At 41.4% G+C, this 144,179-nt stretch overlaps 3 protein-coding genes across 4 annotated transcripts; all 3 read left to right on the top strand.

Moving 5' to 3' along the window:
• The first annotated feature begins 17,745 nt into the window (after positions 1-17,745).
• Positions 17,746-43,907, top strand: smad3a (SMAD family member 3a). Its single transcript, XM_079293302.1, has 8 exons — positions 17,746-18,121; positions 36,013-36,206; positions 36,559-36,693; positions 36,990-37,118; positions 37,941-38,153; positions 38,281-38,418; positions 39,647-39,791; positions 41,573-43,907. The coding sequence occupies exons 1-8, from the start codon at positions 17,919-17,921 to the stop codon at positions 41,694-41,696; spliced, it is 1,281 nt and encodes a 426-aa protein (XP_079149428.1). The 5' UTR covers positions 17,746-17,918; the 3' UTR covers positions 41,697-43,907.
• A 22,996-nt stretch (positions 43,908-66,903) lies between these two features.
• map2k5 (mitogen-activated protein kinase kinase 5) lies at positions 66,904-116,876 on the top strand. Of its 2 annotated transcripts, XM_079293201.1 has the most exons (22): positions 66,904-67,197; positions 67,419-67,467; positions 68,534-68,601; positions 73,463-73,532; positions 73,975-74,015; positions 75,982-76,049; positions 76,171-76,219; positions 77,844-77,908; positions 84,230-84,269; positions 84,414-84,482; positions 84,981-85,062; positions 86,009-86,070; positions 87,935-87,983; positions 88,077-88,150; positions 89,316-89,366; positions 89,502-89,573; positions 90,733-90,762; positions 95,639-95,665; positions 96,008-96,040; positions 102,295-102,356; positions 103,436-103,481; positions 115,535-116,876. In XM_079293201.1, the coding sequence occupies exons 1-22, from the start codon at positions 67,066-67,068 to the stop codon at positions 115,643-115,645; spliced, it is 1,350 nt and encodes a 449-aa protein (XP_079149327.1). In that variant the 5' UTR covers positions 66,904-67,065; the 3' UTR covers positions 115,646-116,876. The 2 variants fall into 2 exon arrangements, with proteins under 2 accessions (XP_079149327.1, XP_079149328.1); XM_079293202.1 differs by lacking the exons at positions 89,316-89,366; positions 89,502-89,573.
• Positions 116,877-131,499: 14,623 nt separating this feature from the next.
• LOC306789176 (SKI family transcriptional corepressor 1 homolog-B-like) lies at positions 131,500-141,805 on the top strand (the record flags this gene model as incomplete). The annotated part of the gene is made up of 9 exons (XM_079284996.1): positions 131,500-131,629; positions 132,672-134,439; positions 134,986-135,076; positions 135,175-135,243; positions 135,409-135,471; positions 136,532-136,606; positions 136,780-136,854; positions 137,471-137,536; positions 141,708-141,805. The coding sequence occupies exons 2-9, from the start codon at positions 132,682-132,684 to the stop codon at positions 141,803-141,805; spliced, it is 2,295 nt and encodes a 764-aa protein (XP_079141122.1). The 5' UTR covers positions 131,500-131,629; positions 132,672-132,681.
• Between the last annotated feature and the right edge of the window lie 2,374 nt (positions 141,806-144,179).

The following is a 144,179-nucleotide window of genomic DNA, read 5'->3' as shown; positions in this document are numbered from 1 at the left end:
GAGTGTTTCTGGCCCTCGTCTTCAGGCCTGCGGTGTGTGCTGACCTCACTGTGAACTGAAGGAAAATGGACTAATTCTGCCGCTGGCTCTCGAGCTCCACCCCTTCAACGTGTAATTACCCTGTCCATATTATGATGTTATAATTATGTTAATGCACACATCAGGGATGGGTAATTAATGGAAGACATTTTTCAGTTTTTTCCACAAACAAGATGAGAAGGAACACGCCAGAGTACTTACGAGTTTTAGCTCCTGCAAATCACGTATGCTTTGTATTTCTGTCGGTCATTTTCAACTGCATGGTCTAGACTAGAGCAATGGTGCCCCAACCTGTGGGTGTGCACCTCACTCACCTAATCTCACATTCTGCTGCAGCAAAGTGCATGAAATTGTGGATGCCCAGTTATGGCTGCATGCTCATGCGTCCTCACATGTTTGAGGTGACTCACACACTCACTCACACACTGCTGTGCCTTGTTATTAAGCGGCCAGATAGCTTGGTGAGTTTACCTTTGTGTTTTGGCCTCACACGTTACAAGCTAAGTCAATCCATGAAGACATGTTCTTTAAGATGATCAGCTCTAAATGATCCCATGAGGGCAGAAATCTGAAGCAGCACAAGTGATCACCAGAGGAACGACAGTCCGACCTTAAAGTCCATAGTCTTCTTCCCTCATTGACCATCATCATCATCTTGACGGTGTTTTGTCACTTTGCTGCTCAGAGTGCATGTGGATCGATACCTCCGCTGTTAGCGAGCCCTCTTGTGTGAAACCGCAGACAGCTCAGACATCTCCTCACTGTCTTGTTGCTGATTGCACATCAGTGTTTATTAATGTCCTCACAACCAAAGAAAGACGATGACAGACAGGTCCTAAGTGGTCAATAAACATGTGAATAAACGCATAAAAAGCACACATTTCTGATGTTTGTTAGCCACATTATCCAGTATTATTGAAATGTCTCCTTGAAAATGCAAAGATAAATTCAGATCTTAGCAACAAACACATTCACCAACTCAGAGTTTGAAGTTATTGTCCTGTAAACATGGAGGATGTTTGCAGAGTCATCAGTTAGTAGAGTAAATGTCCATGACTGATGTGGGTACAAACTAAGCTTAAGCTCTGTTCACTTGCTTGTATTGTCTTCAACCATTGAATACAGTGGAAGCCTTTAGTTTGTTCCAGTTTAAACATCTAAATGATGTTTTCCATGAAACCAGTGTGCCTGTACGGACTTTTCTCCGTGTGACGGACAGTGTAAATGGTTTCGTTGTTGGGCCCTTCAGCACTGGATTTGTTATTTTACATGATTTGATCCACGCTGAAGAAGAGACACACTACCTCGTGAATGAAGATACGATTTTATGGCTGAAAAAGCAGACTATGGCTTAATGCATTTCAGCTATTTTTATACAACAAAGGCCAGACAAATGCACATAATGACAAGGCTGCAGTGAGTCGTTAGACTGGAAACATTATCAAGTGTGGTTCGGATAGTAACAATAAGAAACATACATGTAGGCAATCTGCCCACTAGATTATGAAGTACCTTTTGTATAAAGTTGACGTTTTGGAAACAGAATGAAGATATTTTCTTTTATTCATTTTTTATGAGAAAACGGTTCATCTTCTGGATGATTGGTGCTTCGTGAATTTAATGTCAAGATCATCTTTGGATTCAGGATTTTGGTCCAAAGAGGACTTTTTCACAGCAGACATTTTGACTTGTCACAGTAGAAAAGCAGGCGTCAAGATGTCGTCTTTAAAAAAAGGCCGTGATCCACTTTTCCAGAGTTTTTGAACAAAGACATCTCGACCAACGTCACCATCTGTATACAGCACAAAGAATTAGCTTAACTTTGATTTGTTTGGTGATTTGTTTTTTGATTGACAGACTCAGTCAGTCTGTAAATCAGGACTTCCCCCAGATTCAGCCACTCCCTCCTGCTTGCAGCAGCACCTTTCCCACAATTCTCATCACCTGACCACCTCTGTCCATCACTCACCTGCAGCCCATTTCCCTGATTAGTCTTGCTGTATATATACCGGACCGGTCCATCTGCACTCTGGGTTGGCCAGATTTGTCTGTCCAGTGTGTATTCTGCCTGAACTACTGCGATGTTGTGATGATTCTCTATCTGCAATCCCCTGATCTGTTGAATAGTCTAAGAAATTACCTTACCACGTTTTTTTACAAACCTTTCCAGCACCTTTCCTTTGCATTGAGAGAATTCAACCAGCGCTTATCATGACTTCCTGTCTGTCTGTGAGATTCATGCTTTGGTGTTGATATAAGAAATTAAATGGTAAGATAATCGTAAATGACGAAATTGTTTTTACAGTTATATGTTTCTTGAGATCAACTAATGGATAAATAAACCAAACATAGTGTCCCGTTATTTTGTTCCTAACATACGTTTATAATTCCTTGGCTGATGTCTACACTTGAATTAGATTTATTTAAATTTGTCAAGTATAAAAAGATGAAAGTGAGTGCAAAGGCGAGCGCCAGAGATGTTTTATTTTTCAATTTGAATGTTTCATATGTACGTGTGCACAAATAGTCCAGTTGCAGCCTATACGAGTTGCGCTCCTTCCATCTCTCCACCTCTCTGTTTTATTCTGCCTCTTTTTAACCCCCATCCATCCACACACACACACACACACACACACATTTTTATTTCTGAAATTTCAAGCATGAACTAACTCTAAACTAATTACAAACATGACTCGCTTGTGTCACTGGGAATGAAACAATCATACTAGCTGCGGCTGAGCTTTTTGTGACCTCATTAATTCATGGAAATGAGTAACAGGATGACTGACTGTCACCTTTCTGGTGTCCAAGGACGTAGCTTTGCTTTCACTGCAGACTATTTCCCCTCTCTGCTAAACTATTAGTATAAAACTCAGCAACGTACACATCGCAGACTCGCCCTTTCACTGAATGACTGAGGAGCTGTTTATTTTCCAGTCCGTCTTTGTTTTGTTACTTTAAGCACCATGTCTGTCAGCCATAGTGTAATTATATGGAGACAGAGACACAGGGAGGGGGGAGGCGTTGGAGACAAACTTCTCTTTCAGCTGCTGTGAGCTGCGACCAGTACCGCCTGAAGCTGCTCGCCTCTTGAACTGCAGCCAAGAGACTCTTCGACTCCCGTTTAACCCCTTAGATCACCCAAAGAGCTCTTTCTCCCAATGCACCTGACGCTTTCTTCAGAAAACCTCTGATGCGAGAGGCAAACCGGAGAAGGTCATGGAAAGTGACTGACGTGCAGTTTATGGGATGGTTTTCATAAACTAAACAATCACATGTAACTATCTGTCTGAAAATGTCCAGCTCTGAACTTTTTAACAAGTCATGAAACATCTACACAAACACCATTTTACCATTATTTCAGAATCAGAACCGTTTATTGCCATTTAATCTGTTTGCTACATTGACTTTTAAAGGCTTCTGTCAACAGATTTTATTTCATATTTGGCAGTCACTCCCACAATCATTCACACAAGCACACTAAATAAACAAAGCACATTATTGAGCTTCTTGAATGCCATTTTTTTACATACAGCAAATCATCTTCACCTTCATCTTAATACTCCTCAAATTTCCTTCCAACTTAAAAGTTTAAATAGAACGTTCTGGAAACATATTGCACAACGTGATCCCTGCACTGGTGAACATTCATTGGTAGAACAAGAGAGGAGATGTTCTCTTCCAAACTGTGACGTAACACCAGCGCAGTGAAGTCCACGGAGAATGTTGTTTCCAGAAAATGTGATCTGTCTCCCTCAAAATATTTTCATATGCCGCAAATTTGCTTGGCCAAATACCCAGACTACGATCCTTTCCTAACTTTATGCTTTGAGTTACCTAAACATGACCGTGACAACTTGAATTGAATCCTTCTTTGGTTGAGTGAATGAAATACTGCATGTTGACTGTGAATGTTTTATGTTTTGCGATAAGAACATGGTTTTAGAAAATGGGCTTCAGAACTGATTACAGTGGTACAGGTAATTGCAACAGTGGTATACAACTGTATGCATTTGCTATACAGATAAATGGAAATAGAAACAAAGACAACTGATAACTGTACCAAAACTAACGAAAACTACGTTTTCCAATTTGACTGCTTAAAATCTTTGACTGTTGGAAACAGCTTCTTGATTGTTGTGGTATAACCCTTTGACATAAATGGCAAAAACAAGCTAATTGCTGTTGAGTCCTCATGTTTCAGTTGAGTGATTCACACAACATTGACACTTTTTTTTCTTCTCTTGTTCGACAAATGATTTAATTGAGGGTCTCATTGTTTACAGGATCCATCGAATAAATGAAAACAGGAGGATGAAGTGGAGAGCGAAGCTCATTTTAAATAGTTTTACATTTTAGTTTGGTACTTTTAGGAAATGCTCCTTTGGACAGAAACACTTAAACAGGAGTTCCATCTGTAACCGTGTGGACCTGACCTCTGATGTTTGATGTTCATTAATGCTGAATGGGTTGTCTAATACCCAACACAATCTGATGTTAAAGAGCCAACAGAAAGCGTTTCTCTCAGGGTTCTGGACTGACATGACATCGTGTGTGTTCCCAACATACTTTTGAAATGAATGTAGTAAATATGAATACAGCGTATGGTGGTTGAATAGTGGTTTTGTAGTGGCTGGTGTATATATCATGCCTGGTTATTCTGGCAGACCGCCACACTCAGACAATAGTTTCCAGAGGCACAGATGATATTTCACTGTTTTCATCGACATTTTGTAATCGTTCATTTTACAAATCCATAAGAAAGAACAATCCTGCCCCGAGGCCACACAATCAAGTATCAAACCACCTCCCCTTCTGTTTCCAATTTGTTATTGTTTGCAAATGAAATGGTTTCCTTTACAAAACTTGCATTTACCCAAAAAAACACCAGAGGTGAAAAAGAATCACAGCGTCAACCATCGTATGACTTGACTTTTCTTCTTCAAGAGGTCTGAATGTTTTCCATATTGTGGGACTCTAAATGGATGCAGGAAATGCTGTCACTCCGCTCTGCTTTCCAAACTTCCAGAATGAGGTTTTGGCTCTGGCAGATGCCAGTGCGGTAGATTCCAGCACGGTACCGACCCCGCTCAGGTTTCCTCTCGCCGGGAGAAGGACTTCAGGAGTCTCCACCCTCTCGTGACTCAGAAGAACACAGTAAACACAAATAGCAAAGACATAAACATGAAGAAGAAAAAGAAACCGTGCAGATACAGCATGTTTCAGCCAGACTGGACATTGTTCTGCAGCCTGTGCAGCACTGGGTTGGGCCTGTCAGAGGTGTTGGAAATCATATTAACAGTGTTTAAAGCTGACAGGAATCAGTGTGAAGAATGAGCCTCTGGCTACAACCGAATGAACCTGACAACATTACAAGTCGATGAACTGGTCTCTTCATTTGGAGACTGCTGATGTGTTCCTGAAAACTCTGTGAGGGGGAAACATAATGGTAACGTTAACTCAGAGCGAACTTTGTTAAAAATGTGAACAAAACTGAAAGAAGCAATGAGAGAAAAACCTGTTCTTAAATATATTCTCAGACAGATGTTGTTTTTCGCTTCTACTGGCAGAAAACACCGAAATAAACATCGATAGTTGTTTAAGCACTTTTGTCCGACAAGCCCGTTTTGCACCCGACTGCATTATACAGCTGTAGGATTTCTGATTTTTACATTTTCTATATAATAAAATCTAAGTTAACTCTGATATTTTTTAACTGTCAACTTTCCCTGTAATCGGCCTACCTTTTCATAAAATCATTAAAAATCATTAATTACACATTGGAAAAGTCATGGACCAGTTCTGAGGCCTTTCATCCTTTCATCAAGCTGTACACATGTCCTCCTGTCATCTACAAACTGTGGCATCACCATCATTTGTGACCAGGACTAAACTGTACTTCAACATAAAAAAAAGGTGCAGGTCTACATCAGACAACCCCAAAACGGTTGGAGACATTTAACGTGACTCTTTCATCTATTTTTCTTTCTTCTTTTCCCTCCCTCTTTGAAACACACCGACATTATTCCTCATATCAAAGCGTTTTATTGAACCGTGGCGGCTAGCCGAAGCCACAAAGCCTTATTGTCTGACCTCCTCTTCAACCAGTCAGACGTATACAGCCATTTTTCATCTCTCACCCTTTGTCTCAAGCAAGGTTTTAAAAACAGAAATAAAAGGGTGGAACTGAGAGGTCTCACTTTCAGCTCATCGTATTGACAAGAGAAGATAAAACGGCCTTGTTTTCCTGCAGCAGTAACCAGATAGTCTTTCAAAAGGAGAGTCTGGGTGTCTAACAAGAGACAGTTCAAATCAAAGTCTATGCGCTTGTGTTCAGGTCTGAAGTGTATTAATGGGGATTCTCTCTGGTTTCTCTATGGGGATGTCAATCAAAGTGAGGTGGAGGTCAGAAAAAAATGTCGGCCTGTCAGTGTGCTGGCGTTGCAGGTACGAGCATGAGCCCCGAAGGCAACATTACAACGACTACTGATGTTGTTAAGATTGTCGGAGGAGCTGTCAACACATGGCCTGCAGGGCGACAGTTGGCTTTCGCTGCTGCATTAGAATCCCATTTGTTTGTCTTTTTGTTGTCTTTGCACAATGTTTTGCTTTATTCCTTTCATTGTTTTTGTTTTTTGGTGTGAGGTCCTGAACATCAAGTCGCCCATAAAAAGTACAATATGTTCTGTTCTCACAGAGGAGGAAACCACAGACATGTTGTAACGTTTGGGTTTGCTCTGCAACTTAACATGAAATCATCAAATGAAATACTCTACACAGTGCTGGAAAGTATAAGTACATTTACTCAAGTGCTGTGCTGAAGTACAAATTTGAGTTACTTGTACTTGAGTACAACATGTATCTGACAACTTTGGTTACTTTTCAAATTCGGATTATTTACAAACAAAACATATGAAGAACTTCAAAATATGATTTGTTATAAATTAAACTACCCAACAGTTTATACAAGTAGTGCTAACATGATGAGCCTAGTCAATTTATTAATTGACAAGAAAAATAATTGGCAAATATTTTGATGATCATTTTTCAAGTAAAAACATTTCATGGTTCCAGCTTCTCCAAACATTGTGATGGAGTCACTTTGGGTAATTGTGACATCATGTCTCACTATTTTCATTAAAAAAGATTGTTTTTTATCAAACCATCAATCAATTAATGGGAGAAATATCAGCAAATTTAATTTAAAAAATCATGAGATAAGTTCAAGTAATAATCTAATGATATCATTTATAATAGTATCACAGTCACAGAACCTTTTACCTAATACTTTGAGTACACGTTTCTGATTATACTCAGGTACTTTTACTGAAGTTCCATTTTTAATGCAGGACTTTACTTGTAACTTGTACTTTTACAGTGTGGCATTCGTACTTTAAAGATAAAGGATCTGAATACACTCCACTGCTGACTCTACATATGACATATTATACATGCTCGTTTTCCTTTACACGAACATTGTAAGACGAACATAAAAGATGCATCCACACCGCTAAAAGAATCCAAAGACATTGAGTCATTGCTCTCAACGTGACCAGACTCTGAATTCAATTATTGAAAGAAGAAAAACATTTCCTCATTTTCTGTTAAACAAAGAGTCTTTGCGTGCTTTGGTCAATTTGGTGTTAGAACTTGAATGTGTTGATGCTGACTGTCTTTTTCCTATCCTCCAGCCATGTGTCCCATTTGTTTTATTACAGTAAGAAAATCCATTTGTTGAAATGTGAATATAGAGGAATCTAAAACACTCCAGCATGCTTTGGAGAACTAATGGCAGCCATCTTAAGAATACATGATTTGCAGTAAAAGTAATAATCTAACCTCAAAAAAAGAATGCAATGCAGTACACACTTACAACAAATTACAATACAGTTTCCACATACAAAATGTGAAATATTCTGGATAAATTCACAGCTCCGACTTTCAGGAGAGATACCTGCAGATGAGTCATGCAGGAGACAATAACATGGGAAACTCTGCTGGTTGTTGTTCTTTGTTACTTTTGTGCTGCTGAATTACAAACAGATTCTCTGTTTGTATTTAAGAGTTACATCTTAAGTCTCTTATCTTCACACAGCACTGCAGCGCATTCGGTATGTATGTCATTTTCCTCAACTTAAATAATTTCTGGTTGTATGTTGATGTTGACAACATTCTTTTATCAAACTGTTGTTTGTATCTGGCAGAGAAACATCTCCTAAAACTGATCTGAACGACAGTTTATACGAATCAATTACGAGTCAACACCACACTTGTGTCTGAGAGACAAACTGGAGGACCAAAAGACAAATACTCATCTTGGTTTACTCACTATTTAGGCTGATGTGAATGTGTACGATCATAGCTCACAGTGTAAAACTAAGGTTCAGTGATGTATTGAAACAATGTGTCTGTTGTTTAAATGACAACATAGACATTCCACAAATTCTTCTTTATCTTTCCCTCACTTAACAGTAAGATTTCTTTATTTAAAAAAATCAACATTATTATTGAGAGACATCATTAGTCGGTGCAAAATAGAAAAGATTTATCTTAACAGAGTCATCCCTTTATCTAAAACATGATATATATTTATATATTGTACATTCAAATAAAGAATATCCTTTTTTTTACAAACAAACACGACAATTCTCTTCTCTTCTGATGTCCTTCCTCGTGAAACCGTTAAACAAAACAACAACTCGCCTGACATGGTGCACGGTTCTGATTCTTCCTGTTGTGATGAAGATATGAGGCATTGTTGACCACACACACACACACACACACACACACACAGATAGACAGATGGATAGATGGACATGCTGGCAGGCAGACATGCAGTTAGACTGTCTGGCACCAAAGGATGACTGGAAACACACACAGTCAGACTTTGAACCGCGTCTGTACTTTCTCTTCAGAAACACAATCCTCTGCTGAGAGTGCTTTGGAGTAAATAATTGCCTTCATCTCCTGGGTGTTTTGTGTGGTGGTTACATTTATCAATGGACTTTGTTCACTGGGGTATCGGTGGATTTTTACTGCCATCTTTTGGCACAAGTGTCACAAGTCACATCATGTTTTTTGAGCTGCATTCAAGAAGCAATAACAGCAGGAAATGTTGAGAAATGTGCTGCGCTGACTGCCTTTTTCACGTGTGTTATTAAAAAAAGAGAGAAATTGGATGATGGAGTCTTTGTCGAGTATAAACATTGAGAGAAGAGGCTTTCCAAACACACTTCTGAGAGCAAAAGTATCACCGCCTTGACCAACTGATCAATATAACTCAACCTTAATTAAAACCTGATAGTTAGTTTGATTTATTTCAAACATGTCTTTGTTCGTATAACTTCAGTACAAGTACGTAAGTATCATCTGGAAAATGTACTTTAAGTATTAAAGTAAAAAATGCCCCGTATACTATACAGTATACAGTATATTATATCATTATACAATTATTACTCATGCTTTAATGCTTATATGTAAAAGCAGGACTTTATTAATGCAGGTGGTTGAGGTAGAGCTCATTTTAAACTATTTTGTGAAGGACTTATTTTCATTAAGGGGTTAATCTGATGATTATTTTTCAGTTGATTTTTTGGTCGAAAGAATTTCAAAGATTGAGAGAAATCACAATTAGCCAAAGTGACATCATCGTAAATGCTTGTTTTGTCCTGAAAACATTAAAATGATTGAAATTATTAAAAGGAAAGGCAGCAAATCCTCCCACTTCAGAAGCTGACACTTTGAAATGTCTTTGCATGATAAATGACAAACCATTTTTAAAGTAATTGCCAGTTAGTCAATCGATTAATCAACTTAGTGTTTTGTGTGCAAAAACCTTTATTGTAAAAAGAAAGTGCTGAAGTACAAGTAAGTAAATGTACTCAGTTACTTCCCAGCTCTTCAAGCCGAACCGTGTTCGTGCATCACAAACCAATCGGGTCAGGTTTTGTGATAAAAGAAGATAACACTAATACGTTTGAAGTTATATATCATATGATCCTAGACAGTATTCTTAAGATGGTCTAACTGTATTCACGTCATGGCAAGATGATTTGTTTTCTTCATCACGAGTAATCATGTTTAATGTCTTTGTATCTCAAAATGACCAAATATCATTCCAGATTAGAAAAAAAAGGTGGAATAAATTGAGATGAGCCGTATAAATGTGAGTATCTCATTTCCATGTTGTTCATGAGACTCTTTGTTTCCCAAACAACATTAGGCAGATCACATAGATCTCTTTGTTTATGCTGCTACATTATGATCAGCTGCAGACATGTTTTAAAGGCTGGTGGAATTTGATAACAACTCCAGCAACAATAGTGTTCATCTCACTCATATTGCTCAAGTGCAGCAATACAATGGTAGCCCAGGGACATTATTTGCATATTGTCAAGGGGTGTGTGAATAGGGCTTAGGAGAATGAGAAATTGTATCAGCCACAAAGAAAAGCAATGGTCTGTGACCAAATGCTCGATCTTCTATGCATATGTTATCTGAGATTGAGGGGTTTTGTTGTCATATAAATGCAAATGGAAAAGCTGGTATGCAGGGATAAAATGTGCAATTATGGTTCAAATAGGAATTTCACTCGATCTAATCCACTTTAGTGTTTTGTTAAGTATGATGTGCAGTGGACAGTATCGCACAAATCCAACATAGTAGTATGCTTTCAGACATAATTCATTTAATGTAGCATGTAATCAGTGATAGTGAGGAGGTTCATGTTCTCCAGAGAAAACACCATAAAGAGTTAGATGACCAGAATTGTCGAATTGTTTGGCTGGTAAATTATATTTTTTGATGATAGATTTCATTTTGCTCAGCAGAAGACAGTCTGTGAAGTCAAACTGTCTCTCAGGTACAATACCTGAGAAGTGCGCAAGCTTGTAATGACTAAATATTGCCACTGGGGGGCACAATTTAACAGGTTTATTTCTCAGAAAGACATTAAAGCTCACACATGCTCACAGTAAGCAGAATAAAGGAAACCAGACATTTTATTCTGCGAGTAATCAGGTGTGTGGAACACCGTCATCTGAAGAGGAACTGCTGTATTTTATTTATAATCATTTATATCTGAATTAACATGTTTATTATCCTCAGGTTTTTTATGTCCTTATGTTTTTCTGTTTTTTTTACACTTAATCCCACAATAAAAAATGGTCTACGTTTCGATATTTTGTTGAAGTCTTTTTACCCTGATTGTGAAATTAGTGAGAAATAGGAATGACGTAAAGTGGCTGAAGGCTGCATGACGTCATCAGCGGATCAGCTGGGAAATCCCGGCTGAGCAGAGTGAATGTGACAATGATGCTAAAAAGACGTGTATTATCAGGTAAACATGTTCTGGGTTACAGTTATAAAGGAAAGCAACAATATGGAGTTACTGGAAGTATTCCAGAGGTCTAGAGTCCACCAGATGTGTTTGACAACAACCCAAATTACAGCAAATCAAAAAGGATTCAGAACGCTTTATTATCTTTGAGATGTTTCTGCACCTTGATTGAAGTCAAGTAGTGAATTCAGTTGACTGGACGTGATTTGGAAAGGCACACACCTTTCTGTAAAAGGTCTTATATCTGACAAGGCATATCATATTTATTACCACTCATCATTTCCTTCTTTGTTCTGCTGTATTTACCCATTACTGGGCTACAACTGCTGTTGTTCACTTGCTTTATTTCAGATTTTTTGAAGGGTGTAAAAAAAATAAAAACGACCTCACTTCAAAATAAAGGCCTGACTTCATCTCATCTACGTCAGTGACACCTGCTCATGTGCTGATGATTATGCTGGCTGTGCTGAGGGCTTAAATTTAGAATCATTAGCGAAAGTAAGTGACGATGCACAGATTCAAATATTATATTTCAGTGACTGTTACTAATATTAAAGAGGCTCGGGTGTGCTCACCCGGGAAAAATGTTTGACTGTTGCGCATCAGGTTTTTAACTTCAGCTGAATCAACATCACAAAGCAGTTTAGTTTAGGTCAAGTTTGAGTCGCACACCATCTCAAAACTGCGTGACCTCAACTCAATATCCTGTCTGCTATCAATGAGATTATGCAGACATGCTAACAACAGGAAATTTGCTCTCACAGGGATTGACCGGCAGCCATTTATATAGTGACTCATGGCTCAGAGGTCAGTCATGACAGCAGAGCCTCAGTCTGCACTGCAAGACAAACTTGTGTTTTATAAATCAGTCACAGTCGGAACACCCGGGTTATCTCTGGGATTGTCGTTTCACACGATGAGTCACAGCCGGAAACTGGAGGCAGAACATTTCTCTGCAGCAATGACTTTTTCCGGGACGAGAGTAGAGCTACCTGTGCTGTGAGTCATGTGTTTGTGTTTGAGCCACCCGTGTGAGTTCACGTAGCATCAGGGAGAAGATGACATTCTGTCCTCTGGAAACTGAACACACACACACGAAACAAAAACTTGAAAAACTTGAAAAATCATTAATAATATGTGAATATAAATGAGAACGCTAGTTTGGCTTTTCTTTGTTCGTGGGCTTGAATGTGAAATGTTCAGTTTTTACAATTTGCAGAATTTATTTTGAACTGTTGTCACAAAATCAATGTTGTTATTTTGAAAATAACATGCACACAATATTCTCATACAGTCCATTGTAAGTCGAAGCTGACTGCATGTACTGCACATATACCGGTAGGTTATCCATCATTTGTTATCATACTTACATAATATAGCTCGAGGGACATCTGACTAGCATCTAGCCCCCGGTTGGAGGTTGCTGATTATGCATTTGTTCAAACCCAGTTACTAAAATATAGCGTCTGCAGGCGATTGTATCATGAAGAAAACAAGTTGCACCACCAAAATTCAAAACACAAGCTTGGTGCTGGCCACTTGATTGATATGAGGCCTTTTACTATCATAGAAGCACTGACACTATACAACAACAACGTATTACAGTAAATGACAAACAGACAAAGTGCCCCCAGTCCATCTGGTAAAACTTCCTCAAAACCAAAGAAAGTTAAACTGATCTCAGAAGCTCTTACATCCAAACTATGGTATGTCATTTAAAGCCAACCTTTACATGTGGTTTGCATTCATGCAAGCTGCCACTGAGGATTTTGCGAGGTGACAGGCAAATTACCCTGAGAGGAAAAAGAGCTGTCTTCCTGTTATTCATCGAAGTGTGAGTTGTGCTACAGCCAGAAGTTTCGAAACATTTTTCACCGGGGACTTACAGTATTAACCAAAGTGGTTCCTCTCTACTTATCTGATGTAAACAATGGTCACATATGAATACACACTTAGAGCAATAAATGCGGATATAAATGTGAAAAGGAGTGTGTATTGTCAGGTTAATCCATTGTGATTAGACTGTCTTTAATAAGGCCTATCCCCTCTGGTCTCTGCCTCCCGTGGGATCGAGCCTTCAGCTTCCTGTGAATTCCCTTTGAATTCCTTTCCTTCCTTAATGTGAACCTCATCTATTGCAATAAAACTCAAGACACGTTTGCTCTTTGTGAACTCATCTCTGAAGCGCCACCACAGGGTGTTTGTGAAGGGAGTGCAAACACAAGTGAAAGAGAGGAAGGCAAAGTGTCATCTATAGAGATCTGGAGCGAGAAACGAGGGGCCGGCTGCGTGCGGAAGAGTGTGTGCGTGTGTGTGTGTGTGCGCGTGTGTGTGTGCGTGTGTGTGTGTGTGTGTGTGTGTAGGAGGGTTCTGATGTAGAGCCTTCGGTACACCATGTGCTCGCTGAAGGAGCTGTTGAGCGATTGATGGCGCTCTCAGAGAGAAACACAGTGTCATGTTATCATGTTATTGCCAAGGAGATCTGTGAAAACGCTTTTATTTCTCAACACACACACGCACACGCACGCACACGCACACACACTACTTGAAAAGCTCAGCTTTATTGAACTGTAAAGAGATTTTTAAATCTGTTGCTCAGGAACAAGAGAGAAACGTGTGACTCCACAGACACATTTGTGGCTCTATATTTACAAACTACATATTTTTCTGCAAAAACCTTATATATAATTTGTTAGCCGATTACAGTATACATGCTATAAAACTGCAACGTCCTGGGACGAATCAGGCCTTGGGACCGTCGTCTCTCTCTCCCCCCATTTCTGCACTGTCCTAAAAAAACAAAATAAATAACTTTTTTTAAGAGCGTCATATTTAACATTTTTCTAATCGTGTTGAAATGTAGCTGTGTTCATTCACTTAAGAAATGTACTTAAGTACAGTTTTGAACTACCTACTCGACTTGAGAGTGTATGTACTTCTACGATACATTTCCAAGTGAATGATGTACCTTTCACTTCACAAAATGTATTTATTGTTCATAGTACATTTGCAGATTACCTTCTATTTGTACACACAAGACATTTAATATAATCATACAACAAAATATGATGCTTTGTTGTCGACTTTATCATGAATGGAACTGCTGCATGAGTACTTATACTTTTGATTCATTTGGTTCATTTATCTAATAATACTTCTGAAGTTTTACAAAATATTTTCAGTGACATTTTAAATGCAAAGCTTTAACTTGTAAGTTTGATTGTGGTGATGCTACTTTTAGCTGCATAAAGGATCTAAATACTTCTTCAATCGCTGTCAAATACAAAACTTTCTTTCTTTTATTTGCAAAACCCTGAACTGTTTAAAAACACAGACTAGTCTACATTGTGGTTCAATGCATTTAAATGCAAATGTAAACACATTTTTCTTTTTTATTGTCGAGTTTAATACAAAATTTGTTTTCAAGCAATACAAGTACACAAAAGATACATACAGATACACAAGTTGTTGGTAAATTGGATATTTTTTTAATCTAATTTTGAAGCTACTTCAGGGGAACTTTAAGATGAATATTGGATGAAGATTAAGTAGTTAACCAACTTTATTTATACATTAAATCTCGTATCTATGTTGAAGATAAGCTTTATAATGTTGAGATCATCAGTAAGTGTAATTTCCTCTTTGAGTTGGCCAAACATTGGTCATCTGTGTCCTTATCACATCCATCCAGACACCCACATTCTCTATTCTCTCTGACCCTTTTACTCCATTGGGACACCAGCTGACATCACACACATCCACACACTCACTCACACACATACACACACACACACACACACACACACACACGCTCTGTGGACCAAATCCCCAGAGGTCGAAGCCAGCACAATGTCATTATCAACCATCGGATTGTACGTGGTCACTGCCCATTCAGTCTTGCTGACGTTCCTTTTGTGCTCAGTAATTCTTCTCACAGAAGACCCCCCCCCCCCCTCCCGTCTACTGCGGCCCATCTGTAATCCCATCCCCCATCCTGCACCCCTATATCCACCCTGTCCTTCTCCCAAACAAACCAGCTGTCTTGGCCGGTCGTGTCCCCCGGGGGCGTAAACAGGTGCCGAGAGGGCCGCAGGGCCTCAGCATGTGACACATGGCAGCACGCTCCTCCAGCCTTCTCCTCCAACCTGCCAACACACCAGAGAAGAGAGATCAGGGCGGCGTCTTTTACAGCTGCAGACTTGATTGTTATCGCAGGTGAGGAGCCGTTGATGACCGACAGCATTAAAAACACTGAAACTTTCTCACTGGATCAGGAAAGTAAAAGGTTGTGATAGTACTGCTTAAAATAAGTGTGTGTTTCGTAAGAACGTAATGGAGTTTATGAAGATTTTTGTAAGTTGTACATGATGTTTTTACTTGAATACATTATTGTGCAGCGTGAATATATTTGTAGGTTGTGTAGGCATGAAGGAGGAACCTTCACATGCCTTTAGCAGCTGTAAAAATATACATTTCTGTGGAACCAAAATAGACAAAAGGAAAGAGTTCTGTCCTGCTAAGCCTGAAGCCAGCTGTATTTTTAGCACAAACAACGCACTGTGCACAGAGAGAGGAACTGCTGGACGCAGGTTGATGCGCCTGTACACACAAACCAAAAATGTAACCACAGGTCGATGCTACTCTTTGTATGAGTGTGAAATGTCAACGGAGGCCCTGATTCAAGGTTTGTGCTTCTTGAAGGTAAGGCATGGGGACATTGACAATACCTTGAATTTGACTTCATGAATGAAAGAATACACTTTTACATGGATATTTTCCAGGACTGTTTGCTGCCACTTTGAGGCCGTAAGTATGCAAGCTATTCTGCTTTTGCCTTCTCTGACACTGTTTGCGTATGATACAAACAAGTTGGGATTTGTAGGGAGAAACCCAGCAAGTGCATTAGCTTCTTCATGCAGCACTTTCACAACTTTTACAACTCTTTCAAGCGCTTGCAAATAAGGAACCCAAGTTTGGAAACCGCTTTTGAACGCAGTAAAGTCTTTCTTTTGAAGCTTGAAGAACAAAGGCAGCCTCACACCCTAAACTGTTCGACTATCACTCTCTGTGTGGTGAGCTCAGCTGCCTTGCACACTCTTTTGTACATCTGGCACTTTCGACTCCTTGACACTGTGTGTGTGAGAGTGTGTGTGTGTGTGTGTGTGTGTGTGAGAGGGGGGGGGGGGTGTATGCAAATGTGTGAGTGTGTGCATATATCAGAGTTGTGGTTTTAGGTGCTGAGCCACACTGCAACCCAAACTGCCACCTTGTTGAGTAGACACGCTTGAATCTGTAACACGTTGAGGCAAGTTGGTGTCTCACCCTGTGCATGTGTGCATGACTTTTATCACCTTCCGTTTTACAGCAGCTCCCAAGTTATGGAGACAAACAACCCAGAAGCAATTACTGGAAAGTCTTGCGTTGGAGATGCTGAATTTTAAGTCCTTGCACAATAAACACACACAGGAATGTACCCTTGCCTGTTGGATAATTAAGAGTGTGTGGATTTCCAAAAATAAAAAGGAGAAAAGAAAGAGTGTATTTTCCCCTCAAAGTCAAAAAACCTAAACGTTATTACCCCGTAGAGGGGATAAGGAAGTAAGAACATCATGGATCTCTTCGGACTATAATTATGTTGTGTAGATAAACTGAAACAGATGGATGATTTCCTGTTGGGAATTTTCAAGAAAATTGACAAAGAATAAGCAAAGCATTTTTTCTGTCAGTGGATGTGTACACAACTTGTAGCGCCTCTGCATCCTATCCAACACCAGGAGAGCAATTACTTAATTTCATCCAAATTGCAGTCACATGCAATTCACTTTTTTGCTCACTGTTGGACAACTATATCAAATGATCTGTGCATGTGTGTGATCGTGACAGCGTATTTAGACTCAGCAAACATGCTAATTCATCACAAGCAACAGCAGTGGAGGCAGGGATTGTGCAATATCAGCGCAACACATTTGGCCAGCTGCTCGAACTGGCCTCTCGCAGGTCCGCTGTGCAGCCTGAAGCCTGAACGATGACTCTCAGCAGCAGCTCCCGCATTTGCATTTGATGCAGACTTCTTGCAGACTTCAGTAAGGGGACCCAGCACCGCGGATGACTCTGAACTCAACAAAACTTTTGCTGGATCGGAGGTTAGAGCAGAAATAAAACACCAATAAAGTACTTCTGCGTCATCGTTTTGGACCTTGTTCGAGTTTAAAGACGTAGTTCGCGTGTAACTCGTGTTGGGTGTATTTAAAAACAGTTCCGGGTTGAAGCGGAGCAGACGGAACTAGCTTTCCTGGCGGAGTAGCACTAAATCTACAGTGCAACAGACTACCGGCGCACAGTTCACCGCTGAGCTCGGAGCCAGACAGAGTGCGCTAAAACGAGCGTTTAACTCCGGGATGCATCGGTGTGGCGACTAATGAACAACAACACTTTATCTTCAGCCAAGCAACGCTTTCACCTCCGCTGAGTTGCACCGTTTTGAAGAGCGGTTGTTCGCCTGGACTTTCTCGACACTGGAAGGACTTAAACTGAACTCAAGATGTCAATTTTACCTTTCACTCCCCCCATTGTAAAAAGACTTTTGGGCTGGAAGAAGGGAGAGCAGAACGGCCAGGAGGAGAAATGGTGCGAAAAGGCGGTGAAAAGTCTCGTAAAGAAGCTGAAGAAGACGGGACAACTGGACGAGCTGGAGAAAGCCATCACCACCCAGAATATCAACACCAAATGCATCACCATACCGAGGTAAGGAGAGTCGGAGCGCTGCAGTGTTGACGTGTAATCAACCTTACATCGTTAACGCAGTCTTTAGCTACCCGTAGCACGCTCACCTTAACGTACACATGTATGACAACCTTAACCGTACGTCACAGACACCTTTGACATGTCCACTTCCTGTCTCGCGTCAAACATGTAGCTATTTCTGTATATGTAGATACTTATGTAGCAAAACGGTGGCTCGTGTGAGTTCATACTTAACGAGGTCACAGAAAGCGACACAATAATCTTGTCAGTTCACCCAGCTGACGTGCCATCACATGAACACTTTACTTTAAGTCAACTGAAACGTTTTCTCTTGTCTTTGCAGTTTATTGCGATGGAATTGACGTTTTTACTGGCGTCACGTTGTTGAATAAAGAGGATGCAATGTGTGCATTGAGTAGCCAGCAGCGCACATGCAATTCAAAAAGCACTAATGGAGTTCAAGTTATATAACTTGGCCTTAATCTGGGACACTTTCTGGCGGTGTGGGCTTGTGTTGGTGCGTAGGCGGCTCTGTGGAGCTGGGCTCTTGTGTCTCCTTTTCAATGCGTCTATACAGCCACTTGTCTATCGAAACAGCGTCGTATTCGTGTAATAAACGCTGGCATTCAATGTCAAATTGCTGCTCGTCATTAGTGGCATTCAGTTCAGTTAGAAGCAGTCTCTTTTCTACAAAGGCTGCTGCAGGCTGCCTGTGAGGTGCTGTTTGTACACACAAATCATGTCTGCCAATAGTCTGAGTTTGACTTATCTGAGTTCCTAAACGTCATATTAGCAGGAGTAATGTGGAATTAAAGGTTGTGTCTGACTTAACACATTCCAACACATGCAACTGCCTTTGAAGATATAACAGGACCGCATCTGTTACATACACTCGTGTACCAGCACTCCCAGCTAAATAGTATCCACCTCATGTACAAGTACATCAGAGAGGGTACAGCTGCAGTGATTAATCAGTAAATCAACAGAAAATTAATGAAATATTTTGATAATCAGTGGATAGTTTAAGTCATTTTCTTCAATGCCAAACACTCGCTGGTGCTAGCTTATTAAATGTGAGCTTTTGATGTTTTACTTTGTTATACAAATACATATCTTGTGGTTTTGGACATTAGAATACATTGGAAGGTGTGGACTGTGCGTAAAAGGCATTTTTAACAATTATCTGACGTCCCGACCAAACAATTAGTCAATTAATCAGGGAAGTATGATTGTCAGGTGAATCGGCAATGAAAACAATCGTTGGCTGCATCCCTAAATGATTGTCATCTAATTTATAGAAAAGGCCTCAAAACAGCGCAACAATCTACGGTCTCCACATGATAACAAAGTGGAATCAATACCCATCCTTAAAAGTTTCAACAATAACGATAGCATTATAACCTTTTTATAAAAGTAGGGTTGCATTACTTTCAGTTAGATGTGACTCATAAACTGGCAACCGAGTGTAGAGTGTGATTTAAGTATATACACCATTTCTTTGCACGTTGTAAGTGACAAAATAAAGATCTCAAACTTTTGAATGTGTCCACAAAACCTCACTTGCATATGTGGGCAATTTAGATTAAATAGCACACTGTGTGTCAGATGGAACTTGAGCCCTACTCTGGGCACTCCCACATTCTTTATTGCCACAAGTGTGCATATCACGGCTTGCACAGGCCCGGGCCAGCTTTCGGAGTTAAGCCTACCCGGAAAGTTAAATAATGTTTGTCATGATCCAGGTTTTATATTTCCCACCACTAATACAGAGGGGAAGAGGGAGGGAGTGCATTAAGATGACCCCAGATCAGGGCTGGTTGTCGGTGTGGGCTAACACTGTCCCTGGAGAGCTGCTGTTTCTATTAATTCCCCTACGTGCTGGCTGGCTGACAGCAGCTGCCTGCGTGTCCAGGCCTGTCCATGCGGAGGTCAGCTCCTATCTCTCTGACACATGTACTCCCTAATGAGGCTCATTGCTACCCCTCTTGATGACGGTCAGCCGTGATGCTGATGGAAGCAGGCGCTGTGCATTGGTTGAGCCAGGCGTCAGCTGGTGGATTAGCAGATCAAGTATCTGTTGGGGGACTTTAAGGCAGGGTTATTAAATAAGGGGTAAAACGGGTGTTTTGCTCATCACAGCTGATCGAGATATCTTAGAGGGCCAGATGCCAGAAGCTGATTTCTTTTTTTTTTTTTTTTTTTTAAATCTCAAGGCTTAATGTCTTCTTCCAGTTGTGTCAAACAAAGTTAAGGATGTTTACAAGTTTTGTCCAAAGCAGCTCTTTCCTGTAAGTTTTGTCTGTCAGACTTGCCTTGCCAAGTGGTAGAAATGAGATGTTTAGAAGATTTGGGAAAGCCATCTATCAGATTTTAAATGCTAGACGGCATTTACAATACCGTGACTGTCTCTGGTTAGAAACCATGGTGTCACAACTTGGTGATTTTGGTCCATAAACCGTTATTTTTGGGTGCGGGTGGTTAACGTGGGCGGTGTGTGTGTGTGTATATGTCCCAGCATGTTTACCCTGGAGATACAGCCTGCATCCCATAAAAAAACTCAGTCACTTTGATTTAAATTCCCAGTTGAATCCGGAAACGAAGACTGGACTTCGCCTATCATTTGGGCACGGCTACTGCTTTACTCGCTGTGGTTTTCACAATGAGTTGTTTTCCCATTTTCTTTTAGGAGCAGTAAGCAAAGTGAATGCTCGGGCTCCTGTCCAAGTTCAAGCCTTAGTCACTCAACAACAAGCAATTGTGGCATTGTGGTGCTGACCTACCCTCCCTCCCTCCCGCTCTCTTTTTAAATCCTTTCTTCCTATGAGCTGTAAACGTGGGTTAGTCACAAACATCGGTGTGTAAAATGCGTCAAGCGATGAAAGTCTCCCAGTTTGCGATGGTGGATGTGTCGTGTGGGAGCCTGCACTGTTTGAACGTGAAAAGATGACTAACGAATGACTTAACTTCTGTTGCTTAAGGAGGCTCTCGTGCATTTATTAGCAGAAGCCCCGTCTGTTCCAGTTATGGATTGGTAAATATCTCAGGTGGTTATAAGTTTGGTGGTTATGGTTATAAGTTTGGGGTTGAGGGAGGAAGTCCGATTGGTCGACAAAACACAAGACTTTGACACAAGAGGCTGTTTGGTTCCTGTTTTCTACCCATTGTCATTGTTGGTTAATTTAGCGATGGCCCTGACCTTAACTAAGATGTTGAAGATCCCGTAACGTTAAAGAAGTACTTATTGTAACCCAAACCACAGTGTTTCCTTCAGATAAACCAATGCGTTATGAAACCATGACCTTCCCTCAGCCCGAACCAACACTTTGCAAAGGTGATTTGTAACTTTTTTTGGAATAACATTTGATGTCCCGCATAGCCTAAAGTGACGCCTTTATTTAGTCTGTTTTGTTTAATGAATTACTTCAACAATGGATTCTCAAAGTTGTTGTCGATAAAGCGGCAGATGTGACTGAGGAGAGACCTTTACAAGCTTAACTACTTTTGTAACGATGGATAGAAATTTGTCCGACGTTGAATTTAGGAGGAACCAGTTGGTCAGCAGTCTCTCAATAGCTTCTTGCGTCGACGAGTCTTTGAGCCGAATGCAAATTATTACATAAAAACCTGTCCGTAGCAGTCCGGTCGTGTTTGAACAGAGAACTATGTATGGAAGCCAAACAATCATTCTTAACAGAAAGATAAACACATGCATGTTGAAGGCTCTGTGTCGAACAGGGATTTAGGGAGAATAAGTTTACATTGGAGCTTTCACAGCAGAAGCCGATGTAGGATTCCAATCGCAGTTTAGTGGGAGATCACTGGTGGTATATTACAGATGATTCAAGGCGTGTGTTGTGTGTTTTGTCTTTTCGCAGAGCCCGGAGGAGTGTCTTGTGTAAATCATTGAATTATAGAAACCTGTGGTCACCATTGCGAATCAAGATTTGTTATCTGTGTTCTTGGATCAAATAGGGATTTCTAAATCAAAATTGTGCCAGTTTTAGACTATTTTGTGGAAAATCTGTTTTAATTTCAAGGAAGTTATTGAAAGAATCTCTTTGTCGTCATTAGTGACTCTGGTATCATGCCGTCTCTTCCCAGTCCTAGTTGATAAGTTGACGCCATCGTACAGTACAAGTGTTTATTAGCCAGATTCATGCTGTCGGGGCGCTAAGTGAGGGACAGCATGTAAAGGGAAATACGGAAGGACGAAGAGGAGTTGGAATTCCCAGTGTTGTGTCTGTCTGGTGCTGCAGGGGAGAGCCTGTCATCATAGTGGGGGAGTGTGATTTAATGAGGGAGGAGGATGACATGCATTATAGGCAGCAGAAGACGGGACATGAAGAGTGAAAGGGACAGAGATGAGAAGTTGGAGAGGATCCGAATTTTGAAAGAGAAATGTAAAACTAGAAAGCTGAAGGAAGAGAAGGAGACAGAATATTTGGCAAGAGGCAGCGTATTGGATTCTCAAGCTTATCGGAGGAAGACTGCGGTTGCGGTGGTTGGCATGCAGAGAAAGAAACGCGCTAATAGCTGAGAGAGAACTGGTTTGTTTTCCTTCTAGACAGCCGTCCAGCATCAGAAGAAGTGTGTCTCTGTGTGTCTGGATGACAGACGACAATGCACACACTGCAGCTACTATGTCCAGAAGATATTGTGTATACTTGCTTTGCTTCATCGTCACCTGCTTGAATGCCGCACATACATACTGCACCACTGTCCTACACATCCTGACGTTAACACGGCACACGTCAGTGCGTGTTGTTTCAATTGTGTGAGCTCATGCTATTTTTTCTTTATTTTGCCATCATGTCTTTTGAACAAGTTGTTGTGTCATATTTGACACATGCTTTTGTTTCCGACTGTGGTCAAAGTTGGTAGAATGATGTCGCCAGTGAAATGCTAAAACAACAACTTTGCTTCTTTTTTTTTTTGTTGATGAGAAGTCAAAGACAGAGTGATGATGATTCACTCTCAGATATTTAACTTCAAGCAACACAGATTTGGAACGCAGTGGATTTAAGTTTTTTGTAAATGTTATACAGCTGATGGTAAACACTGTTATGATAACATGTCGGTCCACCTCTCTTCACAGCAGTTAACAGCCAGCATACAGCGTACACAGTCCTATACATTTTATTCTGATTATATTAGATTCAATAATTGTGTAGTCTATAAATCATCAGAAAACAGTGACAAGGGCACAGCACAATTTCCTACAGTTCAAGATGATCTCACAAATGTCATATTTTATCCAAAGAAAAGTCCTGAAAGATTTTCAATTCCCAATAACAATAGCCAACACATTTCTGAAAAATGACTTGAGAGGATTGATTGATCATTAAAAGTGTTTTTCTTCTACTTCTGTCGATTGCTCAAAAGATCAGTGCTGCAGCTCTACATTATTTAGCAACACGAAACACTGCCAATCTTTGAAAAATATCTTACTGAATATATTTGATGAATATAATATATTTAATATAAAATAACAATCACAATTAGATTATCTGAAAAATGACATCAAAGCACTTGAACTGACGCCTTAAGAATTAATACAGCTTCGTATCTGGGAGATCCTTGTGGACCGCATGCTGTTTTCTCTCACCTTAATCTGCATCATATTTCAGTGTGCTCAAAAGTCTACCGCCTCCTTTTTCTCTCTCTCTCTCTGTCGCTCCCTCGCTCTCTCGCTCTCTCTCTGACTCCATTGGGTATCTTACATGTCAAGTATCACACCTGAGTCATCCGAGACAGCATTGTTGGACAGGGACGCGATACAGGACGGGTCACAGAGAGTTTATGTGTGATGTCTGTCTGCGTGTGGTTGGCTGCTCTAATGATGGTGAGAAGTTGGGTTCAGGATTCCTGTCATTGTTTGATCTGCTTGACAGAAAGTGGATTGTGTGTGGGGGGGTGGGGGGGTGGGGGGGGGGGGGGGGACTACAGTACCTGTATTTTGGTGTTCACCTCGTTGTCATCAAAGAGTTTTAACCACAAAAGCTCAGTGACTTCACCTGCTGTGTGGTTTACTGTTTTATGAAGTGTATAGTATCATAATATTGCGATGACATTTTTATAGCTGGTATTTCTGATCTTTAAGTGAATATTTTCATTTCATATTTTTTATTCCAAAATGAACACATAAAAGATAAGATATGAAACAGTTATTTGGTTTTAATTGAACTGTAGTGTAGTTTAAACTTAAAAGTCAGTATTTATTTCGAGAAGACAGCGTTCAGGCCGCTTACTGATTGTATGTCATCATGCGTGTCGTCTGTGTGTACGTGTGTGTGTGTGTACATGTGTGTGTGTGTGTGTGTGTGGTTAGTCAGCTCAGAGGAATGCTCTCCCTGCCTCCCGGGGTTTGGAGGAGGGCGTCGGCGGCTGTTTGGTTTTGGGCTTGCTCCGGGGGTGGAGAGGGTTAGAGAGACAGCTCTGCCTCGACTTGGCCTTCTTACGATCTGCGGGGGAGTGCACGTGCACAGCGAAGAAACACAGAGACACACGCACACACACACACACAGACACAGACGCGTTCCCCAGACAACAAGCCTGTCTTTGTGCTCCTCTGGCCACCACCGCTGCTGCAGGGTGCTGGACTACAGCTGGATCTGTGTGGGAAACGTGAAGGAGCAGGGGGTTTAAAAGGAGGGACGATTACTTTTGTACAAGTACAAGTGGAAGTTTTTTTTAAATACAGAAAGATAATTCATGCTATTAAGTTGTCTGCAACATTCGTCCCTGAATCTGCTCTTCAGATGGGAGCGCCCCTTCATCGCAAGCAAAAGAACCAGAAACTTTACTGTCAAGAGCACCCAATATAGCAACACAAGGGGCCGTGGACCCAAACCAAGAATGTGACCTGAGGGACCTCCTCTGTCAGGATTTGTGTATTATTTTGAGCTTGTAATGTACTTCATGATTCAAATATTGCTCCCTATGTATTCTCCCAACATGCCAGGTCTAGGTTGAAGCGTTGGTGATGACTTAACTTACTTTATTTTGCCGGACTGCTTTTGTTGGCCAGTCCAGAAACATGCAAGTAATTGCAGACTCAAAATTGTGAGACGTGAATGTGTTCTGTGTGTGTTAGGCCAGTAGTGGAATTGTTCAGGTCAAGTCATCTTGTTTACTTATTCATTGATCAGATAGTTCCTGATTTAAATTCCATTTAAAGTAGGGCTGCACGACATGTTGCTTCAGCATCAAAACAAAATTGTTTATCGAGCCTCTTCATTTTTCCTGATTGATGCATTTAACTTTTAAAATGTAGCATACAAAAATATAGATTTTTCAAGTAATTCCTATCGGCTACCCAGTCCTTGTCTTGGGTGTACTCTACCTCACTCCCAGTGCATGTTGGGATAGACTCCAGACTACAGAAAATGGATAGATGGATGACAAATATCCTCTAATGTCTTGCGTTGAAATAATATTTTATGCTCGTCCCCAAAAATAATTTGGTAAGAATGGAGAAAACTTATTTTTTGCTCATCGGTCAACAGTAGTGTACTTTTCTCTTCATATTTTCAGTACTGAATGTTTTCTTTGCATATGCCACACTTGCCTTTTTATTAATTTTCTTTAACCGTTAGCCACACAGTTCAATTATTTCTGCCTATTTTCAGATCATCAATCAACAATCAATCAACACTCAATCTCAAGGCTCCAAAAGTAATCAATGGTTTATTATCAATGATGGAAAAGTCATTTAAAATAACAAAATGTGCCAAAATGTGTAGGCTACTTTAATAAACTATAATATCAAAAACTTAAATTGAAGCTCTTCATCAAACCACACATTCTCAAACATACTGCAAAATGTCACTTTGTGGGATATTGTATCCAGATGGAGTTATCTGCTTAACAGAATGAACAAGCCTACACTCTGGGGAAACAACTTAAACCGGACTGTGGAGAAGACATTATTGATGACTTGCATGTGGAATATTTTCAGTCATTCATCATTTTGCTGCTGCTCAGCTCATTGAGTATTCGCAGTACAACTAATGGTTCCCAGTCCTCTGTCGTGTCCCGGTCCTTTGAGTCCAGACTGTGTTTTTTGTGGTCTGTCTGCTGGTTTCTTATTTCACACGCTCCAGCCCTGTGATATCACCTGTGGGCTACAGTCACACTGGCTTTCCTCTCACACTCTATTCTAGGTTCTCTTCCTTCACCCCCCCCCCCCCCTTTCTTCTTCTGTAAGGAAAAGAGAAGTCTGATGGCTATTCCAGAGAGAGTTGTGTGCGTGTGCGTGTGCGTGTGCGAGAGAGACGTTCCTCTGTGTGAGTTGCACCACTGCTGGAATGTGCTCACAAGCCAAGACTTTTGCACTTTGAGCATTTTTCTTTTGTGATCAAGTTGATGGCTGCTGCCCTGCAATTATAAAATATTTGTGTAAAACAAAAAATCTAAACAAGAAAGATGTCCATGTGAAAGATCCAGCTGAAGTCTAAGGTTTTACCCTCTATCCATCATTGTCAAACAACAAGGACTTATTTCTGGGACGGAAACAAATGGTTATTTTCATTGTTGATTAGTCTGTTTATTGTCTTCTCAATTAATCTCTTGATTTATAAAATGTCTTGTTTTTGTCCAGAACCTCAAAGATATTCAGTTTAATGTCACATGAGACATAAAAGCTGCAAATGCTCATATTTGGAGAGTAATATGGTTGGATAATACGACGATAAATAAAGTAAGATTGTTGTGGAATATTTCTATGAAAAGTCGGGAGAAGAGTGTCAAAGTGTTATCAAATCAATGTCAAATGAAACAGAGTCTGGATGAATGATCAAGGTTGTAATAGTCAATTTATTTGCTTGCAAGCAAAGAGAACACTGTCCCACAGACACATCACGTCATCTGCAGGAGGTGCTCTGAATAACACAGTCAGATGCATGTCTTGCAAGCAAAGAGAGCACAGTCTCACAGACACATCGCCGTCATCTGTTAGAGGTGCTCTGACAACATAGTCAGATACATGGACCTTTATACTGCTTCCTTTGATTGGGTCACTGTGACCTAATCAAAGAGTTCAGATACAAGAAATACAGATTCTGAATAAGCCTGTTTTACCATCACACATCACATATACATACAGAGGGTCATGCTCTTCAGCTGATGCTCATCAGGAAGTACCGTAATCTAGACCTCTGTGTGTCGCTGTCTTTGAAGACAGAAACAATGCACAGGAGAACAGATAACAAGATAACAGATAACAAAACACCTGGATGCAAAACTGATAGAATCATCTACTCAAATAGGTTTTGTGCCTGCACTTTTAAAGACTTACATTCGTCAATCCTAAAGCATAAGACGATGACATATTTTCCCATAACATTCCACTCTTTGATTACATAGTAATCACACAATATAGTAAAAATATGTTATAAGGACATTTCAATAACAACAGAAGTATTACCCAAAAAGTATGATTTGAAAATACATCACTTGAAATATCTGAAGAAAAACAGTTCTTGTGAGATAAAAGATCCCATAAATGTAGCAGGCAATATAATTCAATTAACACAAAAGAATAAAAAGACAGAAATCTGTCTTTTAGACATGCACATCAAAATCATCAAAGGAATCAGTGTCGCTGTCAAAGTCGTCCGCATAGTCAGTAATAGGAAACAGGTCAAGTTGTTGGTCGTTAGTTGCCACATGACAATACATAGTCAGCTGTTTGGTGAATAGCTGAGAGATCATGTTTCAAGTTTTTTTTTTTTTACTGCGGTGCGTCTGGTACAGTTATGCGTCGTTGAGTTGTCATTGTCTGAGTCAAAAGTCGTGTTGTTGCGCTGGTCGTGGTTGCTCTTCATCTTTGTTGTGCGTTCTCCTCTTCTTGTGTTTGTTGGCATAAACACGTGTCGAGAGGGGCTCTTCATCTTTGTTACTGTACATTACCAGGATCCTCTATATTGCTGAAGTCAGTGAATTGAGTCTGACTTGCTGCCAGTCAGACATGTCCTTCACACCAGTCCTGGGCTTGTACCATGTGGAAACATGTGGAAACATGTGGAATCCTCCCCCTTTACAAACCTCTGTGTTGTATTTGTGTGCACGTCGTTGGTCCAGCTCTGGTCTCACTCCGGTCCCTGCTGCACCCCCCTGATGGCTGATTGTCGAGCCCTCCCACCACTCCTTGTTCATGGAGCGTGAGCATCTGTTCCTCAATGTTCAAGCTGCCACATTTATGGCACACAAAGTCTTCAGTTGGTGTGTGTCAAAGTCTCAAAGCCTCTTTCAGCTTCCTCTCATGCCCTGATACATTATCAGCTGGGCATGCTTGCATCTGTGCTGACGAAACTTCTCTGTTGTCCGTTGTTGAACTGATCCTCATGTTCAGCATGCTGCATGTCACACAACTCTCTTGTGTGATGTTCTCCAGGTTTATGGATGGCGGAAAGCCTTCTGTAGATTTTGACGAGTCTCGTTCGTCTTCTTCATCCTCGACGTGTTGAGTGGTGGGTGTCGTTCAAGTTGTTTGTGGCTGGGGAGCATACAGCAGGAAGCGGAATCCCCAGATCAGGACCAAGGACTAAAAATGAACAAAACAAACAAAACAAAACAGCTGCCGAAAGTTCAGCAGTAAATGTTAGACGTTGTCTCATGCAGAGATACAATTCTTAGATCTCTGTGTTTCTGTGTGTGCGTGCCTCTGTGTGTGTCTGTGTGTGTGTGTGTGTGTGTCCCCCTGCATTCCTCTTGGACATCAACTTATTTGTATCTGCTTCACCTTTTTATTTCCAAGTCTTTGACTCGGTCTTTCTTCGTACATTTAATCTGTTTCAATTTCCTTCTAAATCCCCTCTTAACATTTTGAGCTTAGCGGCGCTCAATCAGCCGTTTTCAGGAAAACCAAACTCCCTTGACCAGTACGTGAGGCATTCTAAACACCAGTTTCCATATTTCTGTCGCATCATATCAATTATTGGGCCCGAGGGCTCTGTGCTTTTACTACTTTTTCCACCCATCTTTCAGGCGTGGATACGTTAACGTTACCTTTACAGTACAGTCGTCACCATACAGCGTATGTTTATTCTCTCGAAGGAAAACTTTTTGCAAAAAACCTCGTTTGAAACTCACGTTATGTTGGAAAACCACGATTCTTATTTCAAACCTATTTGAAACTCACGTTATGTTGTGGAAAACCACGATTCTTATTTCAAATGTTATTTGAAGTTCACGTTAGTTATTTATCACGATCTTATTCTATCAGTATAGAATTCACGTATTGGCGCACGAATCTTATTCTATCAATTGCTTTAGTAGAATTCACGTATTTAGCGCATAACAACGGTCTTACAACAAACCTATATCTGTAGTCAAGCGATCTGTGTCTACGATCACCGTATAACACAATCCTGTCTTCTACGTAAAAGCGTGCAAATAGTGATATGCCAGAAAATGAAAAAGGGAGTTTACATGAACCACATTCGTAAAACGAAACCACGAACGTCAAAAACAATTGTTACCCAAATAATAAAAAATAAAAAATGACTACTTGACCATTCATCTGTGTCTGTTAAATCATATGACCTTAGTATAATTTTACCATTACTTTTACAATTGGAATTTTAACTTTCTTACCCGATATTGTAGAAATTAATTCTTTTTCGTTGGATTCGCGTGCCGTCAACCAGAAACTCCCTCAGGTCCGCCGGTTCTCTCTCTCTCGGCCAATGAGGTATAAGACAGGAAACCACAGTTGTGGATTCCCGGGAGAGGCCTCTCCCCCGGTCAGTCCCTCTGGAGCTCTGACAGACAGACAGCGAATCCTGCCGACAACGCCAAATTGTTGTGGAATATTTCTATGAAAAGTCGGGAGAAGAGTGTCAAAGTGTTATCAAATCAATGTCAAATGAAACAGAGTCTGGATGAATGATCAAGGTTGTAATAGTCAATTTATTTGCTTGCAAGCAAAGAGAACACTGTCCCACAGACACATCACGTCATCTGCAGGAGGTGCTCTGAATAACACAGTCAGATGCATGTCTTGCAAGCAAAGAGAGCACAGTCTCACAGACACATCGCCGTCATCTGTTAGAGGTGCTCTGACAACATAGTCAGATACATGGACCTTTATACTGCTTCCTTTGATTGGGTCACTGTGACCTAATCAAAGAGTTCAGATACAAGAAATACAGATTCTGAATAAGCCTGTTTTACCATCACACATCACATATACATACAGAGGGTCATGCTCTTCAGCTGATGCTCATCAGGAAGTACCGTAATCTAGACCTCTGTGTGTCGCTGTCTTTGAAGACAGAAACAATGCACAGGAGAACAGATAACAAGATAACAGATAACAAAACACCTGGATGCAAAACTGATAGAATCATCTACTCAAATAGGTTTTGTGCCTGCACTTTTAAAGACTTACATTCTTCAATCCTAAAGCATAAGACCATGACATATTTTCCCATAACAAGATGGTAAACATTTCTATTCAGCCCGTCAATATTTCTGCTTTTGTTAATACAAGAAAAAATAAATTCTTGGAATATTAGATTTTTTGCATCTGAATTACCCAGAAAAGCATCATTTATCGTCAACGATTGTCGTCTTAATAACTTTCATAAATCATCATACTTTTGTTAAACCACTGGGCAGGGTTGTTGTCGTTTAGGCTTTAAAACTAATGGAGGTTACTCTTAATTGATTTAATTATCTCAGGGTATCTAAAACAACACCCCCCCCCCCCCCAAAAGCTGCCCCTTGTATTAATGCCTGCTTGTTTTTGGTCTGAAAACATGGTCATTCAGACCAACAGGGTAGGTTCACATCTGTCCTCAGTCTGGACTTTAAAGTTATTGTTGTTTAAATAGCAAATGAACCCCTCCCTCCAACGAACTCAAGCGGGAGAGAAAGAGAGCTTGTAGAGAGAACTGAAACTCTTTTTATTCCTATGATTATGTAATGTGATTAACTCTGTTTGCAGATTCTTTGAATGGTGGCACAACAAGAGATTAACCTGTGACAACAGTCGTACCAGTACAGTGGTCCATAATGCATTCATTGTTGTATGAGACAGGTGTTCAAAACCGAACCTTTATTGCAGCCCCGTCTCCAGAATTGGTGGATGATTTGGTGCTCTTCACGTGTTGTTATTGGAAGACGGCGGCCCTCTGCTGCATGTCATTGGACTGCAGCCCTGTTGGTCATGGCTCGACAGACCGGCCACAGACTTTATGAAAGGCACAAAGGCCATTTCAGCCTCACGCCCCCACCCTCACCCTTCACTCAGTGCTTGGACGGAGGCAGGGCGGTCGGGACAGACGGAGGAGATGGAAGGGGGGGGGGGGCAGGGTTTAGGGGCCCAATCACAGACACTCAGAGCTGCCCTGAGCTGTTGAGACAGTCTGCCAGCCCTATTGTGCAGCAGCACCCTCCTTTCTTTATCCTTCATCCACTTTGTCCTCCCCCCCCTCTGTGCTCTCATAGGACAGATTGGGACTGGAGGTCCTGATGTTTACACGCTCTTGCAGGCATTTAAAACAACCAAAATAATGTCTTTTAATGTTTGGATGAAACATGAGAGTTCAGCAGCCTCAGGACCAACACTGGAGACAATTCTAAAAGGCGTTTCGGTCCTCACAGTGTTTGCTGGCATCTTGATGGTGAGCTTAGACTTTCACTTGAGTTAGAAGCTTGGCAAAGTTGTAAAAAGTCCACGTCAAAAGGTCTGGGTGTGTGTGTTTGTTCATCACTGCTTGGACCTTCGCCAGCCTGAACACACACACACACACACGCACGCAGTGTGTATGTTTGTGTCACTGGGTATGCCTCAGAGTGTTTGTTTTGACCCCCCCCCCCCCCCCCCCCCTCCCGAGCTCAGTGAAGCTCAATCTGCTCTGTCTGAGTCGGTTTTATGAGTCAGCCAAACACACACACTCACTCACTCACTCACTCCTAAAATGTGTGTATCTTCTACTCACTTCACAATCAGTCACATCTACGTCTCCTCCCTCTTTTCCATTCAAACACCACCTTAACAAAGATGATTACTGAATGTGTGAATCCCTCAGAAGTACAGTTATTTTATCTCATTCTCGCTCATACGTGTGCGTATGTGTGTGTGTGTGTGTATACGCACAGATTGCCATCCCTACCATTCACATAAACAGAGCTGGTTGGGCATAAAGGTCGGGTTCAGCCTCTGCTCCGGGTCATGAAACACAATGATGTTGACACAATTTCCCCTGTGGCAAAAAAAAATCCACACCAATTTGTCCCTTTTCTTTTTTTGGACATCCATTTCACTGTGGCTCCCTGTTGACAGAGACACGTCCAGCATGTTTTAACAAGCTGACATAGAAAATAGAAATCAATGCAGGACAGAGAAGTGGAGAGTGATTTTGAGTTTGTTTTTGGTTTATTGAGTTATATTGTTTACTCCTACAGTAAATGTTACATTTTTTGTTTGTATTAACTAGTGAAAAGGTTCATCAATTGATCTATTATTATATCTATGTGTCAACAGAATGATAATTGTCAATCATTTTTGAAAAATAATTGATTCATTTTAAAATGTATTTCTCACAACATTCCCTTGTTCTGGCCTCTGGGTGTTGGCCTAATAAACGAGAAATTATTGATGCATTCATATCATTTTACACAAAGTCAATATTGCAAAATCGATCTCATCTTAACCAAAACAAAATAAAGCTCCGACATCAGCGTCCCAAAAGTCTTCATCTGAGTTGTGACTTAACGAGATTAGTCTGCTGGGATCTGTGTTGACCAGTTTCTGGAGCTGACGGTTGATAACTGGTGACCTGGATTCTCTGAAGCCTTGAGATCCCCCCCCCCCCATGTCCACCCAGCAGGGAATTTAGGGTCATAGTCATGTGTCTTTGGATCTGTCTGTGTGTTTCATGTGGACTGTGTTTTGACTGATGCTATTGTTTACATTTAATAAAACTACTACACATGAGAGTAAACTGCTGTGGTGTGTGAATAGTACGGTATAAGCCAGGTACCTTTTTGAAGTAGAGCTATGGAGCAATGTATTGCATGTCTATAGCATACGTGTGTGTGTGTGTGCGGGTACGGACACCTACACACATGGATGTTAACAATTTACAAAAGAGCTGCAAAGATTAGTTTATTAGTGAATCAACATGAAATGAATGCAACTATTTTGATAATTGATGAATCAATTTGTTTTTCAATCATACATTTGGTGGTTTCAGGGTCTCAAATCTGACTATTTGCTTCCACAATAGTAAATTGGATTATATTTGTGTTTTTGAAGACACTTGATGAGGTGGACTCTCTGAAATTGTGATTGATATTTATTGCCATTTCATGAACTCAACGATTAATTGAGAAAATAAACGGCAGATTCATCGCTAATGATCATCACTGGATAATCATTCGTCGCAGCCCTAATTCACAATTCCAAATATTGAAGATGTTTTATGAGGAAGGAAATGCACTGAACAGGAAACACATTTGTTTACAAGAAGAGAGGGGGGGGGGGGGGGGGGTTCTGCCTAAGCATCTGGTGATATTGGTCCTAGTCCCTGCTACTGCTGTATGAAGTCATATTCATCGTGTCTGCTTGAGTGAGTCTTTTGTGCTGCATTGTGTGCAGTTCAGCCGTTGAACTTATTAGAGCGACATACCTTTACTGTGCGCCCTTTCTTTAATTAAAAACACTGAGTGGAAGGGGGCTTCACAAAGAGAAGGAGTAATGTCGGACACCAAATGGCCAGTAATGCTCTGCCGCTTGTGCTCGCCTGTCTCAGCCCACGCAGAGTCTAGCCCCACCAAACACACACATACCACTGACATCAGATCAGCATGTCAAACACACATCTGAGCACTTATCAGATCTCCTACCGTACAGTAGAACCACAGTAACGCTGCATTAGTATCATTCCCACGTTCTGGTTATTTTTCACAGTCTGTGCTCTTATTAGTTGAATATCTTGTTCCTTTCAGTTTGTCGTGGGTGTCGGCACGTGATCACTGTTCCTCTTCTCAAAATGCATTTCATGTGTTGCCCTCCCGTCATCACGACTTTTGGACAATTTCTCATGATTCACTTTTGTAGCTGCCGTTGTTCGTGTAAGCTACGAACTGTCTTTATGTCTTTTATTTTTTTCCAACCCTAAAACAAGGTTGCAAATTAAGTCCGTCAGTTAAACATCAATTCGCTTTAAATCATGTTTAAGTGACTTTTGAGGCGATTTACAGAGGTACTCTCTCTCACAAACTTAAAATAAATGATGCAATGAATGTGGTAAAGGGAAACGGCAGCAATAAATCATGACAGAACAGGCCTACGCCAAACACAGGGAAACTGAAGTAGAAAAGAGGAACATCTGCCAAATGTACAACCTCACAAAATACCTCACAAAATATTACACTACAACTTTAAACATGTTGACACGATCATCAGTATCAGCTTTACAAAGACGGCTGTTTAACTTAATCGCGCAATAACCCGAGGTGTTCCTTTTTATTTGTCTACTCTGTGTAAGTATCCACGTATACTTGTGGGAGCAGCCAGATCTCTCAGTGTTGTTGAATGTTTTCTCTCAACACTAAGATCTAAAGCAGAGTCGTGGGCCAAGCGCCGTCTGTCCTTGATTTCAAAAGCCTGAAGTCTGGGAGGTCTGTGATCAGACGCTGTGTTATCATGAGACATCCTTAGCCATTTTGCATGACATGATAGATCTATTATTTGTAATATTATTATGTTGCTCACTTCCCTTTTTTTTGATGTGTCAGCAGTGACAACCTCCATGATGTTGCTGTGGATCACTCTGAAAAATGACTTTTTAACAGGCCGCACAATACAATGCAACACACACACACACACGCATACTTTCCAGCCCATTTTTCAAGTACGGAGACAATGAATGAAAGCTTTTGCCATGAAAAATTCAAACACTATTCTCTGCTTGCTGGATGTACAATGGCTGACCCAGATGGGGCAGCGCTGAGCTTTCGGTGGTTTAACGGTACACGTCCTTGTGTTTATTTGGAGACTGACATTTGTCCTTCTAAAGGGCTTTAGCTTATGCCGTTGACCCTTCCTCTGTATTTGTGTGTGAGAGTGAGTGGGCGAGACAGAGACACAGGGGCCATATGTGGTCGTTGCCTCTTGCATAAGATGATCAGTGTGTTTTCGGGTCATTGTGCTCAGAGATTACAGGCTACATCCCCATTATGACAATCTGCAGAGTCAAACTACCGCTCATGACTATCCAGCAGCCTAAATCATCAGCACAATGGAATTCCTGTTTATGCATCCTGAAATGTCACTGCCGGTTGTTTATTATTAGACATGACCTCATAAGCAGCGTGCACACAGCTGGGACCTTCGTCAGTGGAAGAGCCCCGACAACAACAATATCTACAACAGAATCTAATATGAAGATCAGCGTTATATCCTTTATTAATAAATATATTCATTATACTACACTGTGAAAGAAAAGGTTTTATTCTCATACAGGTGAGTTTATTTTTACATTTTGGTCATGGACCTTTGTCGGGTGTCAGTTTTAATCAACACATGTTTATGCTGAAGCCACAGGCTGTAACGACCAATCAACAAAGAGGTGCCAAAGCTCAACCGCCTGAGACCATTACCACATCGCTGACTGTTCAAAACATCTTTAAAATGAGACTACCAATACATGTTGAAGTCCTTAGAATACAAGTTAAGATAGAGAACAATATTTCGTTTTTTATTGGGCAAAAGTTCACAAAGGAGATACGGAAGACGGCTCAATAACTAGTCAAAGTCGCGTATCATAATTTGTAAATTTGTCATAACCTTGATGATGATAAACGTAGACATAAATCAGTATGTCAAGCAAAGTGTTTCAGGTCATTGACCAGCCTCTGCTGCTTCCTCCTCTCTGCAGGTCTCTGGATGGCCGTCTGCAAGTCTCCCACAGAAAAGGTTTGCCTCACGTCATCTACTGCCGTCTGTGGCGCTGGCCCGACCTGCAGTCCCACCACGAGCTGCGGGCGGTGGAGCTGTGCGAGTACGCCTTCCACACGAAGAAGGATGAAGTGTGTGTCAACCCGTACCACTACCAGAGAGTGGAGACGCCAGGTACGGGAGCCTGGAGCGCGCTGATCTCTGATTCTTCAGATTCCATCACACTGATAGTTTCATCATTCTAACATGAGTTTTATCCAAGAATTTAAAGGATGGTGTTTGACACTTTGTTCAGATTTATTTATCTTTTCTTTTCTGTGCAATGATCTGGCTTTATTCTAAGACACACTGTTTATCGACAGCTTATCTTTGTGCTAGTTTATTGTTTTATTGCATCATTTTATAATTTAGTTGTTTAATTGCTTTGCATTAGATATTCATTCGTATTACCCAGACATAAAACCAATCACTTTTGCTATCTTCTAAGGAACTGCTTGGTGTGTGTGTCTTTGTGTGCATTATACAGTACTCCCACCAGTGCTGGTGCCCAGACACACAGAAATCCCCAGCGAGTTCCCACCTCTGGATGACTACAGCCATTCAATCCCAGAAAACACCAACTTCCCTGCTGGCATTGAGCCCCAGAGCAACTACATACCAGGTACCAGCATGCTGCCGAACATGACTCGCACTCAGCTGTTAGAACATTATACAGGAGTGTGGATCGGGCATTGCATCACTTTAATACTCAACGTTCTTTGCTAAAAAATTTGATTTTTTTTTTTTTGGACCAGTAGTTGTTCAGACAGTTTGGATCTTTGATTGTGGCTTACCCACAGAGAGGATCCTATTGGTTCACCTGCTCTTTTGTTCATAATTTGACCACTTACGAGCCTCTTTTGTCAGCAACTTGTGCGTGTGTGTGTCTTTATGTTGCGTGTGTTTTTCTGCGTGCAGAAACGCCGCCACCCGGCTACCTCAGTGAGGATGGAGAGACCAGCGATCACCAGATGACCCACAGCATGGACACAAGCTCCCCAAGCCTGTCGCCTAACCCCGTTTCACCAACACATACCAACAACTTAGGTGTGTGTGTATGTGTGCGTGTACTTTTCTGTCTGTCTGGCTTCCCTTACAGACAAATGTTTCAGAAGCGTAACTCCCCAGAGGGAATTCTCCGTTTGATTTCACTCCAGTTGTGTAAGAGGAAACCAGGTGATGAAAGGAGCCTTTGTCTTCCCCGTTGAACAAGCCAAGACACCATTCAGCCCCGACCAACTTCAATGACAACATCCTATGTTTATTCCACCAGGATGGAAATAGGCCAGGGGGCTTGGCTGCAAAGCCTCTGATGAAATCACAAAATCACACCGGTTTCATTCTTGGCTCTGTTCTTGTCGTCAAAGCCAAGGATAAATGCTGAGGTTGTTAGAGAGTGGCCATGTCGAGGTGGGAAAAAGAACAAATTACCAGAACCAGTTGAAGTTACTAAGGCTAAGCCTGTAATTTGATCCTTGTGGCTCCAGCGTCCCACCAGTGAGGGTTGCGTTTCCACATTTTGTCTGGTAAAGGCTTCTGGGAAACGGCGTATGGGTTTGACATTTTGTGACACAAGCGCAGACTGTTTTCGTTGGTTGTGTTTGTCTGCCCCCTCTACATTCACCTCAGCCCATTTTCTCCCCTTCTATTCTGTTTTTAGACCATTATTCCTCTGGTTGCATCCTCTCTTATCCTCTTAAACTTGACTCCCGTCTCCTGTTACCCGTTTGTTTCCTCCTGTATTAGTTCAAGCTTTGAATTTCCTATTGATCTGCACATTTCCGTCTATTAACACCCACCCTACTATGTACAGTGTTGCACTCCATGCACTGGTCTCTCTGTCTGTTTGACTGTGTCTTTCTCCATCAGACCTTCAGCCAGTGACGTACTGCGAGCCGGCCTTCTGGTGCTCTATTTCCTACTACGAGTTGAACCAGCGAGTAGGAGAGACCTTCCACGCCTCACAGCCCTCGCTGACAGTCGACGGCTTCACGGACCCCTCCAACTCGGAGCGCTTCTGTCTGGGCCTGTTGTCCAACGTCAACCGCAACGCCGCTGTGGAGTTAACACGCAGACATATTGGTAGGACTCCATTTACTGCGCATATGATGCTCCGTTTCTGTTGATTTTACTCTGCCTTTTGTAATTAATGCTAATTTTTTATTGAGGCATTTCACCTGAGGAGTTTGTCCTGTCTGTTTACTTCAAGGCCGTGGCGTGCGGCTGTATTACATCGGAGGAGAAGTGTTTGCCGAGTGTCTCAGCGACAGCGCCATCTTTGTACAGAGCCCCAACTGTAACCAACGCTACGGCTGGCACCCTGCCACCGTCTGCAAGATCCCTCCAGGTGTGTGTGTGTGTGTGTGTGTGTGTGTGTGTGTGTGTGTGTGTGTGTGTGTGTGTGTGTGTGTGTGTGTGTGTGTGTCAAACTGACAGACACCTTTTCCAGTTGTGTTCATAAAAAAACGTCCAGTATGAAGTTGTGTTGTCCCATCTGGAGACCACAATGTGCGTTTGTCAGCGACTTTCTACCACCAGAATTTTGAGCTCTTTCAATATTTGGGGCAAAACTGACAACAGTGGAGGACCTGTTTTGATCGCTAAATTAGGATTAATCTCAGTAAAGTTTATTCTTTAAAATGGATGATTCAGAACGGACTTACTGTGGCTGTATCACATCCAACCCATCACTTTCCTTCACCACCAGTCCAGGAATGTCCTCTTTGGCGGAAGTGAAATCTGTTTCGTGTAAAGGTTCTTCTGCTCCTCAATGGTCTGTTTACTTTTGACCACATCATTTGTAAAAGTGTGAGGAGTGTTACAAGTTTTCCATCATGGTGGTTTTGTTGTCTTGTAACCCTCTTTTCTTAAATGTCGCGGCAGTGCTCCATGTTGGTTCCACATAAAGGTCATGACCGCAGTCTTATTGGGTTAAACCTTGTTCCACTTTCAACACAACACAAGTCAGAAGTGACTGCTGTCAGATTCACTGCACAAGTTCACATTCACAGAGAAATGAAATGTATATATTGTGAACTGATTAACATCACTGCAGTGAAAGTCTCACCTTCCAGTGAGATGAAAGTAAAATCAGTGTTGAAGTATTAAACCGTATGAATCAGCTGGTTCTAGGGAGATTCCAGAAAAGAGCTTTGTAACTTTCAGACTTATCTTATTACCGTAACGTTCATCTACAGTTTCCACCCATGTTTAAAGGAATGCCAAACTGATCTAGCATTGTACTCCTGTAGCATTGTTCAACACATGATTAACGGTTAAAAAAAACATATATATATATATCAGAATCGATTCAGCAGGACCAGAAATGTCCTTTTTATTCCATGCTTTCTTTCAAAACCTGGTGCCTCTATTACCCATGATGCACTGTGACATCACCTGAGGTACTTTATCAGGTTTCAGCTCCCTCCAGAGCCACAAAAAGCTTCAAATAACAACTTCCCCTGAAAGCCAAACCCTCCCGAGTCCACATGTCTAAACAGAGTGAAACCAAAGTGATTGTGACCCGTTGTTGTTGTGGTCTGACTTTTGGTCGTGTGCCGGTTGTTTCCCTCCAGGATGTAACCTGAAGATCTTCAACAACCAGGAGTTTGCCGCCCTGCTGGCCCAGTCAGTCAACCAGGGGTTTGAGGCCGTCTACCAACTCACCAGGATGTGCACCATCCGAATGAGCTTTGTCAAGGGCTGGGGGGCAGAGTACAGGTAAGCTTCTGTCACAGACAACCCCTCACTCACTCCCTAAACCTCAACCGCTGCAGAGCTGAACTGCTTAACAGCTGGTAAAACCCACAACCAACTTGTCAGCAAAATTAGAAGCGCGGTTGTGCAGCGATCAAGTCCTTAACCAGCCCTTATGTAAACACAGACGATACAAACAAACGGGCTGTGAATCACATCCCACAATCCGGCCGCCCCCGCGCTCGCAGGCATCTGCTCACACTCTGGTGAATCTGGTGGATGACGTCGCCGAGTCCTCATCAATAGAAACACGCCCCGGTCTGCACGGCAGACTATTTTTAAACAGACATGCATGTGCCGTGTCAAAAAAAAGAAGAAGAGATGTCAGACTTTCCCTTTTCCATCCCCTCCCTGTTTTCCATACGGTCTGACTCACTGATAGTAGGGAAGGAGGAGCTGGTGATTGGCTGAATGTTGGCTCTGTGCAGGAGGTTTCCTCAAATGGGGAAACCTTAGAGCTGTGAGCGTCCCGTCCAGACCGAATGAAGACATGTGGAGACGGTTAAAAACAGGATTCAGGTTACTGGAGCAGCCAGGCCTCCACCCACACCCCACTCGCTGTCTTTTCCCATGCTGGCTGTTTTTTTTTTAAACTCTTTTGTCTCTTTTAACTGTTCTGACAACAGAGAATGAACAGACGGGTATAAAGATGGATGAAAAATCGTGCAAAAACTATGATTGTTACACCTGATTTAATCAGTCGGGAGCGTTATTGCCAGCACTCATGAACCAAACCATGTAAACCAGAGGCAAACCACACAGCTGGCAAGTGCCTCTGTTCATCTGGCTTGCCAACGCATAAATTAGATGTATAACGACGTACAGGAAACATTTTGCCTGCTGTTGTTCTTGGCGTCTACTGAGAGATTATGGTGTTAGTTGTTTTATTTACTTGCCTCATTCTAGCCGCCTTAAAACATGGGCTTTAGGTTCATCACTTGTAACCGAAAGAAATGCCATTGAAACAAGTCAATGGCAGAGCACAGAGGCAGAAATGACGGGTTGAGGAACACTTTTGGAAATCTAATCCCTCTTCTTCTTCTTCTTCTTCTTTTTTTGTAAAGTAATTATAAAGTACATTTTGTAACACAGCGTCTGAAGTGTTTTCTGGAGCCGATGCCAGTGCCTTTAGGTATGAGAGCTGTCACTTAACTCCACTTGCGCTCATACATTATGTTGTGAGCGCAGTAAGTGGTTTTGCATAAAGCCGGTAGGGAATCGGAGCGTGCCAAAGGATGTGGAGATCAAGAGGTTGAACGTCTGGAAAATGGTTGTTTGTGTTGCCTCTTAACTTTTTATTTCTCATGAAGAAAAGAAAAGACGCGTAGGTGGAGAAACCGTATCATCACTTTGTACATCCAAGGTTTTTCAGAGGTATAATAGAACAAAGGCAACGCGTGTTTATGAAACAAAACTTCATATTTTCAGTTTCAGTATGATACCCATAAATTACTTTTTAAAATTTCAAATTATTGAAACTGTAGTTTTGGCTCAGGTCATCGCATTTATTCTGGCTCAGCTGCATTCATCACGATGTCGATGAAGCATTTAGAACATAAACCAACATAAAACTCATTTAATGTAGACATGAAATATAGATCTGAACAACACCAATAGAAAAGAGAACAGGGGGCTAAAATGACAGTAGAATAGTTTGACTTTGTAAGTTCACTCGTTCTGCTCTAAACGGCTCTCCCAGTGTGCTCAACATCTGCTTCTGCTTCCTCCTCCTGTGTCTCTCCCAGGCGTCAGACGGTGACCAGCACCCCCTGCTGGATCGAGCTGCACCTGAACGGCCCCCTGCAGTGGCTCGACAAGGTGCTCACACAGATGGGCTCCCCCAGCATCCGCTGCTCCAGCGTCTCTTAGGGGAAACCTTCGCCCAGTGACTAAAAACACACAGACTGCATGCAGGCACGGCTACACAAGTACGGAAACACGACGAGCCCCCCCCCCCCCCCCCCCCCCCTCATTCAGCCAATCCTCGATCTGTAACTTAGTCCTTCCTCCCCACCAGCTGTCAGTAGCACTTTTTATATACATGTTGTTTGTGGCGAAAGGGGACAAGTGCATTAAAGCAGTACCATGTAAGTATGATCTCAACATTTTGTCCAGAATTGTTATGATGGCAAAGTAGTGCCAGAAAGGCTGAGGCAATGGGAGGAGTTTGTTTTATTTTTTTCAATTAAGAGATTCTCATTTCTTTCCTCTTGATTCAATTTCATTTATTTTTGATGATTTCTACGTTTTGTTTGTTTGTACAGATGTTCCAGTGAATATAAAAGAAATGAACGTACTTTTTTTTTTAAGCATTAATAATAATTTTGTAAAGCGTGTATAAGATCATTTTAAATGCATTTCACTTGACTTTGTTTCTATATTTGGGAATTTGATTGATTATGAAGACATTAACAAATGTCCTCAATGTAATTACCCAGTAGGGAATGTTTTGACCCAGTGAGATGGATTGAAAATGAATATTATCATGGGAATGTTCAGCCACCCTTTGTAAACACTGTGTGAAGCAACACACTTAACGTCTAGTGCAAGCACGTGCTTCTCATACTGTCACATGTTACCCCGACAAGGCAAAAAGCACAGTGTTTAACTACAGGTTAGAGTTTCAGACAGCAACAAATCAGTCAAGATTCAAATGAAGCCTTCAGGAGTTACAACTCTTAAAACCCTTACGAGTACTTAAAGACTGGCATTCATCAAATGTCATCAGGAGGATGATGCACTTTTTAAAAATGTTAATATTCTAGCAAAGCAATGTCGGCAAAGTACATTCAATGGCGGTTGCAGTTCACAGCTGCAATAGTTCTTGCCAGAAGGTTATATGAAATATATCCTGCATTGATTTCAGGAAGCTTTGCCAATTTGCAAAATACTTTTGCAGCGTTTCTATTGTGTTATGACTTGAAAACATCTCACATACTGTACTGTTCAGCAGACTTTTAAGTTAAATTATTAATTGAGCACACAAAATGTAGTTGGAATACTTGTGTGTGATATAAGGCTGTGTAAAGAGAGCAGGAAGATGCCTTTTGCTTTTTTAATTTTCTCTCTCAGCAGTCCATAACATTGGTCTTGTTTTCAGCCATCACTGATATTGACTTTTTGCACACTCAAGACCGTGAAAAACCGCTGAATTATGTACAGAAACCAGTGAAAAGAACAGACGCATGACCCTCGAGACGCGGCAGTCTATTTTGCTACCGATTATTTTTCTAGGACAGTAGGGTGATGACGTGTTTTTGCATGACGCGGCAGAAAACACCGCTCGCGTGTCTGGGGATACAAACCGTGTATTTTTCTACCTGTGAAGACGAGGCAGTTTCAGTACAAAGCACAGCTTTTTACAAAGTGACGTGTTTCGACGGATAGAGGCGTACAACACGTCTTACAATGTGACCGTCAACCTTTATAATGTTGATGCGTTTTGGAACAAAAGAACAAAAAAACAAAAAAAGGCTGAACAATGAGAGGACAGACAATGTTGAGAAAAGCTTTTCTGCTGAAATGGAAAAGCGTACTCTCGGCTTTGATCCTGTTTCCTTTCAGCCACCCACTGTGGTGGAAGTGGATCGATTTCCTTCTGGCTCTAGAACACGAGACAAAGACACAGTGGGTGAACACCGACAATATTTAGAATCCTTTCACAGTACTTATTTACATTAACCCAGCTTTTGATGTTAATGCCAGCCCAGTGGTGCTAATCTTTAACATTGTAGAGACTCGAGAGAACAGCAAAGCCATAAGATTTTAGCGTTGTTTGATTTTTAATCTCTATTAAATAATTATGACTATAATGTGGGATTGTTTCAGAGACGGTAGCATCTACCAATCTGAGACATGACGGCTTTGTCGAGAGCTTCTTGTGTCCTTGAACGCAGCGGCCCTCAATGTAATTACCCAGTAGGGAATGTTTTTTATACACTCTTCAAGTTCTAGCGCTTGTGCTTTTTCCTCCTTGTTTAAACTGTTCACTGTAATCGTTATTAGTTGTGATTTATGTATTTGTGCTCTGAATTGGTCTTTTTAAATGTCTTGTATAAAAGTATAGCCATTATTTTTCTCTGCCTATAAAAAAAAAAAGTTGATGTGATGCTTTTATCTTTCTGTCTTTCTGTCTGTATCTGGTGGGGATAATGAAGCAGAGTACGAAGCAAACCACATCTGTATTTCAGGAGCAGTCAGCGTTATTCCCGTCCTTTGTTGGTAATAGTTCAGCATTATGAATCAGAACGTACTAACTTTATTTTAGTTGTGTACTGAAATGTAGTTATTGAAGATCTCTCTGGACACGTCCCAGGTTTTACGCGCCTCTTGTTTTCTTCTGTAATTCGGGGATTTCCTCGTCTGTGGTGGATAATTTGGCGCTGTCCTCGGAAGCAGACACAAACCGTAATTACAGGCTCAAAGCAGACACTCTCTTGGCTCTTCTCTTATTTCTACGTTTCCAGCTCACGCGGAACATAACCGTGTCTGCTGTCACAGAGGCACGCCATGGCTCTGAATGTGAATGCAGGGCTTTGTTCTGACGCCCTTAAGGTAAACAGAGGGCTGAACAACCTGCGAGGCATTTCAGAAACCCCGACACTTGTGTGTCAAGTAGACTAGTCATGCAGTCAAGTAGTTTGACTGCATGAGTAAATCAATCGTTGAAGTGGCAGGAAGTAAAAGCCGAATGGTATTTCATTCTACTGGTTCACGCCTTTAAAATATCACCAATCTGGATTCATCTGAAAACAATGCAGTCGTGTACTGAAGCAGCAACTTCTGCACGGTCAGCTTTACATCACGTCTCCACCACAGTCTCCTGCTGTTACAGCCGCGTTCTGCCCGGGCTTCATTCCAGACATCACAAGCAAGTCAAATAGTTTCAGGTTAATGCACTAAACTGAAATACAACAACATCTCCGTGGTTTTGGGCAATAAATCGCAATCACACAATAGATATCAGGAAGCAGACCCTGGTGTTTTCTTAAACTGGGGAGTGGTCCTGTGAGTGGAAATCATTTATACATAATGGCTTCCTATCATTTATTCCACGGGTTCATGTTCAGGTTAAGTGCGTTAGTATGCGCTTTAATCTTTTCAAATCTTAGATATTTTTACTTTTCTAGATTTGTTTTGATATTTTCATTAATTTCTTCAGTTAAAACCTTCCTAACACCATAATTCATCAAACTGGTTCCTGGTCTCATTTAAATTGTTTTATTTTAAGATGTTATCTCCATTGTTGGTTTGTGAAGTGTTGTGTGTGCATCACTGTCACTGTGTTCATAATAGTAGCTCAACACTGCCATCTGCTGGGATTACTGATGGGTGAACTCTATTGTCACATATAAGGAAGTGTAATGTTGCAACTGTTCCAAACTCTCATTTAGTTTTTAGTTTTGGGGTGGATTATCCTTTATTTGACTCTTAATAGGTGACGCCGCACTGTTATCAGTTTTAATATCAGAGTATTATCTTTAACACTTTGATGTGAAAATGATCTGTTTTAACAGGAAAGTGAGTTCACTTGAAAGGCACCTCACAAACACAGAGTAGAATAGATTATTGAACAGAAAATATTTGTATATCTCATATGCATTCATCACTCCTAACTCATGAGTTCAGGGAATATGTATGGCCTGCTAGTGTTGGCCTGTTGTAGCCCTCATGATTACAGCTAATCGTGATTCAATGAGCATGGCTGCGTGCAGTGGAATGAAAGCGACGGAGGAAACATGGCTGGTGTTGTCTGTTGACTTGATACGACTCAGCGTTGACGAGTGGGCACAAAGATGAACAGATGAGTGCCGTCAGCTCTGTCTCTGTGTGAAGGTCACTCTGGAGCAGGTGTTGGAAAACAAATCCATCTTTGCAAAGGTCACCATTTGCTTCACGTCCTTCTCCCTCACTCTGTCTCTCTTCCTCTCTCTCTTCCTCTCTCTCTCTCGTTGTCCCGTCTCCACTCTCTTCCTGCTCTTTCCTGCTCTCTGTTTACTTCTCTGGCACCGGCCTGAGTTATTTTCCTGAGGAATGCCTGTCATTGGTTGGTCGCAGGCGGGGGAAAGCGCAGACTGCAGCATTATCAGCATTCAGTAGCCACCAACCTGATTGCACGGCCACGGGTGACTACATCACAGCTGTCTCTGGACAGCAGCAGGTACCCGGCCACAGCATGCCAACGGAGATGGGCACCCACTTCTCCAACTGGCTGCCGTTGGCCCTCTGCCTGCGCACACACACACACACACACACACACACACACACACACACACACACACACACACCAGCCATTACACCGGCCAGCACTCACACCCCCCCCCCCCCCCCCCGTCAGCTGTACCACCCATGCAGGAGAGGAAACTGTCGCACCGTCTCAACTGAGCAGATGTTTTCTTCCAACAACATTCATAAACACCTGGCCAACACTTATGTTCAGTGCAAAAGAAAAAAAAAACATGCATATAAGATGCTCAAAAGCAAGCTGGTTGTAAGAGAATGTTTGGTGCAGCGGGGCAGAAGCGAAAGAGTGAAATGTTTCCCCTCCAAGCAATTTTCTGCTCCTTGGTGTAGTTGTTTTTTTCTTCCTCTGTTCTCAGTTTCTCTCCCCACCAAAACCCCCTAAAACTATCCAACTTAAATGTGTCGTGGAACGCTTCCATTGTTGATTCCTGATATTAATAATAAAGACCAAAGCAAGAACCGGTCAACGTTAAACCCCGAAGAACAGGGAAAAAGAACAATCATAGGAGCGAGAGAGAGAGGGAGGGAAAGGAAAGTGGTGGGAAAAAGAGGCAGTGAGGGAAACATATTTACTGACATCCATGGGCTGTCACCACTCTGATTAATGGTGGTTGGAATCCCTGCCTGGTGAAAAGGTGTTGTTGGGGTGTCGAGAAAGCCCAGGCGCTGACCTAGAACTAATAGCATTCGACTTGAACAAGCTGTCCAACCTGAGAGAGTGGGCTCTGCTGCTGCCGGTCCAGCAGCAGCAGAGAAGAGGAAATAAGAAAAGTTAGAAATGGGGAAACACAGAAAAAAGGTTCACAATCGCAACCTTTGACCTTTGAAAACCTGGCCTGACTCCATTCATTATTCTCTACACATGCAATAGTTCGCTCAAGTAGTGAGCAGTGAATATCAGATACTCCTGAATCAACTGTAACTGACTTTAAAGGTAAATCATTGTGGGATTCAGGGCCAATGAGGACACGGAGGACACAGAGGACATGTCCTCAGCAGTGTTTGTTGGAATTTGGATCATGAGATCAGTATTTCTGAAATTCTGGCTTTGGATCTGGTGGGATTGTCTGCAAAACAAAATGTTTTTCGAAGTCTCAGATGTCAACAAGACTAGTCTTCATTTTAAGTCCTCTGTGCATCTTTGATAGCTGAGCCCAGAACCTGTCAATCATCTGTTTCATGCACCACAAAACAAGACGAAAGAGTCTGCAGCCACGCTAGCAGCTCTGTGAGTATTTAGACACAAAAGGTGATCTGAGCTAAATGCTAACGTCAACATGCTAACATGGTCGTAATGACAACGCTCATGTTAACCATCTTGGTTTTAGTGTGTTAGCATGCTATCATTTGAAGCAGCAATAGGTTGACGGTGAATGTCATTCATTCTGCAGGTATTTGATCATAAACCAAAACAGCCTGCTGGACCATTTTTGACCTGATTGATGGGTAGTGTTGAGATATTTCATTCTGGAAACTGTTTCAATACCTCGTACTAAGAGATAAGTAAGAATTACAAGTTTAAAAAGTAGTTTGAGCTCTTAGTCAATTTGGAAAACCCAATAATGTTTCAATGGGCCTTATAGGGCCACAACAATGGCTCCTGATCTGAACTCAAAAACAAAGAAAAACTCCTCAAAGAAAAAAAGAAAGTTTGAAAGAAAATAATTCAAAGAGAGTTTCCCCTCGTCTGAGTGTCCATGCTGAGCTACATGTTGGTATTACTTCCCTAAAAGTCAACTCACACAATCCCCAATAGCTCCTGCTCACGTTTCCCCTCAAAAATCCACAAAAAAAAGAGGTCTTGCTTCAAATGATCTGCAGCGTATTTGCCAGGAACATCATCCTGCCGAGGTTGTTTTTGCTGAGGGCAACAGCAAGCCCAACAGCTGGGACATAATGAAGCTTTCAGGCACTTGTTCTCCCATCGTGTAGCGCCAGCCCCTGTCTGCTTCCACCAGATGTTCCATGTTTTCCCTCCAAAGGGCTCTGCTGCCAAAATGGGGCCGATCGCCAGCAAAGCCGGGGAACCAGCTCGCTCCACAGTTGACTCGTGATTATAGGGTGACAGTTGGGTTAATTGCTTGTTTCGTGTTTATTCGGCGAGGCCCTGTCACTTGGTTGTCATACTTTGTGTAGCTGAGAGAATCAGTTTGACAGTAACTGGAGCTGCTGTTGTCTGGATGGTCTGGAGTCAGTTGGGAGTGGATCAACACAATGTTATTGTTTCAGTTCTCAAAGATCAGGAGAGCCGTCGTTGTGAATAACCGTGTTGTTTGATTGTTAATAAAGGATGACATGAAAACGTGTCATGTGTCCTCGAGACAGGAAATACTCCACCAAACCAAACGCAGGACGTCGGATGATGCAGGAGCAGCATCACGCGTGTGACTCAGCGCTGCTCACAAGCTGCTGAGCCAGCGAGCTTCACAGAGTTGGAGGATTCAGCAGACGCTCTGATAGAAGCCAGTGTTGCTGAATCAGAGCTACGGATAAACAGACCACAGCAGCCGTTGGTTTAAGTCTGCTCCATGTCACATCATGGCGGTGAGTAGAAGTTCATCCTGGAGCCAAAAAGAGAGACTGAAGACTGAAAGAAGTAACTACTTATGTTTACTCCCGTCGCTGTTGGAGGCCTTTTAGAGTTCTTGTAGACCATCTGACAGTAAACTCTGCAATGTTTATGTCAACAATGTACTCGATCCACAGATGTGCACTGTATTAACATCAGAAACACAACTTTTGTGCAGCCATTTTCTAAAACGAAAGAATCTGAATTCCCTGATAGTACCGAGTACTTTGTTGCATAATATTCCGTTTTTCTGAAAAATAAAAATAGAAATTGTCTTCCAATATTTGGGGATTCTCAGGATATGTATGCAATAACAAAAAGTTGCATCATTTAGACAAAACATGAATTGAAAAAATATTTAAAATAGTAATTATTATAAAATAATAATAAATAATAATAAAGAGTGCAATAAATAATAATAAAGAGTGCAATAAAATCAGCAAGTTAGCTAAATGACTTATATGCACACACAAGCACAATGATGCAGTATTAACTTTAAGCCCAAGGCAATGTTCTTCAAACTAGCGACCCTATTATTCTATATTGCCAGTTATTTCAATAAATTGAGCAAGTCTATAAAATGCCTTACAGTAGACTCATGCTAGAAAATGGTAAAACATGCCCATTATTAATGTACCAAGTGCAGACGGTGCAGACCAAATGTGTACAATTTACAGTCGTATGGAACTGAATAAAGAATCGAATCCCCACGTCTGATGAGGAGTAAAGACGACTTCAATCATCAGTTATCAAAGATAGTTCGTCGTTGATCGACCAACCGATCCTTTCAACACTGTACTGTAAACTTTACAAATACCGGTACAAGAACAGCAGTTTTTAAGTCAAAACTGTCATCTGCTGATCACTTTTTAATTAGGGTTTGCTGTGCGTTATGTTGTGATGCATTTTCTGTTAATTACACTGTTTAATTTACCCCTTGCCAGTGGAGTCATGTTGCAGGCTAACTGAATTAATTGAGACTAGATGTTTTTACATATGTAATTAATTTAAATCATATCATTTATGCTTCGCTCAGTTCCTGTTAAACTGAGGAGGAACATAGTCAAACCTTGTTTTCGTTTTGGGCAAATGCAGAAATCTCTGTGGGCTATCCTGTCACTGATCAATGCACAGTTAGATGTTTAACATCTGGCGAGCCACTGGAAATTGGCTTCTATGGCATCATCGCATCGCCATCCTCCTCCCGTCATTAGCTTTCACCATTGCCCCGGGGTTCATAATGTCGTTAGCTTACATAGAGTCGCAGTAAAGTGATGTTACATGACGTTTCTCAACTCCTTTTATTGAAGTAGCATGCCATGCCGCCTGCTTGTCCTATTCCATGGGCACCACAGGGAAATAAGACATGATGAGAGCAGAGGCTTGATGACATGAGGTTAAACATTTCTTGCGTCAAACATCATTTAATTTTGGGATTAGGCAAATAAAAAGCATCACACAAGCTAGCAGGATAAGCTTTCTAGTAGCGGCGTAATTTTACGTGCTCATGGAGAATGGGCCATAAAGGATTTGGTATTCAGCCAGTTTAAGCTTTTATACATTCTCAGTGTCACTTTTGCAGCCTGATGTTAATCTGCTCCATTTTTTTTGTTCAACATCTGTATGTAGCACAAAAGGTTTAATGCAGAAAGTTGCACCATTGCTGCACTAGTTTTAATCGAATGTGCAGTCAAAATGATTAGCCACAACGACTGAAATTATGTAGTTGTAATTACAAACAGATGGGAGGCTTTATTTGCACTTAAGGCGACTGTGTGCATGGGAAATGCAGTGTGAACAAGAATAATTAAGAAGTTAAAGTCCTGTTTTTTTGTGTTTTAGTTGTGTTTAAATATACAACACTATGATGTAAATTTGTTTCAAATTAGCTATATAGTTATATGAATGCTCTGCCTGGAGCAGCCAACACCTTCGAGGTGAGGTTGAGAAGATCTCTCTCTTTCTTTTTTTCTTCTTGTTTTTAATCTATTGAGACCTTAGTGTGTTTCTTTTCTGGAGGGAAGCAGCGTGTAAAGGCTGCAGTGCCTCATGCTGAGATGTTTCCATTTCATTTGTGCTTTAAATTAAGAATAAAACAGGTTGATATAGTGCAGTCACTACATATTCACACGAATGGCAGAACCTGTGATGGTGAGTCATAACATGAATTAAACATTTAGAATTTCAATGTTTTTCATCGTGTTTTTTTTCAGTGATCATTTGCAGAAATGGCATATTGGTTATGTGGGAATTAACAGTTAATTTTAATTTGTACATGCTCCTCAAATTGTCTAATATCAAAAAAATGTACATTATATGACAAATGCTGCACATGATCCCAAGAGGATGTATCCTAAAACTTTTCTGACTCATTTGTTCCACGATTGGAACAAAACGTCTGGTACCCAAAAAGGTATTAAAATCTGCGGAGCTGAGCACAAAGGAGTTAAATCATCTTCCCCAGAGGATGAACCTGTTTTTGGAAAACTCTGTGAACTGTCCTCTTCCCAAAGTCATCTTTTTACATGACTTCTTAATGGCTGAATTGGCATGACATTTGTTGTGGCTATTTCTTTAACAGGACTCATTTTGCCTCTCTATTTCACAAATATCACACTGTTACATTCATTCCTGCCTGGTACAACCACAGTCCTCTGTTGGCCACTGAGCAGCTACACTAGAATGTTGCAGTAGGTGACGTTCCCTTCCTTGATGTATCCTCCCAGTCTAAGGATCAAACCTTTCCTGCCAAACACTCCAGGATCATCTGTGTTCCAATACCCACCATGCCATACTGGTTATATGCTCGAAGAGATTTAATATGTCAAATGCAGTATGGCAAAAACAGCAGGATGTTCTACATCCGGTCGCATTTTGCAGTCTGCAAGCCAGCGTGCATTTCTGGCAGTTCTGACCCACAATCGTCTGAGCAGCCGATGTACAGTATGAGCAAGAGGGGAAGTTCAAGGTGCCATGTTGAGGAAGTCGTATGCCCCCATTGGATGTGTTCTGCATACTTTGTAAGGACAGCTGCAGTACAAAAAGTATGCGATTTGGAACGCAGCGCATCTGTGCAGGTTACTACGACATTTACTGGAATTATTTATGGTGTTTATTTTGCTGGTGAAATGGCCGCTCCTTCCTTTGCCGGCCTCGGGGCTTCTTCTTGTTCGAACAATAAATAATCAGAATGTTGTTTATTCTGTCCAACACGCTGATATACTGCAATGCATGTTGCAACCTCTATTGGCTTCAGTCTTCAACCTATTTATGAACAATCATCAAATAATATTCATCAAAGTAAAGCAGACTGCCAGGGTGTGTGTTTTTTTTTACTTTAATTTGTCGGATATGTGTATGTATGTGAAGAAGTGATCGGAAGCTGATATGAATGTGCTCTTCAAAATATGCCAGTCCCTTTAAACCAGCTGGTTCATTGCACACGCCCACAGCAGGGTGAGCTGTTTGCAGTTGACCCAGTGTACAACAGAGGTCACTAGAAGCTGCTGTTGCATGAAGAGTGCACGTCCTCTCCATCAGAGCTGGTCTGTCACACCGAGTGCTTAAGTTTACAAAAGATGCTGTAGTTGTGAAAGTCTTTCTTTAAGCTACCATTAACAAACAGCTTGTATCTTATTTCCACCCTCTCTGATTCAGCAAACCTGCAAGCACAGGCGTGCTTTATTTATGCTGCTGGATTTTATGCGTGACAGTTTTGCTGAGGGGGAAAAAAACCTAAAGTTCCTCCTCCCCGTCTTCCCCATGTTTCCCCCATTGATTTTTGGCGCCGCTTTGATATGAATCTGCGCCAGAAGTGTCACTTAGATGAATCACTGTTTGTCCAAGCTGGCATAGCTCAGCACTGACAGAAGGGAGAATTCCACGCGGATCAAATAAATACAGATGTGAGGTAATTAGTTGTATTCCCAAGGAGCCCATTGTGGGCATGTTAAAGATGCTTGGGATCAGCTGGCTGTCCCACTAGCAGCTTTTATCAATTTAAACAGGAACGGAAAACTAGGTGGGTCATAACCCAAGTGGCTCTGCAGGAGTCACATGTCCAACCTGGCAGGTGAAATGAGCTGCTTGGACATTTTAACAGAAGCTGACTTTTAACAAAAGCCTTTCCTCTTCTTTCACAGAAACTCCCCAATTTGAGAAATTAAACAAATACTCAAATGTTTATTCAAATTTCAAGGTAAATCGTACCCGTAAAGTTCACGCACCTTGTAGGCTCGTGCTAAAACTGAATTTATAATATTCTGAGCCACGACCGGGGACTGTTTTTTGCATTACTCATTCTGTTGTTGTAGTATTTAGTAATTAATTTCCCTTTTCTTGAACCTTGATTCAACCAACCTGAGAGCAAATCACAATGTCATCCTGCATGGTGAGAGGAATCTTGATGAGTGGACCTGAATGAAAGGAGAAAGAACATGACAGAAAGTAGCAAAGCACACAGACACAAACAGACTTGCATCACGACTGACTGCAGTTTTCCTGAACTGAATATTAAACACCTCATCGATGTATTTTCCAACAAGAATTAAGCAAAGTACAGTATGCCGATGGTCCTGTTTCAAGAGTTTTCGACAAACGCTGTCGCTTTGGTGCATTGCAAGATTCTGAGAGGCAGATCAGGTTATAGGCCGCCAATAATTCATGTAAAACACGCTTTGATCTTCACTCCGACCGAAAACACATATGATCAAAAAAAAAGCGTTGCTTTAAGTGCATCATCTTTAACAAAAAGAGTGTACGTCTGCCAAATAATACTACCATTACCATTAATGCCACCTCCTTGCCACTTTTTTTTGTGCTCTTGCAATTATAGGCCCCTTCAGGAGGGGACGTATTTATGCCCAGCAGTTAGCAATGCATTGATTTAATACGTTTCTAATCAGGACATACAGCTTCAGGGCCTGAAATGTAAATTTGTCCTGCAGCTTACAAAGTAGCCTTTGATTTTCTGTCACGGCAGTAATTACAGTGTTTTGCCACTAGATAGGGAGAGAGCTTTGTCTCGTCTAATTATGAGGTAATCATTGTAGTGCCAGCATGTTGTTCTCACCTTTTTGTTAATACTGTTTTAATTTTATTTTTACAGCTTCCGGCTGTTACCTTCCCTTCTAATTTACACTGTGACACCGTTAACACTGTGTGTGTGTGCGTGTGTGTGTGTGTGTGTGTGTGTGTAGGTGTGTGTGTGTGTGTGTATTGGGAGTGTAGCAGCCTAGTGACTGTAATTGTTGTGGTATGGGTGCTGTTAATTACTGGAGTAAACGGTTGAATCACGGCCAGGGCCCTTTGTGGTTGCAGAGTGGCGGGCAGCAGCAGAGAGAGACAGAGGGCTGGAAAATTGGTTTTACCATCTGGGGACCGAGGGAGAGAGACGGGGAAGCAGAGAGGAGAAAAGGGGGCACAGCGGCAGACAAAAAGGCCCAATTGGTGGCCAGAGCCTAAGGGTCCGGGGGTCCATATGGAAGGAAACACTTTGCCTTGCGCTTTATTGCACACCTTGCTGTTTTAATCAATGGCAAGCCTGTTCACAGAGCCTAGAGCAGCAGTGGTTGTTTCTCATTGTCTCACTGCTACTTCCACTTTTCCTGCTCCAATAAACCCCGACACTTCTTACCAAATCTCTGAAGGGCTGTGCGGCACTTTCAGGCCTCTCTGGAAGCCGGAGAAGTGGAATGTGCCGCGGTGGAAACATTTACACTGTGGGACAAAGTAAAAAAGCTCCCATTTTGTAATGATGATTTGATACGCTTTCGGCTCCTGCCTGCGCTTTTCTAATTTCCCGGCAAAGCAGGGATACGAATGTAGACGCCTGCTGTGTTTGGAGTCGTTTCTTAAAATGGAGGACACCATTCCATCTGAATTCCATTTGAGTGTTGAAAGTAATGGGATTAGGCTGCAAAAAGGCGTGTGAACACCGAGACGCTGGGACGTGCGCTAATAGCGCCATAAAAGTGCCAGCCAGCAGTCGTCCGACTCCCTCGTAACCCCACCCTGTTGCAGGCAGCGCTGGTAATCACCCCCCTCAGACCAAGCACCGCGTTGAGGAGCGAGGAGAAAAGCCGTTTGGCTGAGTGTTCCTGCATCAATATTTCATTACATTCGACCCGTTTTGTAAAGAACACACTAAACAGGTGAAGCTACCTGTTTGAAATGGAAGACCTGCTGTTTTAATTTCATGGGCAACATCTTAGATAAGTAGTAACAGAGCCGCAATCAAACAGTGGATTACTCTGCACTGTATGTCTGATGTACGTAATGACTATAAAGGATAAATCCCTTCAAATTACAATTTGTGTTGTTCGCAGTGATCTATAGGGCAACTCCATACATGAGCATACGTTATGTCACACTAGTGCACCTATCATGTAAGTAAACAACACATGATATCTGTTTCGTGTAAACATGTACAACTTTCAAGTTTAACGATCAAGTACTGTACTTATGTACAATTTTGACATTCTCACACTTTACTTGAATATTTATATGTTCTGCTACTTACTGCTCCCCTAAATATATAGTTGCTGGTTAAATATTTACATAACAATGTATCGATGGAACTATATCTTAGTTAATTAAGAAGTAGTATAGAATTGGCTCCACATTGACAGTAAAACAATACGATGATGTTCTATAATTATAGAACACTTTGAAAGGAGCCATTCTGCACATTTCTCCTTTTTCATAAAAGTTCATCTTGCTGATTATTGTTCTGTACTCTTACTTGTAATGGAGTATTTTTCATCTACTTTTATTCAAGCAAAGTATCTGAGAAATTCTTCCATCACTGCTGACTATACATAATGTAACATGTCCACTGTAGCCGCAAAATAAGTCATTTTCTTTTTCAAAAATATGGAGAGTTGAGATTGGGAGAAAAAGTGAATATGCAATTTCAATTTCATCACAGACTTACTATTGTTATACCATGGCTGGAGATAATAATAACAATAATAATACATTTTATTTATATCGCGCTTTTCATGACACTCAAAGACACTTTACATTAAAATCATCATATATAAAAACAATACACTAAAAACAAAGTACACAATAATAGTCACGCATTAAAAGCAGTTTTGAACAGGTGAGTTTTGATTTGTGATTTGAATGTGGAAAGGTCAGTGCAATCTCTGATGTTTTTGGGGAGAGAGTTCCAGAGGGAGGGGGCAGATATGGAGAAGGCTCCATGTCCGGTGCTTGGTCCTGAGCGGAAGGGACGGGAGGTTGGCATCAGAGGAGCCGGCGGGATGGAGTGTGGTGGTGAAGATGGATTATTATTTAATGCTTTTATGATTGAAAGTAGCTTTCAGATGCAAGTAGATGTAAAAGTGATTGCTCAGTGATTAAATCATCTGTTTTACTACAACCAGATCATTTGTGACGACGATCAACTGACGGCCATTTGTGAGATAATGATTCATTTATATGCGGGTATCTTATGTACCCCCATATTTTGTTGTGGCACCAATAAACAGTAAACCAGATGTTATGATGCTCAATAAAGTTCACAGTTGAGTTTCAAACTAGAGCAGTATCTTTGAGGATTTTTTTTGGGGAGGGGGTTATAAAATGTAGCCCAAAAAAACCTCATCATGCCTGAATAGTGTGTACTAAACTGTGATTGGCTGGCACAGCTGCATGATGTCATCCAGATGTCGACATGCTGCAGTAGACAGGGTGCCGAACAGAAGCAGAATTCAGCATAACGTCTACTTTTAAGAAGCCGGACTTCAACAGTCTGCACTGTCTCTCCTCCTCGTAAACTGACGCTGTCACTGTTGTTTGGCTGGTTGTATTACAGCCTTTGCCATTACTTGGATTTGTGATTAAATTTAGCAAAGTGCTGCCGATAGCCGAATTGTCCAGCCACTCTCAATTACCGTCTTGGGAGGGTACCTGAGAAAGCTTAACGCAGCAATTAACAACTTAATTAAGTGCCACAGCCATTGTGGCACTTCTGGAGCCATGCAACAAGGGGCGTATTGATTGCAGGGGATTGCCAGTTGGTCCCCAATTGATCGCCCAATTGATTGGCTTGGATAGGCATTCCTCAATGACTCGGCGAAGGAGTGCGTGTCATGTGTGTGTACGTGTGTGTGTGAGCGTGTGTTTTGTCTCAGAGGAAGTAGCCGTCACGCCGCTGTGTGACACACTGATAATGACCTGCCAGACTGGCTGCGTGGCCTCTCCCAATCCCCCTGGGTGTGACACACATGTCTGGTGTCAATCACTCACTCATTCTCTGTCTCTTACTCTCACTTCACACACACTGACAAACACACACTCACAGAGGCCTCAAGACCGCGCTTGAATCCTAAGTAACATCTGTAGTCTATTTATTCTAAATACACCTGACAGGGATGCAGTAATAAATACACACATACACACACACACACTACAGAATACATGGTTAATACTGAAGTACAAACTGATACCGTAACATTAGAAACACAAATACACTTCCTTTTCATTTAATTGCATGTTTTTACATAATTTCTTTTAAAGTGATGTCTTAATGTATGCTGGTAAGACTTTATTTTTTGATCTTTTATCAGTATATATTAACAATTTTCTTCAGATACAGAATCTCTTCTATAAACATTGGACACAGAGAAGCACATGCGCACGGATGCAATGACAACACACACACACGCACACACACAGAGGGGTCCAGTGCTCCCTGGGGAGCAGTTAGGATGCGGGGCAGGGCTGGATGTAGGAGGGGAGAGAAGTGGTGGTAAGACGTCAAATAAACTGTCATCTCTTATTGTGCCAATGAAGTAATTCCCTTTTAAAGGCTTGACCCTTCACCCCGGAGGAGCTCGGCCAATTGCGCAGAGCACTGGAGGAGACGTGAGGTGATAACAACTGAGGGGGGAGGGTGCAGCACCGGACTCACCCTGGACCGGTTACACCACATCACCAGGTAAAGGATGTGTCCAAAGCCTTTATAAATAACCCCACACTTTCACAAACAATTGTTTATCTCAGTGCCAGCATTCAAGTGTTATCACAATTTCAGATTAATAAAATCAAACATTTATCTGAACGTTGACTCTATTTTTAATTCTCTAGATTAAGGTTTTACGAAACATCTCCCTTTTTCATTTTACTGCATTTCACTCACAGCATTAGTAGTTCCTTATTTCACCACTAGGGGGTAGTGTTATATGGACAGACTTAAGGACAACTCTCAATGAGATACTCTGGCTTCTGGCACAGGACTATTCAGCTATGATCAAACACGTTTTTGGCAAATACATTCAAAACTTCCCGGATGGTTATACCGAGCTACGCTTCAATCACGATGTAATGACACTTGATTGTGAGGAAAATTGTTTGTTTGACATGTACACACACACACACACACACACACACAAACACACACTCAGAGTGCTTGACAGGCTGAGCTCTCCCTGCGCCTGCTGTGGTTCTGAGGTGGTCAACTTATGACCTGTAATTACATTGCTACTTTGCTCACACATCTCACCGGAGCAGGTTGGTCTCGGACACTTCAATTACCTCACTTCAATACCTCTGTTGCTCTCACATGCCCGGCAAAATCATAATGATAGCCCAGGGAATGGACTGATACAAATTTTACTACATGTGCCACAGGAATTGTTGCCAATAGAAAGCCGTTACAGGAAAAAAAATGTTTTTACCAGAAAACAACGAGCTAGATCAAACCTAACGTTTTACACGATTTGCATATGTCAAATTACTTGACGGGGAAATAAAAACTTGAACTCTCATGCATCCCCATAGGCAGGCGTGTAACCTCTTGTACCTTTTCAATATGCAGATATTTCAATTCTTAATCAAGCTAAGCTTGAGAAAACAGCACAGCAAGGCCAACAACAATGGCACATATTCTTTGAAAATGGTCTGCATCAATTTGCATTCAAACTTGTAGTAAAATAGAGCAAAAGATCCATCTATTGGTGCATATTTCAAGGCTGTGTCCAGGTCGCATATGTTTGCCCTTGCATAGCTCTGTCACATTGTGGTGTAACGGAGCCTCAGCTGCAGGGTTGCAGTTTTTAATGAAAAAGTGGGGGCCTTGTTAAATCCCACATTGAAGCCGTGTGGACACACACACAAACACAGACGCACACACAGATTGAACCAGACAATGATAGCTGGAGTCCTAGCTGATAATGCACACGTGTTTCCCTATGAAAAGCACATTTGGGACATTTCGTTGATAATCTCAAAGAATCTCAAACGGGTGTTAGATAATCCACGTCTCAAAACTTCCATCAAGCATGCGAGGAAACATCCACAGTTATTAACTGCTGGGCAAATGCAACTTTGGATCATTAAAAACAGGCAACCAGACATTTTCACATTTTTTGGGGGGGTTATTGTGGAGTTCAAGGCCAGGCTTGTTTCAAAATTTGTAACTGTCTTTTTATCAGTCAGCCTTCAGCATAACTTCAGCATAACTGATTTGGGGATTTAATTAGGTATGTGTAATACAATAAACAGAGCATAATTAATTATTTTATAGATCCTTTAAAAACTAAAAACCACTCAGAACTTAGACATTTATCGAACCATAAGTTTGTGCACAGAGATATAACGGAACCGGCTTGAATATGCCTCTAAGTGGCACTTAAAACTTCTTGTTGTAAAAGTTGCACCTGCTCTTGTTTCTTGTTTTTTTAATAGTTTGTCATTAAAGTGACACATTGATCCCAATAATTTACAACAAGTTATTGATAAACAGGATGAGGGATCTGAATATTTAGGAGCTGGTTGAGAGGGACTTCTGCTGAATGTCTTCAGTCCAATGAACGTCTTTGAAGAGGGCTCATCGGTCAGCTGTTGTGTCCGATAAAAAACACTCACCAACACGCCTCACTCTTCACAGCTTTTTGTTGGCCAACAAAATGTCCCCCAACAACTGACCCCAGTAGCTTGAAATGACCTGCTCAGAAATCTCAAAACTGCAAATTGTTGGCAAGTGTAACTGTTGTGTACTCTCTTGTTTTTGTTTTTTAAATAATTATTTAAGCTCGACTCTATTCCTGTCTCCGACCAGCAGTTTCTTACCCTGCTGGACACACAAACCTGGATCTGATCACAACAGAAAGGTTGCATAATACGTCTCACAGCCAGCTTCAGTGGTATTAATGTTTTTAAATTGGTATATTAGTACTTTTCCTTTGCTTAATGATCTGAAAACTTCCTTCACCGCTGCACAAGAATGACAAACGAAAGGGACGGCTGACACATGCAGCTTCAAAGAGTCCACTCAGCAGTTTAGAAACCACCATCTGTCAGAAAACATGAAAAAATACTATTAGAATAAATATAATAAAATAAGTCCTTTTGCCCAAAATAATCTCATCCTTCTCTGTGGAAAACTCACAAAATGTTGCTGGCTTTTCCAATTTAGGATTAAACACATAAAATGTTTGATTGTGGCATTCTAGAGTATTTCTTTCTTTCTTTTGATGCCGGTCAAATATTCTCTTTGGAATTATTAAACCAATCAGTAATTCCAGTTGTCTTGTTAATTTGGAATATAAAATGTACAGTACTTAGTGCTGTGCAGATTTTCAAGTCACAGTTTTTTATTTTGCATGACATTGTTTATTTAATTGGCTTTTAGTCTTCCAGTTTCCTAACTTAAACAACATACTCAACAAAGAAAATATCCCCATCAAATCATGTCATAACTGGTGTTATTATAATGCAGGATTGTAATCTACCGTTTACTCATGAGAGGGCTTTTGATAACTTGGAAATATTAGTGTAAGAATCTGTGTTTAGTCTGCTCAGAGAAGTGCATCACTTCATGCTGACAGTATTGCTTAAATACACTCCTACGGTGGGAATTGGAACCATAAAAACGCTGTGCAGCCACTATTGGTAATTGTAAGCAGAAGGTCAGACAATAGTCGGAAGGATAAACATTTAAATGTGTCGGCAGTCAGGAGAATCTCATCTGACAGGAAGGACCAACACACACCAACCCCACCACAACTTTCCACTGACTCACCACAGTATCAGGTAAGTTGGCCGCCATAAATAAGACCATAGGGGTGCTAACGGCCTACTTCATGAACCACAACCTAAATAATTAGCTATCCACTCCTTATACTCAACAAAATAGCATCATCGTGTTGAATCTTATTGATCCTAGTGTGAAACATTGTTCCCTCAAGGGAGGTCAGAGGTCAGGTTTGTTACCACGTTTTTGTAACTGGAATTCAAACAAATGTAAAAAAAAGTGTACAGTTTACATGGGGTTCGGACATCAAATATATTAAAAGTGTTAAATTCCAAATTCAAATGATTAATGTAGCATCAAATGATGTTCTATGTAAAGATAATGACGTCCTGAGCAGAGAATGAAGTCGTTCTCCCTCTTTGTGTGTTGCAATCCAAGTTTCTCTGTTCTTTGTTTATGTTGCTGGTCCAGCTGTGTCTACCTTTTAGTGCATGTCCCTGTGTGTGTACCCCACTGGCTAGCTAATCTCCACTGCTCTGCACGGTGCTTACACGGCGCTTGCTTGCTGATTGCGCCGCCCCGACTGACGCCATTGTCCTGGGAGCGTAGTGGCCACTCTCCGGTTCCCCCTCAGGTTAAAACTGTTAGCTCTGTCAGCACTATTGCCGTTGTTTGTACTGTTCGTGCTGTTAGCCCCGTTAGCTTCTAGCCAGCGGCTTAAGTCAACATGTTGAGAACCATGTGGAGACAATCACAATCCCTCAATTATAAATGTGCTCTAATTCCTAATTTAGCACCTTAAGATAGATTTCTATGAAGACACTCAACAATATACTATTTCTTTCATATTTTAATTACATTTTGAAGCTTAAAGATAACAAAATATATCAACTGTGCTTTTGTGGGTGCAATGTCTAATGTCTCTACACAATATATACAAATTTAGCAATTCAGCATCATATTGAACACTTAATACGACATTGAGAGTCACAGCTGCGGCATAAAAAAAATCACCATTTAAAACACAGGTCCTTATCAAATATAGAAACAGAAAGAAAGTATCTTGTATCAAATGATTAAATGATTTCCTTCTTTCGTTATATTGTTTCTTTTCTTTGCTACTTTCACTGTTCCGCTCATCGTGTCGGGCGTTATATGACATGTGAGCACTGACCATGATGAGTTCTTTCACACACCAAAGGTCAGAGGCATCACTTACAGAAAGAGAAGGACACCCCCCCCCCCCCCAAACACTCACAAAGTCATTTACCTCATTCCCTATCAATTATTGAAATGAAGTTGTCAGTTGAAAAGCCAGCCAGACTTTCCGTTGATCTGTTTGATGAATATTTCAGCTGACAAACAGGCTACCTGACACTCTGCACCAAATCAATGTGTGGTTGGCCACAGTCATGCACATGTACATGCACATGTATATACAGTTACAGTGTTGTTGTTGTTACTATTCTCTTCTAAATGTTGACTTCATTTTTATTTAGATTGATTTCCCCACTAAGTACAATATAGTGTAACACTCTACTTTTACTTTCCTAGCTTTTGAATGCAGGGCTTTTACATTTAACAGGATGTTTTCACAGAGTTGTCTTTAAAACACATTTGTAGGTACTTATTTATGAACTGAATTAGAATATCAAAACAGGAGAAAACAAGAAGATTTGTTAACCAGCCCCATTTGAGACTTCAGCACTCAATATGTCCCACTATGATTTGGTCACAGTGTTCTCGACACAAACCACAGGGGAAAAGTCAAAATGTTTTCCATGTCATGCAGCAATGGGTCCGTCAGCGCCGAAGGATAAAATGTCTGCGCAAGCCAAAACAAAAAAGTTAAAATCCAATATTTCCACAGATTTAACATACCGGTACATTCCAGCAAAGAAGGGGAGCAGAGAATGGCACCGCCTGTGGAAGTATTGGATTTGAAAGTTGGCTTCGCCCCGGGCGAACATTTTAACATTCCGTGCAGAAAGCAGACATCTGTGAAGTCAGAAGAAATACCTTTGAAGACGCCTCCCACTGCTGGAAGAAGTCAAATTAGCAAAATTGGCAAAGCAAAGTGAGACATGTTGTGGCTTTAAGCATTTTTTATTTCACTGTATCATGTGAAAAGCAACACCATGTAGTCACATCTTGCATTTAATAAAGTCACTTGACCACAGCATGAAAGAGGAGCCAACAAAGCTCTGGTGAACTGGTGATGTGTTATTTATGTTGTGCTCAGTTCAAAAGCAGCCTCTATGGAGAAGACACACCCCATCAATTTTCCTCTGGCCCCTATGAGCAGGTCAGGAAGGCACCAATATTTCCTCTTTATTAGAAACAACAGAAACAACATGCAGCCATAAAAGGGAGCTCAGAGGTGAATCTGAAACATGCTGCTCCGAGAGCTGAGAGGTATCGTCACACAATCCATTTCTTGCAGCCTGCCTTTGTCCATATATTGGTGCATTTCCTAACTCTCACACCAGTGACTCACAAACTCCCCGTGCTTCATCACAGGTCAACTTGGAGATGAACTTTAAAGGAAGGTGTAACAAATGATCGCGGCCTCTCAGGCAATTCATATCGGCTGAAGTGCAATAACCCTCTACATATCCTGACCTCAATTTGGAGTCTGCGTGTTGAAGGCCCATCTGAGGGAGATGGTATCGATCTGAGCAGGGACTCTGGCAGCATCAATAAACAACAGGCTTCAGGCTTCAAGGCTGAGGAGACACATCTCTATTTCAGCCGGAGGGTTCGCATCTGGATACCCGAGTTGGGACGTGGCCCTGGACAGATGGTGGGACGCCATTTTTCTCGCTTAACTCACAGCAGGCCCAGCTCCTTTGTGAGAGCAAACCCAGTGATAACTTCCTCACTGTTGGTTATATCAAGGTAAATAAGGCCTTAACCCCCCCCCCCCCCCACACGCACACACACACACACACACACACACACACACACACACACACATTATTACTTTGAATAATCACCATTAATGTTGAGGGACATAGTAAATAGAAAGCGACCAAGTAACAGTCGATATCTGTGAGAAGGATCGATGCCTAACCAGCAGCAGACAAATAGTATTTCAAGACCTTCTATATCAGCATTACAGTGAAGGAGGACAGTGCTGACTTTGGCTCATTAATCAATAAACACAACAAGCCAACCAATACATTTGACATAGACTAATGAAATAATAATCATCATTAGATGAGGAGGAGGAGGAGGAGGAGGAGGAGGAGGAGGAGGAGGAGGAGGAGGAAGAAGCAAACACAGGCTGCATTTGCACACTTTGCTGCACACAAAAAAACAGCCAAATCGGAAATTAAAACTATTGTGAATAAGTAATGGGCAATCTCATTGGACAATTTAGTTGCTGTCTTGTTTACTTGCTTTTCCCTCTTTGCTGAGAAAGTTAAATATGTGTGCCTCATACATTCAGAGTCAAACTGAGCTCACTTTGCGCTAAGCAGCTTGTCAATAGCAACAAAAGAGGCACAGGGTAAGAGAGGAGGTCTGATAAAATGACTTTTAATTACCAGACAGTGAATGCTGGCCTTCCTTTTCCATTTTCTCCTCACAGCTAAGTCGGGAGTTTGATTTCTGATAATGTGGATTGCTGACTGGGCTTCGTCCTAGTTGCCCCTAAAGCAGAAGGACCTAATGTCAAGTCCGGTGAGAGTGTGTTTGACAAAGTGCCATATAGATCCTCTGCTTTTCATCAGAGGGCAGTGCTGGTGGAGGCATTAATCACAACGCTTGATAGCCCGGCTTTGTTTTCCCTTTTACTCTCCTGTAACAATTAAGCCACAGTAATAATTTCATGGCATTACATGGAAATCAATGGGTCTTTAACCCAGCTGTTGGTACAGGTGTAAGACATTAGATGAATGCAGGTCGATGCAATGGACTTCTAACCTTTGTGTGTGTGCATGTGTCTTTGTTTGACAGTTGATAACAGACCAACAAGCAGATAGATAGATACAGAGATGGACAGATAGATAGATAGATAGATAGACAGATAGATAGATAGATAGATAGATAGATAGATAGATAGATAGATAGATAGATAGATAGATAGATAGATAGATAGATAGATAGATAGACAGATAGATAGATAGATAGATAGATAGATAGATAGATAGATAGATAGATAGATAGATAGATAGATAGATAGATAGATAGATAGATAGATAGATAGATAGATAGATAGATAGATTTCATTTTTCTTTTGAATGCTTCCCTTAAATGAGATGGTAACAACCGATAAAGAAGTTCAGCCGTAGGCCAACCAGCAGAGGAGACTTTTGTTTTAGCAGCCAGTGAAACCCAACCTACTGCAATGGCTGTCACAGCGCACGTCTCATTGATATTGTTTTCAAGTGCCACATGTCCAGCCAGACCTGAGCCTCAGGGACACTGAACAAGCTTTCACAAGTTCTTATCATTACACACTGCGGCCATCAGACTCTGTGAGCAGAGCTCTGTAAATTAACAGGAAAAGAGACTTCGTTTGGGATCAATGTTCTTAGAACTGCAATCAGTGCTCTGCGGTGATCGGGCAGGGAGACTGATGCGGAGCCCTCAATCATAAGGCCGTAATCAACAACGTTTTTTAGTGCCCCTTTGTTGTACATTCAATTGACTCATGCGTAACGGAAACATTTAAATACTAATGCTGTGTTAATGTAGAGTGAAAGAGGAAGAAACCTCTTTGCATACTTGTAAAGCCATAGTCATGAGGGCATGACTCCTCTGTACACCTGCTTTTTAAAATGAGTTCAGCTCAGCTGTATCGTCAGGATGGTCGAGGAGCCTTGTCAATTTCACTTCTATGAAATTGAGGACCATTCATTCAATTTTCATATATCTGAACTTTTACAATAGTCATCTAAGGTCAATTATAAAAAGAATATTCAACCATTACATACCCACCAATTATGCCTCCTGGAAGATATTGAATACTTGGAATTGCACTCTCTTTATCAAACTTCATCTCACATCAAAGCAGTCCAAGGTGACAATAATCTCTTTTCATGATCAATAAATTCCATTCAGTGTAAAAGGCGGAGTTGTACACACACATAATATGTCACCCAGTGGTTGCCTTCGTCCACTTTTCAATCCAACTCTTCCTAGTCCACATCCCATTAGGGTGAAATCTTGGTTTTGTAAGAAGTGAATCATCACAACAACAGAAGAAAAATCACATTATTTTCAATCCAATACCCACAACATATTAACTTTCTAATAAGTTAAATCAAACATTGGAAAACTTTTTAAATCATGCAATTACCGGTATTTAATATTTTTAGCATATTGGTTGTAGGGCAAAAAAGGTAAAGCTTTCAGAAAAATGTTAATCTTAGAACTGCAGTTGCTCATCAAGTCCTTACCCATATGTTTGGAAATGTCTTCTTTTGTAGGGGGAAGCAGAAGCACACACAAAAAATGTACATAGAAATTTAAAAGGGGCTTTAACATATTATGCAAATATATGACAGAGCTGTTTGATTTTAATGCAGATCAGTTCTGCTGGTCGAGTGGGCACACCATTTGTTGTTGTTGTTGTTGTTGTTTTGAGTGGTCAGTAATTCAATATGTGCAGTACTACAGGATCTTTTATTTAAGTAAAAGTAACAATACCACAATATAAAAATACTCTGTAAGTCCTGCATTCATTAATCTTTAAAAGAAGAAGAAGTAAAAGTGCATATTAACATCAAAATATACTTAAAGTACCAAAGGTAAAACTGCTCATGATGCAGAATGGCTTATTTCCGAATATTTTATATATAATATCACTGGATTATAATTAATGAGCTCATTTCAATGACTTCATATACTGCTTGTAGTTTAATCCATAATAATGCATCATAATTATTTTGTGGTGATCTGAATCTGTAAAAGTAATGAGTTACAACGATGTCAAAAAAGTATAGTGGAGTAAAAAGTGTATAAAGTAAAATCATCATAAAATGTAAATACTCAAGTAAAGTACGAGTTCCTCAAAACTGTATTAAATAATTTACTTGAGTAAATGTACTTCGTTACTTTCCACTCCTGGAAGTACCTATTTTACGTCAGGCCTCTTCCTCGACAGTAATGTGGCAGCAATGTTTTGAGTGGATACGTGGGTGTAAGTACTTTATTTTGAAAATTCCCTGAGCGGATGTTGATTCGGAAACGCTGTTGGAGCTGTTGTGTTTTCCTCAAAACTAGCTTCGTGGCTAAATATCTCTGATGACACGGGTAGTCGGCAGATATGTATTTACAGTTTCATGCGGTTAACGTTTTTAAATCCCCGCATCACGTGAGAAAAGTGTCTGGACTGAGCAGGATGCTGGCATCGTCAGCACACCGCTGCAGGAAATGAGCTCGTTAGCTTAAACAGCCAGTCCAAGTGTTATTATGTGGCTTAATTGTTCCTCTTTATGCTCGTACTCGATTTAAACAACCTCTGCACAATGGACACGGAGGCAATAGTGATCCGTATAAAGACGCCGTCAGGTGACATGGACTCGGCCGTTGACTGTCCGTCTCTACTGAACTTCAATGACTTGCTGGTGAGTCCTCACAATACTACACAGCTGAGTTAGCTAACTAGCTAACTAACAGCTGTACATGGAAAAGACATTCATTCAGTTTAAATCTGGCACTTTCTGTTTCTGTGTCTTCGCCCAACTAAGACACACTAAACAGTTACAACTTACACATCAATATGTGTGAATGTGTTGAACGTTATCCTGTATTTTTGTGATTGTTTCTGTTTTGTAATTCACTTCAGGTTGCAATCAGAGATGTCATGCCTGAAGCCACTGTCACAGCCTTTGAATGTGAGTGTCTGTCTCATACTTGTATGACTTGACATCTGGAACAGGGACTCAACCACACAGACCAGTGACCCATCTAAGCCCTATTGTGTTTCTAGTTGGTAACAATATGTTGACCAACAAAACATTCATCCTGTGATTTACTAACTGACACACTGTTACTGAGGAATGGGACCCCATTGATTATCATTCCCTTAGTTCTGCACCTATTATGGGCTGTTATTGGTTTGGATGTATGTGGATACTGTATGTGGAGATTGCAGGAAAAAGCATGAATCAATTAAGTGAAGTACATTTTGTGTTCCAGTTTGCTATGTATTTGCAAATTAAGTTTAATTTGGCAACTTTCATACAGGTTTGTGCAGTTCAGAGTGCTTAGCAGGTGACCGACAAGTAAAAAATCACTTGTCGAGTAGATTCATGAAAAAAAACATAAAATACAAAAGCAGTTTGACAATTTGAGACCGATGCACGCCAGACAATGAAATGATGAAAATGTAATGAAATAGATTTTAAAGTCATAATAACAGTAAAAGTAGTACAACAACGTTAAATAAAAACGAGTGTAAATAAAATAGAATAATATTAAACAACTTATATACAATAAAAAATAATATTTATTTCAATTTAAATACAATCAATTAAGTGAATAATAATAATTCAAAAATCCACCTGTTGAACAGGAATGGTCTAACAGCCCTTCCTAATTAAAGGTCTGGCTGAATAGGTTTTAAGTTTTATGTGTAAGATTTCAACACTTCCAGCAGCTCACAGATCCTCAGGCTGATCGGAGCATCGTGGCTAAAAGCTGATTCACCAAAGATTTTAGTCCTGCACAGACTCGTGCCAGAGGACCTGAGGGGTCGCACCGGTTCATACGTTGTGAGACATGTATGCCAATGCAAGACCATGACGTGCTTTAAAACAACTCAACTAATTGAAGTCATTACAGCCACTGATTGGCAACCAACATTGGGACTTTGCCTTTAATGTTGAAAGCTGTTTATCTTGTATTAGTTTGGTATGAATGTTTGCAATCCAAATTTGAAGATGCTTCTGTGTTTCTCAGATGAAGACGAGGTTGGAGACAGAATCACTGTAAGAAGTGATGAAGAACTCAAAGCCATGTTGTCATATGTGAGTATATAAAATAATGTGCAGTGTTTTCTTCATGTCACACATCCATCCCACAAATTGCATAACTCACTCGTATTTTTCGCTGATATTTTTATGTTGCAGCTGTTTTCGAGGTTATTTCTTCATTGAAAAAGTAGTTCTGATGAAAACTGTACACATTAAGGTCAGACCTCACTGTTTATGTAACATCCACTGTGTCTGAACATCTGAACTGTGTTCCATCCAGAAGAATATAGTGTTTTCTGTTGTACAGGTTGTAAACCACTCTGAGGCAAATTTGTGATTTTGGGGTAAACAAACATATACATGACTTGACTGGAGAGTGTTACCAGGACATTGTTTTCGATGTCTTGTACTTTTTGAGTGCTTTGTGCAGCACGACGACAGAGCCACTCAACTCCTTTTTCATTGGCCAAAGATCTTGATCTCAAAACATTGGCACTTAAATCTCAAATTGTCGTCTTAAGTTTTTACTGTTTACTCCTCTAGTTGGCATTAAAGTGTCTTACGGTATAAAAAGAAACCAATTCGAAAAACACTTTAATGTCACATATGTTTTTGGTGCTTTAGCAAATTTCAGAAGTCATGTCCATGTCACCAAAAATGTATCTCGTGGTGAATGGTTCAGCGTTTATCAGATACTGTATTTCAAAAGACAGTTAAGAAAGCACTTCCTGTGATGTGTAGGAGGCATAATTGGTCTGGAAAAATAAATCTAAAAAGATAGAAGTGCTGATGACTAGATAGGAATGACACATTTTGACTTCTTGCTTCCACTTCTACACTGACATTGTATTTATCTGCAACCTATTAAGACTCAACCAGTCTCAACCAGTCAAAAAAAACAAACGTTTATAGGTATTTTTCAGAAACACACACATTTCCACTACTCATTCCACTCCTCCACCGAGTGCTGTACACTTTCATATTCCACCATACTTACTGTTCATGCCACGGACAGTAAGAGTAATGGCGTGTAATGGCTTTCTCTACGAGGTACACTGAAAGCTAAATGAACTGTCAATTTTTATTATTTATTATTCAGTACTTAAAGTTTTGCCTCATTAAAGAGCGGGGCCCCCCTGGGCTGCAGAATTGTTCAAAATCTACTTTCATCTGTGGATGTCTTTTACCCCCCATCAGCTCACAATGATGCTGCTGCAGCCACAGGCACAATTTACACTCCTTGTTTTTTTTTTTGTCCATTTCTATCATGCATTCACTTGTGGTTGCTTTTTAATCATTAAGTAGCATAGGGTAGCAGGGTGATTAAGCAAAAAGAGGCAGCTGTTGTGCCGACGAGCGTTATGAAACAGAGATGGAGGAAGTATTGACCTCAGCCATCTTTATTATTCACATATCCGGTTGACATGTTTTAAACTTCTTGCAACTTTGGCTTTATGTGATCAGTGTGTAGCTTTCAATGTTGATATATAGAGTTAGGATTTCAGGAATTCCCTTTGTTTTGGTATGACCACCAATGTTCTGTAACCTGACCCGCCAGATGGTTTGCAACACAGAACCAACTGAGAACCGTCATTGGAAACGTCTCAGAATTGGGCAGACATTTTACAAAATTAGTGTCAGGTTATTGGATGAACTCTTACCAAAGCGAGTCGAGATGGAGAGGAGAGCAAAAACAATGTTTTCCACAGAGAAAAGCCTTCAGTGGCATTCTTTGCTCTTCTTTGAATGAAGAAATGCTCCCCAGTTCTGATGAAACTCATGATATTGGAGCGTCTGCCGTTACATCTTCAGGAGCCGCCATTGTTGTTTTGAACGATCGCTTGCCTCAATGTGATGTCTCGCACTCACCGTAGCCACGTCGTAGCTGCTGGTAGCTTCTCACTGGTCCGTGCTCTGGCTTACCGGACACAAACGCATTATTTGAAGCCTGACCAGGTGGATTTTTGTGTGATATGTGATCCCGCGATTGTTGCGTGACTTTGTGACATCACAAGAATCCAGCTGACGTGCAAAGCAAATGGTTTTCTGTATCATGTGCCAACATTTTATCTTAATTTGTAACAACCGGGATGGCAAACATGCTGCTACAGTAGGTTATGATGGTGAAGTGCTGTTGTTCCATGTATAAATGTAAAAATTCTAAAAGTTATAAAAGAAAAGACTATGGTACTTTAAACCTGAAACTAATATCATACATGATCAACCAAATATCAGTAATAGTTGCCAGTACACCTATCGGTGCATTTTTAAATAGTAGAAAAGCAACTGCAGTACAACTAGGTCGGGGCAATATGGAGAAAATCAAACATCACAATCTTTGACAAAATACCTCAAGATTGTTATTGCAACGATATTGTAGGGTTGACCACTTGCACTTTTACAAAATATTTTTTCTGATAAATACTCATCAGTAATGTGGACATAATGATTACCTGGGTGAAGATAAATAATGGAACAGCTAGAACAGTGTGGTAAGTTCTGCAACTTCATCACTTTACTGTGATGCAGCCTTTTAAACCAGCTAAAGACTTGTGCCATATTACGTTACTACAATATCCAAAATCTAAGATGATGTCCAGCCTCATATCACAGTATCGATATAATATTGATATATTTCCCAATCCTAACTAAAACAGCTACAAGCTACAACTGGAGCCATCACTGGTCATTTTGTCAAATAGTTCATATTAAAAAAACACAGGCTACAATAGACTATTATTTCATTTTGCAATGCATAACAGCACCTTATTGGCCCACCACTAATTTGTTCTTTGTTCGGATGATGTGACATGTCTTAACAGCATATTAATTTATGACCCTGACCTGCAGCACAAATATTTAGTATCCACAACACTGCACTGCCTCGTCCACACATTTCAAAAGCCACAATTAATTTTTGCCAAACAAATCCAGGAGCGTAATGGCTTTCTGCTCCTTGCGGGACAGGCAAGTGCACAAAAAGCTGCTGATCACCTGTAAAAAAACTGGTCTCTCGAAAATATAATTTACACGAGCAGAGTACTTTAAATGTCTTGAGCAAGGGTTATGCATTTCAGCAGTCATTTGCATTTGTACTCGGAGGATTCTTTTCCGTGTTGTGGTTGTTTGCTGTGGTTGCCATTTGGCCTCCGTAGAGACCCCAGTGGTATATTTTTGCCTCAGTGTTGTTAATTCCAGGTGAGCAGGCAGCCATTATGTGAAATTAATAGGAATTAAGGGAAACCAGCATGTTAGGTGAGAGGTGGGATAATTCATTTGAGTCTCTCATGGTGGCCTCTCGTGTGCAACTGTTTCTGTGTCTGGATGTTTGGGATAATTAATTGATAAATGTTTAGCCAGACTTTTAAATATACTGTATCTACATGTGTTTTTTCTTATTCGGGATTTCTGCTTTTTTTTTTTTTGCCTTGTGGAAAAAAATTCATGCTCCTTGTTGCTGAGCAAAATGAATGCTCAAATCCAGCACTTAATTAACATGAGTGTGCAGAGGGCAGTTATTGTGAAAAGTATCCCCCATCACTGAGAACATTGATTGCTACATGCTCCTGTGAGACCCACTAGTCTTCCAGGCATCTCTAATCATTGTTCGACACCTTGAAAGACAGACGCCCCTGTTCAAAGTTAAAGACTGGCCTGTGTCGGGTACTAAAAAAAACCATGTGACCTCATCCGTTCCTCGCTCAGCTCCCCCTGGAGGTAGTGGCTCTAATTCCACCGTTCTTACTCCCATTTCCCCTCAGTCTGCTAATGATGATGAGGCCCACTCTCTGCTCTCGCTCTCCCACTTGTCCCTTAAGGCTGAGCGATGGTATTTGGGATCGGACACTGTTTAGTTATTGGCCAACAATGGAGAATGTCTTTTAATAACACACCTACTACAGATTAGGTGGTAATTGTAGCCTTAATCAATAAGCTAGCTGAGCGGAAAATTAAAGGTAGGTGGAGCCCGACCCCCCCCCCCCCCACCCCCACAACACACACAACATGGTTTTTGGTATTAGGCCCATTGTTCAGATGTGGCCTAGTGAAAACGCTGGAGGGCGAAAGCAGAGGCCTAGGAGCGAGGAGGGACCTGACAGTGATAAATAGGCCTTTTAATAACAGCTGTGCCACTTGGGTAGCCATTCTGATCCATTCCCATCCAAGCCGGTCCCGTCGTCCTCCCTCCCTCCCTCCCTCCCTCCCCCACAATGAGAGAGCACATTTACATATCGCAGTGATGACTTGGTAATTCATACTGGACTGTAAATGGAACACAATGAACACATGTACATGTGGAATACATGGAGACATCTTCTGAAGTGTCTGAACTATGTGTTCGAGGACATCGTGCTGTTCATTTCTGTTGGTTTGAAGCCTCAAAAAGGAGACAAAACAAACGCACACACACACACACACACAAACAGTTTAACAGATGGTTTGGTTAACTGAAACATCAATTATTGCATTGCCTTGGCAAGCATCTGAGAGGCCCCTGTGTGTGTGTGTGTGTGTGTGTGTGTGTGTGCTTGTTTGTGTGTCTGTGTGTATATGTGTTAGTCCTGTAGGATATGAGTGTTTGGTGAGCTGTTGACCTGGAGGAGAAAAGGGTTAATGCTACACTCCTTCAATACAAGCCCACAGGGCATTGGTCCTCATCGGCAACAGATTTCAGCACAGCATGCTCACATTCTGGGAATACTGTGGATTAATTCTGACATCATTTAGATAAACATTTTGTGTAAACATGTCATTTTCTAAAATTTGTCTTTGTCAAAGTTACCACAGCTTTTCTTCATCCATATTTTTTTCTTTCAGTAATCCTTTAATAATGAAACAAAGTACATTTGAGTTCCAGTATGTGTAATAATCACTTCCGACTGTTCTCTCCTTCTGACTGTCTTTCCCCCTTTAGTACTTCAACACAATGAATGAACAACGCATCAACGGGCTGCTGCCGGACCCTCTGCAGATTTTTCCACGAGGTACGGAGTGACATGTTACAGTTTATCATGGCTTGGTAATGCTTAAAGGCTCAATAGGTCTTTGTAATTAATGTGTTGACAATTAATCGTAAGCTAAATTTAAATGTATAAAAATATTCACACTTTCCTCGTTGGAAACTATTAAACCAAAAATGTGGGTAAATCCCTTATGCTGGTGTTCAAACACCTCTTTCTCTTTCTCTCTCTTTCTCTTTCTCTCTCTTTCTCTTTCTCTTTCTCTTTCTTCTCTTACTGTGTGACTCTGTTTCCTTCCAGCTGTCTCAAGAGCCCAACATCTCAATCACTCTCTTGTCTAATTTCAGAGTAACCCTCATTTCATGTCGTCTTTTTTTTTTTTTCTTTACAAAGAACTGATTCCTTTTCAGCACATTTGTAAATGGCCCAGTGATGTGTTCTACAATCTAGTCAATTACTGTTTCAGCCGGCAAGACTCCAGGGATCCGGAACATACATGGCCTGAAGGTACCTATCTCAATAATTGTTTCAGCTGCCTTACACGGAGAACAAGGGGAGGGGAGGGAGGGAAGTTGAGGCAAATGGATTGGTAACGCCGTGTTCCACTTATTGAAATGTCAATTGAAGTCAAGGCTCTCCTTTTCCTTCGCTCATTCTCTTGCTCTCCTTGTCTATGTTTATGTATGGCGGGCTGTGGCTGCAGTGGAGTTCGTCTCTTCTTCTCTCATCTTTCTCATGCCGGGTTAGCCGTTTAGAAGCAAGGTGTTATGCTAAATCCTTGAGCCCCCCCACTAGAGTATTATGATCCTCACATTCCATACGATAAGAAGAACAGCTTTGGTTAAAGCAAAAACTAAGTCACTAAGAATATGTTATTGTTCAACCATGAAATTGTCATTACAAAGCCCCCCCCCCTCCTCTTCCATTTACAAATGGCCTTCCACAGACCTTCCCATTTTATGTTCGGCATATGTTGCTATTGAAACTCATTGCTAATTACCATGGGTTAAATGACTTGACACCTCCTCCATCTCTCCAGATGATCCATATTATATCCATCTCCATTTCAATGATAAAATCACCCCTCCTCCCCAAATACTGGAAGTGCTTTATTTAATGTATCCTCCGAGGAGTTTTGGTAACAACTACTGAATTGTGTCAGTTCTTTTTTTTTTTTTTTTTTTTTTTTAAGGTCAAAGGTCTGTTTTGATAAGATGATGTTTTCCAAAAAACCTGAAGTCCTTTCGTAATCTTTCCCCTCTTTTCTCCTGTTTTAATGTAAAAGTAATTGTCTGAGGGGAGTCTTGTGCGCTGTTTAAATTAGGTCTTCCTGGGCACTAATTAAAGAGAGAATCCCTGCGCTTTACTGGACCCAACACATCGGCCTCCTGACCTCAATTAAAAGAGTTATTTTTAGTATACCCTTTACAGGATCTTGTCTCTTCTGGGTTGTGTACAGAGGTCTTTGTAGTAAACATTTATGCAGATTAATAAATGTAAAGAACAATGTTCCAAGTGAGGAATGACATTTTTGTATGTCTTTACTTTATTCTCGCAGCGCCTTGGTAGCCGAATGGTTGCCGCACATCCCACATAATGAACGTCCCCGGTTGATTCCAGCCTTGGGACCTTTGATGCATGTCTCACCTCTCTCTAGCTCGTTCTCTCTCCTCAGCCTCCACACTGTTAACTGTCCAATAAAGGCGAGAATGACAACGAAAAAATAGTGGCGCAACGGATCATTAAACTCGCGGATCGGATTCACGGATCGGATCAAAAATCGGATCAGCACAATAGAAGAAAGGGAGCAAATATAACTTTTAGAGATCCCTGATAATGTTTATTTGCTGCTGATACTAATTGCAGATCATTGATCCATATTTGGCAGATACAGATCCCTTTGTTGTTTGATTATAGCAGCTGGTCTATATGGCTCCATCCATCCCAAAAATCATTTCAATCGCTCCGAGTGTAAACCATCCAAAATTCTAAATGTTATCCTTTTACTTTGTTAAAGTAATTGATCGTGTTATTTTCATCAAGGCACACAATGACAGATTGTATTTTCATTGATTAACACAAATCTTATCATCAGCAGTTTTACAATGTCAGTCAAACTTTATTTCACACTGTGGTGGTGAATGTAAACTCTGTAATTAATCCGTAGTTCACAACCGAACCGTGAGGGCTGATCCGTGCATGCAAACACATCTTTGCCTCTTCTCTCCTTCTGCAGTCTTTCATCCCTTCACCTCCTCTCTGTCGCTCTTCTTCGCGTGCCTCCCTTCTCTCCTACGAAAGCCAATTAACCTCCAGGCTGAACTGAGAGCTCGTGTTTTGTTCTTGTTCATTAGGGGGTCTGGCCATATGTCTGTCTGTCTTTTGGCCTTGACCACTCGGTGTGTATCTGTGTGTGTGTGTGTGTGTGTGTGTTTCCTTTCACATGTTTGTGTATGCGTTTCCACACCTTCAGGTTAATACAAGACCTAACCCAGCCAATGACTGCACTCATGCCATTCCAGACTCCATGGCCAACAACAGGTGAGCTGTCTGGGGCATGAGGAGCATGTTGCACTACCTGGAATCAGCCGGTTGGTTGATAGATGAGTTTAGAATGATGTCTGTGATACTTGCGTCAACTGTGCTGTGTTCCTTCCTCCAGCTTAAAAAAATCATCTGCGGAGCTGAAGAGGATTCTGACAAATGGGCAGGTGAGCCTGAGTTTTGAGTTTAAGTAGAACTTGACCGCAGTTAACTCACTGCTCCTGCTCTCGCACTAGTTCCCACTGACGAGACACACATTCTCTCCAGTGGTTGGCTCCTCTTTGGGTTTTTCTTTGATAACAACTGTGGGCATGTTACACAGAGTGTGTATTTGGTTATTGTCTCTTCACTGCAGGAGGTCTGTGGGTTTCTAGGATCAAGCCTGCGACATTCATGTCTTTCTTTTTATAAAACTCTCTCTTTCATATACACACACACACATGCATAGTGGCTAGCTTGTCAGGGAGATAATTAAGCAACGTCCTCAGGTTTCTGCTGTGAGCTAATAAAGCTGTTCTCTCCCATCCCTTCATCTATCTCTTCTCATTCTCTTTACCTCCCTCCTCTCACCACCTTATCAAATCAATTGAGGGGGGGGGCATGCATGCTTACATGCATGTTGTCGTGCCTGCCTCGGTCTATACAAAATATGTTTTGACAGCCCCACATTGACATAATTTCAATAACAATCATTGAACGCCACACACACACAAACATGCATAAACACACTTCATGCACATGAATTAAGTGCTACCAGGCAGCATGGACTGGAGACAGAATCTATTCAGATCATTTTTCACCAGACATTGTAAAATTGTGGCCATTTTGGATGCAAAGATAAACAATGATTTTCCGAGAATCTTTTATATTCTGACTACATTTTGAGGACATTTCCTTATATCGCTAGGACATGTAAAATGTTGATGGAATGATAAAGCTTTTCAGTTTTAAAATGACGGTTTTATATCATAGTACTCGATATGTTTAGCAGCGATGGCATGTATGCATTTAAAATATAGCACAAAATATATTTAGATTTTATTTGACTTGTGTCACTTAGCATATTTATCATTATGGTATTAACAGAAGCGATTTAAAAAATAGTAGCGGTAGTTACTGTTTGAATGCAGTTCTTCTCACTCTAAAACTTAAGACCAGGATCAACACTACATAGTGTTTTGTGAGAATATATTATTTTGAAATATATTTGTTTGTTAAATATTACACACTGGCATTTGGATAAAAAAGTTATTTATATATATATTGTTTACATTCTGTAACACTTCATTGAAAGTGTGCAATTTTATAACTGATTCACTTTCCCAAGTGTTACATTTTTACAATAATTCACACATCAGAGAATTACCCAACTCCACTTTTTAGGGATTTTAAACAATCTAATGCTATATTCTTCAATGCTGAGTAGTTTGTGTTATATATCTAAATCATAAATGCAAGATTATTTGAAGTGCTCCGGTTGAGACGAGGAAACTTTTGCTCAGACCAACCATGTGACAATTCTGGTATGTCACGACCGCAAACAAATCGTCATGAAACTCTTCATCAAATGTCGTATTGATCTCCTCTTCTCCTCCTTCTTCCCATCTGCTTTCTCTCCTGATGTTGCTGAACTTGGAGTGACCTGAACGCATGTCTTGTTTCTAGCCTCCAGTGACAATGTCAGCCCCCTCTCTCTGCCTCACCTGTGAAGTTACACATGTCATCCACCGCTTGCATGTCTTCTCATGTTATAACGTCTAAGTGCCATTCATTGTATATCTGTATCGACAGATAAATGCCCAAGATATCCAATATCAAGAGCAGCTTGGCCATGGAAACGGAGGCACGGTTTACAAGTAAGTCTTTGCTGCTCACAAGGCCACAGCACAATAACAGATGGTGACACTGAAGCAAGTGAGATGGTCTGAATGAGTTATTCAGGGATGTTGAAGCCTCGATACAGTGCAGAAGGAATGTTGCCAATTTTAGACAGATTCTTGTCTTTTCATATTTTTTCTGCTCATTTTTTTTCTGACAAGCACATCACCCTGCAATAGGGTTCTGTGAAGGGTTCCCCATTGTTCACCACCCTTCCTCCGCCCCGCCATCCGTCCATTTATCTCTCAGTGTTTGGTGTGACATCCATCAGGGTGGTTTGTGTCTTTACCTTCATTTATTTATTCTGGTTTGAAGGTTGCAAACGTATATGATATTGATTTGGGGCTGTAAAGTATGACAGCAATTGACCGAATCTGTCTATAGTTCCGCACATTTCCTGCCACGATAGAAGAGCTCCATCCTCTCCGGCTAGACAAATGTATTACTGCCCTGCTGGCGTTATGACAAGGTTGGCATTTGTGTTGCTCGCTCTATACTTCTTTTCTCCACCTTGTGCTTTCTCCTTCTCATCAATCCTCAGCTATTGAGCTGTTTTATTGAGATTGAAGTATTGATCACTGCTTAGACTGACCTTGACTTGACAGAGTGGTCTGCTTCCCGGAGTCCCCAGCAAACCCAGTAAATGTCCGATCTAGCAAATCTTCCAAAACTGTCGTTTTTCCACCTCTTTCTTTCCAACCACCTTTTACTGTTTTATGACTTCGAGATAGTTTCATTAAGAGCCAATCTGTCATAGTTGTAGGAGAATAAGATTGCTTATCAGTTTGGCACCAAAAATGGTTGCACTGCAGTGGGGAAGGGCAATATTGCAAGCGCAACAACTTCTCAGTCAATTTAGTCCAGCAAAAAATCCATATTCTTTGGTCCTGAAATTTTTATGGTTTGAAGGAGAACATAAAAAAATACAGTTTGAAAAAAACCCTGGTTGTTTGTGCTGTCTTGATGTTGTAGAATGTTTTCTTCCATGCTTATTTTGGTTAAAGGTTCTCTGTACGATATTCACCCTGCAAACATGACAACTATTTGCTATGTAAAGATATAGTGGAGTAATATCTGTCTCAGCAGAGAAAGAAGTCACTCGCTCTGTGACTTCCTCTTTTATTTATGTTGCCGGGCCAGCCGCGAGTGCCTTGTACAGCAGTTACAGCTGATAATGCTTCTCCGACCGACACTGCTGTCGCTGAAGCGTAGCAACCACCCCCCCCCCCCCCCAATAGAATTTTGTCCAGTTTAGGAGCTACTTTATTTGCTCCTTTATCCCTCCAGAAATGTCTCCGTTGAGGTCAACATTTCCCCACCCTGGATGGAGGCCTTTCCTTTTTATGCATCAACAAATGCTTTTTCAGAAACGTCAAGGGTACCTGTTAGTCATCGTCCAGGCCTGTCATGAGTCCACACCTGACAACTGGGCTTTTGCCTCCTACCCCAGCTGCATCCCTCCTGGTCTGCCGGTCGCTTTCGGCTGAGTCAGCAGTAGCTTGGACAGCACCATGTGTGTTCTGGGCTGCCTCTTCCTCTGCAAAAGTTGTAAAAAAAAAAAAAAAGGTTCACTCTGAGTCCGTATACTCAACCTCCAACATGACACTGGAGAGGCTGGCTCGGGGATGAAAGCTAAAATCATTCTGAGTGGAGTTCTCACTCGTGCATGTTTTACCAAACGCCGTCCAGCAGCATCAACTGCTATTAGATCCAGTTCAAATACAGACCAGCTGACAGCTCAGCTACTCCATCAACCCAAGTGTCTCATGTGTTTAATTGCGAAAACACCAAAATAGTTGCTGTCGACCACAGTTCAGATCTGCCCTGACTACCCTGCACTTACTGCACCACCCTGCTGGACTTTAAAAATTCCAATCAATAAATAACAGCTTATAAAAAAAAGCTCTCTCGTTAGTATAGTTAATTCTAAAAGTAGATTTGCTTATTTTAGAACAAAAACAGCGATGCAGTGACTGAGTGTCTGTCCTCACGAAAGCTTAAATGTGGGAGTTTTATTTTTATTTCCTGGACAGTATACTGAGATTGTCCAATCGGGTGCACAAAGACGAGAAAACGTGAAGAGTTAAAGTTGAAAAGATCACCATAATCTGCTGTCCATCTCACTCTGTTGACCCCAAGCAGATGTGGTTCTGCTCAGATCAAGGTCTGCTGATCATCTGGAGTAACCTGGTCATGATGTCTTTTCAAATGTATTTTTCTGGCACTTTGAGCAACGCAAGCCGGATGCCACCTAGTTCCATTATACAGGAGAGGAGGCAGATATCTCTACAACCGATACATCCAAAACTAGGCAGCTCACACTAAAACAATCTAGATTAAACAATACTGTCTGCATACTCATCGAGGGCCTTTGCGGGTTTCCTGCTTGCTTCGAAACCTATTCCCTGTCCTCTTAAGCCCCTACCATTTGGTCCAGCTTATATTAGGCTTGTCATGTGTGAAAGCACTACCAAAGGCTCCCCACCTTTTAACCTCTTAGCCCATTTATGACCCAGAGCCATTTAGACTCAATTGGATGTTACCAACACCACAGCTCTCCATAACCACGCGCTGACCTAGCCATCCATCAATGTCGGCCTTTGTTTTTTATTACGCACTCTCTCAGAGGTCCATCTTGTCCAGCAATCTAACTGACTCCACGGCTTATAAATACAATAGCAAGGATACACAGACCGTTTTCGTGACTCATGGTTCCAGAAGTGCAATTAAAACGAGCGCATTTGCCTGACTGTGACTGTGGTGACATCTACTTAGACACCCACGGCTGTTCCTTCAGTCTCTCAGCCCATTTTCTCCATTGATTTAGTTGTTTTTTTTTCACCTCATTGATTGCACTGTATATTGAAGGACCAAAGCTCTTTGTTAATTGGTTGGAACCTAGTATCTTGTATTCAGATATGTTCAGATTGTTTATCGAGCCCGTTGAATGGAATTACACTGGTTAACAATGCAGCCTTGCAGAATATTTAGACTGTAAACTTCAGTGTCATTGAAATTATTTGTATGTCTCTTGTTTATGGGTCGACTTTTTGGCTCTTTGATTATTTCTCCAGACAATTAAGCTAAATTATCTAACGGTTAGCAGCCTGATAAAGTGAAATCTGACGCCTGGTTGTAAAACAAAAATACATTCACTGACAAAATATCAAAATCTTTAAAAGCCGATATTTAGTGATTTAAATCATATAGGAAATGATTGATAATTTGTATCCAATCGTAAGTTAGTCTCACACGGTGATGTTCCAATTGTTATTATTTTTTATTTGATTGATACATAGTATTGACTGAAACCTACAATGAAGATGTAAAAACCATGCAGTATACAAAGAACAAACTGCTTTAACACTTGCCTGTAGGTGTTGCAAGACGCACAGGTGTAGCAGCGCTTACTGTCCTTGCGTGTAGATGGCGACATTGACATGTCTAAATCTGCAGGTCTGCAGCTGTTACTTTCCTTTCTCTGGAGGTGGCGCAATGTGGCATGTGTAGAACTGGTCAGACGATGAACAAATACAATAGGACATCCTCGGAAGTCAAGAAATCCACAGCGTGTCATGTGGCAGTGATGTCAAAGTCCATTCATGGAATTAAGTAATGTTGTCTTCCAACTTCGTAGCGTGGTAGGATACACACAAAACAAATCTGTCAACGTTGTTATTTGAGCTTCTCTGTGGCTAATGTGCCGGATATTTAGCAAGCATTTGTGCGTAAATTCATGTCTGTTTGTGAGTGTCTGTGTTTAGCTTTCTGTCTCGCCTGTGTCGGTTAGGACGCCCATTCTAGCCCGTCTTCCATGTGGCAGTGTAAAAGTACCACGTTAGCCCTGATCCAGGAGGCCAGTCTCTCTAACCCACAGCCCCAACTTCAGAGACAAAGAGAGAGGCCTATGAATACTGCATGATGGAGCTTTTATTACAGAGCGATCTGGAGTGTAAATAAGATCCAGGCAATGGGGCACGTTTACTGGGGTCAGATCAAGGGAAGTGGCGGGGGGTGGCTATGTAACCTTGTCCCCATGTCTCCCGCTGTCACAAGCCTGTCACTGTAACTCATACAGGGATGCTCGGCCCTGAAGTGGTCAAGGGCAGTCTGAGAATAAAGCTTTAACAAAGCAGTAGTCGCACCACATCTTCAGACCTGAAACATGCCCTTAAAATATATTACTTTAAACTTTGGGGTTTCTGAACTCTTGTACGTCTAACTTAGACATGCATTTCATTGTCACCGTATACAAATGAAAGCTGGTTTGTGAACATGCAGTACTATTGGGCCAGTTGTGCTTAAAGGGATGCTTCAGGTGAAGTGGTGTTGTGTGACGTACTTATTCTTAGTAAGTGGTTTCCCTACAGAAGATGGCGGTCAGCATGTTCCCAGTTTGGAGAAGCAGATAGGAGTGCCAGCATGGAAGCTAGCAATGTATACCGCTGTAGACGGCGCAGCAGCAAAACGTGTTTTAGCCACCTGGAAAAGGGCCCACCCAAAAAATCTATCAGTTTAAGTGTACACTATATTAAGAATATTTTCACTGCTTTACTTAGCCGTCAGACAGCCCTTTCTAAATTGGGAACTTAAGCCATTTTGTCCATCTTTGATCTCTTCAAAGCCACCAAACGTTATTGACAAAATCAGTCATTTTACCTCACAAAACACGGGACGTGCTGCTGATCTACCGCTGCCTCGATCGAAACTGACCTTTACATTTTTAATAAGAGTCAGGCTGCTTTCAAGAGAGCATAGTTAACGGCTTCAGTTCCCAGTCGGAAGGGCTGTCTGACGACAAGTAGGTAATACACTGACCATAGATAAGTACCTCATACATCCTCACTTCAAAAGAATACGAACTATCCCTTTAATGTTATATTATGGGGATATTTCCCTTCGATCTTCTGAAGAAAGTACTTTATATGGATGGCTTTAATGTGTGTTTACCTTGCTCTGACTCGGCCAAAATGATTCGGAGATATCCGACAAATAACTAGAACAACAGCATTAGATTGAATAAACACGTGATACTTTGCATGAAGGTACATGCACAAAAGATGGACACACACAAACAGTCAGCTGAAACGTCTGCATATGTCCACGGACACGTGTTAAAGAAGTAGTTTGATGCATCCAGCCACTGGCAATGTCTGGAGACCACAAGTTTAGCATTGTGAAGACGTTTTAAAAGGTTTAATCCCTTTTCAGGCTGCCTTACACACACACACACACACACACACACACACACACAACCTGCCCAGCCAGTATTTAACATGTCTACCCCTGCGATCTTGCCTCAATTAACATCTTCATTTTAATTAAGAGGCGGCACTCCTGCTTAACTGATATTGATTGGAGCTTAAAGGAAGACAGAGACATCAAAATGGAAACAAGGCCGTCAGCCTTATGTGTAAAGAGCCTTTTTTACTAAAAAAGATTACACTTAAGACCAGAAACACTCACGAACACTCTTGGCTAAAAATAAATAACACTGTCCACTGAAGTCAGAAGATGGCTCGTGATTCATTTTTATCTTTTGCTGTTCCATATTTTTATTTATCTTTTTCGTGTTAACTTTTGGTCATACCTACCTTACTCTTTCAGCAATCTCTGAAAAGTCTGCAAAGTGGTGTGTTTTTGACGTCAGCAGCGACGAGACTGTTATGAACGATGTGTAAACAGCAGCTACAGCCAGAGACCAGTGTTTGTTCTAACTGTGGGTAATTACCTGACATGGCACTAATAGGTGGCATTAATTAAAGGCCTGGGACAGTTTTTAGGTGTCTGGCCGAAGAGCAATGTGATCCTCCAATCTAAGACACATTAATCACACCTTTGCACCATTCGCATTCTCTCGAGAAGACCCACTGACAGACGAGTAGCCAGGTATCGCATATACTAAGCCTGCTTGTAAGCTAACCGGCCTGTGTGACATGTACCCCCACCTCCTCCCCTTCACCTGACAGCTGTTGGACAGTATTCGTCCTTGAGGATCGTGTGTTGAGAGGTACTGAGGTGCCGTAAACTTACCTTCAAGGGCCGCAACTAAAGCCGATGTTCGGCAGTAAGGAGTTTGATAATTAAATCATTACGGGGCCAGTCTGCGGCTGCTGCTTTACTTGCAACTCAAAACTCTGTCTGGAACATCGAGCGATCGGGCGGACTGGGTCTGGTTTTGGGTGGTGACTTCTGACCTTTACCAAAACTAGGAGACCTTTTTTGAGTTTGTATTCATGTACTTTCATTACCCGACACTTGAACGTTATATAATATCATGTTCTGCTTTGTCCCTGTAGAGCGTACTATCTTCTGGGCAAGCGGGTTTTAGCTGTCAAGGTGAGATCTCCTCCCATGTTGATAGTGATGTGACAGTACTTCCTTTTCAATAAGTGACCCTCGAGCTAGTCCACCCCATCAGAACCTCAAAAGAACTTCTTCATGTTGTGTTTCATTAAAGGCTATACCTGTTTTTGATTACAGGTCATTCCCCTGGATATCACGGTGGAATTACAGAAGCAGATCATGTCGGAATTAGAAATCCTCTACAAGGTGAGTTTGACTTGTTCCTCTTTACAGAAACAATCGATCTATTTCTCCACTGAATGTTGCTGTCCTATCAGATCTATATTGCTAATCAACCATGAGTCTTAACTAATGAAGCACCATTTATCGCCTCTGGTCTTACAATGTAAGCCAGGGATCAGCGATACATGGGGACGAGGCGTGTGAGTTAACCGATCGCGGCCTGTGAATTTCTTAAAGCGACCATGAATGTATTGTGTGTTACCAACATACAACGTGAAGAAAGAAGTTGTGGAACCAGATGGACAAATCGACTGACCTGAGCTCAGTGTATTGATGTGTTTCTCCACAGCTGCTTTCGTCTGCCAGCCCTCTCCCCATGTGTGATCATGAGACAATTCATTGCTTAAATTGCTGATCACTTTTTGCTCAACTTCAGAATGAGGATGATGCATTAACAAATCCTTAAAAGACATATTCTGCTATGCTCTGCAATGATCACATTGTCTCTTTTCTTGTCCGCAGTGTGATTCACCCTTCATCATCACTTTCTTCAGTGCCTTCTTTGTAGAGAACAGGATATCCATATGCACCGAATTTATGGACGGTGAGTTTCTTGGCGGTTTAAGCCGGTGGATCATGTGTTTTTTTTTATCTTTGCGAGACACCGCCGTGTGGGAGAGAGTTCGGGGAACTGTCGTCTGTCTCTACTGTGTATCCATTTACACTTCCGCAGATCACGAGAACGTCTTATCGCTGTGAGCTGCTTAGCATGCCTGTGTGCTAAAAGCTACAAGGGCGTGATGAATCCAGACTTAAGTGCATTTGTCGGTGCATTTTTACGTGTGTTTCTAGATTGGTGTGAGATGGGGGACTGTCTGTTTTTAGCCGTGTGTGTTTGTCCAAGTGTGTGTTAATGCAGTTATTCCCCTGTTTCACACGTTTGCCAGCTTGTCAGCAAACTCGGTCTAACCTCTCGGCACTCTTTATTTCATGGAACTTTTCTTTGATCAATCATTTCCAGTTGATTATTGCAAACGAGAATTTTCAGTGCTTAAAAAATGTGATCGCTTAAGAAAACATCAAAAGAAATGTCGTCTTGTTTCGTGATTTATAAATATGACGAATAAATGTTAAACAAATACAATCAAAGTGTCATGTAAAGTGGAATTATAACAAATATTTTTTTATGTGTAGACTCACTTCCATTTCCATTACATTTCTAAACATACCTGGAATGTGTCCTCTGCGTTGAAACCATCCTAAATATTATGTGCAGTGGACGGCGATTCTGAGAACGTCCACACTGACGGGGAAACTTTAAAAAAGATCCGTTCCTTCTCCGGTTTGTGTAGATATCCAGTCTAAGAGGAGCGACAGTTCTTTCTTTGCATCTGGGAAATGCTGGTTGACCTAATTTAGATCTGGACCACATGAAATTACAAGCAAATAAATTAGAGTTTGTGAAAAGGCCGTTTGGATATTAGTAAATAAATTGTACAGATTGTGTTCATACTACATCAGCGTCTGATGAATACTTTTGTCTTTTGCAGGTGGTTCTCTGGACGTGTACAAAATAATTCCAGAGCACGTGCTGGGGAGGATTGCAGTCGCAGTAAGTTTTCATGAAATACTCAGAATCTCCCTGTTGGTAGTTAGAAAAGCGTTTGAATCAAGAGGTGTGTGCTCTGGAGTTTTAATTTAAGTGTACTGGAGTGTGATTGTCCCATGTGTGTCCCAGTTTTAAATGCGACCTGTTATTCGTTTGTCAGATACAGAACCGGTCTGAGGAATATTTGACTCGTATTAAGTGAAACCACAGGTGTGAATCTTTCAATTAGCTTGTGTTTGGTGAAGTGATGAAGAAAGTCAGCGTTGTTCTCCTCCCCTCTCTCCCGTTCTCCATCCCTTTCTACTCTATCAGTTTGATAGAAATGGCCTTGGTGTTGATAAATGCGTGTTATTTCTTTCTACACTCATTACCCTTCTCCTGTCTTCACCTCCTCTTTTCTGCCCCCCCCCCCTAACTTCTTCCGTAATCAAACAATGACAGCTATTTAGTCAGTGTTAATTCTAATTCACAGCTTTCCCTCCTTTCCACTGTCACAGTTGTTAATTATCACAGAAGGAAAAGCACCCAAGAGGGTGTGAGTGAAGCTGCAGACTCACACCACCAGCTTTGAGGCAGCAGGACTTCAGAGAGCTTTTGTGCTTTCTTAATTTACCACAGAGGTTGTCGTGCATCAGAGAGGGAGGCCAGTGTCTAGAAGCTCTCACATCCCATAAATGGAAAAAGAAGCTGTACACATTGGGGAATGAGTAATAGTTAAACAAAAATATAATGATTATATGGCTGTCTGTATGAATCTCGCCAGGCGGGTGGAGTCATATGAGTGTAACCAATAATGCACTTGCAAGGGATGCAGGTGTTTCACCCCCCCCCCCCCCCCTGTGTCTCCTGCCAGTCATTGTAGACGTTACACCTCCAAGGAGGGGCAGTAAGGAGGCCGCCTTACTCCTAACAAACTCAATGCATCTCCTTCAACAACCAATCAATTCTCCTAACCTCGTAAGACGAATCACCCCGTGAAGAAACATTTTCTTGGTTGTGTGTATCTGCAGTCTTATTATTTTAGTGTCTACGCATAGCTTGTGACCACAACTGAGAACTGGAACAAAGATTGACTTTAATGTGCAACTCGGATCTCCCTTTTCCACCACAGTTTGAGACACTCTGCACAGTGCAGCTAACATCCCTAAACTGGAGTCAATTCCAGGATCCTTTTTCCTGTTGTTGAGAGCGATACATAGCGGAATTCTCCTGGGTGGGTTGAGTGAGTTGGTGTATGAAGTAGAGGAATTATTGGTAGAGGTAGTTATTGTCTTGGAGAGCATCACATTCAGGTAGGTCACAGTCCGAGAGGAAGACAAAATCATGCATGAATGGCAGTAATCCTGTTCTAAGGTCTCTCCAGACCTACTATGACACCTCAAATATCTACCAGTCTGTTAAAAAAAGGCTAACTCTACCAGAGCCAGGACAAAATCCACATTGTTGCTTCTTGTTGTGAGGTTTACAAAATTGGCCAGTGCCTCCTCTCCAGTGTTCAGGATTTCACTCGAAGACTAATCGGTGCCAACACACCCTCTGGTCCTCGTTTGTGAAACGGAGAACACCACTGCTGATTACCAATCTAAAGGCAACATCAATACAACATTAGAGACATGCGTGAACCATGACAGCACAGCAGCATCCCAAGCGTTCAGTATTTCAGGGTGACTCTTCAGTGACGAGTGACAGCTAGGTCGTGAGGTGTAAACTGGGTCATTGCCAATTCTTTTCTCACCTATAAGTTAAGTTTGTAGAGTTGAACTGGAGGTAACCGCTCCACATTAGCCAAGACAATTAATCATTATTCATCCAAATATGCTGGTTAAATGTTGGATGACGATCTATTCTCTCTCCTTTGTGTCTCCAGGTCGTCAAAGGCCTGACATATCTGTGGAGCCTGAAGATACTTCACAGAGGTGAGTAAGGTAGTGTTATTAAAAAAAAGAACAGAGTTGATAAAGCTGTAGAGTGCTGATGTTGCAGTTCTTTCAAGCAGTTTGTCTCTGCAGATGTCAAGCCTTCCAATATGCTGGTGAACACCCGAGGACAAGTCAAGCTCTGTGACTTTGGTGTCAGCACACAGGTACACTGATTTGTGTGTGTGTGTGTGTGTGTGCGCGTGTGGGTGTGTGTGTGCGTGTGTGTGAGAGAGGGGAGGAAAACAATGCTCTGTCGCTGCATCACCACAGTCGTGGTGTGTGTGTGTGTGTGTGTGTGTGTGTGTGTGTGTGTGTGTGTGTGTGATCTGTCTGCATATGGTCAACGTTTCAATCATTCATTTTCAACTCAAAACATCGGCGCGGTCCCAAGGGTCTTCCTCTCGCATTAACTTTCCCCCCCACCTCCATTGTTCTGCATCCTCCAAAAAAAATCACTTGTTATAATTATGACCCGCACACACAACGGCAAAGCCTCATTGATATGTATTCAGTAGATGTGGGGAAAGCGTGGGTGGCAGACAATAGCCCAGTCATTGTGTGTGTGTGTGTGTGTGTGTGTGTGTGTGGGGGGCACAGCGTGTGTGGCAATGTGCGTTTGCAATGTAATCATCAGGGACAGACCTTCAACGTTCCCTAAAACATCAACCCTGAGGACTGTCTCCCTTTCAAAACACACACACACACACACACACACACACACACACCATCCTTTCTGTGGCAAATTGTTGTTCATTTTTAACCTCGACTTTCTTCGAAGCTCCAAGGTGAGTTTTACACCCTGCATGTATAACACCAGCAGCATTGACTTGTCCTCTGTCTTTTTTTACTCTATTTTTCTGTTTATCTCTCTTTCACACACACACACGCCCACACACACACACACACACACACACACACTCCCCCTCCCTCCCCCTCCCACATTGTAGGGCATGCTTAAAAAACAAACAAAAGAAACTGCCATGTGGGAACAGACACTCATTATCAGAGTCCTGTCATTGATGGCATGTGCCATTGTATCCAAACACACACACACACACACACGCACACTAATGTCTCCTGGTCGTACTCCTGTTCCCTTGTGCGAGGGTTGAGAGAAACCCTAAATATCAACCGGACATGTCAATAGATTTCGATAATGTAAGTTAGGTCCAGCTCCCATCTTTTGTTTTTCCCTAACATGGAGTAATGACTCTTAAAAATCATTTCTACGGGTTAAGGTCGCTTATTATGGTCAGTTGAATACTCTGAGTTTACATTGATGTGCGCATAATTATTTGCTTATTCACTGTTAATTCATTTCTTTTGCAGTTGGTGAATTCTATTGCCAAAACGTATGTGGGAACTAACGCGTACATGGCGGTGAGTGACCCTTTAAGTTCAGTCTCGTGTCAAATCATTTCGAGTTGAACACCAAGTGAAGATTTGGGTTAGCACAGGAATCAGAGCCTCTGACTTCATCCTCGCAGCTTTTGACATTTTGTTTTTGCTCCACAGCCAGAAAGGATATCAGGAGAACAGTATGGTATCCACGCAGACGTCTGGAGTGTGGGCATCTCTTTCATGGAGGTGGGACAAAGTATTCATGGCTTCGCACTGTAGCTAGCATTGGGCAAGTGTGGGAAATGTCTAAATTCCAGCAAAAGTGGTTCAATTCCATTTTTTGTAATCTGTATTTAGGCTGACTGTTGCTCATTGAGTAGAGTGAGATGCATATGTGTGTATCAGTATCTCTTGACTGACACCCTGCGTTTCAAAATCCCATTTTAATTTCAGCAGAACGTCCCCCTGGTCTCTTGTCCTCCCACTGACACTATTGATTCTCCATCTGTTTCTGTCCACAGCTCTCCCGCTGCAGAATTACAAATGAGTTGGGCCTGTGCCTCGCCTTTGTTTGATATCATTACAATTATAACAGTAATAGATGAGTTCAGAGGGAAGGAGCCTTGTCAAAATTATTGACATGATCTCTGTGTGATAAAGATAGAGTTGCATAGCAGGGCGCCCCCTGTTCTCTTTTTTCATCGCTGTGGATGTGTGCATTAAGCTACATGAAATGGCTCACAGTCCCACTCAATTTGGATTGATCTTTAGCCTGCGAGTTGCTCCGTTTATGTTCAAGGAAAGACTGTGAGCGTTTTGATGTTTTAATAACGTAATGTTGCCAATAAGCCGCCCTTGACCAGGATGAAAAATGCCCACCCCAAGTGAATTGCCAAATGTCAGGGAGAGCTGTCACCCAACCCAAATAACACACATTACATACAAGCGTCCCACAATCCCCTCCTGCTTCTCTTTATCCCTCTATTTTGTTCTCTGCAGGTGGTAATTGTGGGGGGGTTATTAACTAATAGCTGCTGTTGTTTGATGAGGAAGTGTTATCAGCAGGTGGGCACTAAGCTTACCTCAAAGACAGAAAGTCTCAAGTTCTGCACGCATCGGTGGCTTTAGCAGAATTCTATGTCATTAAGACACAATGGTGAGGCATGTATACATTAATGCATGTGTAAAATATGAGCCACAGTGTAAGATTAGAATATCAAGTTCCACCAATTGCTCATTTTAAGCTGAACGTGTAAGCATTATTATTATTAAGGGTCTGTTTGGCTGTGTTGCATTCGTTTGCACAGGCCGTCATGAATGAACCTTTTCCCAGATGTTTGTATTATATCACATGTCTCAAGAAGAATATCCTGCAGCTCTTATTGTTTCTTTCTACTTTACACAGTTGGCGCTCGGCATGTTCCCCTATCCACAGGTGAGTTATTGTCAGCGTTTAATTTATTTCTTTATTCGGCCAGTTATGTCACCATAAACATGTCAGAACTTTTAAAAAGGTATTTGACTGCGATAATTCATGTTGCAAGACAACTGTTTAGTCTGTGTACAGTAGTAACTATGTCCTCAGTGGTTAAACAAATGTTTGTTTGTTTTTCATAAGATTTAATAAGATGATTAACAAAATTCTATACCTTTTTTAAACATTCTCGGAAGTAAATTGTCTATTTGAGCTCTCCAATTATTCATTCTTAGACCGGCACTAATCATGTTTAAAATCCCTGAATGAGACTAAGAGGTCTCACCTCACAACATAGTCTTCTCTGTATTACGTTCTACAACTTTACATCTACTGTTTGGGATCCTTTTTTTACCCCCTCATTACACTAAGTTAAAATCCTGCTCAAATGTAATTGCCGACCTCTGAAGTGACTTCCCAATCCCATCAGGTCTTAATTAGCCCCTTTAAGATGGGTTTATCTCACTAATCTCTAGCGGAGCAATCCAAATATGGTTACCTTAGGTTACCTCCTGGCCACCTGCCTCCACAAAATGGGATTGGACAGATTTTATCTCATGAAGAGTTTGTTCTTTAAATTACAGTGTGATGGTGTGAAAATGATGCTTTGAAAATAAGTCTTGACAGTGTTCTGCGTATTGAACACATTTGATCATTTTCTATCTGATCTTCCTGCGGGCTAATGAATGCAACAGTAGGACTGCTCAATCAGTCAAATGTAACTTCGTTGTGGTTTTAGTAAAAAAGCAGAGTGATGTAACCACCACTGCACTACCAAGGTTCGACTACTCTTCCTGGGAAAGAATGAAATCTTCTTAAACATTGGAGTTTAAAGTCAAATGAGGCTTAAAATCTCAGTATCCATGCATTACACTGAACTAAAATAGATTTTAGGCCGTAAGGGTTTTGGTTGTTAATGTCACTTACTGTCACTTGAAGTATGTTATCCTATTAATGTTATCTATTATGTGCTGAGAGAATCCCAAATGTGTTCTTTCAAGAATTAATTCAGTGCCTAATGTCGTACTTCCACAATAAACAGCCTCAAATTACAGTTGTGATAATCGCTATAAATCTGCATTTGAATCCAGAAACTGTTGACAACGTGGCAAGACTTTGGTATCGGAAGAGTTATGGTTTCTGTTTGTAGTCTGTTTATAGTCCGAGTAGTATTGACCAATCACGTTTGAGCTGGCTTTGGTTGAATCCAGGTAAACTGTCGGAAACTGACGATGATTTAGCTTTTTTATTCGTTAAAGTTTGCTTGTAAACCATCTACTTGTGAAACTATCGCGTCGTAAACGACGTCTCGGCTCCGTTTGCGTATCTCAAGTTGCTCATCGTATTGTTGACAGTGACGCGCGGAAAAGGAAGTCTTTGCGTGAATATCGGCTGGTTACACCAGAACCCCAGACACATCGTCCGTCCCGTCCAGAGGCTTGTCGTCATCAGACTGAGAGCCAATGGGTTGTGAGATCACAGTTGTGATGTAGCTATTCACTTGATGATCAATCTGTGTGCGGAGTGTGTGTATGATTACAGCCTTGGTCATGACTGTTCCTTCCTTCATTTAATGCTTCCATCATCATGTTAATTGTTAGTGTATTTTTGCAAACGTTGTTTTAATCTAACCTCATCGATAAAAAACAAAGTACCGGTGGACAAAATATTAGAAACACCTCTCAGTTGGTAGTTTCGGCTCTCCACTGTCACGCAGCTTTCCTCCTCTGTGTTAATTTTCCCCTAACTCCATATGGTGCTGCAGACAGTTCACCTGCAGGCTGTAGCAGAGCGGTGTGGCGAGCGCGCTCGGATCCAGCTCGTCAGGCGCAGCCAGCCAAGGTCCTCGGGCCTAAGCTGTCATTTCTGCAGACGCTGGCACAGCTGTCTGTGCAAAAAAAAAAAAGCCCTGCTACACTTCACAGAGAACATTTTAGCACATACTGAGGGAGAGAGAGATTGGAAGAGAGTCAGCGGCATCTGAGTTTCCACTGTAGACTTGTGCAAAATACAGAGTGAGTTGTTAAAGTTGAATCTGGCTTTGAGGTGTTCGTGATTTGCTTTTATTTGCAGTTAGTTGATGCATTGTCCCTCATTCGTTCTCTTGTGTATGCACACACACAGTGGAATCATCGCCTCATGTTTGTCATGATTAGAGAAGGTCTCTTTAAATCCACTTCACCACATGTCAGGATTCATTTGCGTCCTTTCTCGGGAGTTAATGGAGTTTTTGCACGGCTCGCTCTGAAAGTCTTTGAAGACACCAGACCTGATGTGATGTGTATACAGCCGCCAGCGCTATTGCTTCTGATTGATTTGTTGGCTCTATGGTTGTTTTTTGTTTCTCCGTATTTTGTCACATTTTTTCACCGATTTGAATGAATCTTTGGGTGAAATACCACATCAGTTATTTGTGTGTAGACGTTTCAGGAGCTTCCGTTACACATCGCTGCATCCATCAAACAGCACAGACGCCTTCGTTACTTTGTTTCTTCCTCTCAAAAGAAACGGTGTCGTAGTACTATGTACTGTATGTGTGTTGTAAACAATGTTCGCGGTAATTTCCCAGCACCTCATGCCAGCTTTAAGCTGGTTTATACTTTCCATGGGAACATGACCTTCTTTAAGTCATTAGTGTATTAGGCTTCCCTTGTAGGCTTTAGATTAGTATACAAATGATCTGTAAAGAATATTGACCCTTCCCTCTCTGTCTTAGATATGTAAAGCTTCTCCACATCTCTCACTATTCATCACCATGATAGTTATTGTCAACAAAACATTTTTGAATACCTTGTACATGGCTTCCCTAGAGCTAATTATTCATACATTATTTTTAAGATGTAGTATTTTGACATTGATAAAACTAATTCTATTACAAATCAAGCGGGTAAGTAAAAGGCTAAATAGGCTTTTCAGTTTGAGGGAAATCAGAGAAGAGCTGCATTTTTCCCTGCATGGCTAAGAGAGTGACTAATATTAAAGAAAATAACTGAGAAAAGGACCTCTCTCCATCTCCCCCTTTACTGTAGCGATATCTCCTTGTTGCCTGAGTGGGACTGCCTTTGTCGACAACCCAAACATGCATGTTAACCTTTGTTAAAATTGATGGTTTTTATCACAACGGGAGCCTTTTGTATGAGTTTTCCGATTCCTTACCTTTGAAGAAGTGTCTTTGAAATTCTTAAGAAGGGAACCAGTCATCTGATCTTTTAGAAGTGTTTATTGAATGGCTCTTGAAAGGAACAGAAATCATTTGATATCTCAAAATTGTGACTTCTTATTATCACGCCGGGCCCTCTGTGATACTTAAAAAGAAAAAAAAGCCACTTGTATCAGGGCTCTCCAGCTCAGAGACACACAAAGCCGATGTTCTACACAACTAGCTTGTCATTTAGTGATACACACAGTTGATACACGGTCCTATAGGACGGGGGTCCCTTCACACCTTCTGCAGCAAACACAACATCCTTGCTTGTCGAACATACATTAGTTTGTTATTCTTAGACCAGGTATCAGAAGAAACTGTGAAGAAATTAATTATTGGAAAGTCTTCAAGTATAAATGTCATATTAAGCAATGTTTGCCCTCGAACATGCAGATATATGTCGACCACATAATCAGCCCACAGTGATGAGACGATTAGGAGGGAAAGATAAGAAGGCATTTTTAAAGCTCTCTTTTTGATATGTGGTCAAGCTACCTCGTACAAGAAGAATAAGTGCTCAATTATGCTTGAATAAGTTCGCCTCCCACTATCCAATTTCAACCCCTGGAGCAGCATGCAATTTTGTCCTAGTAATTATTTCTGAACAAATTCGTTTTCCATAGTTGCCTTTAATGTGTCTGAATCAGGCAAAACCGGATATAGAGGCAGTTTAGGAGTCTCTTGGTATTTGCAGAGTGTGAAAACCTGTATTTAATTGAGTGAATCAATAAGTGCTCTAATGCACTGTCAAAAGATCCGGAGAAATGAGCAATTTATTTACCAAACATTCTTAGACGTTCAGCCGAGCTTAGTTTTCAGGGCTTGTATAATTTAGTGTATATGATGGAGGTATAAATTTAGGTTTTGAGAAATTAAAACTGATTGTTCTAATGAATTCAGCCCTGGGGGGTTTACTTGGGAAAACTAAATGCTTTTAATAGTTTCGCTGCAGTGTCACATTTTAAAAGACAGTATCTCGCATCTTCAGAGTCTAGATCTTCCAAATTAAAAGTTCCTGTTCGAGCTCGTATTCTTTTCCTTTTATATGTTTTGATTTCGACTGTCCATCGATAGTGCATCTAGTAAGTCAAATAAGTGTCTAAGATGTATGTTTCCATATTTTGTTTCCTGTGATTGCCACGCCCAACACCAGTTATCCGGGGTGATTTTTTTTCAGCACCTTTTTAAAGATGCCCTCTCAAATCGTTTTTTTTTTTTCTTTCTTTCCCGGTGGCCCTATTGCCATCATTATGCAGGTAACTTACCGTGTCCAGGCCTGTTTATTGTCAGTGTTGCACCTGAGAAATCGACACATTGAGCATGCTCATTACAAAGCTTGCTGTTTGTAACAGTTATCCCAGCACATCTAGATAACCTGGAGGGTATGAATAAAGTACTACTCTGAAAATTAGCATGAGCGGATCTTTTACCCCCATTCTCCACAAATGAGAACAAGGCCATTAACATTTGTGTGTTTTCATTATGTAAATGGCGTTAACGCATACTCACAAATTGCCAACAGGAAAGCAATAATTTTCTCCGAGTGATCATAATGTGTCCAAGTGCGACGTCTTGATTATGACACGCTAATTACATATTGCCTCGTCCCCTCTTCTCTGTCTCTTCCTACAGATTCAGAAAAATCAAGGATCTTTAATGGTGAGTTTTATCGCGTTAGAATAGAAATAAAGAAAATAGAGGTTTCCCACACTATAGTCTGTTACTCTTGGTTGACTCTCTCATTTGTAAAAAAAACTCACTAAAATTGCATTTTTGCAATGAAATATTAGATTGTGGATAAACTGCTGGTATCACATTAGGTGCCATTATGGAATAATAAAAACATACAGGAGCTGAAGGATTGCTTTGCCTGAGCTCGCTGCATTTGATTAATTTAAGTAGATACTTTTTCTGTATCACACTATTGATTTTCCCAATTGCCAAGAAATTCCTTGTAGGCTGCCATGTTATTTTCATCTCCCTGTGTCTCTCCTCCTCCAGCCTCTCCAGTTACTGCAATGCATCGTTGATGAGGTGAGTCGTCTTATGTGCTTTTGCATCTAAAGTCAGTCCTAATGGCCCGGAAAGCTTATATTTTGTTTCCTAATGAAGCAAACCACTCAGGCGGCTTTGCTCCCCATTCACTCAACCCTTCACCCTATGCAACTGCCTCAGGCAATACACATATGCACACGCACATTACTGTAGAGGTTGGACCTGTCATGAGTGACACACACACACAAACATATACAGCAACAAAGCTGAATTCAGAGCACTACAGAGCCAATACCAAAGTATTTGTTTAACCAGGACTATTCTTATGACTGCACAGGGTTTGTTTCTCTATAAAAAAGGAATAACGCATTCATTTCATAATATACACTCAACATGTAAACATACACGCATATAAATAGAGTCGGACCGTACAAAACCAAAAAGAGAATATGCAAAAACAACTAAGATGAACAAACAAAGCAGCAACAGATACAAACACGTGGACGTAGATAATTTGCAAGATGTAATAGATATATACAGAGTAATATATATACAAAATATCTATTACTCTGTAATCCTTCTGTAAAAACAGATAGCCCTTCTTCTAGAATTTAACCTGCTCCTGCACTTCATCTTTCATTCAATCAAACAATTTCTGATTTCTGATTTTGGAATAACCCCAGCAAGAGACAAATAGAAAGACTCATTCTAGAAGTATATGATGAAATTACGTTTTAGTGATGTCTGCCGTATTTATGTCACTCTTTATAATGAGTTTACCTAGATTACATCTGATTCTGAAATGCTCTCATGTCCCTACACACACAGAGTTTTCGATTACTTGATGCATGGATAAGCTATTTTATTATGTCGGTGTCCATGAATGTGTAAGCTCACACTGCTTATTTTTTCATCAGAAGCAGCAATCACAACCTTTACCTTCCCCTCCTCTCTCGCTCCTTTTTTTGAGTTCTTTGCTGACGTGCACTGATAGAAGAAAAGCCACAATACCTCTGCAGCCTAAACCAGCGCCCCCCCCCCCCCCCCCCCCCAACCTCATCAGCAGCTATATCACACATTTAACATACAATGTCACTTGCCCTTAACTGCCTATAGCTTTGGCCGTAATTAATAATTAAATGCTTTTGGTTGTAATGGATTGACCCCGGCTGAACTGTTCATTAGTCAGCTAGACAGAGGCATCACTCAAAACTATTTTCCCTGTGCCTTGTCCTGTTCCTCCCCTTGAGGCGAGAGAACATTTCTGTTGTCCCTAGCGAGCCAGCACTGCCTTACTGTCCCAGCTAATGCAGTGCTTCGGAGGAAGAGACGAGAGCATAAGCACCCTTTGGAAAGATGGAAGTCGCTCACATAGAATTTAAAGGTTGAGGACTGCACTAGAGTTAGGATGTATGTACAGTAGAATACCCAGAGAAGTTCACAACCTCATTAAGGGAAGAAACCGTGTTTTTCATGCACTGTTCGTTTTTGGACTGTTTTGCTTCCATTCTTTTAGACTAGTGAAAATACATCCTCCAAAGTACACATTAAAGTGTTTCTTTAAATTCAGTTTCTCTCCTTCCCTCCTAAATTGACCAAAGGTTCGCATTAGATAATGCATTCTTTCAATATTTATAATTGATTCAATATTTATATTCTGACATTTTTTGTTTATATGTCATCCATAGCTTGATTTGTATAAGATTGTATTTTTAATTTTTTTTAATTTTGAATGTATGGCCTTTTGGCATTATTTTCTGATTCATGGAGTGATACAAAGAGATATCCAAAAATCTCTTTATAACAACCTTTGGCTCTAATGGGATAACGCAATTAAACACAAATGTGTAACCTGGCTTCATCCAATGTTCAGATTTCTGTTCTGGGAAAGTATGCAAGTTACCACATATATTTGATCAAATAAGAAACTGTTCTTCCCTCGGGCTCCCAAATCTAAAATCTTTTCTTTCGGGTCCTCCAAAGTCTATCCCAATCTTAGCGTCCTGTCTCAAACCCAGGTGTAATGTTTGACAGTGTGTATGACAGTATTTGTTGTATTCAGATTTAAGCCAAATAACACTCTCACACCTTCAGCTGGTACAAAATGCAACTGCTTTGCTAGATGTTTTGAAAAGTGCTTTACAAAGAAAGTTTAATGTCATTATAGTAGAACTTGTAGAATTTAGAGGCATTGTGAACTTTCACTGATACCATAGAGTAATTTATTTAAAGCTACGGTATCTTTAATTGAACTCCACACACCTGCCTTTAACATCATGGCAGATGTGATCAATTATATCTGACTCATTGACATGTAGTAAGTATTGCCCATTAGTACATACCGTACATGTGATCCAAATACCTTTTCCTTTGTCTGTGATGCTTTGATACTGTGTGTGACTTATCCACTGTGGATTTGAAAGTTGCTTTAATGGCTGAATGAGTAATAGGCTTCTGTGAGTGGATCATTAATATTATTGTAGCTAGAGGTATGTGTGTGGTGGGGGTGGGGGGGTGGAGTGTAACAGTCTGCCTCTCTTTTTCTTTCATTGTCTATCGCACACAAACACCATAAAGACCAAATAAATAAGGAGAGAACAGTTTTAAGGTAGACTCATCAACGGATACAGAGGGTTTTCATTTTCTCCCGGGTGAATCGCAAATCTCGATGTGCCGACGCAGAGGAACAACGATCTGAAATATATTTCGTGGCAAGGAGAAGTGACCTTGAAAATCATGACATCAGTAGAAAATAAAATGGAACAAAGAAAAGAAAAAGTGGTTGCAAGTGCACAGTTTACCAGACAGATGGACGTTCCCAAGGCTGTTTACCTAAATTACAACACATTCTGTCACTTACCTAGCACTATCGAGCCAGTTTAAAAATTACATTAAAAAAATTCAAAAGCAATATCTCTTTCTAGAAACAGTGTCCTAGTTTATGTGAATAATCCCAAAAAACAAGTTGTCTACAATCACATACTTGACAAATTTTATTAAGAACTTTGCTTCAAAATAAACAACAGTTCAAAATAAATGTAGGCATGAGGCAAACTTCAGAGAGAGTTTCTGCATATTGTGCCCTCTCCATGATGGCAAAACAGAGGTTCGCTTCCTCATGCAAGGGTCAGAACGTAAAGTGTCGACCAACTGACGTAACTATTGCTGTAACACACTTCAGCTGCTGGTTATTTGACATTGCTGTAGAAAAGATATCGAAAAAATATAAATGCTAGACATTTCTATATTGTTTTTAAAGATTCATATCGCCCAGCCCTAACCCCGTGGTTGTTCAATTTCAGTCAATTTAGCTATCCTCCATTTAAGTGCATGTAAATACGCTACACTATGATCCAGCATCTTATGAAATGTTTGTTGGTATTAGTGTACGGCAGAGAAACATGCTCGCCTTATTCAGTCTATGTCTTGAACAGGAAGTTCTCTGTTGTTCCCACCATCTGTCTGCTGTCCACCCTCATTAATGTGCCATTAATGTGTGTTGAATAGCAAGTGGCTCCACTAATAAAGAACTCCCACTTTAGTTTCAAGCCTGTAATTACTGATCTAATTTTGCCTAATAATTGCTTCACGGCAATGACATGTATATTTACTTGTACCCTCGTAGTGTGTGTTCTGTCTCATAGCGCAGCGCATTGACCACCAGAGGAATAATTCACGCAGACTAGTTACTTTCATCAGCCTGCTTGTCTTTTGTGCCATCGCCTGCTGCCACATCAAAGCTTTAGCGTTGTTCCTCTTAGCTGGAGACATGAATACATGCATAGATGTGTGTTTGTGCCTGCAAAAAGGTGCATGCAAATATGTGGGGACGGTGCAGAGAGAGATTTTGCATTAGATACGGAGCCTACACAACACATAAATGAGTTTGTGTAGGCAACACTTTACGCAAACTGTGGGCCCAGTTGATCCAATCGTGTGTGTGTGTGTGTGTGTGTGTGTGTGTGTGTGTGTGTGTGTGTGTGTGTGTGTGTGTGTGTGTGTGTGTGTGTGTGTGTGTGTGTGTGTGTGTGTGTGTGTGTGTACACCATAGTACAGTGGCTGCAAATTGTTTGGTACTCTCCCTCTAAACTGAGTGTACACTCAGGCTTGTGGTGTGCATTGCTCAAGGGCATTTGTTTGTGCATGCCTGTGTGTGTGTGTGTGTGTGTGTGTGTGCTATGATATATTGCTCATCCAAGCGGCGGCAGCACTGTGAAGTGCAGTGAGATTAGAAGGGAACCCATTCCTTTGTTAATTTAAATGGGTTCATGCATCATGCTTTGCGGGAGCCTGCCGATCAGAGCATTAAGGAATAGCGAACACTGCCCAGAGGTGTTTTTAATGGCACAGCAGGGCTTCAGATGTAAAGAGCTTTAATTCCCTGCATTTGAATAAACGCCTGGTTGTGAAACCAGGCTTTATGATTTTTTTGTGCATATCTGAGTACTTTGTGTATTTATGTTCATATCATTGGATGTCACTGCTATGCATATTGTACATCTTGTAGGTCTTAACACCTACTCTTCACTGGTCAACTTAGTTTTGATGTTGTCCGATAGTATCGTCCTCTTGTATCTCAGGTAAACATCTGTCTTGTGCACATGCTGTGTGTCAGGATGCATTATGTTACATTTCAACAATCAGCGGCACATATAGGAAGATTTTAAAAGAGGAAACCGCGAATCCTGTGCTTTTCACACACAATTTCATTCTTTGCTCTCTTCTGAAGTTCACTGGCGTTGAGACAAAAAAAAGAGAATACAGGTGTTTATTTGAGACGGCGTTTTCTATGCAGTGGTCCGAGTTTTTTCTCCAAGGATATTAAAGGTAAAATAAGTAAATATTAATAACCACCGGCAGAAGGAAAGAAGCACAGTGAGAATAGGGAAATGGATGGAGTAATGAGGTGAGGGGCAGTCTGGCCCAGCTGTTCTACATGACACGGTTCATAGACCCTCCATTGACAATATGTCACACGCCTGACACCCACACACACACACACACGCAAACACACACACAAATTCATAGTTTTAATTTTGGCAGCAATATTTAGTCGTTCTGAGACGAAATGTCCAAGTGAGTTTTAGTCAAATATTGTCACCCTCGTATTTTACGTCAATTTTAGTCTCTTAGTGAAAGAGAACTATGAACATTTGAGTCGTTTGAACAGTTTGGTTCTAGCTTCAGTTGCCATAATTGATGATTAATGTTGTTTGATTCAAAAATTTCAAAAATACTGCTTTTTTTTTTAAATGCAGGAAGGGGGTCTGATGTGCTGTAAAATACATAACTTAACAGTAAAATAGCCAGATCATTCATTCTCCACCATTCACAAACTCATCTGAATGGCTGAAAACAGTTTATAACATCTTTAATTACCCCAGTTTCTGCTTCCAGCTGCACCTTCAGGTATCTCTTGAGATTGGTACCATTTTAAAGCTTTATGTTTTTTACCGAACACCATTTCACACTCACTTTCTCTCTCCACAGGATCATAAAGTAGATCCAAACAACCGTGCGTTTCCTACTGTACCAAAGCTTGTTATTGCATCACGTTGTCTAGCCGCCATTCTCTCACTTTAGCCAAACTCTGATGGAAACATGATGGCGGTAGAAATCCAAACCATGGCAGCTTTATCATACAACAGTGTCTCTCACATTTGCACGTTCACCTTTTGAATCGCCGGCTTTGTTGATTGGTTGACCCAACGAGACAAATGTTGTGTCAGCCAGCAGGTGTTGTACATTAACTTGACTGCCAATCACCACTCAATGCTTCCATGAATACAGAGGATGAAGAGTGGAGAGTGTAGCCTTGAGGTGGTCGAGCAGTAAAGTGTTGGAAAATAATTATTATATAATTATTTTATCTAACTAATCAGGTTTAATTTTAGTCTTAGATCATAAGCAGTCCTCTTAACAGTTTCCCGGCAGAAAAATACATTTCAAACCAAAGTTTTGTAATTGCCAATTCAGCTCTTTTATAGAGGTTTAAACATATTTTTAACTTTGGTCAAAATCCTAAAAGTTTGTTTTATTAATCTAGTGTTTAATTGAATTGCCCAACACAGATAGGATTACGTTTAAATTGGGACTAAGTCAATCTAAACTATGTCTGACCTTAATCTTAGTTCATATCCCTGTTGATGTAAACCACCCTTGATCTATTTTTTATTTTTCCATTTAACTCGTGTCAGTTATGTGTCAGGATCCTTCAGTCAGTGCAGAGACTTGTCATCGTCCCAGTTTAAAATGTTACTACGGTAGTTGAATAGTTTTGTTCTTCTCCACAGGATCCTCCAGTATTTCCTGTCGGCCAGTTCAGTGAGAAGTTTGTTCACTTCATCACTCAGTGGTGAGTCAGTTACTGTTTAATACGCTTTGTTTCTAGAAGGACGGACACTGGAATTATTTTATTTAACATCTTCAGCTTTCAAATGGAATCGTGTCTGTTTGCAATGGCTGTTGACTGCATAGTGCATTTTTTTTGTGATTGTAGCGCATAATAGCTTAATATGTGTGGCACAGTCAGCCACCTGAGCCCCACAGAGCCAGACTGAACAATTACAAAGACCACAAGCTGCATTTGACATAGATGAACAAAATGATGGTAGATGAATCAATGGTATAATAGAAATACAATGGGATTTAAGTGCCTTTGCCTGTGTGTTAATGCGCTGTGGTTATAATGGTTTTAGCGATGATATTCAGTGCTGCTGATATTGAATAAAAAGTCAAGGAATGATTGGTTCATCTCATGCAACAGGACAAAGACAATGTTTACCCTGTGTTTGCCTCTGATTCATTAGCCTCTTGTAACCTTTACAGTTGCACAAACATCGACATACACACCCAAACCACATGCAAGCTGTGCGTGTGTGTGTGTGTGTGTGTGTGTGTGTGTGTGTGTGCACGCAGCACTCACTAGCTGGCTGTACCATCTGTTGTTTATCCCCCATGCCTGCTTTATTTACTCAAACAGGGCACCTCTCTCTCTCTCAGGACAGACTGAGGTACCTGCCCTGCCTCGGTGCAGAGCAGGCATTATCTTCTCTCAGGCTATTCTTAGAGGGTCATGGGCCAATCTTTGTAATACATGAACCAGTTACATGATGAACTGCACACAGGCCCCAGCACTAGTTCCTTTAAAGTCCCCAGTATACATACTCATAGAAACACACGCATACATCCACTGAATGAATGTGGTAACTGTAATAAGATCTATTAATTGAAAATATAAATTGAATTATTCAATTTGAACTGCATGTGCTGTGTCGTTAGGCTACAGTGTTTTTTGTATCGAGTCCTCTCTTTCGGTTTATTCTTTGCCATAAAAGGCTCTTCTTGAATATTCATCAGTAAATGAAAATGAAGAGTGTCTCACACGTTTACAGACGCGGCTGGATATACTCTGCTTTTGTCTCTCTTTTTCAGTATGCGGCGGCAACCCAAAGAAAGGCCTGCCCCTAACAACCTCATGGTAAGTTAAATCAAGACTTTCATTGAATAGTTCCAACCACAAAACGTAAGTTTTGAATAACTGTGTAAAGACGGTGGTTATATTCGTGCATTCCGATGAAAATTCAATTAAACATAATTCTATTTTGTGTGTTGCTTTGGGAATATACAATTGTATTTTTTTGATTGAGGTGTTTTTGGGTCAAGGACCCTCGAAGTTGTGATTGCTATGTGGAAACAACAGTCATGAACTTTTTACCTATAATGAAAGATGTCAGCGAGGGGCCAATGAGAAACCTTGAGCGAGGACTGAGACCTACTTCAGCAATAATTAGTTCAATTCACTGCGTTGGGTTCACCCTGAATGAATCAGGCCTAGCTGTTGTACAAGAGTCTGTCAAATCATTTTAGTTTACCAAAATTAAGTTTTGTACCGTAATGAAAATTTCAGCGAGGGCAAATTATTTCTAAGTGTGTGTCTGCCTGTCTTTGTGCGTTTAACGTTAAAGTGTGCCCATGTCGACCACATCGTTTGAACATCTAACAGTACTGAACAGCATTGATTCTCAAATTCCGAAAAGTTTGCTGTCACCAAAGTGACCTCCTGTCTCATCTGCAAAATGAGAGACATGTAGAGGCAAGCTTTTCTTTTATTCATGAATGTAAATCACGTACATTTACATACTTTACAATCAACTGTCAGTTACGTGCATAGTTTCTATTTTATAGCCGGCACAACATTCAGGTTACATTGAATAGCCTCCGTCAGTGAGTAGCTTATCCGGTATGTCCTCACTGAAATAATAACATTTCTAATCGGAATAGGAAATAACTCACATAGTTCAAAAATCCATCAATCCGTTTCCTCAGAGCTTATACGTTAGCAGCACAGTGATTTTTAATAATTTAACACCAACCGATTACAACAAAAATTCACACAAATTAAGTAACATTTAAATATTCTGAGTATTGTATGTAGATGAATCAGCTTTTATTAAAAAATTGTACAATTGAAATCCGGAAGATGTTGTAGTACATGAGTGTGAGAGTGAAGAATGCATATAAAGAGGACTAAGTTACAGCATATTGGAACAACAGAATCCCACCGATGACAAATCAAACTCACTGTAAAGGTCTGTATGGTGATGCCTCAGCAAAACATCTTGCGTTAGAACAATGGAGCCGGGCCGTTATTCACTTTGACCCAAATATAATACTCTGAGCAGCAGATGAAGCCCGCTCAGGGACAACTCTTTCTGGTCTGAATATTAAATCATCTTTATCACATCAGGACAGTGCGAGAGATGCCACTGTGTAGATAGGGGTACCACAAAAAATATGTCCCATCTCTAACTGGCTTAATCCAGTACATACATACGTGTGTGTGCTTTAAAATAAAAAAAGTCAGTTAATGTTGGTTTTCACTTGGCTGAGACTTCCTGTCTGAGAATAAGACAGCTGTAAGTTATCAAATTGATGAATATTCAAATACCAAAGCCAACGATTGTTTGTACAGTAGAGTTTTCTAGATAAGGGAGAAGACTCCACTTAGTTCCAGCTCCTCTTGTCAATGAGTGGTACACAAGCCACACCACATGCCTTCCTTCCCAATATTGGGTGATTTTCTCAGTTCTAGCATTAGCACACAATGCCACAGCAGTTTGCACAAACCGCCTTTTAAGAGTTGCAACACGCTGCGGTTTCTGTGTTAGGACCAAGGACAGCGACAGTTCGGTCCACAGAGAGAGGGGGGGGGGGTGTAAATGCAGAGCTGCTAACAGATTGTGTGTTCGCAGTCTCACACCAGAAAGGAGGAGTAAAGGCAAGGCAAGTTTATTTGTACAGCACATTTCAACAACAAGGTAATTCAAAGTGCTTCACATAAAACCATTAAAAGCATCAAAACACAAGGCAAAAGAAAAGGAGATTTCAAAAACAATTAAAAAACAGTGTAAGAAATAAAATGCAGTAGTAAAATGCAGAAATGCAGGAAATTGATTAATATATGAATTGAACGTGGTTCAATTAAAGGCAGCAGCAAACAGAAAGGTCTTCAATCTTGATTTAAATGAGCTGAGGGTCTCAGCAGACCTGCAGCTTTCTGGACTTTGTTCCAGATATGTGGAGCAGAAAAACTGAACGCTGCTTCTCCATGTTTAGTTCTGACTCTGGGAACAGAAAGTAGACCGGTCCCAGACGACCTGAGGGGTCGGGATGGTTCATAAGGTAGCAGCAGATCAGAGATGTATTTTGGTCCCAAACCATTCAGTGCTTTGTAAACCAACAGCAGGATTTTAAAGTCAATTCTTTGTTGGACAGGAAGCCAGTGCAAAGACCTCAGAACTGGAGTGATGTGATCCACCCTCCTGGTCTTAGTGAGGACTCGAGCTGCAGCGTTCTGAATCAACTGCAGCTTTCTGACGGCCTTTTTACAGAGACCTGTAAACACACCGTTACAGTAGTCCAGTCTGCTGAAGACAAATGCATGGACAAGTTTTTCCAAATCCTGTTGAGACATAAGTCCTCTAATCCTTGATATATTCTTCAGGTGATAGGAGGCTGATTTTGTAATTGTCTTGATATGGCTGTTCAGGTTGAGGTCTGAATCCATAACTACACCTAGATTTCTGGCTTGGTTTGTGGGTTTTAACATCAGTGACTGAAGTAAAGGGAAAAATGTTGTCTAGACGCTCGCTGTGGATTCTTGCCTCCAGACAGAAGTGGCTCTCTTGAAGGAGAGACCATGCACTGTTACTGTCGGGGAAGTTAGACTTGCGATTGTGTTGTGCTGCTCAATTTAGTTTTTGTAACTGCTCAGCTTAATTTGAACACAACTTCCATTGTTTGTGTTGAGTGAAAATTAATATTTGAAGAGAGACTGAAGTGTCTCGTCGTGGTTTCTTGTGTCCTTCATGACCTGGTTTCACAACCAATGCTTCATTCCAACACAAAATAATGCACATGGGTCACACCGTAAATCGGGTACCAATATTGATTTCTGGGTCAGCCTGCTTGGCCTGCTGCCACCGCGACCCGACCCCGGATAAGCGGAGGAAAATGGATGGATGGATGGATCCAGGACTCTGGACCAGCCACACACTGCTTCTCCTCCTTTTATGGTTGCTTTTTCATCACTCCTGTCAATGTTTCCTTTTTCTCACTTTCCTCCTCCTCTGCCCCACTTCCTTCAAATTCACGGTGCTCCCTGTGCTCTGTTTAAAATGTCCACCGTTCTCCCTCTTTCTCTCTATTTTCTACTCCTCCTTTCTCTCCACCCCTCTCGTCTTTCCTTTACCTATATTTCCTTTCATTTTCCTCCTCTGAACTGAGATATAAGGTCATGGATGCCTGCCTTTGTGGCACCAGCCTGCTGATTGTCTTTCTCTCTCCTCCTCCTCTTCCCCTTATTCCTCCCCGCCTCTCGCTCCACCTCCCCATTCCCCCAGCCTCCTGAGTACATTAAAACTCTTTACCTATTCTATCTGTATGTTAATGCAGCTAGCCACAGCTCTCCTTCTCTCCTCTCCCTCTGCTTTACTGAAAGTGCCGTAGTGCTCTCAGTTGCAACTCATTCCTCCTTAAAGGTAATGTGAGAACATCACACAATAGTGTATATACTGAGCAAATAATGTTGTTTTATGACCATACAAACTCACCTAGTAGCTCTAGTTTGCTCATCAGGTTTCAGCGTGTGGTTTCTCTAATCACTGGTACAGCTTTTATTGACGTCATTATTTTCACTTGGATTCTATCCTATTAGACGTTCTTTAAAGGGCTGCTGTTTGATTGCATGCAAGCTCTTGATGGGTTCTGTCCCTGAAGCTTGACACAGTATGCTTCAACGACTTGCACTGGATGCTATGTGCATGCTATTAATATTTCATCCTAATCTGTTCAACTTTATCACTTTACCTGGCAAAACATTTGTTAATGCTACAGTTTGTTCCTATCATGAACAGAGGGAGAGAGAACAGGGAGAATACAGAGAGAATTATCCGTCAACAATAAGTTAATGAGAAGTAGCATGAAGGGGTTGTGTGTCCCTCACGTAATGGCTATATGGTGCACTACAGCAGGAGGTTTTGAACTTCAATGCAAAAAGGCATGCATTGCACTTTGCTACCATGACGAATGACGTAGTTGTCTCTGACATAAATGTCATTTTCTTCTCCAACAATGTGGAAACCTATAGAAACACAGGCCCAGCTGCATATGTGGTGGGGGCAGTAGGATGGTGTGTTTTGTGAGGCGAAGACGGCGAATATTAGAAAACTGTTCAGGTGCTTGATAAAACATTTGTTCATTTATACCAATTAGTAAAATCTGAATTTTTTTTAAATTTCATTGTTGCTCAAAAACCACACTTAAAACAGCAATGTTAGTCGTGTAAAATCCAGCGAATTTCAGACTCGGGCGTAGTTTTAAGTAAAATTGTATATTGTATATATTGTGCGTGCGTGCGAGTCATATGAAAGTGATCGGCCGGTCGTGGCGATCAATTGAAAACCATCCCAGTTTCGATCAGCAGTTAATCAGTGGCTTGCTGAAGATTTACACCATGACTCATGATCTGTTTGTCTTTTTGGTGGACGTTAATTAATGAAGAATAAATATCTAACTGAGCTCTGTCTGGCTGTATCACCAATACCTCACCGGTATCAGCAAGCGATCTTTCTTCTTTTTCTTCCATTAGCAAAGAAGCGCATGATGAGCCATCAGAGAGGACACTGAGGGTGTTTGTCTCCCCTTGTACTAATGCATCTTTCATTGTGGACACCTTATCCTGTCATCATCAGCTGATGACGTTGGTCGGTTGAGGAGACTTTCCGTTGGCGCGCTCCCAGGACGTTGGCTTCAGAGTATTTGGTGATGACCCATCCTGTCTGAGGTTTCCTGCTTTTGGTTCTAAAGAGGCCGTCTTTCTCCTCCCTCTTCTCCTCCAACGTGAGGCCTGGTCCGTGTGCTATTGACGTATTTAATTAGCTTCAGCGCAAGAAAGACAGAAAATGTAGTTTTTGGTGTGGCAGTATTTTGTGTATCTATGTGCTTGTTCTTGCATGTTTTAATGTGTGCGTATGAGAGAAAAGGAAAACAAAAGTGATGATCCCACACCCTTATGTTCTTTGATTGTGATTTGATGGACATTTCATCAGCCCCCCTCGCATCATCCCTCGTTCCCCAGCCAGCAGCCTTCACACAGCCTTTTAGCACCCTTGTCAATGCTATTCTGCTTTTCTATTCATAGGCACACATACACACACGCACACATTTCGTAGCCCCCTTTCAACCCCGGAGACACCAGATGAGCCCCACGGTTCTCCACAAAGGAAGTCCCTCCTGTGTCTGACTGTTCCTAAATCTAGTTTCGACTCACAAACGAGCACACGCACACACACACACACACACACACACAGATAGGAGCTGAGTAGCATCAAGTTTTGTCCACTTCCAGCGCCAGTAATAAAAACATGTTTGTTCTTAACAAACACGCCCTGACTAGTTTAATATTAATCCGTACTCTAGCGGTCATAAACTGCCCCGTCATTTAATAATTCCATTTATTTTCATTCATTCATCATGTCGGACAACAAGGATGTGTCAACTTACCACAATGATACCATTGTCTTTTATAAACTGTAGTTTAAGATGTTGTGTTATCAAAGCAGCGACATCCTACCGTCCCTGACTGAGTGACGACCCATTATTGGGACGAGCATCTATGAGATGAGGCATGAGGTGCACTGGAGGCCACAAGGCAACACACATGGTGCTTAATATTTACCGGACATCCACAGAATGTGGCAGATGCTCTGAGTATTCATTTTGGATCAATAATTTAGCAGATTTATTTGTCTTGGTTTTTATGTGTTTATGGTTCATTTTTGAAGATATTGCGTTGTTTTGCGACACAATTTCTGAGCAGAAAAAAAATCGTTTTATTGACTGTTTGTGGAGATACCGACTACATTAGACATTTCATCATCTATATGCGAGTTGTTTTTGGTAATGCTTTATGAGGGTGAAGCACGAGTTCTAGTTCTCGCGTCTCAAACTTTGGGAGCAGCTTTAGCGTCTGAGGAGTAGGTGTTTACATCGCTACATGTGCGAAAAGGATTTCCACATGCATGCTTGCGTATCATCTCTTGTCTCTTTTCAGACTTGTGCCAAATCACTCTCGTCCTCCCTAAACTCTCCTGTCAGCACCTTCGCTGACAAATGTTTTCACATTGCACCCATGGGTCTTCATTGACATGAACCCCATTCACACATACAGGGACTGCAGACGGTACGGCTGCACAACGGTTCACTCACGTCATTTTCAATGAGAGCTGTATTCAAAATGGCACTTCTTGTCCAATAAAAAAATCATTTTTGGCACAAATTACTTTTATGTCCAAATCAACATTCGTGATTTGACCAAATCAAGGATTCTTTTTGTTCAGGTGTAAAAATAAATTAGACTGTCGTGAATATTGTAGCTGAAACGACTTTGTCTTATCTTTGAGTTAAATGGTCAGTTAATCATTGAAATAATAGGTAGACTGTAATTAATTGGTATCTTATAAGGTTCAGGGACACCAAGAATGTCAGTAAGGTTAAGACAGTATTTCATATGTTACACTCCTGGTCACTGTCACTACCTCTGTTGGTCTGGACCACTAGCCAGTAGGATTTGTTCGTTCATCGGCGCGCTCCAGTATGAATCCTGCTGCGCTGGACATCTTTTCTACACTTGGTTGGGGACTAAACTGGGCCGTGAGAAGGATTCTCCTCGTTCTCCTCTTGCCTCTCTTGTTTTACAACCTTTTTTTTTTTTTTCTACTTCTTTCCATTTCAGTGGCTAACATTTAGTTTTGCGGCTCATTGACAGGTGGCTATCAGGAGAAAGCGCTGCCTCACTGTGCAAACAGTTTTGAAAGCAGCAGATACATTTGAAAGTAGCATTAGTTGCTTGGACCATTAAGTTTAGAGCATTGTAACTCTCCGAAGAGAAAAGTCCCTTTCCTCTGCACTCGGATTGACCAAAGTGCACACACACACACACACACACACACACACATACGGTACTGTTCACACACACGAACCAATGCCAGCCAGTTTCCAGAGGGAGCGAGTGATTAGCATGCAAATCTGTAAAGACCTAGTTATTCTATCTACCTCCTCACCCTCTCCCTGTCTCTCTCTCTCACACACACACACACACACACACACACACACACACACACACACACACACACACACACTGACAAACACTATTCCAATGAGGTGATGACCAGTCTCTTGTTATAATTGCCTCAAACTCCTTTTAATTTCTTTTGAGCGTATTAATCATACATAGAGTTATTTAAAATCGCATAAATTAATCTTAGATTAAACAGATCCGTCAAAGGCTTCAAACAATTAAAGAGTGAGGTAGAATTTCCCCTGGGTTCAGGCCATTTCTATTTGAGCAGTTGCAGGTGATTATCCCATTTTGATGTGGCCAGACGGTGATTAATGTCACTTTTAAATGAGTCCTCCCCCCCCCCCCCCCCCCCATCTCACCTCTGTCCACGCACCTTGACAGCAGAAAGTCAAAACACCTCCAGTGACCTAAGGAGTAGTAATCCACTCTGTATTTATAACTCTTGCCTTACATGGCCCATACTTCATTTGAGTTGCAGGTATTTTAATTATTAGGTGTGTGTGTGTGTGTGTGTGTGTGTGTCTGCATCAAACCAAGACTCTTGAGGCAGCTTATGTCTGATTATAATTCAGCAGGAAACGGTCTAAATGCATTTTCCCCAACCCGGGGGTCTTTTGTGTTGGGTGGTGGGGTCGTATAAGATAAACCTCATCAACAAATCAGAGAAAAAGAAGAAATGTTTCTGCTACGCTGACTTATGTTCCTCTTCTTGGGCTTTATCTAAATCGAATCTAAACCTCAGCGTTTTTCTTGCGTATTCAGGGCTCTAAAACTATTAAACTCTTAAATAGACGACATGCAAAAGGAACATCACTGTTTGCTTGGACTGCTCATAGCCACTCAGCCAAAAATGTGTGATGGGACTGGTTCCTGTTTTGTTCCAGATGTGTATTCAGAATGCACACGTTGGAATCTCTTGTTGCCACCTGCTCTGTAGAGATCAGCGATCCTAAATCTCCTAAATGTCCAGTCCCTCAAACATGCTTGGTATTTGCAGCAGATGAGATGTGGACAACTACAGCCGTGTATGGTACATAAAGTCTGAGTGTGCAGGGAGTTTAATCTGCTGCTATTTTTACTTTCGGTTGTAACTAAATAAGGACAATTAAGTTTAACTCGTGACGAAACAACGGCTCGACAAAGTCCATTTAATAGCTGTTCCGGAGCTTTCGATCGTATCGCATGAATGAATGCAGTTTGAATTGTAGATTAGCTTAGAGTTCCATATCTCTGAGCACTTTATGGACATTTTTACATTGTTTTTTGTCCAAGCTTAAAAGTTTAGATTGGTTCTTGGCTTTGGAAACAGTAGCTAACGAAACAAACTCAACACAAGGTCCATTGAGTGGCTTTCCATCAAAAATATACACCACATTATCAGTTTACTGTCATGTCTTTTATCTCTCTTGTATGCTTTTTCTAGTTCTCTCTTTCTCTGTTTTATTAATTGTGGTGTGTGCGCGTGCGTGTGTGTGTGTGTGTGTGTGTGTGTGTGTGTGGGGTATGATGAGCCACGCACCTTCATCCAGGTCAGATTCCAGCAGTTGTCTCTGGCCTGTCGGGGTTAATTTCTGGAGCAGAGGTGAAGCGCTGGATTTTAGAAACATCACTCAGGACTTCCTTCTTTATTTCTGTATTGCACCCTCTCTACAGAGGCAAGGAAGAATGATGGATGAGATGGGTATTCAGCACATAGGGGCACCCAGGAGCGTCCACTCCACCCGTCTCATACTGACACACACACACACACACACACTGATATGAGAGTAATTAACCTCAGACTGTGTTAACCCCAGCTGCCCATTAGAAGGACAACAGGATTGATGGGGCTCCCCCCAGTCCTTCACAATCTCTACAGTTTGTGCAGGATTAGAGCACGCTGGAATGTGTTAACATGTTCTTTTAAAATATAGATCTACGCCAGACCAAACATGTGGGGGTTGTATTATCACAGTCAAAAGTAACGCCAGTGAGAAAAGAGAGAGCAGAAGTGAAACAAAGTGGATTTACCACAATAACTCACAAATGTCTTCACCCTTCATGTGACTTTATTTTGATACACTGTGCATATTCTTCCGTTTAGCATATTTTCCGGTGTAACCGCAAATAGACAGGAATGATCCCAGGAGGAAGAAAGTGGACCGTCACTGCCAGGGTGTCCTACTTTGTAGCTAATCTTACATTGTCTGCACTAGTTCGGGTGTTGCTGGGGGGGATTTTAACGTTGAAGAAACTGCTGACGACAACACTGTTCACTTTGAAATCACTTCCAGCACCAAAATTCAGACGGACCACGTTAACGTCCAGCAGATGAACAAAGTGGAGTATGTAGTCCCTTACAAGACAGATATTCTCCTCAGTTGATGGCCAAAAACATTGTACGCTGTTTTAAAACAGATATTTATTAATTATTTCCTGCAATTACTTGTCGCTTATTGGCCAACATCTACACAGATACCAATATATCTCGAGTTATTCTCATATTGACCTGGCAGGCACCAAATAACTGAGCCAAAATTGTTGTCAATGTCTTAATCTATAGGCAGACACTGTTCAGGTTAAACCAGATTTTAGCCCAAAATTGGTCACCTCCAACCAACTTTAGAATCAGGCCAAAGTCCTGCCTGCTTGGGTTGTAGTTTGTGGTGCATTTTGAGGGAGGACACAAGTCGTAACGACTGATTATTTGCCTTAAAAGTCTGGATCAGATGGATTTCTTGCATCTCCAAAATTGCAGTTTGAGAAGTTCCTTGGTTCAATGGCCGCTGTGCTTATCGTATAAATATCAGTGCAGTTGTATTTTCCATGTTGTGGTTAAAACCGTTGAGTCTGTGCTGTGAGCTGCAGAACGAACCGATCATATTGTCTGCATCTTCTAGTCATCTAGGGCTCCTCCCTGTTCATAGTTTGCACAAAGTCACGCTGCCTTTCTGCCTTTCTTTCAACACTGTTGAGGAGGTCGTCGTCTTGTCGAATTAACTTTAGTTTGTATGAGATGTCACCGGACAAAACCGCCCCGGAGTTCCATGCTGTCCTCAGTCTGAGCAGCAGGGGGTCAATTGATGCGTACAGTGTGAGCATGAAAGGCCGATTCAAACAGAGTGAGTTAACACAATGTACGAGGTTAATAAATAGCATGCACAGTGTCTGGCCAGTGTTGGAGCTGAACTCTCATTAACAGTGACAGTCTCTTGTTGTTAAGGACAGATATCGTGGAAATCAGTGTTGACAAGTTCATTTAAACTGGCCGGCCACAGCGTTGTTTATCTAATTGGACATCTAGACACCACAAATAAAATCCGTGGTCAGCCTCAGTTGACGTGTCTCATTTACAACCTCCTCGCCTCTCACCTCTGACCCCCCCGTGGGACCTCTGCGACCTCGGGCTCTGGTCTGCAAAGTCCCCCCAGATGAGGCCGGTGATTGGGACTGTTGTCGCTGAGATATCACATGCGACACCTCTGTCTCTGTGCTGCCGCGGTAACAAGTGAACACTGCCAGCGTTTAACAAAGTTGATGAGCTACGACTCGGCAGACTCCGGCCACACGTTTGTTGGTTTTCAGGAGCTAATTTATTGTCACTGTTGACGGAGTGATTTTGATTAAGACCATATGAAAGAATTAATGTCGGCGGCAAAAGCATTTTATTTTGAAATGGTGGACAAAGATGGTTTGTGTTGCTATGTTGAACGCTCATTTTACCCCCGTTATGACTCACCTAGATCATTAAACTGCAAAGATATTTCTTTAGAATGCCCTGACAGGCCATCACTTCAACGTTAAGCATTTAAAACCAAATCTGTTGTACATGAATATTTAAGAGGGTTTTAATGATGTACCTGTGTAGTTTATTTGTTTTTTATTATTATTTCTCTATTCGTGGTTTAGAATAATTATACAAGTAGAACTAAACCGAACACTTCACATAAAGGCGTTGTAATGTTTGTGGCTCCAATCTGTTCGATGATAAAACGTTATATTGCTGAATAGGTTTAAACTTCTTTTGATAGCTGTTGGAATATCTTTTTTGTTGAGTGTTTTATGAGAAAGCTCATTACTTGTGTTTTTACGGCCACTTCAGTCCATTTCTTTTCCATTTTGGATGACAATTATTCTGAAGGGCATCCATAAAGATTAGTGGCATCAGATATTTCTTAATGCTGAAATGTTTATTTCATTGTAAATGGAAAGTGAAATGATTTTTCAATCGATGAATCCAAACACTTGAGTGAAGGTGATTATTGTTACACTTAGTCTTTTAACTAAAAGCTCTTATTTGGTTCGTCAATGCATTTAAAGGGACAGTTCAGATGTTCTGAAGTGGGGTTGTAGGAGGTACTTTGGGACAGTTCGGCTTGCACGCCGCCCAGTTTTGAGCAGCAGACGGGAACAAAGCAGCAACAAAACATGTTAGCCACCTAAAAGAAAGGCCCACTTAAAAAACAACCAGTATCAGTTTAAGAGCACGCTATATTTAGAATAATTCACCGCTTTATCGTGCAGTCAGACAGCCTTTACCGACGGGGAGCTGACACTGTTATCTATGCTCTCTGCAGACTCCTTTGACTAAAACGTTACCTCGCAGAATACGGGAGCTACAGGTCCCTTGCGAGAGGGGTAAGATAAAGCGGTGAAGATATTCCAAACGTAGCTCACCCTTAAACAGATATTGACTTTTCATGCCATTACATTCAATTTGAAAGTGTGTCATAGTTTGTCTTTAGAAATAACTTTTTATTGTCAGTATGGCAAATCCAAGTCTTGCAGATAAAACCTTTTAAATGCACACATTTTCTTCTGAACATGTATTTCTTCTATATAAGACAAATTGAACCCAAACTTCCTCTGTCAGCTGTTTTCTGAATACCTCTGTCCTCTTTGTTTTTCAGGATCATTCCTTCATCACACAGTTTAACGACGGTAATGCAGAGGTGGTGTCGATGTGGGTTTGTCGCTGTCTGGAGGAGAGACGAGCTCAGCAGGTTCAGGGACACGTCTGACGTCCTCCTGCTGTCCGCCAATGATGGACCAGAGCATTTAATCCTACACCTTGAACACTTATCAAAGGCTTCAGGGTCAAGTACGTCCATATGCGCTGTACAAGTGACTCGATGTACATGGACAAAAATCACCAGATGTTACAAGCTTTATGTGAGTATTGTTTTTATTCAACAGCAGTCATGCGCCGGGAGAACAAGGAGCTCACGTCCTTTGAACTTTGCAAGTATTCTCTGCATCCCAGAGAGGTCTGCTCTTTCTTTCTAACGTGGGTCTCCATCTGCAGCTTCGTCCTCACGTTTTTCGGGAATATATAGAAATGGCGTGAGCACATTGCGGTCTGGTGAGTGGAGATAAATGTTCCTGATCGAAAGGATCAGTGAGGAAACTTAAAAGCATATACTGCAATACGCTCTGTTTTGGGGACGGTATCTCAAATAACCGTCTTGTGCGTCACTGTTGACAGCCCTCTGGTGAACGTTACGGTCTTTGCCTGTGAGTACCTGCCCATGTGTGTGTGCCTGTTTTTCCAGTGATGTAGTTTATTACCTCAGCAAACTTAGGTTGACACCGCATTACTCCCCCCCACCCCCCCAATAATTACTGTTTTTTTAATTCCTGGACTAGAACATTTGTATTTCTTAACGAGTGTTTGAGTGAACAACAAGCCGCCATTACCGATAACGTTGAAGCAGCTCTGAAGTGTTAGAGTGCAAGGAAATATTGACATGCATCTTTTCCTGGTTCTCAAGCGTACGGACCAAACAATGAATTGTTGTCACTCATCGGGAGGAGCTGGGCTTCTCTCCGTTTGAACCTGTTTTTAAACTCTTCTCTTCTCTTATAGCCTGACGTTGAATGCCACTGAATGAACAGGTGGAGAGAAAATTGTGCCGAAGCAGTTCTCCTTTTTGTTATTCAGGGAATAGATTTGTTTTTCTTAGAATTCATTAAGAAAAAGACACTTAACAGAAACCATATCTCTAATAAACCAACACTTTTTATATTCTAAGTTACTGTTTTATCCACTTACTCACCAGTCGATCCTTACTGAAGAAAGATATGTCGTGCTACAGAAAGCATGTGTTTTTTTATTTGATTGCGAAATGAGATCAGTTGATAAAGGCAGCGCACTTAACACCAAAGACCACTGACGACCCAAATGGTGAATTGTATGTATTTCTCATGACTTAACCCTCCTGTTACTTTTGGGGTCAATTTGACCCCATTCAATGTTTAACGTCTTTAAATAAATAATTTACATCATTTTTTTTGCTTCATATTTAATGACTTTTCCTAATTTAACGGGGACAACTGGGTAAACATAAAATTAACATGATGATATGTTTTCAATGTCCTGTACACATGCTGTACGCATCGGTGTTCTTTGGGGTCAATTTGACCCCAGGCTGTTTTAGCTGTGTAAAACATATAAGGTCATCCACAGGTCAGACACAAAATCTGCAGGTGCAAGCACAAGTATTTGCACCGGCGGTATATTATAAAACAATCTACAAAGTAACACATTTGAACCAATTTGTGTTTGGTGGGGGGTGGAGCTGGTGCTACTGTGAGAGCCTGTGAGTGCTATAAAAGCTTGGTGCTTTGGGTGGTCTCTCTTTCTGCTCTCTCTCTCAACTGAAAATGACTTCTAAAGAAAGATATTCTATCAGTGAGGTGTTGTCACAGCTCTTTGACCATGAAAGTGACATAGAGGAGGAGAATGTCTCTGAGACAGAGGATGATGTTGAGAAGGACCCTGATTATGAGGCATCCTCCTCTGCTGAGAATGAGACACTCAGTGTTGACCCTCCTGTTGTCTCTCAACCACCAGCAAACACTCTACCTTCCAAAAATGGAAAGTTATTGTGGTCCGTCTCCCCACTTGAACAACAGGGTAGACTTGGTGCTTCTAATGTCATCAAAATGGTTCCAGGTCCCACCAGATACGCTGTCAGCCATGTCAATGACATAAAATCAGCATTTGAGCTCTTCATAACACCATCAATTGAAAAGGATATACTTGAGATGACAAATTTAGAGGGCAGGCGTGTGTATGGGAAGAGTTGGAAAGACTTGGATGTGACCGACTTGCAAGCCTACATTGGGTTGCTCATTTTGGCAGGAGTGTACAAGTCAAAAGGCGAAGCAACAGCAAGCCTTTGGGCTGCTGACACTGGAAGGGCAATATTTCCAGCCACCATGTCTCTAAACACCTTCCATGTTTTCTCACGTGTCATACGCTTTGATGACAGAGAAACAAGGCAGGGCCGACGAGAGCGTGACGAACTTGCAGCAATACGGGATGTATGGGACAAGTGGGTTCAACGATTACCCTTTCTTTATAATCCAGGCCCCTACGTGACTGTGGATGAATGTCTGGTTGCATTTCGTGGACGCTGTCCCTTCAGACAATACATTCCGAGCAAACCGGCCAAATATGGAATCAAAATATGGGCAGCATGTGATGCACAGTCTAGCTATGCTTGGAATATGCAGGTGTACACTGGTAAATCCCCTGGAGAAGCGCCTGAAAAAAATCAGGGCATGAGGGTGGTACTTGACATGGCTGAAGGACTGAATGGTCACAACATTACATGTGATAATTTGTTCACATCGTACGCCCTGGGTGAAGAACTTCTCAAAAGGAAGATTACCATGTTGGGGACAGTGAGAAAAAACAAGCCGGCGCTTCCCACTGAGCTGCTTTTGATGACGAACAGGAAGGTAACATCTTCAATTTTTGCCTTTACTGACAAAGCCACTGTCGTCTCCTATTGCCCCAAGAAAGGGAAACGTGTCCTGCTGATGAGCACCATGCACAAAGATGCTGTCCTGAGCACCAGAGAAGACAAAAAAACACAAATGGTCTTGGACTACAACGAGACAAAGGGAGGTGTTGATAACCTGGACAAGGTCGCAGCCACATACAGCTGCCGACGCATGACTGCCCGTTGGCCCCTTGTAATTTTCTTCAACATCATTGATGTGAGCGCCTACAATGCCTTTGTAATATGGAGGGAAATGAACAAGGACTGGAACAGCGGAAAACTGAGTCAAAGGAGGATTTTCCTGGAGCAACTGGGTTACGCGTTTGGTGAAACCTCATATCGAGAGAAGACGGTGCCTTCCGAGAGCATCAACAGCTGCTGCAACCGTTGTGAAGGACATCCAAACAGAGACATACACCCCAACTCCTCTAGTGGTTCAAACTGGAGGCAAGAAACGTGGCAGGTGCCAGGTCTGTCCCAACAGAAATGACTCCGAGACCAGCAACACCTGTGTGAAATGCAAGAAATACATCTGCAAGGAACATGCATGCACTCTCTGCACATCATGTGTACAGTAGTGCACACAACAGGCTGGAATGTACCTTCTGGTGGCCTGAAGGAAAAGTAACATACTGTTCATATTCTGTCAAACTAATTTTAGTGACCATGTAACTTTGTTTTTTACTATCTCGCACATACATATTCGCATTAGTAGCATAGAACAATCCCTGATGCACACGTCTTTTTCTTATAGTTTTTTTTTTTTTATACAGAAGTGTTATGTGTTATTTACTGATGTTCTGATGATGATGATGTTCTTTAAAAAAAATAAAATCCTTCAAAATTTTGGAAATTGGTTTTGTTTTTCCTGGGGTCAAATTGACCCCGAATATAACGAATGTTACTAGTCTTAATAACAGAAATAGTTTTTCATTCCAAACTTTACAGATAACAAAAATATGTACTTAGAGATAATATAAAGCCATTAAAACACCAACAAATTATCTCTTTTAAATGATATGTCAATCAGTGAGATTTTATTCTGATCTGCATATTTCTCCATAGTCGCTTAACAGGTATTCCCGGGTGTTTAAGGGGGTGGGTGTCTTTTTTTTAAAAATTGAATGCGCTATTTAGGTAGCCAACAAACAAGCAAAAAGTTCCTTATACATAAACTTGGAGAAAAATGTAAATTATGATCATTTTCTGGAGGTTGAAATTGCTGGGGTCAAATTGACCCCAATAGTAAAAGATGTTAGTAAATTTGAAGGTAACAGGAGGGTTAAGCGAACATAATGGGTTAATTTGACAAGGTTTTGGTGTGCAGCTGCTGAAATGTGTAGAGCTCAAGTGCAATTAAAGGCCATTTCTTCTACAAAGGCACAGTACGCGCGGCTTACAAGGACACGATGTGTATCGCTGGAAACTAATGTAACTGCAGTAGATCAGCGCAGAAGAAAAGGTGTAAAGCAGCAGTTTATTATACATGTGATGAGTTTATTCTGCACACTGTTCAATGTGCTTTTGTCCTCTTTCAGGACGAGGAGACACGTGGATGGTTGATATTCACCGGCCTTTTAACTGTAAATCATCAAAAACTGAGAACACATTTGTTGTTTGGAGAACAATCAAGAATCCATCGTGTCATTCAGAATTTGGTATGTCTTCAAGATTTCTTGTAGTTTTATATGACCAAGCTAGTTGGTCATAGTTGTAGTTCCTTTTCCATGCACTGCTCATTGTTTACAGTCAGAATAGCAACTTGGGTTATGGAGATGGATTTGAGAGACAACGTGTACAACTACAAGTTTACATGCTGATATTAAACCAATAAAAAGCTCAATCATCGTCCGACGATAGCCAGTGGGTTCACAGAATGCTCTTCACATGGACTACATTCAACCAACGCCTGCTCGAATGTGATTGGTCAATACTAATCGGACTACAAATACCAAAAGCCTTGTGCACCATAAGGACGGGTAAATCGGACTTCAAACACAGGGCCGTGTTCCCAGATATGGTGAACTCTCTGGAGAAGCAAGTCAAGATCTTGTCTCATCCACTTTTTGGCTGATATTTCCGATGCACGACCAAACACCTTAATAATGGCTATAAATAGGAGCAAACCGCTACCCGGGGATTCCATCAAAAGAAGTAGCTTTGCAACAACCATCACAACTACCAACCAAACTGTAACTCCTAAGCCCACAGTGCACGAGATGCCAAAGCCACCTGTAACGGCTATGGAGTCATCCTCAGAATCCTGCCTTTATTGTCAAGAGTCGCATCCATTATCCTGGTGTTCAAAGCTGAATAAAGTTTCTCAAAGGGAGAAAATTGAATACCTGAATGGAAAAGGAATCTGTTTTGGATGTTTGAAGGCCGGCCACATGAGCAAGGAATGCATCAGTCGTCTGACCTGTGAGAAGTGCAATCTAAAACACCCAACTATTATACATATCCAGGACAAAGACAACATTCACAAACCGCAGGAAATCCCAGTAAATGGTGCACTAGTATCTCTACAGGCATGTGGTTTTACAGGGGCCGGAGACAAAGACTACTCTTTCGATTGTGCGAGTGACTCTCTAAACTCTTTGCCCACACAGGAAGAAGCAATGCAGTTGGTAATGGACCTTACTGACATATGCTCAAAGGGGGGATTACAGCTGTTAAAATGGACACGCAATTGTCAGGCTGTATTACCATCTAGTCCTGAAGCAAAGCGGTCCAAAACAACCAGGCAGCTGCACTTAGAACAAGACAACCTACCACCTTCAACCTACCAAACCTGTTGTTGCAAGAAAGGTGTGGAAAAAAAACATGTCCTGGGACGACCACATTCCCCAGACATTCTCACAACAATGGACAGGATGGCTGCTGGATCTGGAGATGGTGGCATAGCTTAAAGTGGACCGCTGCATCAAACCAAAGGACTTCAGAGGTCTGACGGTGGATAACTTCCCAACATGTAAGAGCTGGATTGGCCAAGACCCTTGAATCCACAGCCCATTTCCTTAGAAGACCCGGAGGTCAAAGGGACCTAATTGCGAACGTCATCATCTGTAAAGCTCATGACCTAACAGAGATTTCACGGTTTTTACCGCAAACCAGACACACCAGAGGGAGACCAGGAAGCTAAGTGATATCATCTGTGAACGCAAATTAAACGGGAAGCTCACCTAAAAGTGCGAAAAGCCTGGAATGTCTTTGTTGTAGCGAGTAAGGAGCACAATCTTCTCCCGCACCCAGCCAAGTGGCTAGTTACAGGAATCGGTCACCACAGAAACCATCAGACTTCCGATACCAAAATGAAAAGTGTGTGGTATCAGTTCAGTCGGCAGGATGACTCCTCAACCCGGCGATAGTTTAACGTGTAACAATAAGAGAGATAAACGTCTTATAGCGCCCTCTGCTGGAAGTGCCCAGGACATATTGAGACAAGATTTCTTAATGAATTTAATATATTTAACTTTTTTTTAACAAATCCATTTCCATATCCAACAGTTCATTATGTTACAGCAGTTCAGATACATTTTGTGATCAGTCAGTCAGAGGCGCTGTGTGTGTGACGATCAGTTTTATCACTGCCGTCATTTCTGCCCCAGAAACCTGAAATTGAGGCAGAGCCTTTTCACTTAGATGTACATACAAATACTTTTACCTTAACTGTTTGGGAGGACTGTGCTAGATGCCATTCGCTTTCATAAAGACATTAATGTCACTGATAATTTGGCGAAAATCTAAAGTTGAAGAAATTTACATTCTACCTTTTATATACATACTGTATATTGTTAGTTATATTTATCTAACTGTCAAATTAACCCATCTGTGAGACGTCCGCCTCATATTAAGTTTGCCTTAAATGTAACTGAAGCTATAAATACTGAGCAGTCTGGTAAATACGTGTGAAATGAGAAGAGTGTGTAGTGGCCATTGGCTGCCAACGAACAATGTTAAATGAATTCTTGTAACTCAAATGAAACCAAAAAGTTTTTTTCTGAACAGATGTGCTGTTCCCCAAAAGCTCAGACACATCTGTAATGGTTTGGACATGTACTCAATGCCTGTGTTTTTTAAATATGAAATGGAAATATTTATTATTTTTTTACTTTCAGCTCGACCTGTTTTTCCTGTTTTTGCCTAAACCACGAAACATGAAGTCAGTGTTTGGACTCAGCAGAGATATTATTGCTGTGATGTTACTGACTTATTGTGGCCTTTTCTGTAATAATCTGTGTCAGCACATATTCCAACCGCAATGCACAAATAGAATAAAAAGTATTTAAACATAATCATTTGGGTAAGTTTGACATTTATTCAGTTTATTGAAGTCTGTTTCTCTATGTGGATTATTTAGTTTTGAAGGTAAAGCTGATTTCACGCTGACACAAAACAATGAAGTTAAGTTTTTCCGTCACTCTGCACGACTGAAGTTTCTTTATGTATTTCTCTTTACGTGCTCACCATAATGACCTTCAGGCTTTTTCTCTTTTCCATCCCGGATTCAAATAGATTCCTCTGAATTTGAAGCTCCTTTGTGCGATCTGGGTGACTTTCATTCTAACACTCACTCCATTTATCAGATTGCTTTTTTTTTTTTTTTTTTCAAAAAAGGTCGGCCCTTGTCAAATTTTTTGAAGTCTGACTGCAAATGCGAAACTATAAACTGATCTTTAAGTTGGTTTAAGTTGTTTTTTTTGAGTGCTGGTGGAACACGATTGTCAAACCGCAGCCTTGAAACAAGGTAAAATCAAACAGTTATGATTCATGAGTCGTGACAGCAGATTTTATTGCAGGACTGTTGTGTTGGACTTTTAGTTTTGGCTCGGTGTGCCTAATAAAGTGGCACCTGAGTGTAAAGTACATACAGCCAGCTTGATGGTGTTTTCATTAAAATTAGAAAAAGACTGAAGACACCTACAGGCCCAACTCTTCACACGACTTACACAGAAAGATGATGGTCGCTTCATTAACAGTTTGACATTTGCATGTCTTGGCGAAAGAATGACCCAAACCTGTGAGCACCTTGCTGTCCTAAGTTCAATTACAATTTGCATTTCTTAATTATGCGTAGTCAACCTTTAATTAACATCTGCCTTTTTCTTGGTTATTAATGTGTGCCGCTTTTACTTTAAGGTTGTTGTTGGTTTTTTAAACGGCTGCTACTAGTGTCGGGTAATGCAAGGTTTGGCAAAAGTTCCTATATTCTGCAGAAGTTGAATACATTTCTGTCTTCCTGTTGCCATGTCCCATCAGCTCATCTCTTTACTCTGAAGCACAACCAATGGTTCATTTACAGTGTGTGTTTAATTACTGCATTTTTCTCAGACAATGTATTTTATCAAAGTTGTGATCCCAAGAAAACAAGTTAATATAAAGATCACAGAATCATTTTCCTGCTTAAATAAACAAATCTTTACACAGCATGTCCTCTCTGGGCTTCCATAGAGACTCGTGGCCTTCACAGCTTCATTGTGTTACTGGTTAGTCATTCCTTGTTCAATCAGAGACCTTGTACGATGTCATTTATACCAGTTTCCAGTCTGAATGCAGCAGCACGTGTATTGACCGGCAGCCGGATTTAATAATTAAGCAGCTGTGTTCAACCCACGGGACCCTGACACACAAGTAAGCAGCATGTAGCCAATCAGTGCCGTGTCGTATTGTATGTATTGTCAACTTTTTTTAAAAAGAGGCCTCAGAAAGCAGAAGGACAACTGGTGTTTCAAGGCTCGTCAATACTTTTGTGTTAAATGATAATGCAGGAACTAATTGCCCGCTTTATTAGATCTTTAAATGAAAGCCGGGTGAAGAATAAAATGAGTCTGTGATTGAGGTTACCTTCACTGATGTGTCAGATACTTTACCTGCCCTTTGACCCCTTTCACACTGCAATGTAAGCCCCAATTATTCTTCTGAGGGACACCAACGGCAGTAATAACCGCTGAGAGCCAGAATGCTGCTCGTCCTTGTATTTCTGTTGTTCCTTTTATTTTATTTTTTCATGACAAGAATCTCCGGAGGGAAAGAGAACTGCCTCTACACTGTGAACTTACTACCTCCAACGTCCCAGAAAAGTGTTTCATGTTTGAGAAAGTTTATTAAAGGTTGGTGAGTGCCGGGTCGACCCTATAGTGCACAGTACAGCATCTGTCGAAACCCTGTGCTGAGACTCCAGCCAGGCAGGAAATCATTTAGCTTTTGTCACATTTACTGTTGTATCCTTTAAAAAAAAAAAAACAGCCTTGGACACCTGCTGCCGGATCAATAAGAGAGTTGTCCTAAAGTATCGACCTAAAGGATGCTGCATGCCGCCAATGAGAGGCTTTTTAGACATGTAGCATTGTAAAGCTCCTTATGATGGTCTGTCGAAGAGAGAACATTTTTGAGTCTCTTCTTAAACAGAGAAGAAGTCTCACTTTCCACAGCATTGTTGTTAAACTGCTATTACCAGTATCGTTAACGACAAACCTGTTCCTTTTTGCATTTTCATAAGCACATCCACAGCTCCTATTTGCCGTATATGTCAGTGGCACACTATGTAAAGAGGTACAATCAGTTTTTTAGCATAAAGGACGGAGTAATACTGATCCAAATGGCAGCAAAACACTTCTAATCAAAAGTTTCTCTCTGTAGTCTGTGAACAAACTGTGTCCTGTTTATAAGCGCAGGATCGATTTCTACCGGCGGAATGCCATCGTCTTATTTATGAATTATTTGCGTCTGTACGTTTTGAAATTCAGATTGTGACGTCGATATTAAATAACACAGAATATGATTATTGTTTCTCTTAAATGATAGAACTCCTCAAACCCGACAATCAGGAATGAACAGCCTCACGTGACTGAATGAAATTATGATAAATGATGGAAAAAGTGTTTAGTCTCTCCAGCGCTCTCTGACTTTAATTGTTTCCATAATAAACGTTATTGAGGGAAACATCAGATTATGAAAAGACAAATCTTTCTAATAAATGAAGAAAGTTGTTTGTGGTCCTTTTGTTGTTCAGTCTACAATGAACATTTATTTAAACCAGATGTTGAATTCACTGTCGCATGTTGAAAAAGAATCTCATCAGTCCGATCGGCCGCAGCGTCCAATCACATGACTGATGAACAATGAGGGGGCGTGTCGGCCGTTAAAACACTTCCTGGAAGTCTGTTCTCGTGGGTCCTCGCTCATGGCTCCTCAGAGATCCCTCCTCCCTCCTCGATCCTCCCTCCTCCCTCCTCGATCCTCGCTCCTCAGAGCAGAAATAAGAGCTTTGGGACGGCCGTCAATATGGCGGCGCAGAACAACTTCCGGTTTGAGCGAGAGGAGCGAGGAAATGATCCTCGCTTGAACCGGAAGTTGTTGCGTGAGAAATGAGGAAATGACAAATAAGAGACTTGGTACCTAGGGTACATCCCAAGTCTCTTAATTGTCATTTCCTCGATTACGGTTGAACCGGAACCGGAGGTTGGAAATTACATCTTATGCAGGACGTCTGATGGAGGACGTCTGATGGAGGACGTCTGATGTACCCCGAGACCCGTTAGAGATGAGAACTTTGAGGAGAAACTTCAGGCCAAAGAGCTGATATCAGATCAGCCTGACCTCACAATCAGACAGCAGACAAACTGAAATGTTAACCTGATTGATGAATTACAATTCATCTTGAACTGGACATGAATGTCCGAACCAAATTTCATGGTGAGCCATCCAATAGTTGAGACATTTCACTCAAGGCCTCCAATGTGAACCTCACTGTGGTGCTCGAGGACAAGTCAGCAGACAACAGAATTAAGGTTTTAGGATGTAAACTTGTACCAAACAGACTGTGACTTTGGAACTCAGACTCCTGAAGCCTCATATTATCTTCAGCTAAACTTTGACCCCCACCTCTTACAGTGGAGTAGCATTAGGGATTAGAGATTCCTTTACCTGCAGTATAGGAACTGGAGGAAGAATAACATTGACCTGTCTCCACGTACACAGAACATGTGACTGTTCTAAGATGTATTTGGGGGAAAATAGGAGTGGATGTGTTACTTTCTAGCAAATATAATCAACATATTTTTTACAGTCCGCATCTTTTTTTTTTTAGGCAACACAAAGGGAATACAATATATTTAGTTGTTTTTTTCTTTTACTCTAAGTAAGGTGCAGGTTTGGCTGGGCCGTGCCTTTGCCTCTCAGTGTTCTGTAAAAAAAAATCAAAACAATCCTTGCTAAGGCATTGAGTAAGATTCTGGCGTCTGGTATTACTTCACAATGCTAACATGATAACTTGACCGTTAACCTGCCGATCAGATTGATTGCGCTATCCTGCACATTGGTCCGTGTTGTGACAGCTCAGCCCCGCCACAAATGATTTCTGTTGCATGTAAATTGTGGCATCAGATGATCTATGGCTGTGCCTTCACGTGACCTATAGTGATAATATGTCTGGAATGAAAACGTGGCCGCTCCATGATCTCATCTGGCGGGCCTCTCTCCGGGATATTGACCGCGCTTTGTTTGGAGATGCGTCTTCATTTCTGGCACTCCGGCACCTTCATATTCCCAAATTCCCACCGAGCCGCGTCTCTGCTTTGTATCGGCCGATGACCTTTTTTTTTTTTTTCTCCCCGGCAGTCCGACTTGATTAGCACATCAGGCGGGACAATGAGTGGCCGGCTTGTACACAGCCATTACCCAGATCCCTTTATCAATGTCCTGTAATTAAAATGTCACCGTTTAATTTTCGAGCCATCGCTTTCCTCTCGGCGGAATCCTTCCTCCAATAAAAAGTGTAATCGAAATGCTCTTTTCACTGGAAACAAAAAGGGATACGGAGAAAGCGTTTAGCAGCGAGGGGATCAATAGGCCCTGTAGTCCAAGAGGAGGATTGATTGGTCTCTAAAATGGGATTTATAGGGGTCATGGTTTTATAGGGTGCTGATACAACTGTTAATTATAAAACATTTGGCCTCAATTGCTGCTGTTATTAAACCTGTCCTGATTGAGGCGGTCTTGATTTATCTTTTTACATCATTTGACAAAATGCAAGTATTTGGGAAATAAAGGTTTTAACAAGATGAAACACGTGCTGCGGAAAAATAGGGTCACGCTTCAGCTGCAATCACACGCAGGCGTTTGCGTCATAAATCACTGATTGGTGGCATTAAAACACACAGTCCTGTTGGTTGTTTTACACTTAAAGGTGTTATTTTTATTAGACCCTGTTTTTAACACGGATACAGTTTTGTTGGTGTTTCCTGCAGTGGACTTTTAAATTTTGACAAAAGCCTATAAACACGTTGTTTCCCATTGTTTATAGGCTACATGTTTGCATGGGACAATAACACAGGACGTGATGTGACAGTCGTTTAAATAAGAGGTTTGAACTTGATCTCAAGCTGCAGAGAAGACGATCAATCAATAAGTAAATCCACATATGGGAACGCAGTTATAGTATAAACTACATCACTGGCATGTTTGTTGACAGCAATAATTGTGATTCTGCAAATTATGTGATCTTTACATATCACCTCTCAGACTTAGCAAAGTCCTTTGAGAGGCGAAGATGCACAACAACACATAAAATACTGAAAAAAGGGAAATAAAATGAGTTAAAATAACAGCGAGCAAACATTTATAATATATCCCAAAATAAAAATACCCAACATTTCATTAGGGAGATAAGAACAACGTCTCTCTTGTGATGTTTTGTTCACTGAGTTGAAGTGTTTTGTCATATTTTCTGATTTATGCAGCTGTCTCCACTCTGTCTGTCAAAAATGATTAAAGCTACACTCTTTCAATAAGAAATCAAACGCTTATTAAACGTTATTTCCAACACAATAAAATAAAAAAAGCAGTGGCATCCGGTGTCGTGTTAAATAATCCATCAGGTCTGGGTTCACCTGGTGAGTTGGGACTCTTAATGACTTCAACCTGAAGCGCATTAATGTTTCAGGTTAAAGGTTTGTTTAAACAATTCAGCGCATATCAATGAGGCCCGGGTAATTTGTATCCAACAGTAACAATAACGAGCTCGCCTAAAATTACCGCTGAAATGTCTAATTAAAAACTCCTCGCTGCTGATCCAGCCACGTCAGCTCACGTTTCCCCCGGAATAAGCAGCGACAATGGCTGCATTCAAGTCGGCGGTCTAAATAATTAAAAAGAGAGGAATAATTACAGTATAACATTGTAATTATTGGCGGGGGCTGCAGGGGAAGCCTCTTGGTGGTGAAAGAGGAGAGGATGCGCTCAGGATCAGGTTCAGCATCAATATTGCAGGGAGGTAAAACTGGCGAGCTCAGGCTGCACACAGGCTGATGATGCTTCATGCGAACATCATACACTGGCTTGATACACACACACACACACACACACACTCACACGGTCTGTGTCACTCCATTCATGATAAACAGTCCAAAAACGTCCTTGTTTGCCATTTCTCTGGTTTCTCTTTCTGTCTTCTTTGACACGCATTTACAGTTAACCCCAACCCTAACATGTGCAGCTTAATCCTATATTTCAACACAGATTATGTAAAACCGCTCTGTCAGTTTGAAGGCAGGGCCGGTCTGAGACATTCTGGGGTCCACGGTGAAATTTGACTCACTGGCCCCCCTTATTCCCCCAACCCACATAAAACACACTTCATGTTTTCTTTCTTTCTTTTTTTTTTGATTTCTGCTGGCATGTTGTTCTATATGTTGTTGTTATTAACAAATCCCATGAAACACCCAAACCAGTGACTTCCCTACCCGTCTACGGAACCCAGCCCCGAGCTCATCCGTTCAAAGACGTAGCCTTTTTAAATGGGTCACAAATATATATTTTGATTTTCAAAAAAGGATAAATAATTCCCTGAAGCAGCTGTGCAAACCTCATTTAAACAGGAGGAAATAGTTAATTTGTTGGGGACTATTCTCAGCAGTTGATAAATACACCGACAGTGTCAGCAGGACAGTTTATGATTCTTTATCGTTTTTTGTATTTTCATGAGCTTTATTGACAAAATGTAGAAAGTTGTACAAGCCAGAGTGAATATTGTTTTATCAGAGCACACCTTGAACACAGGTGCGCAAGAGAATGAAGTTATACAAAAGCAGCTCTTTTCAGGTTTATTAAAAGTAACCGTTCTGTCATAAACATGCAGCAGGAGTGAGGACATTAGCCTCTGATGTGATTTAGACTCCTTTGATTGTTTGAGGCAGCTCGATATGACGATTTCATATTTCATCTTGTCTATGAGGGAAACATTATACTTTCAGTCAATAAGATGAAACATTGCTTTCAACTAAGTGCTGATAATGTATCTTAATTCCTAGAAATAACAAATAAAATGTCATAAATAAAAATCATATTTTTTTACTTTTGCATAAACAGCTCATGAAGGTCAATAAACAAACGACAGCACCAAACCAACACTGGATGATATTGATATTTGGGAGTTAATAGATAATTAACTGATAACATCAGATAACAAAATGGGGTATTTTTTTTAAATAGCACCATAAGCACATAATATCAACAACATACCCCTAAATATGTTCTTTTATAAGAACTGTAATGTGTATTTAGAGGGACATTTAACAGTTGAACAATGAACCTGTCAGCGTGCTGCTCCAATGCCAAAATGTCTGACACCAAAATATCTGCAATGATATTGTTCCGGCTGATTTATCGGTCCATATTGTAGACAGGATGAAGGAGAATATGTCCTGGGTTTATTCCATGGAGAGCATCTGACAAAGAACCCGCATGTATTACCATTTTCAACTTCAGTGCAGCAACCAAGTCATGAGGGGAAAGCGTCAGGTAGAAGAAACTCAGCAGGAAAGGGTGGAGTCATGATGTTCAAAAGGCGTGGCTCTTTTTTCCATTCATCCCTTATTACTTAAACCCTGTCTGTCTGCTACCTGTCTGTGTGTCTGTCTGTCTGTCTGTCTGTCTGTCTGTCTGTCTGTCTGTCTGTCTGTCTGTCTGTCTGTCTGTCCGTCCACCTGCTGCAGGTATCGAGACCTCTCTCTGTGAGGGGCAGACGAGGCATCTTGGTTAAGCGATCAGCCAATCGATCCGGTAATTAATAATAAATGAAGGTCTTCACAGGCAGCCTATCGGCTTGATGTCATCATTTACATTCCTGACATTTTCATATATACATACAAGATGGCTTGATTATTTAAATGTATTTCTAGATAAATGTGTGTGTGTGTGTGTGTGAGAGAGAGAGAGAGAGAGACTGAGACAATCTGGCCTGAGGCATCATCATCACCATCATCATCACCATCACCATCAGCTCATCCCAGATTCACTCACAAACATAAAACATCTTAAAATGCCTCGTGATTTGACGCACAAATTTTTTAAACATTGTTTTATTTTCTTGTCCTTCGTTTCTCATTACTCTCTCACTTCTCTTCTGTCGCTCGGGCCTCAGATTGATTTCCGTGGCCGGTCGTGGAAACCTAACAGATGGTCGTGTAACTTGATAAATGAACCCGGGCCTTTTGTCATTCTTGTTGCCCTCTAAAATGCCACTCGCGCTGCCTCTTGGTTGTCGGCTCGCTCCCGCTGCGGTGGAAATAATATACAGCAGGTGAAATGATGACAGCCGAACTTAAAAGACACTCTGCATCATCAGTGCAGACCAACGTGGGGTGCTGGAGGGTCACACACATCACTGTTTCACTCTATTTGATGTCTTTTCGAAGATATTTCCAAGATTATATGTTGTTCTTTTTGATTATTAAGATTATATGTTGTTCATGCATGGGTCTTGGGCCCAAAATGCTTCTTCATTTTGGGGTCAGCATGGGGCGTCATCCTTTTCTGTTTCTGATCATGTTTGTGCGTTAGAGCTGCAAATTTGTGAATTATCAAAACTGGCGTGCATCAGCTCAGCACGTCTTAGAGAGAGAGGGGAGGGAGAGAGATGAGAGAGAGGGGGAGGGAGGGAGGCAGAGAGAGGGAGAGAGAGAGAGAGAGGTGACATGTGCTTCCTGTCTACAGCCATTCACCTCCCCAGGATCCAACGGGATGGAGGTCCTGCCTGCTGCACGAAATTAACTGAAATATAGACTCCAGCTCAGAGTTTCCTGCCAGACCTTCTTGTCTGTAGCATATTTCCTCTCTGGACTCCTCGGGCCTGCATTACCATCAATTTATTGTTATCAATTATTTTTTATTTTCATCCCAAACCTTTGTGGAGTGTCGTCTTTTCAGGAGAGAAAGGTATGTTGTTTTTTATTCATCATAATTTCGACAGAAATCATGATAATTGTGCAGTCGCTCTTTGAAATTTCTAAATTGTATAATAACTCGTCAAATGCTGGATACTCGATTACTGGTGAATAGTTGTGTTCATGTCAGTTGTTTTGAAATAATAATAATAATAATAACAGTGAAAGCAGAAGCGGGTTGTTTACGTGTGTTTTAGCGGCCTCCGTGCTGACGAGATGCAAAAAGTAAGTATGCAGGTGAACTTGAGACGGGCCCGCTTCAACCTAGTTCCGTGCAACTGGCTGAGGCTAATCGGCACAGAAGCTTTAATTATATATCGGGCTTGTCTTTTATAAACAACGCGAAGACGCGCTCGTGGATCTGTGTAATTACCAGGAAAGCAGCTTAGTTGCTCTTTTCCTCTCTGCTAAGCGTATTGGCGCAGCTCAGTCTGCATTTTCCTTCTGTCCTTATCCGCGTTTAAGGTTCTTATGAGACCCTTAAGCAGTTGCCCCTTAAGTGACTGAGCCGATTTAGAAGATAAGAGGAGCAGCAGATCCGCCTCCGCGCAGGAACCCGGTTAACCTGAGAGAGGAGGCCCAATCCGCGGAGGAATGAACCGATACGAGAAATGATTAACAAGACGTCTCATTGATTTCGCTTTTCAATATAACCTCATGCAAAAGCCGGAAGTTCGTTCTTAATTTTTTTTAAAATCTTTATTATTATTTGCATTGTTATTAAAATGATTATTATTTATATTAGTACGAGTAGTATGTCCCACAAATATAAACATTAGCAGGTCTATAACTGCTACAGCTCCTGAAATATATTTTAAAAAATTGTTATGCAAACTTTCCTCATATCATTTCTATTTGATTATATTTATTTTTCACATTTTGGAATTTGGGGAACACGATATTTTTCGATATTTTTTTTTCTTTAACATATTTAGCTAAATGATTTTAAATGATGCACTGAATAATGTTTCTTTTTTTTTGCACCCTGACAAACATTCCCCCCGGCTCACTCCAGTTGTCTCTTTGATTGACAGGCTTCCAGGGATGGAGTCGATGCCCGGCCAGCTTCGAGACGCTGGACGAGACGCCAGCTCTTCCCCCAGTTCAAAGCAGGATGCAGCGGGCTTCTCCGGGCCCAGCCCCCTCAAACCGAACCAAGTGAGTGAGACCGCCCTGTACGGGGTGCCAATCGTATGTCTGGTCATAGACGGCAAGGAGAGACTCTGCCTGGCGCAGATTTCTAACACGCTGCTGAAAAACTACAGCTACAACGAGATACACAACCGCCGGGTCGCTTTGGGCATCACCTGTGTGCAGTGCACCCCCGTCCAGCTGGAGCTCCTGCGGCGCGCCGGGGCCATGCCCATCTCCTCCAGGCGCTGCGGCATGATCACCAAACGGGAGGCCGAGAGGCTCTGCAAGTCCTTCCTCGGAGCGCACAGCCCCCCGAAGCTACCAGAAAATTTCGCATTTGACGTGATTCACGATTGCGCCTGGGGCTCCAGGGGCAGCTTCATACCCGCCAGATACAACAGCTCCAGAGCGAAGTGCATCAAGTGCAGCTTTTGCAACATGTATTTCTCCCCCAATAAATTCATTTTCCACTCTCACCGCACCTCAGAGTCCAAGTATCTGCAGCCGGACGCGGCCAACTTCAATTCGTGGAGACGCCACCTGAAACTGACGGACAAAAAACAATCCGATGACATTCACCACGCCTGGGAGGATGTAAAGGCCATGTTTAACGGGGGGAGTAGAAAGAGGACTCTGCCCATGGGCGGGTCGGGAATGTCCTCGTCGATGAAATCGCAGGCCTCGTCCAGCCTGTCCCAAACCAGTTCCTCTGACATCCCTCACAAAACTTTACGGTGCGACGAGGATCGGAGAAATAATAACCTGAGTTTGGCGAGCGGCGCACGGACCTACCCAGTCATCCCTGTGCCCAGCAAGAGCTTTAGCATGCTTCAGAAAATACCCCCACCTCTGTTCCCCCATCACCCCTATAGCTTCCACAGCTATGGGCTGTGTCAGAAAAAGAGCGACGGTGTGCCTGATGCGAGCAAAACCAATGTCTCCGGTGTGTTCTGGCCTGGCGGAAAGGACGCCCTCTACCCTGCCTTCCCTATGTTTTGGCCTACAGCTGGCGGCCTACCCTTGCCCCCCTACTCGGGGTCTCCACCCAAACCACTTCCGGAGTTGCCAGGCGTCCGGCAGGGAGACCTTGACTTATCGGACCAAAGCGACCGCGGCGCAAACACACCCAAAGACACCAACCACCACCCTCACCATCAGCAGGACGGCGGAGAGCGCAGCTCCAGCTCCCAGTCCTCCTCCACCAGAAACGACGAGGACAAGTCGGGGGACGAGACGCCCCAGAGGAAAATCAGCTACATCTCGGCCTTCAGACCCGTGGTGAAAGACGCGGAGACCATCGCCAAACTCTACGGCAACCGGGACAGCTACGGCGTGCGCCCTGGCTACATGTCCCCGGATTTTATCAGCGAGAGCTCCAGTTATAGATCGATATCACCGGACAGAGACAGCGTGGTGGACGACGACGAGGACCCGGACGTAGATGTGGAGTCCAATCGGGGACAAGACGAGGAGGAACTGATCCAGATCTCGCCGGGAGGGGGCCACCATGACTCCCCTGTGCCGGACCGGGTCTCCTCTGGTGCTGAGGAGAGCCAGGAGCCGCCTGATGCCTCCAGCCCCGCAGCAGCAGCATCACCGGAGGACTCCGTGCACACTGGGTCATCAGATGAGGACAGACGGAGGCGTAATGACTCTCCTCTTCATGAAGTAAGATTAGATTAAATGAAACTTTAATGGTGCCCGTGGGGGGAAGTTGAATTGTCGCAGTTGTGGAGAACATGAAACGAGGCCGATACAAATGTAATCAGGATCAATTGGTCTGGAATTAAACAATTTAGATATTTGATAGGCATAATTAATAAGGGTAAAGGTTAACAGGACAAACTTGTGCTAAAGTGCCATTTGGCAAGGCAGCAAGACTTATGGTAACCTCTAAATTCAGTCAAAGAGAAAAAAGATCAATAAGGAGCAACATTCAAAAATGGACATACATTCGGGTAATCAAAGTATAAAACCCTCATTTATCCTGGTTTATTTATTCTCATTAAAGCAAATTATGTGTATCTGTTCAATTACAAGACATTATTTTACCTCCAAATAAGTGTTTTTGAATTCAAAACCTTCAACAGCTTCACAAATTGCAGGGCTGCTGGTTTGTTTGAAGAAGAAAAACCTCGATTCTGTGAAGAACTGCTGCAAATTACATATAATTGGCCTGCGTCATTAAACACGATTGTCTGCTTCATTTTACAGGTGTACTCTCATGAAAAGGACGGCCACGTGCTCCTGAACGAGCCTTCGTCGTTTGGGTCGAAACACTCGAGCAGCCCCCGCAGATCCAACGGTAATTGTTGAGCTAATTTGGGGTTTTGTTATTAATGCAAATTGGGGCGTTTTTGTGCCCCTTCCCAGTTCAAATGTTTGTGGCTTGTTTATGTTTAGGTGTTCATCACGTGTCTGAAATACAGAACCAACGCAACGCAACATACCAGGAGCAAAAGGACAGACAAGGTTGTTTTTGATGATTTTATATTTCATGATCCTTGATTTAATAATCCACCCGTTCTCATATATTTTAGTTGCTGTATTTCATCAGCAGCCCTTCGTGATATATTTGTAAAATATGACTTGTTTGTAGCATAATTAATGAACGTGTTTTGTTGTTTTTTTGTGCAGCCGATGGAGCTTTACGCATCGACATCAGCGTGCATGAAAGAGACCTGGAGACCATGGCTAAAGGTAAGAGGCTGTTTTCGGGATCAAAAGGAAATAAACGAGAGAGCAGGTGATATTAATTATCATCAGCAATTATTCCTGTTTTGATTTGTAATGTGCCAGCAAACAAATATATATTTATAAAGCATTTAGACTGCTGACATGGTCACTACATTTCATTAAGCTGTTTATTTATTTATTTTTTAATGTAAGAAAAAAAGAAGATGTATTCGTATTGTTTCTTTTTATTTAATTAAAATAAAGACAATTAATGGCTTTTAGTTTGAATTTCAGAATTCATAAACCGAAATAAAACTCGACCGTCCAGAGTTGTTTAATTATCAAAAATGAAAAAAACCAACATGTGTATTATATTAATATTAAACATTGAATTTCACCTCATTTTAAATGCAGCTAAAGGCCCACGGCCTGCTAAGAATGACGTGCCAAAATCACAAAATGTGAATTTACATTTTGTAGGCCTAAAGTGTTTCCATAGTTGTTAACCACTTAATCACGAGATGTGGGAGTTTTGACTTATTATTGTAAGAGGAAATCGTTTAGAGGCTATTAATATTTTAACGAACAGAGCCACAACCCCGAGGCACGGCAGCTAATTATTTTACAACGCTTGGAAAAACCCCGGGACTCCATCATCATCGTCTCAACCTCCAGGCAATGCATAGCAATTACTGTGGCAGCCAGCGAGAGCAAAGCGGCAAAATGGGTGTTATCAAGGATGTAAACGCACCTGAAGTCGCTTTACTGGGCTGACATAAATCTTTATGTGCAGAAATTCAAAATATATCACAGTAAGTGGAATCAAATTGATGCGAGGTAGATGAGGACAGAGAATAAAATGTTACATTTTTGTAATTTCCGCAGATATTTGTTGTTATCGGTGGTGATGGTGCATGCTTTCTGATTGCAGCACTTCCCTGCTTGTTATTCAGAAGTCCTGTAGGTGTCAGATGGGCTTTGTCCCAGTGTTTGAGGGTGAATAATGACATTTCCTTGCAGCAGATTGAAAAGAAGTTGGTGATGAAATTGACCATTTATTTTTTTTTGGTTTTTGGCTTTGCAGAGGAATTGCAGAAGCAGCTTGTGGAACAAGTGGAGTTGAGGAAAAAGTTGGAGAGAGAATTTCAGCATTTAAAAGGTAGGACAAAAGTGAGTCAAAGTCACAGAGGGATGTGTTTTGTGCTCGCAGCCTACAGATGTTAGGAGAAGAGCCGGTTACATTTTATCCTTCAAATCCAGGAATGTGTCTTTGAATTTATCCCCCACAATGTCAGCGAGTTTCCATCTGATGTGGCCTTCGGTACTCTTCAGATAATTTTCAGGATCAAATGAAGCGTGAGCTGTCCTACAGAGAGGAAATGGTCCAGCAGCTGCAGATTGTTCGAGGTTGGTCTCTCTCTCTCTCTCTCTCTCTGTTCTTTGTGCCTCCTTAGATTATGACTGTAACGCAGATGTAGATCAACGTGTATGGGGGAAGAAATTCAAGCCACAAAAAAAAAAACAATGTTGAAATAACCAGGCCAATCAATCTGAGCCAACTAGCCTCTGAACTAAAAAAGAAATGAAAAGTGACACTTGCATATTGACATATTGGCGATTTGTGTCCAGCCCTTTTCCTGTAAACGGCATATTTTTTTACTCTCCCACAGTTGAGTAAATGATCAGATATCAGAGGGTGAAACTGAAACCACATTGTTTTGTTTGCAAAGGTTATTTTTCTTCTAAATCATGCTCTGGAAAATTGAATGGACAGACCATTATGTAGTGCTGTATCGGTTACATGCAGTAGACAGCAACTAATGCCACCGTTAAAGGATTGGTTTAATGTTACAGTAGTTTAAATACAGGGTTCAAGTACACAGAGGGGTCACTCTAAATACCATAGGGGCAAGCAGCATACATTACACTCCTCTGCTTCAGATGCAATGCAGCAGCTCACAGCTTCTTTTAAAAAATATCTTTTTTTTATTCCTTTTTTGACCATTTTTTTATTTTTGGATAGACACTTTGTGCAGCGAGTTGGACCAAGAGAGAAAGGCTCGTTATGCAATACAGCAGAAGCTAAAAGGTAATTTGATCTGGTCCAAAAGAGCAACATGAGTACATGTCATTTTGTGCCTTCAAACATAAATATGCAAGTGCTACTTTTTTTAATTAAACATCTGCTGTGTGATCGATGTATTTGCAGTCAGACACCATCAAAGGAAAGGCTCACATTTGTTCATGGTCGTCTTAAAACAACACTCACGTGTGCGTTGAACGTACTGTTGCTCTCGTTAGTTGTTCTTTCTGTCCATTAAAGGGAATCCCGTCTTAAGGAAACTTCAATGTCAGTGGTGGGGAAATCCACAATCTGTGTTCTGTGCAAAACAATATTCAGAAAAAAAAACATAATTTGAGGCTTCAGCAACCTGAATTAGTCAAATCAAGTGTGTAACTTCTAATGTTTGTTATTTTATACAAAATGTTTGTTTTTGTCACTAACAGGAAACACGGTCTATAAGTGTGTTTATGTGGAAACACTGAAAATGAATGAGAATAAGAAAAACGATAAAGATTACGAAAACGTTTTTTTACTCTTTGCTGAGGTGGAAAGCTGAAGGTCTGATAAAAGTCAAGATGTGACGAAGTTTAATGGAAAGTCATGACGTGTATGAAGCACGTGACGTAAGAGTCCACCAAACACACTAAAGATGGCGGCAGGCAGTAAGAAGTGTGTGCAGCCTTGAGGAGACTGTAACCTTCCTCTCCACCATGGACCACAGAACGCATGTGCACAGGGTGGGATATGTATATATTACTATGTATACATATATATCACTTTTCTTTTTTTATATATATTTTTTATTGAAAGACATGAGACAATATTAAGACAATACATAGACATAACAACAAGAGGATGACAAGAACAGTGGGATAAAAGCCAGCAAATATCATATCGTCAGTGTGTGTGTATGTGTGTGTGAGAATGTCCTTGAGCCTTTTGAGATGGAGGAAAAAAATATATATATAATAATAATAATTTAAAAAACCAAACAAAAAGAAAAACAGGTAAGTATGTGTGCATATGGATGTTCATGTATGCATGTACGTGGGTTTCAATTGGTTGTCTGGCAAGAAAAACAAAACAGAAAACAATAGTAAAAAAATACACACAAAAAATATATATATATATACCGGTATATGTACTATACATATTTCAATATGAATAGAATGGGTAGTGTCACGTTTGCAGAAACATAGTGGGATGACCAGGTGGAATGGTGTTCTGTTGTATTGTATATGATGGATGAGGTTAGATTTTCCATTGAAATATATTCTGTCATTAAGTTTCTCCAGTGTGCGATGTGTGTGTTGTTCCTTGATTTCCAGTTCATGAGGATAGTTTTCTTGGCGATAGTTCGGGCCACAAGGAGTGATTTGCGGTTTGTTTTACTCAGATGTATTGTTGAGATGTCTCCTAGTAAGCACAGTGAAGGGGACAAAGGGACGAGGCAGCGCAGGAAGACAGACAGTGACTCACTTATTTCTTCCCAAAAGTGATGAACTGGTGTGCAGTGCCAGGTGACGTGACCAAAGCTATCCGGGCTGATTTGAGTGCAATGTGGACAGATATCTGACGTGAATCCCATTTGAAACATTTGTTGCCCAGTGTAATGAATTCTGTGAAGTATTTTATACTGTATTAGTTGTAAATTGGCATTTTTAGTCATGAAGTCGATGTTATTGCAGATTTGGTTCCAGAAATCAGCATCAGGAGTGATGGATAGGTCTGATTCCCATTTTCTTGATGGTATGGATGATGTTTTGTCAGACTGTGATATTACTCTACATATTTTTGAGATTAACTTTTTTGAAGAGGGGATATTAATTAATTCTGAGGTTGAGGGGGGTAATTCTAGGTTAATTCTAGGTAATACATATATATTACTGATGAGTATGAGTATTGAGTAATATTATACCGTTTTAATCTGACACCCAGGCCAGGCATGAAGATGAAGTAACTCTGCTGTTAAAGCTGTTTGAACATGTAAAGGAGCAATGTTATTTATCAAGTCAAATGAACTGATTCAAACATGCAATCAGAAAGCTGGAATACAAACAGACACCAGCAGTTTGCAGCACGCAGCTCCCTCTCTGTCTTTCTCTCTCCCTCTGTCTCTATGTCTCCCTCCATCTCTCTGTCTCCCTCTGTCTCTATGTCTCCCTCTGTCTCTATGTCTCCCTCCGTCTCTCTGTCTCCCTCCATCTCTCTGTCTCCCTCCATCTCTCTGTCTCCCTCTGTCTCTGTCTCCCTCTGTCTCTATGTCTCCCTCCATCTCTCTGTCTCCCTCTGTCTCTCTGACTCCCTCTGTCTCTATGTCTCCCTCCGTCTCTCTGTCTCCCTCCGTCTCTCTGTCTCCCTCCATCTCTCTGTCTCCCTCCGTCTCTCTGTCTCCCTCCGTCTCTCTGTCTCCCTCCATCTCTCTGTCTCCCTCCGTCTCTCTGTCTCCCTCTGTCTCTATGTCTCCCTCCATCTCTCTGTCTCCCTCCATCTCTCTGTCTCTCTCTGACTCCCTCCGTCTCTATGTCTCCCTCCGTCTCTCTGTCTCCCTCCATCTCTCTGTCTCCCTCCATCTCTCTGTCTCTCTCTGACTCCCTCTGTCTCTATGTCTCCCTCCGTCTCTCTGTCTCCCTCCGTCTCTCTGTCTCCCTCCATCTCTCTGTCTCCCTCTGTCTCTATGTATCCCTCTGTCTCTATGTCTCCCTCCGTCTCTCTGTCTCCCTCCATCTCTCTGTCTCCCTCTGTCTCTATGTATCCCTCTGTCTCTATGTCTCCCTCCGTCTCTCTGTCTCCCTCTGTCTCTCTGTCTCCCTCTGTCTCTATGTCTCCCTCTGTCTCCCTCTGTCTCCCTCTGTCTCTCTGTCTCCCTCCGTCTCTCTGTCTCCCTCCATCTCTCTGTCTCCCTCTGTCTCTCTGTCTCCCTCTGTCTCTATGTCTCCCTCCGTCTCTCTGTCTCCCTCCGTCTCTCTGTCTCCCTCCATCTCTCTGTCTCCCTCTGTCTCTATGTCTCCCTCTGTCTCCCTCCTTCTCTCTGTCTCCCTCCGTCTCTATGTCTCCCTCTGTCTCCCTCTGTCTCCCTCTGTCTCCCTCTGTCTCCCTCTATAACTCCCTATCTCTGTGTCTTTCTGCCTCCTTCTCCCACTGTCTCTCTGTCTCCGTCTCCCTCTGTCTCCCTCTGTCTCCCTCTGTCTCCCTCTGTCTCCCTCTATACCTCCCTATCTCTGTGTCTTTCTGCCTCCTTCTCCCACTGTCTCTCTGTCTCCGTCTCCCTCTGTCTCCCTCTGTCGCCCTCTGTCTCTCTGTCTCTCTGTCTCGTTCTGTCTCACCAGGCTAAGAAACCAAACTTAGTGTCATGTTCTATGTGTCTGTCTCTCCGCTTCAGCTCCTTAAATGTCACAATGCGTCGCAGCAGTCAGTGGGTGAAGGTGACCGATGTCTTTTGGCTCGTTTAAAGTCGTTTTTTCACAGGCTTTTATTGATTCACTAAAATATTATATCAGACTCCAAAAGTTACTCGGGCCGTGTCCCCCCCGGTCCCCCGGCTAACGGGGTCGATGTTCTCCACATAGTTTCCCACTGCTTCGCTGTCGCTCCATTAATTACGTCATCTTGTTGCGCCTTCTTCCTCTGCAATGGTTTAATGGCACCCAATGGAGTATTAGCATCACCAGCTGCTTACCTTGATGAAGAAACTGGATGGAAAAGAAACATTCATTCTCAATTTCTTTGACCCATTTTCTGGAAATTCAGTCAAATTGTGAAATATGAAATCCTGGCTCATGAATTCACACAGAGGAATGTTTCAACTAAAAAGATATCAAGTGGAAGATATGCAGTTGACATGTGTGACTCAGACTGACGAAGCCTCCAAATAGCTTCAGCTCAACGCTGGAGGTCGTGTTTTTACACAGAACAAGGACTGTGGATTTTGTCCCCATCGCTCACATTGAGATCAACAGATTTATTCATGACCCGTATTCACAGGAGGAACTATTACGACCAAAAAACAGTTTCCATGTCAATGTGAGTATTGTCTTAAGACAGACTTGTAAAAAATGTGCACCTGTCCTTTAACATCAGGTAAAAATATCAAATAAAAAGTTCACGTTCAAACTGAACGATAATTAGTGAGAGTGTGTGTGTGTGTGTGTGTGCTTGTCTGCATGTTCTCACTGATGGACTCGTTCCTCCCCAGAAGCTCATGACGCCCTTCACCATTTCTCCTGCAAGATGCTGACTCCTCGTCAGTGTAGCGGAGCCTGCACCTTCAAGCCTCCGCTGCTGCCTCCCTAGCGTCCGGACACCACCCTGCACCTGACCCCAGCACAGCCCAAAAAAAACAACAACAAAAAAAAAACTCACACTCACACAGGTCCGCCTCGTGTCCCCCCCCCCCCCCCCCCCCCCCCCCCACACACACACACACTTGTAACCCAAGGATTACCAACCTGCTGTACAGACACACCACTGATTTTAGCACTTGATTGAAGACTCTGAGACGGTTTTGGCAACGCCCTTTCTCCAACTTTTGAGTAAAAGAGATCTGAAACACGGAGTTCATTTTGTGTCGTGAGTCAAAGGATTGTTGAACTGAAGCTCAAACCAAGGAGTCTCTCTGAATCAACGCCGTCTGCTGTTTAGCTACGCTGAAAAGAAAAAAACAATACTATATACTTATACATATATATATATATATCACGTGACGATGTGCAATGGCTCGTATAAATGTGATATTAAGTTCAAAATGTATCTCATTATTTAGCTTTTGTTGCTTGTTTGAATGAGTTTTTACATATATTTGTTCTTTGTCTTGCCTTGGTTTCATTTATTGTTTAGGTTATTCATAACACTGTATATGCTGTGAAGCACTTTAAATGGGCAACCTTTCTGAATTTGACCGTGCCGTCCGATACCAAATTCTTTTATCAAAAGTACGAGGGTCTTTATGTTTGAAATAGAGTTAATTATTACGAGCACTTACTTCAACAGGTTTGACGTCAAACAGTGAAAGATTTTCTGTCACACAAACTTTGAAGAGATCATTTAGAAAAAAAGAAACCTTCGAGTCATTTATAGATATGTACAGTTCAGACTGAGTATTTTAACACAATTTGATCCCTTGAGTTGCTCTGTTTCAGGGTCCGTTCTGTCATTACATGCATCTGTGAGTCACAACAGACAAAACCAAAACCTTTTCCCATCATCTGATGGCGTTTTTATAAGAAGAAGACACTGTTTGTATGAAGTGTGTGTAATATGCCACTCGCACAAGCTGCATTTGAGTTTCTCTTATTTGTTGTTTCTACCCATAATTTACCCATTTATGTATGTGTACCCATGTCAATATTAATAAAATGTGAAAGCCACTTTCTGCTTTATATCCGTATACTGTTTTGCGTTTCTTCCGCTGGTGTGAGCCTGACACCTGCTGGCCTCCACACAGAAGAGCTCCTCGTGAGATGGATCATATTTCCTCTCATTGTATTTGAGTTCAACATGATCTCTTTCATTCGGCGGCTACATCAGTGCATGACAGGTCCAGTCAACTTATAATGTTTGACGTGGAGTCAGGGGAGCAGGCTGATCTAATGGTGAAATCTAATTCTTCTGATGGGAGGACTAATAGATATTGATTACACGGCTCTCGTCCCTGGATGCTTCATCCGGAGACAGATACTCGCATAATGTCACTGACACACAATGAATGTTAATTTTCTGTGAACGTAATTGCCCTCCGTGGCAAAGTCGGCTCCCTCTGAATACTAACGAGGCCTGCGAAGATGAACAGAACTGAGCCACGGTGGGAATGATTGGCTGCTGTAATTTATTTTTATTTAGCCGCTCATCATTAAGAAAAAAACCTGATTAGAGGTGATGATGTGGTGACAAGCATGGATGGATTATGTGACAATATGACTCAGGGCACGGACTTGTGAAAGCCCCCCCCCCCCCCACTGCTCACACACAAGAGAGACTCAAAAAGAGATTCAAAGAGATGCGAAATGACCCCAAACGATGCAGCTGTGTGTGTGCTTTGCCTCTCTGTGGGGTTTTTTTATCCCCTTTTAGTTGTTTTGCATCTTTTTGTGGTGGTTTTGCTCCATCCCTTTAATCATTTTGCCTCTCTTTGTGGCTGTTTTGTCTCATTCAGTTGTGCACCTCTTTTGAGTCATTTAAAGTCTCTTTTTAGTAGCTTTGCCTTGTTTTTATTTGTCTCTTTGCTTCCCTTTGTTGGCTGTTTTGCGTCTCTTTGCGGTTGTGTTGCTCCTCCTTTTAATCGTTTTGCTTCTCTTTGTGACTGTTTAGCATCTCTTTGTCACTGCTTTGCTTCTCTTTGTGGCTGTTTTGCATCTCTTTGTCACTGCTTTGCTTCTCTTTGTGGCTGTTTTGCATCTCTTTGTCACTGCTTTGCTTCTCTTTGTGACTGTTTTGCATCTCTTTGTGGTTGTCTTGTGTCTCTTTGCGGTTGTTTTGCTCCTCCTTTGAATCGCTTTGCTTCTCTTTGTGGTTGGTTGCAGCCTGTCTTTAGTCGCTTTGGTCCTTTTACATCTCTTTGTGGATGTTTTGCGTGTATTTGGGGTAATTTTGTGTCTCTTTGTGGTCATTTTGTGCTTCTTTTGAGTCTCGTTTTAGTCGTTTTGTTTCTCTTTGTGTTTATTTGTGGTTG

This window comes from Melanostigma gelatinosum, assembly GCF_949748355.1.
Source record: "Melanostigma gelatinosum genome assembly, chromosome: 2".
In the NCBI taxonomy this organism is placed as follows: Eukaryota; Metazoa; Chordata; class Actinopteri; order Perciformes; family Zoarcidae; genus Melanostigma; species Melanostigma gelatinosum.
Note: the sequence above shows the minus strand (reverse complement) of the source record. Positions and strands in the feature narration are given on the sequence as shown.

What these genes read in the sequence shown, in the direction of transcription:
- map2k5 (XM_079293201.1), top strand. Translation starts at nt 67,066, where the DNA reads ATGCTCGTACTCGATTTAAACAACCTCTGCACAATGGACACGGAGGCA. An exon ending in TCAAAGCCATGTTGTCATAT is followed by an intron (nt 68,602 to 73,462) that starts GTGAGTATATAA and finishes TTCCCCCTTTAG; the next exon opens with TACTTCAACACAATGAATGA. An exon ending in CTGCCCCTAACAACCTCATG is followed by an intron (nt 103,482 to 115,534) that starts GTAAGTTAAATC and finishes TTTGTTTTTCAG; the next exon opens with GATCATTCCTTCATCACACA.
- smad3a (XM_079293302.1), top strand. Translation starts at nt 17,919, where the DNA reads ATGTCAATTTTACCTTTCACTCCCCCCATTGTAAAAAGACTTTTGGGC. An exon ending in CCAGAGAGTGGAGACGCCAG is followed by an intron (nt 36,207 to 36,558) that starts GTACGGGAGCCT and finishes TGCATTATACAG; the next exon opens with TACTCCCACCAGTGCTGGTG. An exon ending in AACACATACCAACAACTTAG is followed by an intron (nt 37,119 to 37,940) that starts GTGTGTGTGTAT and finishes TTTCTCCATCAG; the next exon opens with ACCTTCAGCCAGTGACGTAC.